At 41.6% G+C, this 144,179-nt stretch overlaps 1 protein-coding gene and 1 pseudogene across 1 annotated transcript; both read right to left on the bottom strand.

Annotated features, from left to right (window-relative positions):
• Positions 1-75,758: 75,758 nt before the first annotated feature.
• On the bottom strand, positions 75,759-80,691 carry LOC147419834 (uncharacterized). Its single transcript, XM_086505849.1, has 3 exons — positions 80,536-80,691; positions 77,643-77,842; positions 75,759-77,493 (listed from the first exon to the last, which is right to left on the bottom strand). The coding sequence occupies exons 1-3, from the start codon at positions 80,689-80,691 to the stop codon at positions 77,334-77,336; spliced, it is 516 nt and encodes a 171-aa protein (XP_086361975.1). The 3' UTR covers positions 75,759-77,333.
• Positions 80,692-86,128: 5,437 nt separating this feature from the next.
• On the bottom strand, positions 86,129-113,478 carry LOC147419833 (uncharacterized; annotated as a pseudogene).
• Positions 113,479-144,179: the final 30,701 nt, after the last annotated feature.

Genomic DNA, 144,179 nt, shown 5'->3' with positions numbered 1-144,179 from the left:
TAAGGAAACGTGACGTTGGATTCCTAAATGACTATTGGAATCCCAAGGCTACTATCAAGGAAATGATCAAATATGGGTGCCAAATGTAGTTTGTGTTCTTACTAGTCACCGAGCCCATGTGAGCTCAATCCTGTGGCTCCAAAACAAATTGGAGATCTCGGAATGGAAAAAATCACAAAATGCTACACACCTGCTCCAGAGCTAGTTTGGGTACCGAAGAAAGAATGATTTGTTCCACCTAGCTCAGGAACAGGGAAATCAAATGAAGCTTCTTGCTCTTCATGTAGTTCCTATACGGAAATAGAAGCTTCGACACAACCTCCACCTACCATTGTACATATCCATACAAGCAAGAAAGAGTTTGCACCTCCCGTTGTAAGTTCACCACCTACAAAAACGTTGCAAATAAAATCATGGGAGAGTACCTTACCACCCTTGCAACTAGATGAAACGCATAGGGTGGTTGAAAACTACTGGTTAAAGCCTTCATCCATAACAACTTGGAACAATTGGTTTCAAAAGTGACGACATCATTCCAAAAGGTATGATCTACCCAAGGAAGGGGGGAGTGTTTGCTGACATCCATCATTCACTTGCTTCCCTCTCAACCTTCCTCCCTGACCTCTCAATCTCCAATCTTAGGTAATGTATATATAAAGCCTTATCCTTGTAATATTTGCACTCTAACCATCATCTATTTGTGTGTACAGATATGGCTAGTACGCTTGAGTCATCCACTCCTGCCTTGGGTGAGAGGTACCCTCTTTACTTTTTACAAATGTTTCACATGGTCTTTCCGGTGCTTGCTTGTGAATGGGATTTGGTAGGTACGCTAGTATGTGAGAGGAATTTCGAGGAGGTAGAATGGCTGATACGTCTCTTGACCACGACTGATCCATACTTAGTGGAGAATGTCTCTCCCATTGCACAAGCCTATCCTTTTGACCAAGATGACTATAGGCGTCTAGTGACCTTCTTAGTAAACATTGCTTCCTTTGATGATGATGAAAATTTACATGATTATACGGATGGCACATATGGTCTCACGGATGATGACTTTGTTTTTCTCGACGACGAAGTTAGGGGTTTAGCCTTAGGGTTCCTCCCTAAACTCTACAATATCCTATTTCCTTAACTCCTCTAGGGGGAGTGCAAATAATTAGGTTAGGTTTCCGTATGTTCTTTAATTTTGTTCAATAAGTGTTGGTACCTTTTCCCACCGATGTTCCTCCTAGAGATATTCTTTGTGTTTCCTAGTGTGTACAGGAACATTGTTGTTGTTAGAATTTTGATCTTCATGGAATCTTTCTCTAGTTCACACTTCAAATCAAGCGTGACCATCAACACAAACAGGTGTTTCTTGTCCATTAGCATTGCCCCTTATCTTTTTGCATCCATGTTTGTCTGCTTTAATTGTGATTGGTAGCATAATATTCAGCGCATTTCTTAGTATCAAACATTAAATTCAATGTAGTTTTTTGTCATAATCACTTGTTTAGGTTTAAAAATCAAGCAGTCCGGCTACACTAGTTTGACCAAGCTAGGCGTTATAGATCTTCTCTTAATACCATGGGGAATGCCTTCCTAATAATCAATGGTTACTTAGGTTCTAAATCTGATTTAGGCAGCATTATGTGTGATGTACTAGGGCTTTCTAGTGGGCTTAGTCCCTATTGACCTTTAGCTTAAGTATTATAAAGGGATTCTACGAATTTGATGAGCCTAGGGAGGGTAACAGTGTTATATGACCCCCCAAAGTTACAAAATTAAAATGCTGAAAACGAACCAAAACAAAAAATTCAAAGTGCCACAATATAAAATCTTAAGCTGGAAGAGAAATCTTGGCTTGATTTGGTACTTCAATCACATGTATCGCCTATGGTACTAGAGCCCTAGAGGTTCCCAATGTGGGCGCTTTTCCTTGAAAAGCAAAAAACCCAAGGCATACAAAATAAGCACACACATCAAAATTGAATCATTGTGAAAATACTTTGGGGGGTCAAAGAAAAGGAAATAAATCAGGTAATGATTTTACGAGAAATTCCTTTTATCGTAGCTTAACTACAAGGTCTTCTAGGTATAGTCTCTAGTCAGCCCTTGGACATGAAATACTTGGCTCTCCCGATTAAACAACTTAAATAACCAAAGAAAATTTATAAGCTTTCCTATGGTATTAATAGTTAATCTTTAGTGCCTTTCGACCGTTAAATTAGTGACCCCCAAACTTGTTTAATTTTTTACCTTTACAATTGTTTATGCGTTTGATTATATTGCAATTTAATGTTTATTACTGACAAATGGTTTTAAATTCTGTTACCAATCAAATTGTCTGCCTACAACTGCATATGCTTTTTAATTGTATATGAGAGTGCAATTATTGTGCCAATGTTGTTTGATTTTGCAGTGACTGAAGAAGGCTAAGGACATTCATCTCAAATGCTCTTCCACCTCGACAAACGAGCTTCAACTCAATAGCTTCCGAGGACGGAATCTACATCAGGAAGGGGAGCATGTTAACCCTCATGCACATTCCTATCACCTAAGACGGATGTCGTATTATTTATTTGGTAGAGTCAGATACCGGGCTTGTCGGTCCAATAGGAAAAGTGTAAGAGTGATCGCCAATGAGAGGTGCACTCTAACTGGAACATTCAAGGGATTAGTTGGCTAAGCATGGGCGCCCAAGTGTGAATGGGGCAAGCTCATATAAAAGTCAACTAAACCTAAAACTCACTCATTCTTTCATTTGTGCAATTGAAGAGTGCTCTTGCTCCATCTCCATCTTCTTCTTCTTCATCTCCTTGTGTGTGTGTGTATGCGTGAGAGAGAGAGAGAGAGAGAGAGAGAGTGTGTGTGTGTAATTGAGCATTGTGATGGCAGCACGACGGTGGAAAGGTAGTTGAGCGTGGCGTAGCGGCATCTCCCGCTTCTTCATGGCAAGGAAGCCTCCATGACAGCAAGCGTAGAGCGGTGAGTGACACACCATCGTCATCTTTGAGCTTACTAGTTTAGGCTAGTTTCATGCTTGAAGCCATTTGTGGCTCGCACACAATGTATCGGCAAGTTCTTTTGCATTGACATGTGCGACAGACGCACACACACTGGCAATCTCCCGTTTTTCTTCAGCTTCCTGGCTCTTCTATTGCTTGATCTTTTCTAAATCCGTTGTTTGGTTGCATAGCAGTGGAATATTTTTGGCTTCATCCTCTTCTTTCTCATCATCCACTTCTCTTCCTTGGGTTTGTTTTTTATCTTGCTTTTGGTGGCGGAGCCTTTCCCTCAATGCCTCAGCTTCTTCCATTGTCCTCCTGGCATGAGTAATGGGGATAGCCTCTACCACGTGCACAGCTCTTTTCCTCAATTGGGTATATCCAAGTGTGTATGGATTGTCCTGCGCCTCCTCTAAAGACTAGTACTCCAAAGCAGTGTCTCTTGGTTGGGAACCTTCTTCCTGGCTACTCCGAGCATCTGACTCGGTCTTCTCGCTGTCAGAATTCTTTAATGGTGCGCTTTGCCTTGCCTGTTTGACTTTTGGTTTTGGCCTTGTAGAAGGTCCTGCCACTGGTCTTACAACTCTTTCAGATCTATGGATCAGATCTATATGCGCTTCGGCAGGTGGTAGATCCTCGATCATTCCCAGTGCCTGATAGGCAATACGTGTTAGCATTGGTCCCCTATTCATGTAAGCTTTACTTCTTTGACTCCCTTTTAATTTTGCTTCCACAATAGTATCAAGAAGATAGTTGCCAAAGTCACAATTGACCACCCTGCCTTCAGCCAAGCCCATTGCCATTACCACGGCCATGTGCAACAAAGGTTCGGTATATCTAGGCGGCTTCTGCACCTTGAAATGTTGCAATATAAGGCGCAATGGCAGTTTATTTTTTGAGTATATCAGGTCTTGATATGTCAGCTTTCTAGCCTTGCTGCTTCAAGAAGGCTTTATCATTGTCTATTGCCTTCGTCTTCTGCAAGAGATTGTGTGTCCCTTACGGTAGGTGGAGGGCTTCATTGATAATTTCCGCGGTGATCTTCACCTTGACGACTGCCCCATCCTTGTTCGTCAGATTTGCTTCCCCATTGTATTGAATTGAACTTATGAGCTCGTGAGCTCGTCTGAAGTCCGTTCCCCAAGGAGGCATTCGTAAGAAGTTGTCTAGCTGTAGGCGCCTGCCCCCTGCTTGCACTTCTGGCTTTTGGTGCAAAGTCCACATTTCTTGTGGAGAGATTGTGGCCTTTACTATTTCTCAGTCTACTACTTGAAACCTTCCGATGAAGATGTTTGCCGGAATTGCTTCAAGTACTTGTTCGATGATGTGAGCTTTCTCATTTGATGAGATATCGGTTATCTCATAGGGTGCCGCATACCACTCCCTTTGTGATTTCCTTCGAGGCATCCTGTTGTCAATTTTAGCATTAAAAATAGGTTTTAGCCATTGATCAGTATTGTCAAAAAGTGTAAACTTGACCATGGAATGAAAAATGAGCATAACTTTGTCAAAACTACTCCAAATTTGACCAAATTTCACCAGTGCATCTAGGATTACTATAGGCACAAGGATGTAATGTAACAGATGAATTTTGGCAAAAAGGAACATGGATTGCAATCCATGTTGGGAAGAATTTTGAAATTCTAACTTTGGAAAGTTATTCCTGGGTATATGGGGATGCTACTGAGTAATTTTCTCTGGATTTAGGGTTGAAGGTACATGGATCACGATCCATGTTGGGCAACATTTTGAAAATCTGATGATACCATCTGGTAGGGTTCATCTAGATGATGCCTTGGTCCACAAACTTTGGGATTTGGATCAATGGTTTGACACTTGGGCTAAATTTTGGAAACCATTTGCAGATTTAGAGGTTTTTGGCATTTTGAAGTGGATTTTGGGATTCAAATGGCTTGAAACTCCATGGCTTGGCTTTCTTGAACATACTGAATCAGATGGCATGGTTTTTACTTATATTGGGGAAAAAGGTACATGGAACGCGATCCATGTTGGATAGAATTTTGATATAGTTCTTGTGCACATTTGTTCCTATAGGTTTTCCTAGTACATTGGTGAAATATTTTCAACTTTGGACATGTTTTTCCTTAGTTTGCCCCATTTTCGAGTTTATGGCCATGTTTTTTTCATTATGACCATATCTGTTTTTGGCAACCATTTTTGGACTCATGTTTTGCCTGAGCTCTATCATTGTTTTGATTTCTGATGATTTAAGTCTATAGTTCATAGCTTTGTTTGGCTCCCTGGAAAATTCTACCAGACATTGAATCCATTTGAGAAGACAAATTGAAACCTGCAATTTTCACCATTTTTCAAGTAAATCTTTGCTTAGTTTTGATCCTAAAAGAGAAGATGCAAGCAGTGCGATGCAGGAGCCAGAGAGCGAGCAGAGAGAGAGAGAGAGAGAGAAAGAGAATGAGTACACTGTTTGGAAGGGGGAGAGCCAAAAGAATATTCAGTCCCCCAATTATTATTATGCACATATATAATAAGTGGCTCAAGTGTGTATAACTATACACTTGGCTTAGTAGCAGTTAGATGGGCGGCCGGACATGGCTAGCATAAACCTAACAATCTCCCACTTGATGGCCAATGTCGGAGCCCAAAAGAAAAATGAGTGAGGAAGTATATTTCTCACCCAATGCCCATCAACTCACAACAGTGTTGAAATTGATGGGTGGAGAGACTCTTGGTGAGTGCATCCGCTATGTTTTATGACGTAGGAATCTTCCCTAAGTCGATGCTCTTGTTTGCCAAGCATTCCCGACTAAAGTGATAATGCACATCAATGTGTTTTGTTTTGGAATGAAACACTGGATTCTTAGCCAAGGCAATAGCACTCTGACTGTCACAATGAAGAACTGGTAAACACTGCTCTAGTCCAAGATCCTTCACTAGGCGAGCAAGACAAATAGCTCCTTTGCATGCTTCACTCAATGCAGCATACTCTACCTCTGTAGTGGAAATGGATGTACAGTCTTGAAGTACTAATCTCCAAGAAATAGCAAAACCAGCAAATGTGTAAATCCAACCTGTTGTGGATTTATGATTGTCAACACAGCCTGCATAATCACTGTCTACATATCCCTTAATGGATAACTCTCGACCACCATAGCATAACTGTCCATCTGTTGTGCCACTCAAGTATCTGAGAATTGACTCGACAGCATCCCAATGCTTTTTACCAGGGTTAGACATAAATCTACTGACAACTCCCACTGCATGTGCAATGTCAAGTCTCGTAGCCACCATGGCATACATAAGACTACCACAAGCTAAAGCATAAGGAATTTTAGCCATCTCATCTTTTGCCTCAACAGATTTGGGACAATTGTTCTTGCTAAGTTTCAGATATGCAAGCAATGGGGTACTCAATGCCTTCCCCTTATGAATGTTGAAACAATCAAGAACCTTGTGCACATACTTCTTCTGAGAAAGGTATAACAACCTCTTCTTACGGTCACGAGTAATGTGCATACCCAAAATGTGATTGGCTTCACCCAAATCTTTCATGTCAAATTTACTCTTTAGCTTGGTTTTCAAGTCAGTAATGTCTTTCTTGGAATGACCAGCAATGAGCATGTCATCCACATAAAGTATAAGCATAATAAGCTGTCCATTGGGTTGTCTTTTCACATAAAGACATGGATCCTCATTACTGCGTTTATAGTCAAGGGAACGCATGAATGTATCAAACTTGTGATACCATTGTTTGGATTATTGCTTCAAGCCATAGAGACTTTTTAGAAGCTTACAGACCAAATGTTCCTTGCCCTTTTGCACAAACCCTTCAGGTTGCTGCATATAAATCTCTTCCTCAAGATCACCATGTAAGAAAGCGGTAATAACATTCATTTGATCAAGCTCCATATCTTCAGTGGAAACCAAATCAAGCAACATTCTCAGTGTTGTCATCTTGACCATTGGAGAAAATATTTCCTGGAAATTTACACCATATTCTTGCTTGAAACCTTTGGCCACTAAACAAGCTTTGTAATTCTCAACATTAGATGAAATATTCTCCTTGTAAACCCATTTACAAGGCAAATCTTTCCTACCTTTTGGCAATGGAACAAGTTCCCATGTTTTGTTCTTTGCAATACTGGATAGCTCCCTCTTCATAGCATGTTCCCAACCACTGAACCTTATCATTGGCTAGCATAGCCTCTTTGTAACAAGAAGGCTCACCACTATCTGTCAGCAACACAAAGTCCATGCCTGGAACAAACCATTCTAGCAGATGTGAGACTCTTTGAGATCTCCTCGGCTGATTAGAGCTTGTACTAGCCTGTCTAGTAATTGGCTCTGGAGCTATCTGTGCAAGAGGTGATACATCAAAAAACGTCACTTTTCGGAATTCAACCTCTTTCGTTGGCTTCCTATGCATCTTGGTCTCATTGAATACAACATCACTGCTACGGATTACTGATCGAATTTCCGGATCCCATAAACGATAGCCAAATTGACCATCTACACCATAGCTAATAAAGATGCATTTCTTGGACTTAGGGTCAAGCTTAGCACGCAACTCCTTGGGTACATGTGCATAAGCTTCGCAACCAAATGTACGGAGTTTTTCATAAGACAACTTATGTCCTAACCATAACTCCAAAGGCACATGAAACTGTAATGAAGCATGTGGTGATCTATTGATCAAATACACAGTAGTGTATAATGCTTCAACCCAAAAAGCTTGCGGTAAATTAGCCTGTGATAAAATAGACATAATCCTCTCTTGGATTGTCCTATTCATTCGTTCGGCAACACCGTTTTGTGCAGGGGTATAAGGAGCTGTAAACTGGCGCTTAATTCCCCTACTTGAACAGAAGTCTGCAAACTCTTTGGAGACATATTCTCCACCATTGTCTGAGCCTAAAGCTTTCAACTTATGTTCAGACTTAGTTTCCACACTAGATAAGAACTTTTTGAAACAAGAAAAAGTATCATCTTTAGACTTCATGGCATAAACCCAAACATGTCTTGATGCATCGTCAATGAATGTAACATAATAAGACGCACCGCCATGGGATTTAGAAGTCATAGGCCCACATAAATCACTATGCACAAACTCTAAGGGCTTTCTGTGTTTGTCAAAAGACTGTGTACAATGTGCTCGTGTTTGCTTACCATATTGATAGTGTTCACAAAAGGGAAATTCAAAAAATGATCAAGACAGTAAGTAGCCCAAACGAGAAAGAGTTTCCATTCCCTTCTTTGACATATGACGTAACCGGCTATGACACAAAGCAACACTTGGCAGCTTGGTTACAAAAAGAACATTTTTCTTGTCAGATACATAAAGAGGATAAAGTGTACCAACTTTAGAACCATGAGCTAAAATAAGATGACCTTTCACAATACGCCAAGACTGCTGATGAAAGTGACTTTGTAACCTAAGTCATCAAGACGTCCAACCGAAATCAAATTTTGTGTCAAAGCTGGAACATGACGCACATTATGTATGGTAAACCTCACCCCATTTTCCATAACCATAGCAATATCACCTATGCCCACAATGTCACAAGAGTAGCTGTCATCTAGCGTAAGTGTGCCAATGGTTTCCTCATATGTAGTAAACCAATGCCTATGAGGTGTGACATGCAACGAAGCGCCTGAATCAAGAATCCATGTATGGGACACTTCATCACTAACAAGTAGCTCTGCTGGCGTAGAACTCTGCAAAGATAGAGTTTCTTGTGCATCATAAAATACATCATTATTTTCAGTCAACATATTGATGTCTTGTGCATCACAATCATCTTGCACTATGTTCAGTTCTTCAATCTTAACCGAACTCTTTGGTTTCTCCTCTTTATCATCATTGTCTTTGGTCACGCTTCCAAGCATAACAATCCTTCTTTATGTGACCAGACTTATCACAATAATGGCATTGAACATTGCGACGACCAGGAGATTTTTCTCTACCCTTTGAAGCATCTCTATTGCCCTCTTTCTTGGATTCACAATTCCAAGAACGACCTTTACGCTGTTTTCCATCCTTTTGCACATAATGAGCTTCGCCATGATGCAAGCTACGCATAGCCTTGCGGCACATTTCCTCTTACAAAAGAGAACTAGTGACATCAATGTACACTAGCGTACCATTAGGAACAGAGTTACTGACAACTGTGCAAAAGATATCCCATGAGGGTGGCAACGAACAAAGCAAGAAGATTGCTTTCATCTCATCATCAATATTGATCCGTTGTGCATGAATCTGGGCAAATAGAGAATCAAAGTCATTAATATGACTGGCAACATTGGCTGACTCCTTCATGCGAAGGTTAAATAGTTTTCGCATCATGAAAACCTTATTACTTGCCGTATCCTTTTCATAAGTGTTGCATAACTTTTGCCATAAAGCATAGGCAGATTCACATTCTAGCACTGAAAAATTACACTTACTCAGCAAGGTGCAATCTTATAGTAGATCTGCATAGCTGATCAAGCTCCTCCCACTGAAACTGAGTCAAATTCATCTCTTCAGTCCGTGTCGCATAAATAATAGGCAATTTCTGTTTCTTTTGGACAAGTACACCTTGCATCTGATTCTTCCAAAGCTGAAAATTAGTGCCATCAACCTTCTTTATGTCATAAATGTCATGGTCTTTGCTGATAGACATTGTGACAAAATGGCCAAAAGATTCTGGAAAAAAATTCGGCATAGTCTCCTTTGTATTTGGGACTATGTCAACCAAAATAAGAGACAATAAGAGACCAAAATATCCCTCACAAAGTAACAAAAGAGTACTATGTCACTCAAAAGCAGACTGTATAGAATCCACTCAGGTGCATCAACTGTCAATCTGACCATAGGCCGCCAACTCAGCGTCAAAAGCACCTATACCAATCTATACATGTCCTATGGCGAGGTCACGAAGGGAACTCCAAATACCTGTATCACCGAAGGTATCTCCACATTTGAGAATACCCCAGCTCAAAGAAAACCTCATGCTATCGACCCTCACAATGTAGGTAATGCAGTAGAGCGTAGCCAAGTCTCAGAAATGGCTATCTTCCGGACCAAGTCTCAGAAATGGTCGGGACTGTCGTACTAGCCAAAAGATGGCTCAACAAAAGACGTACATTGGCAGTATCCACAAAGACGTACAGATGTATCACTGCGCACAAACAGGCACCAAAAGCATATGCATGCCAGCTGGGAGTCAAATTGCTCTCAAAAGAGCTCAGACACTGTATGTAAGGTTTCCAGTTTTTGAAACCTTAAAAATTGTACAAAGCTTGCAAAACTTAATTAAAAACACTATTGAAGGATTCCAAACACTATTAATTTTGGTATTTTTGGAATCATAAGCAGAGCTTTACTATGTTTAGAAACTTTCAGAATCAAAATCCGATAAAAACTGGAACAGTTACGGGTCCTAGAAAATTACAATAGAAATTCAATTAGTAACAAAAATTGGATGGTTCCAGTATTAATCATTAGCAAAGACTCTTTACACTAAGGTTCTAGAATTAGCTAGAAAATTCCAATTTTCATCATTAAGGATATGCAAAAATCAACCAAGTAAATTCTGGAAGGTATGTGGGGGAGTGTGGAAGCTGAGGAAACTTTCCAAGGACAATGATAGCTGAAAATGGCGCAAAATGCAAGCTGGGGGGCTGCTTGGAATGTGGGAAAACTGCCAAAAACTGCCAGGTGCCCAGAAAAAGCTATAAAAGGACCCCTTCTCTTCATAATTTCAGAGACTCGGAGCCTTGATACTCTCTCTCTCCTCTAGAGAGAACACTACGCAGAAATCATTAGAGATTAATCTCTAATTGATTAACCCTAACGGTAATTAGCCTAATCCTTCTTAATTAGCAATGTTAGATTAAGCTATTTGTTAATAAATCAAAGATTAGGCCTATGTATACTCATAAAACCTCTCTTAATTGATTAAATCTCTGCTGATTATTATAATTAAGCTTAGCAGTTATTAAGCTAATTAATTATCCTATCATATTAAGGCTGAAATTAGCCAAATTAACCATAAATTAATGGTAAATATATTAATTAAGATTAGATTTAGTTGAAGTAATTATCAGAGTTGCTTTAGACAGTCATTAATCTAGGAAAATTATCCTATAATTTTTTGAGTAATTTTCCTAATTAATTAGGCTGTGATATATTTATCAGTGGTTAATTAGGTGCTCAAGAACCCGTGAAGCTCAAAAAATTAATCTAGCTAATTACTTTAGCAGAAATTCTCTAATTTTTGAGCAATTTAAATAGGGGAAATTAGTTATATATTTATATAAACCGGGGTGGAAAAAGTCTTCACCCAAAGTCCGGGCGCCCATACGCCAAAACCAGTTTCCCATACAACCGGGCAGTTCCTCTAGGATAAACTTAAAAGTACTATCCATAAACATAAACAAGCACAGGGTAAAGACTCCACACGTGCCGAGGTAACCGACTCCTCCATGATGGTATCTCCATCATTACTCATTACCTGGAGTAAAAATATTTCCAAGGAATCAGAGGTGTCTTGAAACAAGCTGTCTTAAGGATGGTCAAACATTTCTTTCATAGGTCAATCGGTCATAACCCAATCATTTCTTTCCTAGTTACAATCATTGCTCGTGGGTTTCGTGGAAGTTACCTTCCATTTACAGCCAATTTTTTTCTTCCTAACCTTACGTATGCAATGCTTAACTTAAAATGAACTCTAAAAGCTATTAATGACATAATAGAAATCCACCTAGGACTGCTCGTCCATGTGCTGTGAGGCAGGTGCCCGTAGACTCTCCTCTGTTGGCCTATGGCTAGGCCCGGCTTCATGGTCATTAGTTGCTTTGTTGCGCTTGTTACTAATAACCTCTTCTTCAGTCAAAGGATTCCCCCTGGTTCTCTTGGGAGCCATTTTGGCAGCCTTATAAAAAGACTTAATCCATTAGAAGATTAATTGATAAGGATTTTTGGAATAAATAGGGATCTTTAATAGTCGATTTGATAGGTTACTCATCTTATAACTTAATTATGCTATAAGTAATTTTTTTTCTCCCACCCTTCAATGAGGATTTTGGACCTCGGTTATTTATTTGGCAATTAGATAAATTTATTTCTAATTTTTATTGTCCATTATATACAAAAATCGGTTACTTTTGACCAAAATACATACCTAAACTATTTATCTAAGGTTAGGATAATTATCATAGATTCCTCAAGGTATATTCCTTCTTTGGTATTGATATCAAAGGTTTTCGGTTTACTTTACTATATTTCCCTTTTTATTTTTTCCAAAAATTAGAGTAATTTTACTAGGATATATAGTTAAACTAATTTTCTAATCGTAGCATAATTACCACGGGTTTCCAAAGGTCTAATAAACCTCTAAAAAATATCTCAATTCAATTTAAATCTATTTGCTAATTTCCCCTATTTAATTTGTCAAAAAAACACAGGTTTTCTACTAAACTAATTATCTATATTAATTATCTGAGCTTCCCCTAATTATCATGGGTTTATTTACATCTAATTAATCCCTAAATAATATATCACAGCATTTAAATTCAATTTACTAATTTCCCCTATTTAAATTACTCAAAAAATAGAGTAATTTTGCTTAAGTAATTAGCTAGATTTATTATCTAAGCTTTTCCTAACTATCATAGGTTTCTTCTCACCTAGTTAACCACTGATAAATATATCACAGCATTTGAAATCCATTTACTAATTTTCCCTATTTAAATCGCTCAAAAAACAGAGTATTTCTACTAAAGTAATTACTAGATTGATTTTCTGAGCTTCTACTAATTATCACGGGTTTTTTAACCCCTAATTAACCACTAATAAATATATCACATCATTTGAATTCAATTTACTAATTTCCCCTATTTAAATTACTCCAAAAATAGAGTATTTTTGCTAAAGTAATTAGCTAGATTAATTATTTGAGCTTATCCTAATTATCAAGGGTTTTTAAACACCTAATTAACCACTGATAATTATACCACAGCATTTGAAATCCATCTACTAATTTCCCCTATTTAAATTGTTCAAAAAACAGAGTATTTCTGCTAAAGTAATTAGCTAGATTAATTATCTAAGGTTCTCCTAATTATCATGGTTTCTTGAACACCTAATTAACCACTAATAATTATATACAACATTTGAAATCCATCTACTAATTTCCCCTATTTAAATTGCTCAAAAAACAGAGTATTTCTGCTAAAGTAATTAGCTAGATTAATTTTCTGAGCTTATCCTAATTATCACAGGTTCTTGAACACCTAATTAACCATTGATAATTATATACAGCATTTGAAATCCATCTACTAATTTCCCCTATTTAAATTGCTCAAAAAACAGAGTATTTCTGTTAAAGTAATTAGCTAGATTAATTTTCTGAGCTTCTTCGAATTATCACGGGTTCTTGAACACCTAATTAACCATTGATAAATATATCACAGCATTTGAAATCCATTTACTAATTTCCCCTATTTAAATTACTCAAAAAACAGAGTATTTCTTCTAAAGTAATTAGCTAGATTAATTATCTGAGCTTCTCCTAATTATCACGGGTTCTTGAACACCTAATTAACCACTAATAATTATATCACAGAATTTGAAATCCATCTACTAGTTTCCCCTATTTATATTGCTCAAAAAACAAAGTATTTCTACTAAAGTAATTAGCTAGATTAATTTTGTGAGCTTCTCCTAATTTTCACGGTTTCTTGAACACCTAATTAACTACTAATAATTATATCACAGCATTTGAAATCCATGTACTAATTTCCCCTATTTATATTGCTCAAAAAACAGAGTATTTCTACTAAAGTAATTAGCTAGATTAATTTTCTGAGCTTCTCCTAATTATCAAGAGTTCTTGAAGACCTAATTAACCACTGATAATTATATACAGTATTTGAAATCTATCTACTAATTTCCCCTATTTAAATTGCTCAAAAAATAGAGTATTTCTGCTAAAGTAATTAGCTAGATTAATTTTCTAAGCTTCTCCTAATTATCATAGTTTCTTGAACACCTAATCAACCACTAATAATTATATCACAGCATTTGAAATCCATCTACTAATTTCCCCTTTTTAAATTGCTCAAAAAGCAGAGTATTTCTTCTAAAGTAATTAGCTAGATTAATTATCTGAGCTTCTCCTAATTATCACAGGTTTCTTAACACCTAATTAACCAGTGATAAATAACTCACAGCATTTGCAATCAATTTACTAATTTCCCCTATTTAAATTGCTCAAAAAACAAAGTATTTCTACTAAATTAATTAGCTAGATTAATTATATGAGCTTCTCCTAATTTTCACGGGTCCCTTAACACCTTATTAACCACTGATAAATATATCACAACATTTGAAATCAATTTACTAATTTCTCCTATTTAACTTCCTAAAAAAAACAGTGTAATTTTACCTAATTAATTAGGAAAATTACTCAAAAAATTATAGGATAATTTTCCTAGTTTAATACTGTCTAATGCAGCTCTGATAATTACCTCAACTTAATCTAAGCTAAATTAATATATTTACCATTAATTCATGGTTAATTTGGCTAATTTTAGCTCTAATGTGATAGGATAATTAATTAGCTTAACATTACTAAGCTTAATTACAATAATCAGCAGAATTAATTAATTAAGAGAGGTTTTATGAGTATACATAGGCCTAATCTTTGATTTATTAACAAAATAGTTTAATCTAACCTTGTTAATTAAGAAGGTTTAGACTAATTACCGTTTAGGTTAATCAATTAGAGCTTAATCTCTAATGATTTCTGCGTAGTGTTCTCTCTAGATGAGAGAGAGAGTATCAAGGCTCCGAGTCTGTGAAATTATGAAGAGAAGGGGTCCTTTTATAGCTTTTTCTGGGCACATGGCAGTTTTTGGCAGTTTTCCCACATTCCAAGTAGTCCCCCCAGCTTGCATTTTGCGCCATTTTCAGCTATCATTGTCCTTGGCAAGTTTCCCTAGCTTCCACACTCCCCCCATACCTTCCAGAATTTACTTGGTTGATTTTTGCAGATCCTTAATGATGAAAATTGGAATTTTCTAGCTAATTCTAGAACCTTAGTGTAAAGAGTCTTTGCTAATGATTAATACTGGAACCATCCAATTTTTGTTACTAATTGAATTTCTATTGTAATTTTCCAAAACCCGTAACTATTCTAGTTTTTATCGGATTCAGATTCTGAAAATTTCTAAACATAGTAAAGCTCTGCTTATGATTCCAAAAATACCAAAATTAATAGTATTTGGAATCCTTCAATAGTCTTTTTTATTAAGTTTTGCAAGCTTTGTACAATTTTTAAGGTTTCGGAAACTGGAAACCTTACAATCACCCCAACTTAAGGATTTGAGATGTCCTCATCTCAACCGAAATTGGGAAAATCCTTGTGAAGGGATACTTCATCCTCCCAGGTGGCGTCCTCGGTAGGGTAGTCCTTCCATTTGACCAAATATTCTCTGATAACCCTGTTTCTCAGACTCCTTTTCCTAGTGTCGAGAATACAATCTGGTTGGAGTTCAAGAATTCCTTGCTTCTGCATCACAATTTGTTCGTCATCTGTAGTATGATTTGGATTTGGGATGTAAGGTTTTAGAAGACTGATATGGAATACATTATGGACCTTGAGGTGCTCAGGCAATTTTAGTTTATACCCTTGATCACTGGTTACTTTACTCACTTCATACGGTCCACAATATCTGGGGCTTAGTTTTTTGTATTTTCCCAAGGATAGAGTGCTTCTTTTTGGCCGAACCCTTAGGAATACTTTATCTCCTTGTTTGAAAACCCGATCAGACCGTTTTTTATCAACATACTGTTTTTGGCGATCCTTGGCTGCCTGAATGTCTTGCCTTATGGCTTTGGTTTGGGCATCCATCTCCTCCAACATTTGCTTTGAAGCTTGTACTCTTGTAGTAGGGTCAGAAAAATTTAGGGGTAATATACACTCATGCCCATAAAGAGCATTGAATGGTGACATCCCAATGCTTTGATGAAAGGAAGAGTTATAGGCGAATTCCACCAGAGGACAAAATTGGATCCATTTCCGAGGTTCCCTACCACAATAGGCTCTAAGGATGTCTTCAATAACTTGGTTCACTCTTTCTGTCTGGCCGTCTGTCTGGGGGTGATAGGATGTACTGAAACATAGCTGAGTACCTAAGGATTCAAATAAAGCTTTCCAGAATTTTGAAGTGAATTTTGTGTCTCTGTCACCGACTATTCTCTTAGGAAGCCCGTGTAATCTGAAGATCTCTTTGATAAAGAGACGGCTTATGTTTGATGCAGTGTAAGTTGTTTTTACAGGCATCAAATGGGAGACTTTAGTCAACATATCTACTACCACCATAATGGAGTCGTAACCCCCTTGAACAGTGGGAAGGCCTGTTACAAAGTCCATGCTAATGAGTTCCCACTTCATTTGAGGAATGTCCAGAGGTTGAAGTTTTCCTGGCATCATTACTCGTTCAGCCTTAATCCTTTGACAGGAAAGACATTGTCTGATGTAGCGAAGTATATCTCCTTTCATTCCTGGCTAGAAATAGTTTTTCCTTATGGCATTAAGGGTCTTTGCATAGCCAGGATGGCCAGCAACTGGAGCGTTATGTCCTTCATAAAGGATTAACTCCTTTAATGTTGGATTTTTAGGAATGTCAAGCCGATACTTATAATAGAGAAGCCCCTCCTCAAGTGAATAATCCTTGATTCTGTCTTTCTCTTTCTCTTTTAGGTTCTGTTGATTGATAACCTGTAGAAGTTTTTGATCATCCTTATCTTCCAGGGAAGCTTTCTTAACCTTGTTGAGGATTGGATTGTCAACTGTGGAAATAGCCCCAAGAAAAACCTTACGGCTAAGAGCGTCAGCAACCACATTCTCTTTCCCTGGTTTATATTTTATCTCAAAGTCATATTCCTGTAAGAGTTTTATCCATCTTCTCTGTCTCATGTTGAGTGTTGCTTGTGAGAAAATCCATTTTAAACTCTGATTATCGGTGATCAATTGAAACGTTCCTCCTAGAAGATAGTGCCTCCAGAGTTTTAGAGCATCGATGACAGCTAGAAGTTCCAGATCATGAGTTGGATAATTCAGCTCGTGGATTCTTAATTTTCACGAAGTAAAGGCGACTGGTCTTCCTTCTTGGTTTAAGACTCCTCCTAGAGCAAGACCGCTAGCATCTGTTACTACTTCAAACTCTTGAGTGAAGTCAGGAAGTTTGAGTAGTACAGGAACTGATGTGAGATTTTGTTTTAATTTGAAGAAACAATCCTCCTGTTCTTTTTCCCATGTAATTTTGGCTGTCTTTTTAAGTAGCTGCGTGCCGCAATAACTGCATAATCTTTGACGAAGATTCTATACCATCCTGTAATGCCCAAAAATCCTCGAATCTCATTGACCGTTTTGGGTTGTGGCCAATCTATTATATCTTTAATCTTTGCGGGGTCTACTGAAATTCCTTCACGGTTTATTATAAAACCAAGATAACTAACTTCTCGCGTGGAAAACACACATCTACTCATCTTGGCATATAACTGATGTTAATCTAGCTAATTATTTTAGTAGAAAAACTCTGTTTTTTAGACAAATTAAATAGGGGAAATTAACAAATAGATTTAAATTAAATTAAGATATTTATCAGAGGTTTATTAGACCTTAGGGAACCCGTGGTAATTATGCTACCATAATAAAATTAGTTTAACTATATATCCCAGTAAAATTACTCTAATTTTTGGAAAAAATAAAAAGGAAAATATAGTAAAGTAAACCGAAAACCTTTGATATCAATACCAGAGAAGGAATATACCTTGAGGAATCTATGATAATTATCCTAACCTTAGATAAATAGTTTAGGTATGTATTTTGGTCAAAAATAACCGATTTTTGTATATAATGAGCAAGAAAAATTAGGAAATAAATTTATCTAATTGCCAAATAAATAACTGAGGTCCAAAATCCTTATTGAAGAGTGGGAAAAAAAATTTACTTATAGCATAATTAAGTTATTGGATGAGTAACATATCAAATCGACTATTAAAGATCCCTATTTATTCCAAAAATCCTTATTTTTGGGTAAACAAGGAAAATAAAGGTTATTCAATTAATCTTCTAATGGATTAAGTCTTTTTATAAGGCTGCCGAAATGGCTCCCAAGAGAACCAGGGAGAATCCTTTGACTGAAGAAGAGGATGTTAGTAACAAGCGCAACAAAGCAACTAATGACCATGAAGTCGGGCCTAGCCATAGGCCAACAGAGGAGAGTCTACGGGCACCTGCCCCAAAGCACATGGACGAGCAGTCCCAAGTGGATTTTTACTATGTCATTAATAGCTTTTAGAGTTCATTTTAAGTTAAGCATTGCATATGTACGGTTAGGAAGAAAAAAATTGGTTATAAATGGAAGGTAACTTCCACGAAACCCACGAGCAATGATTGTAACTAGGAAAGAAATGATTGGGTTATGACTGATTGACCTACGAAAGAAATGTTTGACCATCCTTAAGACAGCTTGTCCCAAGACACCTCTGATTCCTTGGAAATATTTTTACTCCAGGTAATGAGTAATGATGGAGATACCATCATGGAGGAGTCGGTTACCTCGGCACGTGTGGAGTCTTTAACCCGTGCTTGTTTATGTTTATAGATAGTACTTTTAAGTTTATCCTAGAGGAACTGCCCGGTTGTATGGGCAACTGGTTTTGGTGTATGTGCGCCCGGACTTTGGGTGAAGACTTTTTCCACCCCGGTTTATATAAATAAGGAATGGGTGCTGTTTTTCACCCCTGTATAGGTGGTCTTGAAACAAGTTAGTACTGGTCAGTGATACTTTAAAATGATAGTACCTTGTCTTAAGTTTAAAGATGTTTGTTTTCTGAAAGAATGTCTTCAATACTATTTTCAAAAGTTGTCTTAAGGAAATGCAGTTTGAAAAGTTAAAAAAGAATCATTGTTTTTAATTGTGAAAAGAATGTGGTAGTAATTAAACAACAATAGAATCATGTGAGAGTGTGGGGTGGTAAGTGGGGATTGACTAAGGTTGTCAATCATGGATGGGTGGACCTGATTAGTCAGGTAACTATCCATTCCCGTGCACTAAAACGTTTAGAAACTTCTTCACTTGGACGAGGAATCCACCAACGGCTATGCCCTCACATATGCTAGGGAGAAAAAAGCGTTGGCTAAGGAAACCTTAATCTAAAGGATGAAGATATAGGGCCGGATTTTTTTTAATAGGATCCCGTTTCCACTGCGAGACAGGACTGGGTCTCTTCTAGGGCTATAAACCTAAACCATTGCCAATGGTAAGGGTGAATTCCATGGAATTTTTCTTGTTTAAAGACTTTGACTTTAGTAGGCCTAGAGACCTGTCAATGGTACCCTCCCTCTTTTGGTGTCAGTGGGACTGGGAACCTTACACTGTAACAAGTATCAACATATGCATATGCGCATAAAAACACTCCCACTGGAACCATAACTGACATCATTAGGAGAAATATGAACCTTGCATGGGCCTTGTAAGGAATCCTAATCTTTAGGGATTAAGGCTAATGTTGTGTGGGGTTTAGGGGACAAGGGTATTGAAGAAGGTAGTTTTGAGTAGGCTTTTCTAGCCTTTTTTTTAGACAAATGTAGGATGTGGACCTAAAAGGTTGCTTTCTCTCTCTAGCTTTTTTTAAAGTGAAGGAAGCATAGGGGTGTATCCACATCAGCAATTCCGTGGGTCAAAAAGAGTCAAAATTTGACTTTTTTTAAAAAAAATTATTTTTATTTGTTTTTTACTTAAAACTCCCTCCCAACATATATACATATCCAAAAATCATTTTTTGACCCATTTTTTAACCCACAAGCTTAGAAAGTCCATTTTTTCAAAAATCTTTTCCCCCAAAAAGTAATAAACATTTTGTTCTCTCATCCTCCTCCCTTCTCCCTCCTCCCTCCTCTCTCCCTCTCCCTCTCCTCTCCCTCTCTGCCCCTACCTTCCTCCTCCTCCCCAATCTCTCCCTCCCCTCCCTCCCTCCTTCTCTCCTCCCATCCTGCTCGGCCTCTCTACCCTTCCCCCTCTATCTTTTCATCATTTGCTTCCTCACGCAATAGCTTCCATGGTGCTCACGGAAATCACAAATGGTTTGCTTCCACCACCACGTACTCCGCACACCAAAAGCATACATATTCGCTTACCCACGGCATTTGCACCGAAGACCACTAGTGAAGGTGATCAAAGGTCATCACAAGAACGTCGCACCGCTTGTGAGACCAATGTTGACATTTGGGTGGATGGCCATTTGTACCCTTACGATCCTATAAGCCGCTTCCATCCACCGTTTAATAGCCTTTCCACATTTCTTCAATTTCTTGGGAGGGGAGAAGCAGGCTTGTTAGGCTATTGCAAGCGGCTGTGTATGGGTGCAGGTGCTTCTTTGCATATGTGGATGCACGAATGTCAAGCTCTTCACCTCAAGACGACGGCATTACAAGAGAGTGTTGCCTCTTCGGAGAGGGTAGTTAAAAGTCTTGAACAACAAATGCAAGAAAAGGAGTCCCACATCCAAAAGCTTACCAACACCATCACATACTTGAAAGAAACACCCCTTCGTGCAAGGGAACGCAAACGCCCGTATTCATCCATTGAAACTCTTGCACATTCTGGAGGAGCACACAAACGACGAGTTACAGCCACAAGGTGATTTGGTCTTTACTTGCATGCTGCATTCTTACTTCACACTATTCTCTAACATTTATGTTTATTTGTTGCTAGAAACTTCATCCAGGAGGCATGCGGTGGAACAAGCCAAGATAATCGAGTCAACCTTCTCACTAGTTGTCTCAATACCGAGGACGTTATTTCTATCTTACAATCACCTGGAGGTAAGCACATTAAGGATGCAGTCACCAAGGACCTTATGCGTAAATTAAGAAATGTGGTTAATGATGATGACGTTCAACAAGCTTGTGATGAGGCTGGAATCAGCACCAAAGCCTATCAGGCTATTTTTCAACTCCTAAAGGATGCCCTCAAAGAACATGGCATTGTGGAAAACCTATTTCCCGTTCCTCACAAGGTCAAGCTCGCAAAGAAGGCCACAAACGAAGATGTGTTCTCCCGCATTGGGACATACCTACACATTGAGGACACAATGCCAACTTCCCTTTATGCTTCGTGCGCAACAAAGACAAGGGGAAAAGGTAAGAAACAATCCATAAGACCTTCGAATAAGGGCTTTCCTTACACAATGTGGAACAATATTTTCGTGGATCTTAGAAGGCTTCAAGAAGCCATGCTTAGATTTTACGAGTTACCTGAAGAAGGTGACACACTTTACTTTTTTCTTTGGTATTATTCTTTTCATAGAAGCTGAAGTTTAAGGTCTTAGCACTACTTATTTTGTAGTGCTTGGCACAAAAGTCGCTTTTGTGCTGAAACTCGATGAGTGTCAAATAGTGAAAGGCCGAAGGTTAAAGAGGCTAAGTGTCACTCTAATGCACGAGGCCCTTCTACAAACCAAGCGAAGGGATTCAGTCGAGCCATATCCCACCCTATCTTTTAGCGTGCAATCAGAGAAAGACATTTGGTGGTTGGGTGCTATTGAGGTGCCCAAAGAGACCAATGGAGTACTTTTGTGGATTTTTGAGAGAACTCCATGGATCACAGAAGTAATACACTCCCAAATTGCAGGTCAGAAGTTGGAGATTGAGGGCTTTGGTAGTTATGATGTGGAGTGGCACTTAGGTGGGGATTTGAAGACCATAAAGTGTTTGCTTGGCTGCAAACAAGGGGCTTCTTCTCTCATGCCTTGTCCATTTTGCACTCGAGGGTACAAACGTAATGGACAAAAATCGCATAAGAGCACTGCAAAGGCCAGTTACATGCTTCCATGGCAAGGGCATGGAGAACAAGGGTTAGATTGTCATGATGTCGCAGATGAAGGTAGAGAATGGGAAGCGTCTATTCTGAGATGTCCCATGCTCAATGCCCCAGACCGTGATCAAAAGGACCACACTTGGAATCCAATCTTTCGATTTCCTCTATCGAATGTAAATTTTTGTACATTACACGCATTCATGCGTATTTTTGATAGGCTATTGAAGCTCCACATTGACTATGCTTTCACAATGAAACCGTTGGAAAAGTCCCAGGAAGCGATCGAAAGAGTGGAGATACTCTTGAATTCCATTGGCTGTCATGGTGGAAATGTGTCTATAGTTGCTGCAAAGAACACAGGGGAGGCCCATGAAATTGCTCAACAAGTGTCAATGAGTGGACAAAAAGCTAGACACTTTTTGAAGAAAGTTTCCCAAGGAAAGCCAAGTCGATATGATGCTCAAAGCAGCTCCAACCAGCAGGCAGGTAACCTTTGGGAGCTTTGGAAGGAGTTATGCAAAGCTACTACTGACAATGATTCAAATGGCGAGCTTGCAAACAAGCGCAAGCAAGTTTGGGCCCATTTTGATAAAATGGTCAAGCTTATGAGCCTTAACAGCACAACAAAAGAACAACGGCAATCATTTCAAGAAGCTTTGGCGGATTTTACCAAGGTCTTCACCCTTTCTTGGGGTGAAAATAACATCACACATTATATGGTAAGTCATTCATGGTGTATTCATTACAAGGGATTGTTTTTATTTACTAATGTGGATCGTTTGCTCATGTGAACAGCATATCTTGTTTGCGCATGGTGCATTTTTTATGCACAAGTATGGATCGCTTGAAATTTTTAGCACTCAAGGCATGGACAAGTTCCATTATCGAGCAAGGGGAGTGTACTTCAAAAATACTCGACATGGTGGTGGAATGGTGCAATCCAATTATTTGGAGGAGATGTTCAACTGGTTTTTTCGCACAACATTTGCTCGTAAGCTCACAATGGAGCGTGCGCGACAATCCAAGATTGCTATTGAAGTGCGCAAATGGAGTCGTCAAGAGCATAGCAACAAGTGGCAAATGTCGCAAGGTCCCACCAAGCATGCTGCATGGCGGCGATGCAGAGTGCGACAAGGATCAAAGTGGATACTGCGCGAGTCACTAAACGTGAACGCAGGGTCCAACTCTTAGCGACATGTTTATTTAAAAAATAATACTTCCTTTAAAAAAATTAGTGTGAACAGGACCCTTTTTAAATGGGCCCTTATAAATATTGCATGCTCTCATAAATCACTCATTTCTTAAGAACAGGTGAGCTCTTACCAACGAAATGGCGCGCACCAAACAAACCGCGAAAGAGCATCCGCCTGCCAACAAAAACACCCTCCAAGGATGTGAGAAGCCGTCATGGCTTAAAGGCACAAGAAAACGGCCACGAACACCTGGCCGTTCCAGGAACTCTTCTGGTAGTGGGCATGGTGGTAGGGCACGAGAGTCATCAAGGACTGTTGAATCTCCACCTCCTCAAGATATAACACCTAGAAAGAGAATGAAGCAACGTGCCCAGCACTGGAGAGAAGCAGAGGGCCAGCAAACATCAGAGTCCGATAGGGAGCAGCCGTCGCGCCCCCAATCACAAGCAGGACCATCCAGGACTCGGGTGGTCAATACAAACACCGAATCAGAGAGTGAGCCACCATGGCTGCGAGAAAACATACCGCGCACACACCGGGTGGCCGTTGGGGGGAAGACATTGCCTCAAGGCAAGGGAGCTCTCCCCACACGACAAGATCGGCAACCAAGGGAAGAGGAAGAATCAGAAGAGGCTGCAGAACCAGCCCCTAAGCATGTAAACAGACGCAAGTCTAAGTTTTTCAAGAAGCCTTCACGCCGCCCGCCAGCAAATGTGCAAGTGCCCCCAAGACAACCGCAGCGGCGCCGAAAAATAGCAAGGGCATTTGCAGAAATCTTCCATTACCAGAAGACGACGAAGCTCTTGATTCGACCCGCCCCCTTTGCTCGCACTGTGAAGGAAGTGCTTCAAAGCTATGGAAATCAGTATAGAATGCAAGCAATAGCGCTAGAGGCTATTCAAGAAGCTGCAGAGGCCCACATCATTTCAGTGTTGGAAGATACCAACCTATGTGCCATTCATGCAAAGCGAGTGACAATACAGCCAAAAGATATGCAGTTTGCACGACGATTGCGACGAGACTTCAAGCATTAGCCGAAGTTACCCCTCTTTTTGTATTGCACACCTTTATCTTTGTAATGATTTGACTTTCCAATGACAATATGATCAACAGTTGTGTCTACTCTGTCTATTATCTTTGTAATTTCAAGTTCTGTATGTAATTGTAGTCAATTTCAGTAAATTTGTGCATTTTAAGTAACCTTAGGGGTAGATAAGCCTACAAGGGGCAGAAAAAGGCCTGGCCACAAGGGCGCGCAAATGGCCCATCCAAAAGTGATGGATGGGCCATTTGCGCGCCCTTGTGGCCAGGCCTTTTTCTGCCCCTTGTAGGCTTATCTACCCCCAAGGGTACTTAAAATAACCAAATTTACTAAAACCTATTGGTTTTGCATCAATATTTTATATGGATCCTTATGGACACCTTTTTTTGGTCATTTCAGGCTTTGAATTCCTAATAGGATATCAAAACTAATAACATATTGTGAAACCAAGTGTCCAATGTAATTTGACTTTTTGGTGCAAGGGTGTAGTAGATAGAGCTAAAGCAAGTGATAGTTTGCTGGAAACTTCATTTCATAATTGATTTGAGCTTTTCTAGTGTCCTTGAGTGTGAACATATACTGGAATTGCCATAAAAAGGTTGCATTTAAATGAATGATGCAAAACCAATCCATTGCAATAAATTTGTGTTTTTTAAGTACCCTAGGGGGTAGATTGGCCTATAAGGGGCAAAAAAATGCCTGGCCATAAGGGCGCGCAAATGGCCCATCCAAGACTGATGGATGGGCCATTTGCGCGCCCTTGTGGCCAGGCCTTTTTCTGCCCCTTGTAGGCTTATCTACCCCCAAGGGTACTTAAAATAGCCAAATTTACTAAACCCTATTGGTTTTGCATCAATATTTTATATGGATCCTTATGGACACCTTTTTTTGTTCATTTCAAGCTTTGAATTCCTTATAGGATATCAAAACTAATAACATATCGTGAAACCAAGTGTCCAATGTAATTTGACTTTTTGGTGCAAGGGTGTAGTAGGTAGAACTAAAGCAAGTGATAGATTGCTGGAAACTTCATTTCATAATTGATTTGAGTTTTTCTAGTGTCCTTGAGTGTGAACATATACTGGAATTGCCATAAAAAGGTTGCATTTAAATGAATGATGCAAAACCAATCCATTGCAATAAATTTGTGCTTTTTAAGTACCCTAGGGGGTAGATTGGCCTATAAGGGGCAAAAAAATGCCTGGCCACAAGGGCGCGCAAATGGCCCATCCAAGACTGATGGATGGGCCATTTGCGCGCCCTTGTGGCCAGGCCTTTTTCTACCCCTTGTAGGCTTATCTACCCCCAAGGGTACTTAAAATAACCAAATTTACTAAAACCTATTGGTTTTGCATCAATATTTTATATGGATCCTTATGGACACCTTTTTTTGGTCATTTCAAGCTTTGAATTCCTTATAGGATATCAAAACTAATAACATATTGTGAAACCAAGTTTCCAATGTAATTTGACTTTTTGGTGCAAGGGTGTAGTAGGTAGAACTAAAGCAAGTGATAGATTGCTGGAAACTTCATTTCATAATTGATTTGAGCTTTTCTAGTGTCCTTGAGTGTGAACATATACTGGAATTGCCATAAAAAGGTTGCATTTAAATGAATGATGCAAAACCAATCCATTGCAATAAATTTGTGCTTTTTAAGTACCCTAGGGGGTAGATTGGCCTATAAGGGGCAAAAAAATGCCTGGCCACAAGGGCGCGCAAATGGCCCATCCAAAACTGATGGATGGGCCATTTGCGCGCCCTTGTGGCCAGGCATTTTTTGCCCCTTATAGGCTAATCTAACCCCCTAGGGTACTTAAAAATCACAATTATACTCAAATTGACTGCAATTACATACCTTGAAATAACAAAGTCAAAAAACAATTCATATCACCAATTGAAACAATTTTCAAGATTGACAAATCAGATTGAAAAGAATTTGCAATATAGAGACAATTTCAAATAATTTTTATTCCTTGTAGCACTGTGATTTTACATCATGTATCTGAGGAGTTCAGAATTTTTTTGACCATTTCCTGGCGCCTATTTTGCGCGTAAGGCAACTCCCCAGTCAAGAGGGACTGCGCTATGGCATTTGGGTCAGTTGAGCCAATGGAAGCATTTATCCCTATCTAGGCAAGCACTTTACCACGAAAGCCAATGTCAAACGCTGTGCATACAAGGGATCTACGCACTAGGAACACTTGATGCGCAGTTTGAGCAATGGTACTCAAACACAAAAACTTGCTCAAAGCTTTTAACGACCAAGTCATAAAATGGGCTTGGGGAGTAAATTCATTATGGATAATGGCCACATCGCCAGGGGGGAGTTGTCCGAGGTAATGCGCAAGGGAAGCTTGAGGTCCAAAGCCCGTCCGCTTGCCACCCGTCCTTGCAGCAAAATCATCAACCTCCACAACATCCTGTCATAAACCGATGAAGGTTGAGAAAAAAGACAACGAAGGATAAAATAGTAACATGAAAATTAGGATACAGTTTACCTCCTACTCCTTGTCATCCTCCTCCCTGTTGCCCTTTGCATCCAAGTCAATGGTCCCATGCACAACAGATACAAGCTTTGGATCATCAGATGGGAGGTTGCATAATGGCATAGGCATCCTAGCAGCCTCAACCTTGGATTGCGTGGCTTGGAAATCTTTATCAACCACGTGCAACTGCTCTGCTGCCAGGACCTCCGCACATACAACTGCAATAGTGTCAGCAACAGAGTCCCCATCTGGCAAGAGCTTGCTTTCTAGGGCATCTGGCGTATTGTCTAAGGGACATTTGCTGCTATTGCATAGCACGCTCAAGCATTCATCCATGCGCAGGCCAAATGCTTTTTCCAAATCATGCAGACACACAAACTCCTCCTTATCCACTAACACTGAGGAGAAGCAACTAATTTCTACCTCTGGGATAGCCTCATCCGTCAGTGGTAGTGGCACTGGAGTGTCACTAGGGCCAGCCGCAATTATGGATTTCTCAACCACTTCCTCAAGACCCCTAGGGTACTCGAGCTGGTGTGCTTTTCCTTCCGCTGCAGGGTTCATGGGGATAACCTACTGCTCCTTGGTGTCCTTGATAAAGGACCCAACTTGAAGGTGTGGTAAGCGGAGCTCCTCCAAATCAGGTTCCTCGCTCACCAAGAAGATAAATGTTGCGAGCCGAGAAAGGTACTCCACCCCCAACTTGCGCTTCTTGAGCGCTGACACCCCAGGGGCTTGCTCGTCCAAGTAATGGCCTGCGTTGGTTGCAATTTCTTGGAATCGTTGCAACCGCTTGGCGAATGGGCGATCACCTTTGTGTATATAGCACAAAAGATCGCAAGGCACCCAGATCCCTGCATGTGGGGGGATAGATACAGAATATTTTATGATGTGCTCCTCCATGAACGCAGAAATCTCCTCAAATGCATCCATGTGAAGGGAAACTGTGGCGTCAAGGTCAGGGAGACGAGTAAAAAAGGGGTGGAGGTCCAACTTCCCTTTGTATTTGGTGTCCTCGAGGAAGAGGATGAAGCGTGACAAAGGGGTGGATGTGGGTACAGATGCAGAGGCTGTGGCAGCATCCATGTTTAGCGTGGGGTGTGGATAGAGAGTGGAGGAGCTCAGAAGTTGCAAAAGTGAAAATAGTGAATGAGTTAGGTGGCCCCCCTTTTATAATGTACCCTTTTTTTAAGACATTAAAAAAAAAAGGCACTTTCACCAAAAAATGATTTCTCATCCCAATGCAAAAAATTATATTCAAAGGCATGATTTGCCGAAGCAAATCATGTTGATTACAGTGGGGATCAATATGAAAATTGCAAGAGTTACAAAGTTATAAGATCGATAGCATAGTTCCATCTATCCCCCAGTCCTCCTCGACCTTCAATTTGTCTTCCATTCTCTTCCCAATCTGCGGACATTCATTACAATAAGCATCTAATGATCGACAAACCATGATGTATTGAAAATGTGGTGGAAGGATTCTCACCTTGTGACCTTGTAAACGAAATTGTGCTTATTGAAGGGCCTCAAAACCCATAATAACCAAATGTTCTCGAACATTACTGAGAGTCCAATGCTTGTTCACTTGGACTGCCTCCAAAGCATCGTTGGGCATCTTCACTGCAATGTCAAAGCTTGCAATAGTGCCGTCTACACTCTGTAAGGGAGTCCACACTATAAGCTTGCACATCCAACGATCATAGTGAAATCGTATGTACAAGGAGGTGCGGGATTTCAAATAGCGCATTCCAATACCTGAAGCTCGACCTTACAACGGTACCGGTCCCCGTTGTGCATGCCCTCCACAAAACCCCAGTCCTCTTCTAAAAGCCTTCCTAATTCCTCGTAATGCGCATCTTTACATACAAGCATTGTGGTAGTCTCCACAAATCCAAACTCTTTAAAAATGTGCACAAAAAAATGAATATGCAAACACCAGCTCAAGCCCACAGACCTAGAAGCTTTAGAGTATTTCAAAGAGTTTTGGACATCCATTATCATCTTTTGCTTGAAAGATGCTACCGACCACAAATCTGGGACCGGCCAACTCCATACTTAATAAGGAAGTTACTTTGATGGGTTCAAGCGTTCCAAATGCTTGTGTAGAAGTAGGGACAATATAGGAGTGAGAATAGAAGAAAATCCTTCTTTGAACCAGTTTGGTTGGGCAAAGATGCGGGAACATTATTGCTCCAATATCCGCATGTATAGCATTGAATGTGCCGGAGAAACTATGTAGTGGCTGCTCCTCCACCAACGTGGATGGAAATATGACTATAAATGCATGACAAATGTTATGTATGAATCCATAATAACATTACACTGTGATTTCACACCTAGCTTTGTATTCTCAAAACATGTACTTACAATGTGTTGGAAATCGAGGTGGTTGTTGCAAGTGCATGGTTGACATTGAGAAAACATGTTGCACAATGGCTATGGTCCCCTTGTCTTTGCGGTTCTTGAAGCCAAGGAGCTTTCCTTTCCAATGAAGATCCAAGTTTGCACGATTCCGCACACGATGAGGGCCAACAGCAGATGGTTGCATGTATACCCAAGCACCTTTGGTGAACTCTTGTGGCACCCACTCATCATCTACACCTCTAGTGTTGTGGCATGCAAGTGCTGTGACCTCATCCTTTGGTCTCCTTTGCGAAGTAGAGTTGGCCATGGTTGAGCAAAGAAAACTAGGAGGAGGAGAAGAACCTTGCTTGTTGCTACAATGTAGGTGTGATAAAGTGATATGAGAAAATGGTCAACCCTTGTGGCAATGGGAGGAGAAGGTGGACAACCCTTGCTTGGTGTGGCACTGGGAGGAGAAGGTGGATAAGCCTTGCTTGGTGTGGCAATGGAAGGTGGTAGGGGAGGAGAGAGGAGCTTCCTTGCTGCAGCAATGGAGATGGTGTAAAGAGAGAGAGTGTTGGAGTAGAGGATGAGTGTGATGGTTGCAACCAAAGAGGGGTTGGAAAAGGGGTTCTAGAGAGAGAAAATCCCTTTTTGCCTAATAACTAATTTTGGGGGAGCTCTGGATAGCAAAAAAAGATTTTTTAAAAGTTTTTTAAAAATTTTGAATTTTAGGGTTTTTGGATGCACGTTTTGACTTTTTGAGATCAAAAAATGCTTTTTTGACCATGAAATAGTTTTAGGGGGTTTTCAGAAGATGAAATTTGAGTTTTGAAAAAAAAATTGGGATTTTTTCAAAACCGGATCAAAAAGGAGGGAAGTTGGAGGTTCCATATGGCCCACCCCCCCCCCCCCCCCCCCCACCCCACCTTCTCACTAGGTAAGAGCCCATTTAAAAAGTGTAAGACTACTTTGTCCCCCTACACTTTTGAGGGCATAGAGTGTGTCCACCACCCTCTTCTCATTGGCTGGCCTCTAATTAACCTTAATCCCAAAGGGCCCCTAGAGGGTTTATATTTTTCCTAATGTAAATGTTGCAATCTGTACTCTATGTGTCGATGACGATGTCGAAATGCACTGCAAAATCCTGTGTGTGGATGTCTATGACAAAGTGTAGTCGTATGTGTCGATGCCGAAACAGTAGTGGAATCCGATGTCGAAGTCGTAACCTAAACTCATGCCCTGTGTGTCAATGTCAAACTCTTATAATCTCTCAAGTATACGCAGCTGAAAATACCTCTGGAAAATCACCTGCAAACTCCCACCTGCTATGTGTCTTGACTATGTTCGAAATGTCCACAATATACATACATCTCCTTGGCTGAAAATTCAGCCCACATAGCTCTCACACAATGAAGCTACACTTGCAGTAAGCATGAGAGGGAAACAACCTGCAGGAAATTTTAAAATGCAAATTTCGCAGCCGAAATAAGCGAAATCGGTCTTTTTGATGCAGACCCAGGTACTATGTACTTGCTTTTATTCAGAGCAGCCGATTTTGGTAAAATAGAGTATATGCTCACCTATTTTTGACGCTGCCTCAACTCCTTGTTGTCCTGCTGCAAACTATTGATTCTGGCTATCTTCACAGTAGCGCTTCATAGCCACAAGAGCTCCAAGATCTAATGGAAAGCTCCATAGCTCATCTCTCTATCACAAGCTCCGTTGCACTGTCCCTGTGCTCTGATACCAATTGAAAGAGAAGATGCAAGCAGTGCCATGCAAGAGCCAGAGAGCGAGCAGAGAGAGAGAGAGAGAATGAGTACGCTGTTTCGAAGGGGAAGAGCCAAAAGAATATTCAGCCCCCAATTATTATTATGCACATATATAATAAGTGGCTCAAGTGTGTATAACTATAGACTTGGGTTAGTAGCAGTTAGATGGGCGGCTAGACATGGCCAGCATAAACCTAACAGATCCTGCCACCATCCTTAGGTTACATTTGCTTGTTGATAGGCTTCAAGGAGAGTGTGAAGTCTCCAATTGACTTTAGCAATAATTTGAAAACTTATCAGGACTCTGTCTTTATCCTTTCTTTATAGGTCTTGCGGGCATCCTAGCAAGACCTATAAAGAAATGCTGGCATCCCAGCATTTGACCTCTGATAAGTTTTTCTCTGGGATCCCATCTTTTTTTTTGTTGAAAATGACCAAAAGACCGTTTGCCGACTGAAAGTAGCAATCCAAGAGGATTTGATGATCTTAAGAGCACTTGTTGTGATCATTTTGCAACACCGGTACTATTTGTACATTGTCCAGCTAGTGAGCCACTTTTACCCTGATTTTGGCCAAAAGGAACATGGATCCCGATCCATGTTGGGATGCATTTTGAAAAACTAGTCATAGGAGCATGTTCTTGGCCCTCTATTGTTGCTCCTATAGAAATTTCTATGATTTTAGGGTTTGGGAAACGTGGATCGTGATCCATGTTCCACCACTTTTTTCTGTTGTTTTTACCCTGCCTGATTCTGTCAGCTAATTGGGGTCTACTAGTGAAATATTTTTGGTTTTGATGGGTTTTGGACTTTCCCATTGGCCCTGTTAGTTTGCTGATTTTGTGACCTTGTATTGTTTTGATCTGTTGTTTTGGCACTGTTGATGCAGTATGGGACATACACACATGCTCTTGCAAGGTTAATGATCATACCTGTCAAATCTGGTGTAGTAAGATCCACCGAGGTGGTCGCTGCGGGCAAAAACAACTCCGGAAACTCTATGCCCATCTCTCTCTCTCTCTCTCTCTCTCTCTCTCTCTCTCTCTCTCTCTCTCTCTCTCTCTCTCTCTCTCTCTCTCTCTCTCTCTCTCTCTCTCTCTCTCTCTCTCTCAATGCAAATGAGCTTATGTTGCCCAATTTGACTATATGTTCCTAGTCTACCCGGAATGCCCCATTTATACTTACCTCCATTGATCATATCTTCTTGTTCATATCAACTGCGGTTCGAACCATTTGTCATTTTGACACTCGGTTTACAAACGGCGTTCGATCTGCAGTTTTGATCCTTCAGACGTTGGCTCAAAATTCATCTTGTGTCGAATCTTTCCATATTTTCCATGTTTGAAGTCCTTGCTCTGAAGTTTCGGCATTTGCTTTCAAAAGTCAATTCCGAATTTTCTGGCTCGACTTATCAATTTTTTGTTGATTATCTGTCGTTTGTTGCTTTTTTGTAAACGAAAATTATTTACAATGATTATTAGTCGACCAAAAATTAGCCAAAATTAGTGTCGCCTCCCTTATATACATACTCTTATTTTGGTATTAGATGGTGATGGTATGGCTCATGATTATGCCAACTAAGAGTTTGTAAGGCTCTGAAAAACTTGTCTTTTAAAGAAAAAGAAAAAGAAAGGAAAGGAAAAGAAAAGGCGTAAGATGAATATATACAAATGATAATCCTGCCGCATTTTTCCCCCTTCCTGGAATGAGTCATCCTCGACGAACATGTGTCAGAGTGCATGGGAACAAAGCGGGTGTCTATGCATAGCCGTATAGTGTGGCTCTATGATGTTGATGGAGGACATGCATGGGGAAACAAAATGTTGTGCAAGAGAGAGGTGTTGAACAATATGTTCAGTGGGTGTTGGTGGCAAAGTTGGCTTGAATCTGCGTGGTCCGAATAATAGTAATTGAAGAAGACGCGCTCTGTGTTTGACTGTGACCTGCAAAAGTTTTGATGCTAATGGTTGTGTTGCTTTCTGGCTTTGTTTTGGTCGCCACTGAAATTTCTTGGGTTTGGATTCGCTAGAAGAGGCATCGTGTGAGCGAGTTTGTTTTGGTTGCCATACCCACTTGACAGTGTTTGGTTGTCAAAGGTACTGGTCCATTGGTTTAGGTCGTGTGACAACAGCGGTAGGCAATTTGTGGGGGTTTGATTTCTGTGTAGGCAATGTAGACTGACTTGTATTGGTTTGTCGTTTTGATATCCACAATTGCATAGGATTGGTTTTCATGATGGATTTTTTAACCCATATTTTCTTGACCACTGTTGTGGAATATCTTTGAGCTTGTTCATGTGGCAATGGTAGAGGTTCCCATACATGGTCTGTTTGTACGAATGGCATGGCGAAGGATTAGCCCTCGTGTTTGAGGAGTAAGGTATTATCCTGCCAATTTGGTGTGGCTTGATAAGTGCGCATCCACGACACTCCTAGAATAACTGCTTTGTTAAGATTCTGATCGTCGAATGCATGAAATTGATGCGGATAAACTGTTCCTACAATGGTGATTGGTAAATTTATTTGGCCCAGACTCTCCATAGTGCCTTTGTTTGCTACTTTAAATCCCATAGTGTTTGGCATTAGAGGTTCTCCCGTGATATTTTTGAAAGTAGAGTAGTTAACCACATTAGCTTTGGGCCCTGTGTCCACTAAGGCTCGCTCGGTGGTGCCGTCGGCAAGTTGTAAATGAATGCGTAGATCCATTCCTCCTAACCATGTAGTTGTCGTTTGTATGGATGCCATCGGAGCAGTCTAAATAGCAACGTTCTATTGTGATTTCCTCTAGAAGTTTGCTTGCTCTTTGCATTTTAATATTTTGAGCTTGGCTTCCTGTTGTGCTTGTTCTCAAATGTCCTGTGCGTGACGTCTGCGCTGAGCTGCTGCATGTAGTATTGTGAGTTCTTCTGGTGTCATCGGAAGAAGATATTTCTTTAATCTACAGCCACTTGTCCAATTAGGCATCTCCTCTCGTGCTAATGTTGCAAGCTTGATGGCGCCACTTTGTGATATATCATGTATTACAAAAGGCCCCATCCCTCGCTTTTTGAGTTTTTTGGAGTGTTGTTTGAGGGTATACATTAGAACGTAATCCCCTTTTTGGAACTCCTTGCTAATCACATGTTGATCATGAAAAGCTTTTATTTGTTTTTTCTGAGCATATATCCCAGCTATCGCTCTAAGTCTGGTTTCATCTAATTGTTCCAAGGTGTCTAGTCTCTCCAATAACTCATGGTCCATCCATCCTAATTGTGTTGCCACTCTTAGGGTTTTGATTAGGAATTCCAGTGGTAGGATTGCATTAATCCCGAATACCAGGTTAAAGGGAGTCATTCCGATGGAAGTTTTAAAAGCTACTCTGTAAACCCATAAGGCTATGTGTAGCTTTTAATCCCAATCATTTCTTGAGTCACTGACTATTTTGGTGAGTACGGTGCATAAGATTTTGTTGGTACTCTCTGCCTGCCCGTTAGCTTGTGGATGATAGGGTGCCGATTTGTGATGGACCACCATGAATTCTTCAAGGAGGCTTTCAATGACGTCGTTTAAAAAGTGTATCTCTCACTATTTCGATCGGTAGTCCATATCTCGTAAAGACGTTTTCAAAAAGGAACTGAGTTGTAGTTCTCACATCGTTTTTTGGGGTTGCTTTTGCTTCCACCCATTTCGTCATGTAGTCTGTTGTTGCTACTATGATGTATTGTGCGTGTGTCCTGTATCCTAGAGGTATGATGGGACCAATGGAATCAATGCCCCATTTGGCAAAAGCACGTACTCCCATCATTGGCCTTAGTGGCATTTCATCTCTCCTTTGGGATGGTTTTGTGCATTGACATTTATCACAACGTTTGACATATGTCTCTGCATCCATAAACAGGGTTAGCCACCATATGTCTAAGTGTAGCACGAGCCTTGCCGTTTTATTAGCAGAGAAATGTCCACCTAGCTGTCCTGAGTGTGCTTGATCTAAGATAACATAATATTCGTTTTCTGTAGCACACAGCCGTAGTTGTTTTTGTTTGTTGGCAATCAGCAAATATTGTTTGGCCTCTTCTTCTATAGTTTTCATTCTTGCTTTTCCCCATTCCTCTGGAAAGGTCTGGTTTTTTAAGTACTCAACTATGTGAGCACTCCATTTAGGTGCTTGTACTACTTGAAACAGGGTGGCATGTTCCATTGGGGGTTGTTTTGTACAAATATCGCAGGATTTTACATATGTATGGACACTGTGTTACATGTTTGGCCAGTAGACACCCAGTCTCTGTAGCCGTTGGCCTGTCTATGTTTCACCATTGTGAAATCACGTATTTTGTATATGAGCCTGTTTGAGGTAGTAGGTGATATCTTTGGGCTGTACACATAGTCTTAATATCTCATCCTTACCGTGTTTGTACAGCCGTCCTGCTAAAAGCTAGAGATTTCGCGTTTGATGGATAATTGATGGTTGTCTTTCTATATGCAATGAGACAAATGTGAGTAGAGGAATGACCTCTTTGCTCCATCTTGGCACCATTTTGATGTTAAACAGATATGAATCAGGAAGGTCATCATCGACACCCTCAGGTGCTTCCCCATGAAATAGTCATGAAAGACGATCTGCTCTTTTGTGTGTGGTCCCCTTTTTTACGACTACCATGAAGTCAAACTCAAGCAGTAGTATAAACCAGCGAACAATTCTTCCAGTGTTGCAAGGTTTGTTTACTAGATATAGTAGTGCTTGGTGATCCATGAAGAAGACAAACTTGTTTGCTAGAAGTTAGTGTCTAAATTTCTTAACAGCATAGATCACTCCCAGACCTTCTCTTTCCATAGTGGTATAATTTCTCTCTGCGTTGTTTAGTTGCCGACTAGAGTAGCAAATGGGAAAATCCATTTTCTTCTCTCTTAGCCGGGCTAATATGCACCCAATATCATAAGCTGATGCATCCACATGGACATGAAAGATTTTGCTCCATTCAGGCGCTTGCAAAATTAGACCCGAAATTAATTGCTACTTCAATTTTTGGAAAGCCTGCTCATATTCCTCCTTCCATTCGAACTTAGCAATAAGGGTGTATAACGGCTTAGCTATTATAGTATACATATATATATGAAACGTTTGTAGTATCCGCAATGCCTCATAAGTGCTTACACTTCTTTCATCTTCGTTGGTCTCAATAGTGCAACAATTATTTGTACCTTTTCTTGATCAGTTGAAATTCCATTTTTGGACACAATGTGGCCCAAAATTTTACCTTGTCTTACCATGAAGACACATTTTTCCGGGTTTAAGCAGATACGATACGTTCTGCATTTTTCAAAGACTTTTCCCAGATGAGTGATGTGGTCACTTCATTGATGAGAATGAACACAAAGATCATCCATGTAGATCTCCAAAAATTGTCTGAGATATTCTTTGAATGCGTGGCTCATTAGTCTTTGAAATGTAGCCGGGGCATTAGTCAGACCGAAAGGCATTACCCTGTAGGCAAATACACCCCACTCTGTCGCAAAAGCTATCTTATGTTGATCTTCCGCTTTAATCGTCAAACTGGTTGTAGCCTCAGAATCCATCCAAGAAACTATAGGCCTCTTTCCCTGCTACCCTCTCAATAACATGATCTGCTATTGGCAGTGGATAGTTTTCCCTGATGGTGGCTACATTTACCTGTTTGAGGTTTACACAAACACGTAGTTTGCCATTATTTTTAGGTACAACCACAATCGTGGACACCCAATCGGTGTGTTCAATCTCATAGATAAACTAAGAGTCCTTCAGTTTGTCTATCTCCTCCTTAATTTTTTTGGAAAAAGTTTCATTGTACGTGTAAGGACGTTGTCTGCATGGTCTGGCATCATTCTTAAGGGGAATCGTGTGCTGACAGATCTCAGGATCTATCCCCTTTAGATCTTTGTATGACCATGCAAAGACATCTTTGTATCGTCTGAGCGTATCGACTAGAAGTTGCTCTTCCTCATCAGTGAGGTCCATGGCAATGTATGCCGGTTTAGGCTCCTCGCCTGGTTCTACTAAGTTGATGCATTTGGTGTTTTTAGGCCCATCATATGAAGTTCCTGGCTCCTTGGGATCTCGTTTGGGTTTTTGCACCACGATTTTCCTATCCTGAATGGTATACTCCTTATAGTGGGAAGGTGCATCGAGTTTATCATAATTTGATTCCTCATCAGTAGTGGCATCCTTGTTCCTTAGATAGATATAGTCGTAACCCCAATCTTGCACCATTTGAGCTGACATATGAATGGTCTGCCCAATATGATGTCGAAATAGTTGCTCTCATCAAAATTCATAATAGGGATTAGTACCTCAGTTTTTGGAGCCGTAGGAACTGATGGTTCCATAAGCGCTTGAGCGGCTTGGAGGAGCTCCTTGCACATCTTTAGCCTCTCTTTCTCATAGCCTAGATGAGGGTACATTAACCACCTATCTATCCTCTTGGCTTTTTCTAGGCTTTGGCTAGGCTTTAGCCTTGCCTCATAAGCTTCTAAAATTGTGTCCAAAGGTTTGAATACTTTGTCTACCAAGATCGAGCCTCCTGATGGTAGATTCGATGGTTTTTTTTTCTCGATGTTTCCCTTAAGGTCTCTTTCCCTTTGCAGTTGTTCCTTTGTTTTTAGTAATTTGGTTTCCAATGCCGTTTTTTCCTTTTCTCTTTTGGCTTTCATCTTGTCTTGTTTTGCTTTCCAAGATTTCCTAGGGGTTCAGACAGACAAGTTTTCTATCTCTGTTTGGCTGGCCGGGACGTTCCTTGCTGTCTCATGTGCTTGAGCTCTAGTGATCGCGTTTATCAAAATGTTCGATTTTGTTTCTGATCCACTTGAGCTTGGCACAATCCCCATTTTGTTCATGACTACTTTTCCTTTGTTTTCAGGGTTTTTTGGACAGTGTGGAATGAGATGGTCGGTCGTGCAACCGTCACAAAATCCAAAAAGTTTCACCCGCTCTCCTTTGTTTGGACAAAACCTTTCCCAATGATCACCACCACATTCATAGCATGGTCCTACAGGTGGTGGAGAAGCTTGTTGAGCCCCCATCGGTTATCCTACTCTAGGAGGGTAGCCCCTAGGTTTGTAGCCCTGATTTGCCATGAACATGAGCATATTCTCATCGACCAAGTAATGGTTTTTAGTTGGTTGTGCTATGTATGAGGGTTCGGACATCTCTTCAGGAATTATCCATGGATTATGTCCCTCTGGAGCATATGCATTCCATCAACTCCCCTCTCATAAGTATTGTATAAATCTTCTCGGTATGAGACTACTTGGACCATACTCTGATAAGAAGGTGGTTCTATGGGTTGAGAAATCCTTACCATAGCCCTATTTTCCTGGGTTAAGGGAGTTTGATGTCCCAACACACATTGAGCTTTTTCTTGCCCCAAGCTTGTGTTATTTGGTCCTACTTGGTACCTTGGAGGGGGCGGAAGTTGTTGTCTTCCATGTGGTCCGTATTGTCTCTCTCTAACATAGTTTTGATTATAGAAACATTCGTGAGTTTCATGGTTTGTCCATTTTTGTTCGGTAGCACACCACTTTAGTATTCATTGTGCATTTACTCTTGGCCTTTGTTGAAGGTTGCACCACTGGGTTGGATGATCTCCTCCACAAGTGTCGCATTTTTGGGTGGGCGGTTGTCGTGTGTTTGGGTTTGTCCTATTTTCTTGGTTTATCCTCCTAATCACTTCCTCGATCATTTGATCAACGGTCGACACAGTTGGGTTTTGCCCTCCCAATTTTGTCGCGGACTCACTAGTGGTTGAAGAGGTGCTACTCGTCCTCTGATTTGTGTCTTCAGTCACCTCCCCATAAGCCTTGCAGTTATCTACCAGATACAACGCCTCTTTTGTGACTTGCTCAAAAGTTACACGTGCCTTCAAGTGCAAGTCCTTTTTTAGCGTGTCATTTTGCAATCCTTCTATGAAAAAGACTGATAGTCTTTCATCCTGAGCTAGTTCCCGAGCAGGGCATCTTTCTATGTATTGTTTGAAACGAAGCGATGCTTCCTTCACTTTCTCTTTTTCCTTTTGCCTAAATGCATAGGTCTGGGAGACAGTGTTATGCTTGATCCCCCTTTTTGAGAATTCCTCAGCTAATTCTCGGAGAAGTTTCTCAATACTTGGGAATGGGAATTCCAAGCTGTTTAATGGTTGGAACCAAGTCAAGTTAGTACCTTCTAATGTCAACCCAAAACCTTCATATTGAGTGTGGAAATCAGTTACCTGTTCCACTCTCAGCACTTGTTTGAAGATTGACACATGGGCATACGGATCTCCAGATCCATTATACTTTTTGGGTACGCATTTTGCCACCTGAGATGGTCGTATACGTATGGCCTTTGCAACCATTCTAACAACACCCGGTCCACCTGGTGTGACTTCTCTAAGTTCATAATCTCCTCTTGGTACTACCAGTGGTATCCTATCCGCTATACGTTCATCAAGTTGATCTCATGTAATAGTCGGAGGGATTCTAGTGGTGTAAGTGATGTCAGGAACAGTACTGGTCCTATGTGTGTTTATGGAAGCCCTAGATGCCATCGATCCTAAAGGTCCTATTTTTGGGACTTGTTCATGTCTATAAGAATCCTCCACCCTGGTTCTCAAGGGGCTCACAGGTACAGTCTCAGGTCTATTGTGAGTAGTCGTGGTTTTTACCTCTTCCGGATTTACATAGTATTGGTGGAGCGGTCCTCCAAAATATGTATACCTCTCTAATTCCTTATAATCCATTGGAGAGTACTTTCGGCCATACTTGTCTATTATGACCACATGAATACTTGTATACGTGTAAACATACAAGTTTTTCGGTCCGTTAATTTCTTGATATGGGGCTCTTCACATCTATAATAAAGTGTTTGTTCTCCATTATTGAACTTATAAAGGCCCACATACGTGTTTTCTGTGTTAAGGCACTCTGTCTTATTTGTGCATCTAAGTACCGCGATTTGTTTCTCCATTTTGGGTGGTTCATCGACCAGCTCATTATCTATCTTGTCCTTGGTACCAGTTATTCCCCATTTATCCACAATAAAAGGGTTATGAACCACCAGGTTCATTATTCCCTCTTGATCAAAATATATATCCCCTTCATAATCAACATCTACAAGGTCTGTGAACTCGCTCAGCTTATTTTCCAACTTAGCACAGTAGCGGTCCATTCCATCCTTATAGATTTTGGCCTTAAGTACATTTTCAAATTGAAACTTCAAATACAATAATTTTACATCAGATGCAGGCTGAGAAGGACCTGCACCCATCGAAGCTATTCCCTTAGGGTTGACTTGTTAGAATCTTCAATCATGAGGCTGTATGATCTCTTTGACAAAGTGTCAGAGAAGCTCTTCGCTAAAATGGGTTCTAAAGATGCTAATGGTCTATGATTCACACTTTCTTCCGTCGAGTGATTACTCCCCTGATCAAAGATGCTGGGATTCCTATTCTGGTACAATCTTCCTGATCTCAAATTCATGAAGAATTGGTAATACAAAATCCAAACCGAGTTACCTCATTAAGGAGTTTGAATCTTCCGTTTGATCTTGCTTGCTGGGTAGTATCCTCTAGTACCTGCAACCTGTCAAGAATTTGCTCGATAGCTGTGAGCTTACAGCCATTCTTGTTAGTTCTTGCTTTTAATCGACAAAACTTAGCTAGGTTTTTCAGTAGCACACAATTCTTGACACATTTTGACACCAAACTAGCACCATAGCTAGAGGGCATCACAAAGAGTCTAGTGGTCCTTCTAGAGTTGAATTTGGGTGCAAAAAAACATCCCAAAAGTCCAGAACTGACAAAAGCTCAGGAAAAGTGATAGAATCAACTTAGCCTCCAATCCAGAGGTTCATTTCTAAAAATTTTGATACCATAAGACCTCTTAATCATGTTAAACCTGATGGTAGCAACAAAAGTTCAATTGGCTTCTCAACATGGATCGCGATCCATGTATCTCTGAGTCAGAACAGAGACAGAAATTTACCACACAAAGAGCTAGTCCACAGTAACCTGGTGGTTCTTTCAAAATTGAAATTGGACATAAATTGCCTAGTGATGTTGGCTATATGGTTTTTGAATGTTTTAAAGCTTTTTAGGACAGACAAAAGTCAGTTTTAGGGTTTGTTTCAGTGGTTTCTCCCTTGATCTAATTTTTGCCCCCTTTTGTCCTCTTTTTGAACTTTTCTAATAAGGGTCATTTGGGAGAAAGTGTTCCAATTATTATCACTTCTCTGCTTGCCTATTAGCAGCTCAAAATTCCAAAAAGGTAAATGGATCACGATCTATGTTTGGCAAGATTTTGGACTGACACTTTGTGAGCTGATCACACAAGGTATGGTGATGCTATTCCCTAAGTCTTTTTGGATTTCATCAGTTTTTTCCAAGTGAAAAGCAAGATTTTGTGTTTGTTTTGCAGTGTTTTGCAAACAACTCCTTTTTTGGTATTTTAATCAGATTTTCCACTTTTTGTCTATGGCTCCTTTTGGAAAAGTTGTTCAACTAGTAATCAAGAGTACACTGATTAAATCTTAGTGTCAGATGTCTACTTGGAACATGGATCACGATCCATGTTGGGAAGCATCTGGACATGAAATTTGGTTCTATTGATTCCCTGCTTCTAGTTGATCCCAATTCTCATCCTTTTTTGAATTTGGACAAGTAAAAGTTAAGTTTTTTCCTATTTTCCCCTTTTTTCAAGGTTTTGCTCTGCTCACCCCAATCTTTTGATTTTTATGATCTTCTAGCACTCTATTTCTTACCAAACTCAAGGTTCTGATGCTGAGAGCCTATTCTATGCAAAGGAAATAGTTTTAGCACATTTTGCCAAAGGTACATGATCGCGATCCATGTTGGACAGGCAATTTTAAAGTTTTTTGCACAATCTTTTTCAGCAAGTGTTTTTATCCCCTTCTTGAAGGTTTTGCTGGGTTTGGTTTAGTTTTGAAGCTCTGACCATCACTTCTTCAACTTTTCAGAGTTATGTCTTCAACACAAAAATAAGGTTTTTGACAATTTTTCCCTCAATCCTTTTGGCCTCAAATGATGGTGTAATTTGTTTCCTAACCTACTCCTATAAACTGAAATGAATCTACAAACATAAATAAACTTAACAGTACAAAAATAACAACAAAGTGTGTGGTGGAACATCCCTTTCCAAGCATGTGAAAATCAAAGAACGAAATACTATCTTGTACTTGACTCACAACTTTCTTTGCTCTTAAGGAATAGCACTGGCTAGTCTCAGACTCCAGTCTCTACCAAGCACTAAACCTATGTCTAGCTGCTTCACTGTCTCCGTGTAAGCGGAATGGGTGTCAAAAGCTTTGAAGGGAGATTTTTGTTTTTGTACACTGAGTCACTGACCACCTAAGGATCGGTTTCCCCGGCAGTGGCACCAATGTTAGTGGGTCCCCGCGAGCAACGGACGTCTGCAACATAGCTCTTTTGTACTAACATAATGTCAGTATGCAAGGAAGTGACTCGGGATGCGGCACGGAGACTAAATAAGAGTGTCAAACTCACCAAAGTGAACTCAGAGGGCTACTCATTCTACGATAAAAGGAAATTAACCACTTCCTATAGTCGGATAATCAGTATGCGTCCAATCTCACCGCTCTAGGTCATCATGCCTTTTCGGCATCCAAACGGATCTGAAATGCAACGAAATTTAAGGAGAGGTATCACAACACTTAAGGGCTTAATCCTACCAAGTTCTGTCACCATCTAGGAAGGTACATAAACCACAATCCATCACAAAAAATGTGCAGAAAACTGAAACAGAAGTACTCGAAAAGGTCCTCCCTAAGCATAGAAACACTTATCCATGGTCAAAACATCAAAAAACAACCATTTTAACCTCCAAATCAATGCATTTAGCTCGCAAACAATGCATTGTGAACCACAGTAGAATTGAACATGATTACAATTAGATTGTAGATCAAGAGACAAGGAACGCAATGTGCTATTCGGAAACGAATTCTGATTACCAGTCGAGGAGAAAAGAAGATTACAATTTGTAGCAGTAAGAGACTCCCACAGTGCACGTTTCAAATCTTTCAAGCTAATGATAATTTTCTTCTCCAAACTAAGGGTCTTGACTTTTAAAAGTTAAGGGAGCTTTCCCATGGCCATCCGACCTCTTACAAGGGTGTAGACTCAGAGAGGTAGAGAGGGTATTGCCTAATTACATCATAATTCCAAATCATCATAGGCTGAATTACATGGCTTTCTTTGAAAAGTCGAGCAGTGTTATAGGGTCTGGTGTGCATACGCCTGTATACGCCTGTATCCACCAAACAGACTGGATCCCAAAAGATGTCGTTAAATATTGCAAAATTGATGGATTTCACGGCTTCAGAATTTAGAACCACCATAATGTCCAAACTATATGGAGACCCTGAGCTATTCTTAGCTCTTTGAGCATTCCTCTGGAGAACTGAAGGTTGGGCTACCACAATTTGCAAAGATGGATGGAGCTAGGGAGATGCCAATAGAGGAGGAACACTTAGATCCACAAACCAACCTAAATGAGAACCTTGTTGTAGAAATACATGTTAACAAGTTGGGACAATACTTTGAGGGCGATGAATCCAATGCAACCATACCAATCACTACCAAGGGATTAATTGTGAAGGCCCAATCCTTGATGGTGGCACTGGGGTTAGCATTGTAACTAAAAATTACTGGGAAACCATGGGAAGACCTCACCTTGGGACCACAACCATAGTCAATGGGTCTATTGTTAAACCTATTGGGATGCTAGAAGATCTCAAGATCAAGATCAAGATCTTTGGACATAAAATAAGAAATACCTTCATTGTTATGGATTTCTCAAAGCACACTATGGCATCTGAGATGATCTTAGGACGTCCTTTTATGAGGCAAAAATGGTGCATGAGTGGTCTAAAAACCATGTCTACTTGCAGTTCCAAGATTATATCATTCGAGTGGATCTTGTAACTAGTCGAGCACATCCTCTAGGAAACAAGTTTATCATTGATCATAGATCTGACACCATAGTTCACTCGGCCCCATTGCAGTATTTGTTACACATGTAAAGTGGACATTGATGTTGGAGAAGATTCTCCTTATATGGATGTATTGCCTGGGATGACTGAGTCGGACAATGTGGACTGGGTCCACTTAGCAACAACCATAGACACTTGGGAAAATAGGGGGAGGACGTGAGTAGCACCTGAGGCGATGAAATGCCACCACTCGTACCCTTAAATATTCTAGAAGCAATGCATATAGATTCTGATGACCTACAAGATGACGATTTGACTGGCATTGGAACCAGTAGCGTCTCACAAAACTATAGCCCACATGATTTGGGGTAGGAATCATCAATTGAAATTGACTTTGAGAACGAAGAATCTAAGTTAAGTCTTAGTGTAAATGTGGGGACAAACCATTCAGGGCCCAGTGGTACCCTAGATGACAATCTATCCAAGGGAGCAAAAGACACAAGTAACGATTCATCTGGTGACTCTTCACTAGAGGTTGACCGTAATGAAAATTAGACAAGAAGAGTAATAGATATAAGAGGCAACGATATTGAGAAAATCTGCGTGCTAGAATAAATGAAAAGAAATCTACCACAGAATGGCTTAATTATATAGGGGCATGTGATGCTCATCAAAAGTTGGTAGATAACAAGGTGATATACCTTCAAAGCGTTATGTGGTGTAGTCCACAACCCATTGACATCGCATAGCTAGAGGCTACAGAGAAGCAAAAGTTGAGCCGTACCATAAGGAGACGACAAAATTGAGAGTTAGCTCAACAACAAAAGGAATCAGAAGTGGAATCACAGTCCACTGAACAACAGGACCCCACAGACTTACACCGTGTACCTGAACAATTCAAATCCTACACCACAGAGGAATATAAGGTTGTGTATACAAAAGCTCAAAGAAAACCTATCGATGGAAGCAATGGAGTCTATGATGGTCCAGTGATAGTTAAGGAAATAGAGTTAGCCTACCCAAGAGAAGAGTCCAAATTTGTTTTCATTGCCCAAGATCTGACAGAGATCGAGGAGTGTGTACTTAAAGAACTTCTCAAGGAATTCAGGGATATATTTTCTTGGACATATCATGATATGAAAGGTGTTCCACTTTCCTTGGTGCAACACACAATCCCCATGAATAGCATGGCTAAACCATCTCAGCAAACAACGACCCTACCCAATGAATCCTAAATATGCAAAGATCGTTCAAGAAGAGATTGAAAAACTTATGAAATGTGGATTCATATACCCTATTGAGCACTCAGAATGAGTGTCTCCAATAGTGATTGTGCCAAAAAAGAATGGAAACTCAGAGTGTGCGTGGATCTCAAGAAGGGACCATTACCCCTTGCCATATTCAGAACGTGTGCTTGAAAGAGTTGTAGGGAAGGAAGCTAATAGCTTTTTAGATGGGTGCTCTGGCTACAATCAAATCACAATTGTGCTAGAGGACCAAGCTAAAACAGCCTTTATAACCGAATTTGGAGTGTTCGCATTTCGTGTTATGGCTTTTGGCTTAACCAATGCCCGTGCTACTTTTCAAAGATTAATAAATACTACTTTTAGAGAATATATTTGAGGGAGTTTTGTGAAGATTTCTTGGATGACCTTTGTGTTTATTCCTCTTGGAAAGAACATATATCATGCTTACAAGAAGTGTTTGAGAAGTGTTTGAGAAGCTTCTTTAGCGACCATAGCTACTGCTAAAAGACAGGAGCCTGGTAAGAGACGTCCCGCTTGCCCCAAGAAATGTAAAGAAACGTTGCATTGGATTTCTAAAAAACTATTGGAAGCCCAATGCTATTATAAAGGAAATTATCAAATATGGGTGCTAAAACGTAAATTGTGCTCTTACTTGTCACCTGACCCATGCGAGCCCATAATCGTAGCTCTGAAATGAATTGAAGATCGCAAAAAGGAAAAATCACAGAATGCTACACACCCATTCCAGAGCTAGTTTGGGTACTGAAGAAAGAAATATTTGTTCCACCTAGCTTAGGAACAAGGAATTCAAATGAAGCTTCTTGCTCTTCATGTACTTCCTATATGAAAATAGAAGCTTCGACACAACCTCCACCTACCATTGTACATATCCATACAAACAAAAAAGAGTTTGCACCTCCCGTTGTAAGTTCACCACCTACAACAACGTTGCAAATAAAATCATGGGAGAGTACCTTACCACCCTTGCAACTAGATGAAATGCATAGGGCGGTTGAAAACTATTGGCTGAAGCCTTCACCCATAACAACTTGGAACAATTGGTTTCAAAAGGTGACAACATCATTCCAAAAGGTATGATCTACCCAAGGAAGGGGGCAGTGTTGCTGACATACATCATTCACTTGCTTCCCTCTCAACCTTCCTCCCTGGCCTCTCAATCTCCCAATCTTAGGGAATGTATATATAAAGCGTTATACTCACAAAAAACAAAAATAGAAAAGTAAAAGAGCAAGAGCCACCAAACAATAATCTGGAAACTTACAAGTTCTATACATAACACAAAATCATAAAAACACATTATGCACAAGGATACGACCTTTGACACGACCCTTGTAATATTTGCACTCTAACCATCATCTATTTGTGTGTACAGATATGGCTAGTACGCTAAAGTCATCCACTCATGCCTTGGGTGAGAGGTACCCTTGTTACTTTTCACAAGTGTTTCACATGGTCTTTCCGTTGCTTGCCTATGAATGGGATTTGGTTGGTACGCTAGCATGTGAGAGGGATTTCAAGAAATTAGAATGTCTCTTGACCACAACTGATCCATACTTAGTAGAGGATGTCACCCCGATTTCACAAGAATACCATCTTGACCAAGATGACTGTAGGCATCTATTGACCTTCTTAGTAAAGATTGGTGCCTCTAATGTGATGAAGACAATTTACATTATTACACGGATGGTACATATGGTCTCATGGATGATGACTTTGTTTTTCTGGACGATGAGGATAGGGGTTTAGCCTGAGGGTTCCCCTCCAATCTCTACAATTTTATATTCCCCTGACTCTCTAGGGGAAGTGCAAATAATTAGGTTAGGGTTCCTTATGTTGTTTAATTGTGTGCAATAAGGGTTGATACCTCTTCCCACTGATGTGCCTCCTAGAGGTATTCTTTGTGTTTCCTAGTGTGTACAGGAACGTGTTGCTATTGTTAAGATTTGGACCTTCATGGAATCTTTCTCTCATTCACTCTTCAAATCAAGTGTGGCATCAACACAAACAGGTGTTTCTTGTCCATTAGCATTGCCCCTTATCTTTTTTGCATCCATGTTTGTCTACTTTAATTGTGATTGGTAGCATAAAATTCAGCGCGTTTGCTTAGTATCAAACATTAAATTCGATGTTATTTTTTGTCATAATCACTTTTCTAGGTTTAAAATCAAGCAGTCCGACTAAGCTAGTTTGACCAAGCTAGGCGTTAGAGATCTTCTCTTAATACCATGGGGAATGCCTTCCTAATAATCAATGGTTACTTAGGTTCTTAATCCGATTTAGGCAGCATTGTGTGCAATCTACTAGGGCTTTCTAGTGGGCTTAGTCCCTATTGACCTTTAGCTTAAGTATTATAAAGGGAGTTTACTAATGTGATGAGACTAGGGAGGGTAACAGTGTTATATGACCCCCAAAGTTACAAAATTAAAATACTGAAAATGAACAAAAAAATAAAAATAAAAAATCAAAGTGTCATAGTGTAAAAACTTAAGTGGGAAGAGAAATCTCAGCTTGATTTGGTACTTCACTCACATGTATCGCCTATGGTACTAGAACCCTAGAGGTTCCCAGTGTGGGCACTTTTCCTTGAAAAGCAAAAAACCCAAGGTATATAAAATAAGCACACACATCAAAAGTGAATCAATGAGAAAATACTTTGGGGGGTCAAAGAAAAGGGAATCAGTCATGCGATGATTTCATGAGAAATTCCTTTTATCGTAGCTTAACTACAAGGTCTTCTAGGTATAGCCTCTAGTCATCCCTCGGACATGGAGTACTTGGCTTTCGCGATTAAACAACTATTTGATAGGAGAAAATTGAGAAGCTTGCCCATGGTATTAATAGTTGATCTCTAGTGCCTCTCGACCGTTAAATTAGCGACCCCAAACTTATTTAGTTTTTTACCTTTACAATTGTTTATGTGTTTGATTATAATACAATTTAACGTTTATTGTTGACAAATGGTTTAAAAGTCTGTTACCAATCAATTTGTCTACCTACAACTGCATATGCTCGTAGGGCGGTGAGTGACACACCCTTGCTCTCTTGAGCTTGCTAGATTAGTCTTGTTGTGTGCTTGCAGCCATTTTTGGCTCGCACACAGTGTACGGCAAGTCCCTTGCTTTGACACGTGCGATAGACGTGCACAAGCCCTCAATCAAAAGACAATGCAGTGTCAAACCTACGAGGTGCCACAGTCAAAGACAGAGCGCATCTTCTTCAATGTCTTTTGTTTGGACCATGCAGCTTCAAACTAACCTCATCATCAACAACCCCTAAACATATGGTTCAAAATCCAGATCTTGCACCGCACTTTGTTTCCCAATGCATATCTTCCATTCGCATCCTAGCGCCACAATATACGGCTATGCATAAGACACTTACTTCGTACCCATGCACTTTGACACATGTTTGTCCGGGATGACTCACTATGGGAAGGGGGAAAACTAGCAGTAAGATAATCATCATCTTGTATATATTATTTTCTTTTTCTTTTGTTTTATCAGTTTTTTAGATCTTTTTAGCCCTTAGCAGGCATAATCATGAGCCATATTCATACCATTCACGAAAAATAAGATGTCATGCTAAGAATATGTATATGTGAATAATTACAATAAATTTGGCAAAATTTTGGCCAATTAATAATAATTATGGGTAATTTTCTTTTATTTTTAAAATACTAAAAAACTAAAAAAAGATAAATAATCAACAAAATTAATAAGTCAAGCTAGGAAAGTCGGAATTGACTTCTGAGAGAAAACACTGAATCTTCAAAGCAAGGGCTTCAAACATGGCAAATATGAAAAGGTTTGGCACAGGGTGGATTTTGAGCCAACTTCTGAAGGATCAAACTGCATATTAAAGGCCATTGGTTGATCGAATATCCGAATGAAGAACGGTTCAAACCGTAGGTGATATGAATAGGAATATATGAGCAATAGGTAAGTGTGAATGGGGCATTCCGAGTACGTAGGGAACATATAGTCAAAATGGGGCAAGATAATCTCATTTGCATTCACACACACACACACACACACACACACAGAGCCAGAGAATCTTAAAGAATCCTATCGTGTTTTTGCCTGCTGCAACCACTACAGTAGCCCTTGCTCCATGAGATCTGACAGGTATGATCATTAACCCTACAAGAACATTTGTATATGCTCCACACTGCACCAGCAACACCAAAATAGCAGATCATATCAAAATCATGATGAATATTTTGCAAGTTGTCAAAGCTAATTGGGGAGTCCAAAACATGCCCAAAACCAAAATCCTCTCTTCAGTAGACACTTGACAGCTGACAAAATTACCCCATTGAAAAACAGTTGCAAGAGGAGTTGGAACATGGATCGTGATCCATGTTCCCAAAACCCTAAAACCCATAAACTTGGGGTAGTGAGTTCCCCATAATCCCAGGAGTAAACTCTACTAATTGGAATTCCAAAACTTGTCCCAACATGGATCGCGAGCCATGTACCTTGATGACAAAAACAAAGTAGAAGTAGATTATTGGCTAGAGGAAGCCAAAAGATAATTGACCATGCAAATTAATCACAAAACGGATCTTAAAATCATTAAAACCAAGTGATTTGGTACTTTCAGTCTGCAAAGGGTCATTTTGCATTTAATCAAGGCTAAAATGGTCTTATTTTCAAAAAACACTATGGAGTAGGGCTGAGAAGGGAACATGAAGCTAACTCACTAACCAGAGGAGCATTTGGAACTTCCAATGGCATTATTCAAAAGCTATACAAAACAAAAGGGAATCAAAGAAGTGTGTAAAACCCAACAATCAAGAGAAGCAACACTAAAGGTCTAATTAGGGGCAAAGCAAAGCAAAGGGATACCTGTAAAGTTTTGAAAATTGTCTGCATCAATTTCCCACTTCAGATGAATCCAGAAACTGATGAAATTTGGCGTTGGGAAAAACAGTGGTTTTCAGGCATAAATCATCGGGAGTCAATAAACTATCAGATATCGGTCAAGGAAAGTGCTCCAAATTGGATCCAAAAAACAGATATCGTCAAGACGGGACAAACATGACCATAAACTAGAAAATTGAGTAAACACGGGAAAAACAAGTTCAAACTTGAAAAAATTTCATTAGTGTGCTAGGAAGACCTACAAGAACATGTGTGCAAAAGGGTGCCCCAATACCCTTCCCAACATGGATCGCGATCCATGTATTTTTTTGTCCAAACAGAGACAAAATCACATCATTTGATTTAGAACATCACACCAAGTCTAGCCATGAAGTATCAATTCATTTGGATCCCAAAATCCCAACCAAAATGTCCAAATTCTCTAAGTCTGAAGAAAATTACCAAGAATTGGCCTAAGTTCCTAAACAGTGATCCAAATCTCAATTTTTTTGGACCAAGGCATCATCTTGATGAGCCCTACCAGATGGTATCATTAGATCTTCAAAATGTTTCCCAACATGGATCACGATCCATGTACCGCATACCAGATTTCATATGTGATCTCATGCCTTTGTGACCATAGTAATCTTAGATGCATTGGTGAAATTTGGTCAAATCTAGGGTAGTTTTGACAAAGTTACGTTCATTTTCATTTTATGGTCAAAGTTTGCGTTTTTTCAACTTCCCGACAATTTTTGGTCGTTGATTAACCCTATTTTCAATTTGAAACTAGCCTCAGGATGCCCCGCAGGAAAGCACAAAAGGAGTGGGAGGTGGCTCCATATAAGATCATTGATATCTCCTCAAATGAGAAAGCTCACATCATGGAACAGGAATTAGAAACAGTACCTGCAAACATATTCATCTAGAAGTTCCAAGCAACGGATGGAGTGATAGTGAAGGCCACCCTATTTCCAAAGGAACTGTGGACGTTACACCAAAGGTCTGAAGTGCTAGAAGGGGCCAAATGTCTACAATTGGACAGTTTCTTAAGACTACCTCCATGGAGAACAGATTTCTGAAGCGCCCATAAACTTATTAGCTCCATTCATTACAATGGGGAAGCCACTCTCATTGACAAAGATGGAGCTACAATCAAGGTCAAAATCACTGCAAAAATAATCAACGAAGCTGAAGCTCTCCACCTACAACAAGGAACACACAATTTATTGCAAAAAACCAAGGCAATAGACAATGACAAGGCATTTCTAAAGTAGATAGGAACCAAATTGACCTATCGAGATCAGATCTACTCCGAGATAGAGCTGCCACTACGGCTAATATCGCAACACTTCAAAGTACAAAAGCCACAGGGCTACAGGGAACCAATTTTGCACATGGCAGTGGTCATGGCAATGGGGTTGGTAGAAAGAAGAGTGGTCAGTTGTGACTTTGCCAACTACCTCCTTGACAATATAGTGGAAGCAAACATCAAAGGAAGTCACAAAAGCAAGTCATATATGAATGTTGGACCAATGCTGACCAGAATTGCCTACCAAACACTAGGCATGATTGATGAATTACCACCTGTTGAAGCACAATTGGATCTAGTCCACAAATCCAAAAGAGCAATGAAGCCACTAGCAAGACCATCTACAAGACCGCAACTAGAGATAAACCAAACAAGGCAAAGCTCAAGAAAACATGACACTGATAGCGAGACAAAATAGAATTAGATGTGCCAAACAGCGATGAAGCTAAGTCATGGACAATTCCTGTTTAGGTTGACGGGTGTTAGGTGGTTCATCTTAGACTATAGTTCAGGATCCTTGCTCACGGCTATCATGGTCTTTTGACTTTGTCGATTCTAGGTTTGCAGGTTAATCCATCTATACTTACCTTGATTCTAAATAATTCTTCAGGTACACACTCAAGATAAGATGATTTCTCGCATAAGAGTCATCCATAATCCACTGAAACACAGAACAAATTGCACGATACCTTAAAGCTCATTCCCCTAGAACAAGACCTTTTCTTGCTAGAAAGGGAAAAAACTATGTAATCTCTTATTCTAAATAGTCACTTTCTAATTCTTCAAACTTTTGTTACATGCCCTATCCCTCTCCCAAGGTCTAGAGCTTGCTTCGGAACCTCTTTCTATGGCTACCTCCCTTGTCCTTCGATGTATAAGCAACTTGGATGCATCACAACTTATCTATGATTCTATCCTTGCATTGCATTAGGAGAAAGTTGGACTCACTTTTGGGCCCTGTAAGAAGTGCCACGTCGGCTTAGAGAGAGAAAATGAAAATGTTAACTTGTGCATTTTATGTGATACTTTTCTGCGCAACAAAAAGCCAAAATGACATTCTTTGGTAGGTAGCCGTCGTCTTTATCATTCTTATCCTTCGTTCTCTTGTCAGGAATCCAACTAACCGTATGACTAATGATTTGAAATGCCAACTTACAAGCGTTCCCTCCAGAAACATAAGCCACACGAACTCTATCAACTCTAAACTTGAGAATATGGCTTTCCCTCCCAAAACCTGAGATATTTCTCCGTCTTCTTCTCTATCAACTCTAGGAATGGAGAACGCATCTTTTCCTGATGAAAACACTAATTTGAACTTACAATCCTCGGCCCCTTCATCTTTAACACTTACCCAAAGAAAGAACACACATCATCTTCATGTTGATGTATTGCAAGAGTACGCACCGTTGCAGAAACGTAACAGGGAGTCTTTCTTATCTCAACGGGAGAAAGAACTTAGAAGGACAAACAAGGAACATCATTTGGATTTGTGGACCGATGGGTCTATTTATCCAAAGGATCCTACGACAAATGCGCCACCTCCCTTTGCTAATATCACTAACCTCTTACATTTCACAGGCGATGGCAAGGATGGGCTATTGGGATACACCAAACATTTGGAAATGAGAGGATTGAATGTGGAAAGGCAAAGAAACTTCCAAGCAATGGAGAACATGCAGCTGAAGAAACTTAATGAAGCATGCTCTCAAAAGATTTCATCAAACAAAGAGACAATCCAAGGCCTTGAGAAGAAGATCACAAGTTTGCGAGAGAAAGACACCGTGCTTGGTAGTCGGAAAAGAAAACGAGATCTGTGCAACCTTGAGAACATGAAGGTTGGTAGTGGTGGCCTGAAAAAACGAACATGAGCTTTAAGGTAACTCGAAGTTTGTTTCTTCAATGTGCTTCATTAAGAAGTGGATACACTTACTTTCATATACATGATCATAACGCATTGTGCTTTTTTGGCAGGTCTTTACTGCATCCAAACTCGAACGGTGCAGGCTTCAATGCCGGAGTGCATTACAGCCGTCTAGTTCCAAAAGAAGTAGTTGAAGAGATGATAACTCAGAAAAAATTTCGTAAGTTGAAAGGGAGGCTACTTACCTCCTTCATGAACGAGAATCAGCTGGAACCAATGAAAGTGCAAGCAATACTTGATGAGAGTGGCATCTCACAGATGGGATACAGGGCACTCTTCAAAGCATTAGCTAAAAAATCTCAAAATAAACTGCAGAGAGGATCATTGCTGCCAAAGAAATCACATGTAAAGGCTGCTCGCCGGCACGTAAACGATGAGGTGTTTGAGAAACTTGGGTCACCATTCCATATTGAAGCAACGTTCTTAGGCAAGGGCGGCAGAGAGGTACAGTTTAACAAGCACAACAACCTCTTGGTTGATCTTGAAGCATTGCAAAGGTATGCAGTTCACTTCTTTGACATCAGTCGAGACGAGTGCAGTGGGGTTCTCAAGTTTGTTTTGAAGCTCGATGAGTGCGAGGTCCTAAAGAACAAGAAGTTGGAGAGAGTCACCATTACCCTCATGAACAGAGCTCTGGATCCATCAATAATGAAAGAGGATCCACGATACTTCAGCGTGCAATCAGAAAACAACATTCTATCTCTAGGATCATTTCAGGTATACTTCGTTCAATCTTTGATAACAAAAATATTGATTATTTGGTTGTTGATTTTGTGTTTTCATTTTTCACTGCAAGTTGATAAGGAAAATTTTGAAATCCTTGATTGGGTTTTTAGTCAAACCCAAATTCCTTCTATCATCAGTGAACAAAGAAACGGAGTCGTTCTTTCAATGGAAGGATTTGGCGACTACACAATGGAATGGCACAAGGGAGGTGACTTAAAGACTCTTAAGTGTATGTACAACATAACACACGGAGCAGCTGTGGAAAATCCATGCTTATATTGCATGGCTGATGCACAATCACTTGAGAGTGTGCAATGGATTAGAGCTCCCAACAGACATCTTCAAGATAAAACTTTTAAACCAGTGCTTGATATTCCTCTGAGTAGAGTTCACGTTTGTACACTTCATGCACTCTATCGAATAATTGAAAAGGTGGTTCATTTGTACATATGTTTTGCATGGACATTAAAGCCAGAGAGTGAGTCGAAAAGAGTGATCAAAGCATTAGAGGGAGTGCTCTCAGACATTGGTTTGCATGGAGGCAATGTCAAAATCGAAGAGGACCTTAAGATGTCTCAAAGTCTGTACAAGGTACCGAGGAAAGCATCGATAGGCGGAGTGAAGGCAAGAAGGTTTCTTGGGTTTAGCCTCAAAGATTCAGATAGAGAAGAAAGGAGAATCCTGTTCAACAAATGGAAACAGTTACATAAAGTGGTTAAAGACAATGCTGGTGGTGGGGCAATCCAGAATCACAAAGCGAACGTGTGGAAATCACTAGATAAAATTTTCCACTACCTTGAGCAACATTCTTGGGACCAAAGTAAGCTCACATCATTTCAAGCAGCCTTGCTAGATTGGAAAAAGGCTTACCTTACAGGGTGGGGTGGGCAACATATCACACATTACATGGTAGGTTGGCATTCTACGTATACAAAACAAAATTTTAAATTGTACTCAATTGACCATTTTGTTTTATTTCAATGCAGCACATACTATTCAACCATGGTCCATATTTTGCCAAGACATACGGCTCACTATCAATATGGTCCACACAAGGCATGGAAAAAACCCACTACATGGCAAGAACAGGTTATTTTAAGCACACTCGGCATGGGGGAGGAAAAGAAAAGGCCAATAGCCTATTAGAGTTACACCAATGGACTTATAGACGACTAATTCATAGAGCAAGGCAGAAGGAACTTCTTAAGAGTTCAGAAATTACACGATCTTTACAACACATCCACAAAGAGAAGAAACAGATGGCTTGGGGAGCTTCAAATGCGGCGGAGCGCCATGCGAAGTGGCGCCGGTCACGAGTCAGGTGCGGAAGAAGATGGACTTGAGCCCGTAGTTTTTATCCTCTTCGATGCACCTCCTTCCTCCTCACTTTGTACCTCTTCGATGTGCAAGCTCTGTAGACGAGCTCGTTCCTCTGTTGATGGCAGCATCCCTACGGGCATCATGCATCTTCTTTCCCTCAGAAACAGCCTCTTATTGTATGGATCTAAGCTTTCCGGGTCTTCAACCCCTGCACCCAGAGCCTGAGCTGTGTAGGACATGAAATATGGGGCTCTGAGTGCCTGACACCCATACCCAATGCCAAATACACGTAGAGCAAACTGTTTTTCAATCAGAATTACTCTTTCTGCGTTTAGTGGGAGGGGGTGCCCACCACACAATCTTGTAATAGCTTTCATTGTAAACAGAGGGAACTTTGCATTGTCATCGGAATATTCCTTGTGGTATATTATGATCTACATAATAATTGCAATCAATTTATTAGCCGTAAGTGAGATGAGTACAATTGTCAAGTACTTGAATTGTTTCTACAAACCTTTTTGTGGTTGAAACCCCCGATGTAGTGAGACAACGCTGCATCCTTGCCTTGGACTCCAGTGACAAGCCCTTCGCGTGAGCCTCTCGCTCTTCTAAGGAAACTATCGTCATACACTAGCACCTGGCAGCAAAAAAAAATGTTCATGATATTTTATCACTCGGCCATCTCTAATACTATCTGAATGCTTGACAAAAGTTACCATCTGATTCTCGTCCATTTCCAGCATCGACCTCCCCCATATGTGAATAGACTGACTATTCATTACATGATCTTCGGGTGCCACGTGTCTACCCATGTTTTCCAAGCCGAGTTGTTTTGTTGTCAATTCAAACTGCTCATCTGTTGGCAAATCGGCCTCTCCGGACTTCGCCTCATTGAACGTATCTTTAATCAATTGCGACCCTGAAGTGAACTGTGAGTCGTAGAAAGCTATGTCAACAATAAGATATTGATCCACTGCATCATCGTCCACAAACCCCATGTCTGCCTCACAAAAATTTGCAATTTCCGCTAGGCAGTAGCCCTCCCGTATATTGAGCTCATGCATGATATCTGTGAGCAGAATATAGTGGGTGTCTCCCGCCATAGCAAAGCTGGGAGCACAATTGAGAGGCAAAGTCGCTTCCATACTTGGGCTTTCTTGCCTGCACCCTATTGCTGCATCCGCAAGAGAAACAAGAGTTAAGCCCGCATCAAAGGTTTCCTTTAGTACCTCTTCCCGCTCTTCTTCTGGATTGAATTGCACCTCCACATCCTCTACCTCTTCCTCCGGCGCCAATGGACAACTACAGAAAGTTGTTGACTGCGAAGTCTCTGACTCGCCATCCGTCTGCAAGTATAAGTAACAGACAAACCCATGGTAGAATTCCAATAAGCGACATTTTTTAAAGTGCTTCATACACCTGTCTTGTACAAGCAGTGCATTGGAGGGACACTTTTCAAGACAGCGATTCAGTCTCCTTGAAGCACTCTTGTCAGGGTCAAGGTCGGCAGGGTGCACATATCTCATGCCATTAACTGTCATGGAATTGTCACAAGTGATTGCCTCATACATTTGCAAATGGTTTTGTAGGTACTCAAAGGAGCAATCTATAATCCTCTGTATAGAAAACTCCGCATTGAACATTCCTGATAGTTCTGGTGCACGGTGATGAGCTCGGGCGTTATATAAGACTGTGAATAGTTTTTCTTCACATGTATCCTCGCTCACGTCTGTCTCCAGGACTATGATCCCCATGACTGAAAGAAAAAGCAAGCCAAAACTATTTGGTGTCATAACAAAGCGAATGTTGGGCCTCGAGTACCCCTCAATGTCCTATTTTTCTTGGTTCAGCCCCGTGCGCTCATGTCATAAGAGGTGACATTAGTTGAGTCATAACCAAGTGAGTAGGGTCCCCAAGAATTTCCGAAGGACCCTCTTCGCTTGGTTCTATCCCGTGTGCTAAAGTCATAAGAGTTGACGTTAGTTGAGTCAGAACCAAGCGTGTAGGGCTCCCAAGAATTTCCGAAGAACTCTATTCGCTTGGTTATGTCCCGTGCGCTAATGTCATATCAACGGGTTATGTCCCGTGCGTTAATGCCATAAGTGGTGACGTTAGTTGAGTCAGTACCAAGTGAGTAGGGCCCCCAAGAATCTCTGAAGGGTCCTATTCGCTTGGTTCTGTCTTGTGGCATTCGGAACAGGTGGATAAGAACAGAGCATATTATGTTATCAGTGATAGATTTATAGGTCACATAAGGAGTAATTATTCCAACCATGAATGCGATACGGTCACCACATAAGGAGTAATTATTCCAACCATGAATGCGATACGGTCACATAATGAGTAATTATTCCAACCATGCATGCGTTTTTACCCTAACGCAGTGGCTTCGGTGCGTACACAGTTAACAACACACGGGAAGGGGAGAGGCAGGGAGAAAGAACCTGTCTCTGCAATATCCAATGGCGCCAAGTTGGATGGTGATGTCGCAGGCCACCGACAGCAAGAACCAGTAGGGGGGCGATGGCGATGGCGACGCGGCAGCAAAGGACTTGACCCAGTGGAGGTCACTCAACGCAGGATCACGAGAGCTAGGCAAGGGGAAGAGCGCAAAAAATGCAAAGGCGATGGCGAATGCAAGGGCGATCGGTGTCTGACTCTAAACGCAGGATCACGAGAGCTGGCCAAGGGGAAAGACGCAAAAAAGGCAAAGGCGATGGCGAATGCAAGGGCGATCGGCGTCTGACTCTAAACACGGGATCACGAGAGCTGGCCAAGGGGAAGGGCGCAGAAAAGGCAAAGGCACGAGAGCTGGCCAGGCAGAAGGTGCGAGATGGACATGGAGATGGCGACTGCAAGGGCGATTGGCGTTTGTCTGACCCTTAACGATCACTCAAAAAGGCACGTGGGCTGCGCTCTCAAGGACAACCAGTATTAAATGGTTTCAGATTCCCATGCAGTACGATTTACCAACCGCAATCTCGCGCATAAGTGAAGTTGTCACCCTCCCCGAGGTAAGCATTCTAAGTTGAGGCATTACCCCCGCCAAACATCTCAAGTTTCAACTATTCTGCCTCTTTTCCCGTCCTCTACTGCGCATCATTCTAATTAACTCTACCCCCATTGACGCTACGCGGTAATCAAACTCCATCACCTCTTACTCTCGCGCATCCTCCTTCTCTTACTCTTGTTCTGCAGTGCTTCAGCGGCGCGGAACTCTACACACATTGAAGAGGTATGCTACTTACTACCCTTCTACGCACTTGTATTTTGTGTAGTTGGTCAGTACCAAGCGAATAAGGTAAGGTCACTTAGTTCGAAGTGCCCTATTCACTTGGTACTAACCAAAAGAAAAGTTAAGTGATGTCTGCTAGTACAGAGGTCAATACTAAGCAAATAAGGGGAAGGTAACCCTTGCTTGTTGCGGATTTAGGGTTTTCCTTTGCCAAATACGCCTTTTGATTTCGGTCCCGTGCGCTTTAATTTGCTGTAGTTGGTCAGTACCAAGAGAATAAGGTAAGGTCACCTAGTCCTAAGGGTCCTATTCGCTTGGTACTGACCAAAAGAAAAGTTAAGTGATGTCTGCTATTACAGAGGTCAATACTAAGCAAATAAGGGGAAGGTAACCCCTGCTTGTTATGGATTTAGGGCTTTCTTTTGCAAAATACGCCTTTTGATTTTATAAGAAAGAAACAAAATTACAACTGAACACCGGGTTTGAGTTAGAAAACACTTCAGACTTTACAAAGAGTGGCCTATTAATTTCCGGGGGGTTTAGGGTTTAGGGGTTTAGGGGTTTAGGGTTCACAGCCAACTTATCTCTTCGCAAAGCATGTTTGCAAAGTTAATGGATTCCTCATATTTACTGGCTAGCTCAAGCACTTCATCCTTCATTTCCTGAAGCCAATTAATGATTGCCTCCATAGAGCCATTCTCAGCGAGCAATCGCTGCATGTCTTCAGGCCTTCTTGCTTCTAGAGAGTTTTTAAGGATTGAGACGCTCTGCCTGACGATCAACATTTGTTGTAGCTTCAGGCTAGCATCCTGCACAGAGCATTTAGCAAGTAAGCTCTTCAAACTAGGAGCTTGGAAATTGGGAGCAGAAAGCAACGAATTACCAGCAACTTACTTCGAGAATTGACTCCCGTGTTGACAGGAGCCACTCCCGAGCTGTGTCGGTCGAGAACATTAAAGGTAACATCGGGGGAGGGCCAAGGGGGGACCTCATGAGGAGGGCCCGGATGCGGTGTTGCTGGCGCTGCGGGAGTATACCTTGGAAAGGCATCGCGACTATCCTAAGCTTCTTTTAGTTGTTCTGCGAAACCCTGAGGGAGGTTCTGAAACAACTGCTTCTTAAATAGACTTTCAGACAAGCCTAAAAAGCAGAGCCTGGGCATGAGGTTTCATGAGAGGGTGGTACTGCCATGAGGTTTTATGAGAGGTGGACGTGGGAGAGAGAATCAATGGTATCATCCCCCCGATATTAGGGGAGGTGATCGGAGGGAACGACATGACAGTTAGAACCGCATCGATTTAAGATCTCCTTCACATTGCTATTTTGTATCAGCGGATGCAAACCTATTCGCTTGCTTGTACACTTTTTTGACCTCACCACCCAGCGAATAAGGTATTTTTTTGCAAGGGCTGCAAACCTGTTCGCCTGGTAGTGATCTCATAAAATGTAAGTGATATCTACTATTACTATTTTTGAAGTCACTACTGAGCGAATAAGGCAAGGCAAACTCTTTCCTATGCACCTATTCGCTCGGTAGTGACCTCAGAACATATAAGTCATGTCTACCATTACTATTTTCTGAGGTCACTACCAAGCGAATAAGAGGCAAGGCAACTCTTTCCTATCCATCTTTTCGCTTGGTACTGACCTTTCCTTAAATCTAAAGTCCCTCGTGCTGACAAATGAATTGTCTTTTGGTGTTATTGTATTTGTAGAGATGCCTCGTGTTAAGGCCTGCGCAGGGCAATAGGTGAATCTTTGAATGCTCAAGCAAGAAGATGTCGATATGAGGCGCACAGAGGTGTACTGCAAGAGCTGCGCAGAATAAAACGACACGTTCAACCTGCTATTCCACGTCTCCCTTTCCAGCGAGTAGTGCGGGAGATTTGCGAGCAATGGAGAGTCGGCATGCAATGGGCCAGCAGTGCACTCCTCTGCCTTCAAGAAATTGCTGAGGACTACCTCGTGGAATTCTTCAGCGATGGATATATCTTGGTTGCCCATGCACACCGGGTCACTATCATTCCGCGGGATTTTGATACTCTTCGTAGGCTTCATTTCCGATATGATGGGCTGCTTCAGCAAGTACCAATCTGGGATAGTAGAACCATGGATATTCTCAACATCCCCCCTCTCCATCCTCGTGCACGACAGACAGAGCCGTCAAGGGCTGAAACAAACAGCAGAAGGACCCGATCACGGGTCGAGAGAAACAACACAGATGGGCAGGCTGAGATAGCCGCAGAGGGCCAGGAGCAAGCCAGAGTGGACCCCGAGGCATTCATGGAAGAAACAGAGACAGTTATCGAGGATCCAGCTAGACACTAAAATGAGCAAGTCATGGAGGATCCGCAGCCCATCGTGGATGATGAGGGACAAGAGCAGGTCAGGGTGGAGCCTGAGGCATCTATGGAGCAACCAATATTGAAGGAAAATGATCCGGAGCCTGAGGCTATTAGGGAGGATGTTAGGGAGGAGCTTGAGGCAACCACGGAGCTAGCTCAAGAAAGGGAAGGGCAAGGCTCTGCATCAGAAGGGCCATCCAACGTATCGGATGAGTCAATTATTTTAGAGCAAATCAACGAGGAGAATGAAGAGGAGTTGAGAATTTTGTTGAGCTCAGCGCCTCTGCATGCGCACATACAGCTAACTACACCAACAACGATGTGCGACATTTTTCTGTAATGGCCATCCAGCATATTATAATCTCGGTAAACAGACGCACAAGAGAGGAAGCGGCGAGAGCTGATGAGTTCGAAGAGGCTCGCATTAACAAAATGACCCAACACCACAATCAGACTCAAGAAGAAGTTCAAAATATGCAAGAAGCAATACACCAATATTATGCGGACACCGTAGAAGTAGAGGAATGGGTTGCACGTCAACGGCAAGAGCAAGAACAGCAGGAAGCTTCACAGGTGCAAGAAGCATGGGAAGCCATGGAAAATGCCCATGATTTCGAGCGACGCGAAAGGATGCCCGAGACCAGCGTCCCCAGAGGCAGAGGTAGCAACAACCGGAGCAGAGGGCAGGGGAGCAACCGGAGCAGAGAGCAAGGGACGAGTGGCAGAAACCGAGGGAGAGAACAGGGGACGAGTGGCACAAACCGGGGGAGAGGACAGTAGCTGGGAAAGGGAGCAAATTACTCTTGACAGAAACAACACAATATGTAAAGTTTTGAAACATTGAAAATGTACATTTTTGAAACATTGTTTGACCGCCAAAAAATATCTCTGCATTAGTCATTTTGAAGAGTACATCATGGTTTGCATGGCATCAAAGCTCTTTGCGTGCACAAGGTATGTGACCTAGCTTCCGGTGGAAGCAATTAAGTGAAGTGTATTTGTTATGGACTCCTTGCACAATGTTGTTTTCTCCTTGCACCTTGGAATCTGAAAAGAAGAAAAAGTTAGATTCAGACATAGTGTATTAAAGACAATCAAAATTTATCGATTTAGTAAGCACCTTTCTATTGTTGAGACTGAATGCATACAATTCCGGCAAAAGTGGAAGTTCTTCACATGTAAGATCTATCCTGAGCTATGCCAGAGTTGTGCTTGACATTGTCTCCATCACAGTAAGTAGGCTATCTCAAAAGTAGAGCTCCATTGATAAAGGTTTGTTCTCGAGGCTGTTCTCTGTATCTTGGTCGAGTGGAATAAGCTGCCCACTAAGAAGATGATATCTAATATAGTAAAACAATACTAAGAAATTTTGAGAGCTTATAATGAACTTGCAAATTATGGACTTCTTTTGCAAAATACAGATTTTGTTCTGTGATTGTTTCCTATCCCAGTTATCATCTAAAAAGTCCAAACAGCTCTCAGACTTGCAAATGAACATTGTTGCGGTAGTTCTTATTTGCTCATCGAAGAAAAAATCTGCAAACACTTCAAGAGGCATAAATAGTGCGAGCCGAACTATTTTTGTGGCAATTGAATACTTGAGGGACTTTTGTATATCCTGAAACAACTTATTCCTGAAGCTTTCACTAGTTTGCGAAGTAGGCAGAGACCAATCCTTGCTATCAAAGGATGGAAGTGACAAAGGAGCTACACGACCCCAACCAATGGAAGTTCTCGGTTCCACATATGACATATCATAAAAGAAAATTCCATTATCTGCAAGTTCCTTGTGTTGTCTTCCTCGGTACATTTGCTCACCAATAAATGCATGGAAAGCATCAAAAATCCCAACTATACTCTCAACTGGTTGCCAATCTTTCCTATTCGATGGATAGATATCTGAAACATACCAAAGATGATATCCACCACTTAATATTCAAATATAATCATGCACTAAGCGAGATGCTGAAATAACTTACAGTTGGGTCGATGCCTTGGAAAACTTGGAGGAGATGTTTGCAACTTTAAGTCTGCATGATGGAAAGCATGTTGTATGAGAACCTCTTTCACCCGCTTGCTTTGTGCACACACTTTAAACTCTTTAACTTGACCCTTGAAAGCCTCCACGAAATCATTGCGTTGCCTCCTCTTCCTCCTCCTAGTTTGCAGTAGAACCCAACTTCCGATAGTTATACGAGATGGAATCCATGCTTGATCGTCTGTAGTATAACTGTTAAAAATGCTAACAGAGTCAATGGTAGTGCTAGGCCTTCGAGAAGTAGACATGGTGTGCAGTAGAATGAATACACACAAAGGTTAGCGCAAATATAAAAAAGGGAAGAAGTTTTGAGAGGGAAGTAGAGCTACTAAAGTCATATTTGGGCGGGAACAAAGTACTAGATAGAGTCTTCAATGAAAGTTCTGAAATTCCTCGGTACATAGTTAGTACGACTTACGGCATTTATGCCTTGAAAGCGTGAAATTGTGCAAATTGATGAACCAAAATAAAATTTCCTCCCTTTTTTTTAAAAGAGCTTGACTCCAAAATGTCGATTTTCAACGTAACGTTAGCCTCTTCCTCATTGGTCGAGCGCCACTCTCTCTCTAGAACTGAAAGGCCCAAAAGTGAGTCCAACTTTCTCCTAATGACAAAAAGTCATCTATCTTACATATGCTCTCCTTTAATGACTGGGTCATAATTTTGGCTATTTTAGACAAAGATTATGTGGATGGAATAGCCATGATCTCTCAATACATCGCCCAACTACATGTGTTAGCTTTACAAGACAATCAAGAGCTTACTCAATTTTCTTCTTCTGGTGCTAAACTTGCTAATTTTCTTAAGAAATTATGTGGACTCAATCCCGCTTTTGTTAGTACCCCTACCACCCCTATTATCCCACAATCTGGTGGCCTCTTTTGCAGAGACAATGCTACTCTAGAAGTTGTCAAAGAATTTCAGAATAATTTATGCACCCTCAATGACTCCACCTTGTTAGGAATGGTTCCCAAAGTCTTGAAAGTCTTCCCTTTTCTATTAGTCAGACAAATTGAATTTCAGTCCTTTGGTGTTGACCTTAGCTTTGGAGTCTTACCAACAAAGCTTTTTTGGCACCTATCCTAAGTGAAACTTGGGTATATCTTGCCAACCTTCCTGCTTCTAATGTGGAAGATTGCAGACTCAAAGTACTTAAAGGCGGATAGTTTCTCAACAAAGGGGAGCTCATAAAGTCCCCTTTCAACCTCAATTTTATTGATCACTCTAAATGCTCGTCTAATACTGGCCTATATATTCACATGAAAGGAATATATGGAGTTTGCCAAGAGCAATCCTGCCTTCTACGCCGAATCTATTTGGAATGTCTTTTGACCTTACTTAAAATGTGCTTGCAAATTCCTTGACCCAAAAGCCTCATGTGATTCCAACATTATGTGGTTTGACCATGCTATTTGGTACATTCTCAATCATTTGGAACATCTCTTTCCAAAAACAACTATTGACTTCCATTTATCCCTTATTTTCTCCTGGTTGGGTGGACAAGATAAACCCTTCGTATTAGCACAGATTGATTTCAATAATCTTTGAGGCATGATGCTTGACATTCTTAAAAAACTCAAACTGGATGAACCTGGTACTTATCTCACCACCTATGCCAACTACAAGGGTGTTAAAACTGCACCTAGATTACTCAAAACCGCATTGAGGATGAGGATTATCCATGACTTAAAAGACCTAACTCACTAACCACCCTCAATAGCTCTTTTACATGTACTATACATCTGTCATCCACAAACTTGACTACAAGACCAAGTCTAGCAAGTGCAGATATAGGCAAAAGATTCTTCTTGATCCCAAGGACATAGAATGCATCAACAAGTGTAAAAGAACTGCCATTTGCAGCAGTAAGTAAAATCTTTCCAACCCCCTGAACCGGATAAGAGACATTGTTGGCACAAGTAATTGAATTCCCATGAGAAACAGACTCAAGAGAGGTGAACAAATCACGATGTGAGGTAATGTGCTTTGTAGCACCACTGTCAAAATACCACACATGTGAATCTGTAGCATAACTGACATGCATGCATCATAGACAACATGATTATAGGTACACTCTACACTAAAAGCCCATTCTGCATCAACATCAGCATCACAGTCTCCTTTCACAAAGACTCAACAATAGTGGCATTTGTAGTGGAACCAGCATTTGCAGTGGAACCTCCCTCCTTCTTCATAGCCTCTTTGGCCTTCAACTTAGGACACTTCTTGATCAAGTGATCATTAGCTTTACAATAATGGCAACACGTCTTCTTTTTTCCCTTATCACTAGAATTTTCAGACGAATTGCTGCCAGTAAAAGCATTAGGAATAGGTAATTTTCCACTCGCAGAAGAACCATGAGAAGTGGTTGCATTACTGTTACCGCCTTTTCTTTGAGCAGCAATAAAGGCCTGTTCAATTGCACGTTGTCTAGTCCTGTTTTTTTGGAAAGCGGCTCTTGCAACAGCAATGTGCATAATGCATCAAACTTGACAACTTCAGGATTTCCTTGGGTCATAAGTCTCCAAGTACTAGCAAAATTCTGGTAAGAATCTGGCAAGGCATCAAGAACATTCTACACAAGGGAACTGTCTAAAATGACTTCACCTACAGAAATAAGTTGCTCATTGATATCCTTGACACCAATAAGGAAAGTGTCCATATCATCTTCCTCATGCATAATCTTTGACTCCAGCTCTTTACACAGCAATGCAATTTTTGCCTCATTGCGACTTGCATAAAGACCAACCACAATATCCCAAGCCTGTTTTGCATATTTCATTGAACGAAATATGTGTGAGGAGTAATAGTGCGCTTCACAGACAACTCAATCAATGCATGAGCCTGCGCATCTTTTAGATCCCAATGAGCTTGTTCTGTCGTAGGCAAAATAACTCTAACGGCAACAATCCTTGTAGCAAGACCTGCAACATCCTCAACATCACCTACATCCTCAGAACCAGGACGTACATCAATGCCCTGCACAATATTCTAGACACCCTTTGACACAAGAACGTGTTGCATCATGTAAGCCCACATAGGGTAATTGTCCCCATCCAATCTATCCTCAGCAGCAAACATCTTGAACACATCTATGTTGTTGTCGGCCATGGCGAATGCCTGCATCTGATGCGAAAACTGCCCAAAAATAGGAGAAACGAAGCGGGAACAACACATGCTATATAGCACAAACCGTAGATGACTATAAGGGACCTGTTATGCACAAAATGGCACTGACAAAAATTTTGCACAAAATGATAAAATAGCATGCACAGTACTGTCTGTAGTGGAAACGGAAGCCGAAATGAGCCCGAATTTAAAAAAATTGTCAACCTACGAACGCTCACAAAATTCGGAGAAAGTGAGCAGTGTGTGTTGGAGCTGCTGGCGACTAAGCCCGAGAGGACGCAACTTGCTCTGATACCAATTATTAGAATTAGGGTTGCGGGAAAACACACACAACTTGGAGAAGACGAAGGACGCTCAAGGCACACAACAGAGAGTGTATTACTTAGTGTGCAATGGAAAGATAGATAGCCCTAGAATGATAGACGTATATACAATGCACGGGGGAAAAACCTCCTAGTGAGGAAAAAAATGCCCCGACGGTCCTAAGTGTGTTCACACACATCACTACCACATGTATATGGTAACAGACATATGGCAAATATTTTAACCTACTTATAAAACATGGCTATCATATGTTTGTTTCTTTCACTCTTAGTGGTCCCCCCATAATTGAGAGTTGTCCTAATTCCGTAAGACTCTAGATGGTTTGTGTTCTAATCCACCTCGTGGGCACACATAGGTACAAAGTTTTAAGGGTGCATGTGTGTGACCGTGTGCAAATCCAAAACACCTACTTAATGATTAAATTTTCTATGCATATCTATCCAAAAATAGTATGTAGACACTAGTACCATCTCATTCTCAAATACATCAAGTTCCTTAAAAGGACACAGGAAACCAACATGCTATTATGCTTAGGGTAAAGGGGCCAATATAAGGCCATGTAAGAAAAAAAATTGTATTTTTGGGAGGGATTTTTCATATCCGGCCAGATTTGAAATTTGAAGAGTGCATTCAATTCCTCATGAAAAGACGCATTAGATGATATCAAGATTGATATTTTTTTTATTTTGCCTCAGCACTCTATTTGAAAAAGCGTAATTCTGAAGGCGTTTTAGAAAACAGAGACACTCAAGCCCCAATAGTAGTACACTTTTTAGCAAATCAGATGTGGACACCTAAGCAAGATTCCAAGCATATTCCTTTTTTTTTCTCTCTTTTGGGGGTGGAGCCATCTTCCTTTTGGGGGGTGGTTCCTTATTGGCCCCTTTACCCTAGCTAGGTCTAAGTTTCAATCTTGGACATGTGGCACTAGCATGTAGATTGCTATGAATACTAATTCATCTGGATGTGTACTATACCTTCCTAGCCATATGGCTAAAGGAGAAGGTAAAAGGAAAGTAAAGGTACACAAGGTGCAAGGATATCTTCATTTTCCTCTACATACAGTAATATTATTCCTCAAAGATCTTGCGTAGTTAGGATTTTTATGGCAAAAAATGCCTTGAAATTCCAATTTCTTACGATTTTAGTTGCTAGAGAGCAACTCGAGTCATGTATTGTATATTCAAAAAGACAAATAAATTTTCCATGAGGATCCTTGGATAGAGTCTTACCATACACCGAGCAAAATTTACCAAGCAAAAGGAAAAACCAAGTTAGACCTCAAGTGCCCTTGACAAGCTCTACGCATCCTCTCCTATCCACGAAAGGCTATTAATCAAGCGCTTGAAACGAAGTGGTTACTGAGAAGACAAATAAGCACGATATCTAAGTGTTGCTTTGTTTTATTCTTGAAACATCTTCGTGTCGATGCAGCATACATTCGGATAGAGTATAGAAAGAGAGAAAAAAAGGAGTCCTATTGAGAACCATGACATGAGAAGTGGAATGAATCCCTCTTGTTTTGCGCTCTACTCTACGTTACAGCACTAACATGTCACACTTTCAAACATATCACATGAAGAGAGAATAGACAAGTCATGTTGAGGATCAAGAGAGTGGGGGGGCCAATCATTTTTAATCCAAAATTGGCATGAATCTTTAAGGATGCCCATTGAAGAGAAAGGAGCTACTAATTCACAGTCGTAGCCTAAAAACAAAGAAGGACAAGGATCACAGAGTAGGGAGAAACCAATGCCCTCTATTTAGAGGCAAAAGGAGAAGGCACATTGTTGCGTAGGTCTTTCAGAAGGGACCATGAGGGAAGGTGGAGAAAGAGTGCTTGCATGGTGGACCATGGTCAACCTACTGCAACAAAGCCTTCGGCGATAACCTCTCTCTCTCTCTCTCTCTCTAACATCAAAATTGAGGAGGGGATTGCTTATCACAAGATGTTGGGTCGGGGTAGGAACAATCCCAAGTTTAGGTAAATCATGTACCTCACAAAAGTACATTTAATTATGGAAAAATTACCAAATTATCCCTCTAATTTGTGGAAATTCCCAAAAAAAACCTTGTATCTATTATGGTTGGATTGTTCAAGATTTTATAATCTTTATTCCTTTTTTACAATTGAGATCCGTTTTTGAGTTACTAACATGTAATTTGTCACAAATTACCTTGCAAAAAAGACGATTATGTCTAGAAATGATGAAGCAATTCATTTCCAAAGCCTCCACAACCAGCTCAAATTGTAGTTTTAGCATCTTGTGTGATAGAGTCTTCTTACGAAGAGCTACAAAAAAATTTACTTTTGGAGAAATTTACTCTCACAACGAGGGCTATTTTTTGAAATTTTGGAAGATTTGAAGGGCTTTGGGAATTTATGACAATATATCCGGCTTATTTTGGAAATTTCCACAAATTAGAGGTTTTTGGTAATTTCCCTTTAAAATATTGAGTAGCTTCCAATCACGGATGTATCGTAGAGGGGCGATCAGAGAGGAGGAAAGGAGAAGAAACGGGTGAGAGGGAGCGTGTAGGGGAGATGTTGCGAGGGCAGAGGAGAGGGCGTTTATATGAAAACCCGTTACGTGCTCAAAACCTCTTCGCACCAGCACGGTACGCTATTGAATAGGCAACAATGGCAGGCGCAATTGCCACTTTTAACAAGAATGATTTTTCCTTCCTTACGAACTTCCTTCGCTTGGGACAATGCTCGAAACGGTCCCACGCTGGTGCGGCACGCTTTCTGATAGGCATCCATGGTAGGCAAATTTCCACGCTTAAGTAAAATGAATTTTCCTTCCTTACAAAAGATTTTCTTCTCATTCATGCTTGGGACAGTGCTCGAAAAGGTCCCGTGCCGACGCAGGACCGTTTAGAGCACTATCCCAAGTGTGAATGAGAAGGAAGGATCAAAGTGACAGAATGCATGTGCAGGCATGATCATAGTGAAGGTGCAGGAGGCAGGAGGCAGCAAGGAGCGGGCAGGTGAGATGATGGCAAGGCAACACAAAGCTTGCGGCCACACACACAGACTACCGCCCAAGCTCGCCAACTTTCAATCAGAGCCTGAGAAAGGCCCTTTCAGGTAGCAATTGATGTTTTCGTTCTTGAATGATGTGTAGCCACTGCACTGAAAGCATTTCGAAGGTTTGAAGCTTCAGTTGGAGCGGGGTTGGTCACAGTTCAACGACCTGAATTTCTTATTCTCTTGGCTCTTTGATCCTTTCTTAGATCTCGAAGCTGCTATACCTAGTGCTACAAGTGTTGTGGCCACAAGTACAGTATTGGAAATGGGTGCAGCTTTGCAGACATGAAGACGGACATGATCACAAGGAAATAGTTTGCAGCAATGAAAGGCCAAGTGATCAATTGCTACATTTAGCAAGCACCCTAGCGGCAGCGTTCATGTCCTCCTTTGATGCTTCCCTCCACCACCCTCCTCCTTGATCTCTCCCATCCAGCTAGGCGCCTAGCACCTAGCACCGCAATTCGATTGTGCATGCTCCAAGGCCAGCCCGTCGCTAACCCACGACATCGTGCGGCCTCTATAGAGAGATGTTTATCAATCTCCACTTTAACTTTGACGTCGTCTGTCATCTCGCGAACTGCCGTGCTACATATATTGCCGGTCTCTACATTAATATCATCAGTGGTTCTCTTGTCAGTGGCCAAAGAGCCGACCTCATGAGCGGGCACACACACAGAATTGCTATTGCTTCTTCTCTTGCATTTTTTTTGGGAAAATTACGGAAGTACCCCTCAAATTTCAAAAATTTCCAAACACGTAATTTGTCATAAATTCCCAAAATGACCTTCAAAATTCCCAAAATATGGTTGTGAAAGTAAATTTCTGCTTTTTTTTTTTGTAGCTCTTCATAATAAGACTGATTGTCTATCATACAAGATGCTAAAACTACAATTTGAGTTGGTTATGTAGGCTTTGGAGATGAATTACTTCATTATTTTTTAGGCATAATTACCTTTTTTGTGATGTAATTACATGCTAAGCACTTAAAAACGGATCTCAATTGTCAATTGTCCCCCCCCCCCCCCCCCCCCCCCCCCCCCCCCCCAAAACACACAAAAAAGCATGTTGGACATGTCCTGCAATCACCGCATTCCGAAGGCGTCCAACTTGTAATCAAGCAACTTTCTCTCGCTCACGGCTCCCTCTAATTCTTCAGCTTTCTGCAGGTTAACATCTTGCACAAGGTGAAAGCAGCTAGAAAGGCTTCTATAGTTGGATTGCGCATGTGTGTGTGTGTGTGTGTGTGTGTGTGTGTGTGTGTGTGTGTGTGTGTGTGTGTGTGTGTGTGTGTGTGTGTGTGTGTGTGTGTGTGTGAGAGAGAGAGAGAGAGAGAGAGAGAGAGAGAGAGAGAGATGCCATCATAGCCTTCCATGCAACCAAAATATAAAGAGAGGGAGACATGGAAGTGGCCGCCGCTACATTTCACACACACACACACACACACACACACACACACAAAATCTCTTGAGATTCTCCTTACTTTTATTCTGTAAAAATCGTATGACATACTAGCTATAGAGCTATCAATTCGAGATAACCGTCCATGTTGTTGCTCCTAAGACCTTGTCACACTCATCTACCCAGATGACGTGCAAGCTTACTTGGTCTAATTGTTTGCTTTGCCCTCAACTAGCGATGTCACCGTGAGTAGTGAACAGAGACATGTTTAGGTGTTCTTCTTCGTGAGAAAGCCCTTCTTAGTGTTCTTCATGGCGTTCTTCCAACCTATGGTGGAGAATTTTTCAAAGTTTCTTGTAGTACCTATTACATTTTGTTAGTTTGGTTAGCTTAAGTAAGTATGCATTTTGTATCAAGTTTTTGACAACTTTCACTCGGAAAATTGCGTTGCTCGGTTTTGCTTGCTCGGAATGTGGATCCCCCCCTTGGAGATAGGATCATCATTTTTAAGCATGAAATATATCAAAAGATTTAAGTTTTGTGGCGGGACATAGGAAAGGATGCATGTGCGTGGAAATGTTGTTATGTTATTACCAAGAATTTTCCCAGTATGCTTTGGAGGAAAAAAACTTATTCCAAGCGGGTAAGTGGTGGTGGTCTTGTTGTCGGCAAGGCGGGGGGGGGGGGGGGGGGGGGGGGGGGTTGTCACCTAGTATGTAAAGGGATAATAGATTTCCCATAGTGGTGGTAGAGCTCAATCAAGCATTGACTCGAGGACGCCATTGAATGCCAAGAATCTCCAAGGTTCATGGGTGAGGGCACCCAAGGTCGGAGTGCCCATGAATGTTGGGCTAGTGTGGGTGGGTCGGGCACCATTATAAAGCAATACCTGAAGTTGTTATCCTCATACTAATGCATATCTTGAGTGATGCAAAACACACTCTCTAGCTCTCTAGGCCATGGTGCAATCCATGGTGTTGCTATGATTGTGTAAAATTAGAAGAGATTATAATCCTAAATCTGGATTTGTATGAGTACAATTGTGAGTTGGCTCATGGCTTGTTCCACATGAATGCCGAGGTGTGAATTTTGAGAGTAAAGAGGTCACAAGGAAATGATATTCCATGTACATAACATAATCCCATATGAAATACGGGTAGCAATGTAACTGCTAAAATACGTGCACTGCAGCCTTTTTGGCTCTGTGTGAGAACAATAGTATAACTTGTTCTGTCACAAAATCAATGATGTACCTCCAGTTGCAAGGTATGATTTTTTGGGATTGAATGGGACAAAATACCCCCATTTTCACTCTTCCATAGTTGTAAAATGTTGACTATTTCTTATTGGTTTGCACAATTTTACACGAAATCACAATCAATTTAGACTCAAGCTTCCATAATTTCACATTGATATTATACATTGATTACAATTGTGCAATACACATTTGGAAAGTGTGTAGTCAGTCCATGATTTCATAAACATGTCAGTCTAGTGATAGCAAGGACTATGGTAGAGATGAATTAATCTTCTAGCATGTTATTGGTAGCTACCACACTATTACTCTTGGTAGCTACCAAGAGTAAACCTTGAAGTTACTATACTATTACCAGGTTGATACCATAGCGTAACTTGGTAGCCATGATGGTAACAATACCAAAGCTAGTAGCAATTTGGTAGTAGTAATGAAAATTGTTTGGGGAGCTAGCAATCTACCTAGTGTCTCACCTTGTCAAGCTAAATTAACATGGACTTTGTTACGCTAGTTTTTTGTTTTGTTTTAGGAGTCGGGTAGGGCACTCCCAGCCGCTCTCCTCATACACCAGAAAAGTGCACAAGATGAACGACCAAAACTATGCACCTAGAATCCTAAGGCAGACGCTTTTGTCTGTCATGCTAGTAAGGTTGCAAAAAGTGAGTAAGGTGATTTTATATTAAAAAATGGTTGTGGTAAACATCAGTTTATATGGTATAGAGTGTTATTGTTGGTAGCTACCAATAAGGTGTGCATTAAAAAAAAATGATTGTGGTAGAGATCAATTTATCTGGTAGAGAGTGTTATTTATTGGTAGCTACCAAGTAGTAGCTACCAAGCTACTACTTGGTAGCTCCCAAGGTCTAACCTGAGAGCTATCATACTCCTATTAGGGAGCTACTTGCCAACTTATAGGGTATCAATAACACACCTAGTAGCAAGTTGCTAGTACTACTAATGGAAAGTGGTTGTGGCTTGTTGCTAGCTACTAATATGCCTATTGGTAGCTAACATGATATGACTATAGGTGTATGGTGGTTTCTAGGTTTTTAATAGTTGCTAGCTCTTACTACTTGGTGATTATTATTTTAGTGGTAGCTTACAATAAGTTGCCACCTCTCTAAAAATAAAGTTGCAATGTCTACCTAGAACTAGCTACTGCTGTAAATATTGGTAACAGGTAGTTGTTGTTAAAGTTTATGCATCTCAAGTGAATGCCCAATGTGATCCTAGTTTTTTTTTATGTTAGGTGTTTATTTCTATGTAGGGAAATTTCCATTGGGTAGTATATAAGCACACAAAAGCCCCCATTGTATTATCATCATCATTGTCGTGGTTGGTTGGTTTAGCATCTCTCTCTCTCTCTCTCTCTCTCTCTCTCTCTCTCTCTCTCTCTCTCTCTCTCTCTCCAGTTTCGCCGCGTCAACTTTGACATGGTATCAGAGCCCTTGGCTCATTGATTGTGGAGAGTGGTGTCATGACTTGGAGAGGAGAAGAGGATCGACAACATTTGGTGGGGGCTTTTTTTATATATTATGAAATGTAGGCATAGAGGGAGCTCAAGTGGCAGTTTTCCTAGTGAGCATAGGTATCTCAGGAAACAAAGGCCGCCTCGTGTAGCATTTTAGAACGCACTTCACTCCAGCTCCTACAACACCGTTCTGAAACACAAGGCTCTATAGTGTTATGCTTGCAATAGAGGGTTTTCAAAATGCGATGGGCAAGCACGAGGCAGCTTGTGACACATCATTTTGAAAGGAATAGAAAAAGGTAGTGGCTAGGATTGCTTCGTGTGTTGAGAATTTTGAAACAGCGTGTGCAAAAGGCTCCACATCGGCTATTGTTTTGCAGTTTTGAAAAGCTTGGCAAATGTAGCTTCTTGGGTTGGGGGCGCAAGTCCTTGCGGCAATAGGTTTTGCCAGTGCCCTCTTGCTCTCGATGAGGAGGAGTCTTGGACTTGCAGAAAGCTTCTAGGGTGAGAAATGTGGAATGGCGTCCCACGATCGAATGCCAAAAACAAACTAAATAGCAACAATTATTCTCATTGAAGTCTGATCATGAGGCTTTGGTTTACTCATAAAGGCTTATGGGACATTGTCAACGCACGAAGACGCGACCCATGAGGGCCAACAGCAATAGGTACACCCAACTTCAAGATGAATATTATAATCATGTGTTGATTGGGATGGGAGTAACGCAAAGGGGATGTCGGCCATTGTAGAGACACTCACAATGTAAATCTCTCCAGCTATACAAACTTTGAAAAATGTCGACCAGATGTAGTCAAAGATCATTGGAATGTTTGATCGAGACTCTACGATGCGACCAACCACCCTTCTTGGATAGTAATTTTCCATCAAGTTTGAAGCCCAAAGTTCCATGCAGTCTTTTCTAATGAAGGCAAAGGGGATCCATGATCAACTCGACTATGAAATTTGCATTGACTACTACTCAGTTAGGTGCCTCGGTACTTACAAAATTGCCTGAGGAGTACGGGATGGAGGCAAGGACATTACACTTGCAAATCACTAAGCAAAAGCTAGAATTTGATGATCTCAGCTCATTTCTCATTGAGGAGGAAGTTGTCTCAATCACCCAAGCCAAAGTTCTAGTTTTTGGAAAAGGTGGAGAGGCACATGTTCCTTCGGAAACTTCTTTGAAAGCGTGGTCATTTGTCTCGAGATTGCAAATCCAAAGGCAAAAGCAAAAGCTCAAAAAGACAAAGACAAGCGTGATGAGAATAGTAGTGGCATTGATTCTGCAAAAGACTCAACGGAGTCTGGCGGTGTGGTACAGATGACATTGGCAATAACTCCAACCTTCTAGTTTGTGGTGGCGATCGCAGCAACATGCTTCAACTAGAGAGAGGCAAGTAAGCGGTAGATAGGGACAAGTTGAGCACCCTATACTTGATTTGGACATATGTAAGGCACATTGCATCTGGCATGGAACTAGCATGATGTATACAAAATACTATGGATGTGTGAAAAGATGTGTTCCAAAGTTCATTATCTTGTAAAATGTTGGATGTGATTGTAGTTCACGAATGGGGATTCTTTGACATAATGTGGTCTATGATTCAATTTTCTATGAGGAAACTAGTGCTGAAGATGAAATTCTTTTCAAGTGACGAGTTGGTGGTAGCAAATCTGAGGTAGTGGCCACTGCTTAGGTGTCCATGGTAGCTTCTTCATCGACTTGGTCTCCTTACATATGTCCACTATGAACTACGGAAAGAGCATTAAAGTTTATACATTTCAAATGAATACCCAATGTAATCATAATTATAATTTCTCTTTAAAATATTTATTTTACTTATTTGATATGATTCTAGGTAGGGCACTTTCTATTGGGTAGTATATAAGCACATCCAAACCCCCATAGTATAATCATCAATTCGTTGTGTTTGGTTGGTTCATATCTCTCTCTCTCTCTCTCTCTCTCTCTCTCTCTCATGCATTCTCGCCCTAACTCTACGCTTCTCTCTCTCTCTCTCTCTCTCTCTCTCTCTCATGCATTCTCGCCCTAACTCTACTCTCTCTCTCTCTCTCTCTCTCTCTCATGCATTCTCGCCCTAACTCTGCGCTTCTAACAGTAGTCGTCAGCATAGCACATCCTTATGCCACTATTTACATCTAACTTCTCTGAACCATACAAAAAGCATTAGAAAAGTTTCTTTGATAAGCAACATTGAGAAAAGCATTCAAGAACTACAAAATAAGGCTCATAATTTTTTCCTGAAACAGTATTAAATATACACAATTAACAAAGTCACCAATATGTCCACACAGATTGTGACTAAACAGAAACTAGGCAGCACCCATTGTTATTTCTAAGGGCATAAAGAAACATACTCGCTGAAAATATGTGAACATTACCTGCTTAGTTTTGGAAAGCAGCAGTTCAAAACCACACGACAGTAAAAACCTCAAGGGGGCATATATCTCCATAAAAACAGCCAAGCAGTATATTTCTATTAATCCCTCTTCTTATACAAGTGAGAACATGACAACAGCTGATATGCACAGCTCGCATTGCACAAGGAGTGTCGACTCTTTAAAAGACTTACACAATGACACGAGCAACAAATGCTGCCTACTTTGTCTTTAAGGACACAGCAAGCCCACACGTGCCCACAAAGAATAATCTAGAGGCTGACAAAAATACAACGCATTGGTTCTGTGGTCACAGAATACAGCAGACAACAGTGAGACAGTTCCTTAGCTACATTGGTTTGACAAAGTCCTGCAAACAAATAACTTACATGGTCACTGATACACGAATACAATCAATATTGGTGCCCTCAGCCACACTGGTTTATCCTATTTTCAATCGCAAGCATGTGAGCACAAGAAACCTACTTGTCCATCTCAATATATATACCTAGATGAATCCAGGTTAAGCCCAGATTCACCCTTTAAGGAAAGTGCAAGGTACAGACTCATGGTAGTCACCCACAAGACAAAATAACCACCACGTCCAACATGCTTAGTATTGAGTAAATACTACAACATCCCCACTAGCATCGTCAATGTCCAATAGTGGGTGTAGAACTAGGTACCAATATATGCTCCCACAGACACACAAACATGAGCATTCATCAATACAAAGATCTGTGCACTGAGTTTCTGTCATAACTCTAGAGATGTAGGGCCACCTAATTGTCCATCTCAATTTCAAAAACCTCTAGATTAACTCCTTAAATGCATAACTATACCTTCATGAGGTAAAACACTGAACAGATGGAGTAAAATAAGGGCCACAAGCAAGAGGCATACACATTCTTTATGCAAATAAGATACTGAAATAAGGAAAAGACTTCATCCCTAGGTCAACTATATATTAGCTCTTTTTTTTCTTTAGTATAACTCACAATTGTGAGTGATATTATATTAATAAACCCAAAAACTTCCATATATAGGGTAAAAGCCCCGATGAGCGGACGGGTCCCTACAGACAACCCATCTTACTACCAATAAATCATCCCATTTACGCTTCAGAAAGTGTACACCCATGAGTGTATTCGTATTCTTGGTGTAGGTCAACTAACGCATGGCTTAATGGTTGGCCAGGGTGCGTGTTCAAATGACATCGCCGATTTGGTCTTTTGTTGGGGCACAGTGAGTCTTGAAATCGAGACCCGAATTTTTTACACTGAGAGACACAAAAGCCTGTCACGTTTACAGCGTGCTGAGCGAAAGCACTCAAGATTTGTTTTCCAGCTTGGCGGCCTCTTGATGCTATACTCTGCATCCTTCTAACCTCAAAATTCACTGCATATCCTTGACAGTTTGCCTGGACATTTTCAGTGTTCTTAATATGGGGCTTTTACCCTAGCTCCCTTCAGACCAAGCAGGAGAATCCAACACCACCACCAATCCATCCACAAAGTTACATTGGCAGATATGAGGAGCCACCCACCCAAAAAAGAAAACTATTCCAACTAACATGGGAGCCACCCAACACAAGTAAAGAAGGCTACTACCGCAACGGCTAACACAGGAGCCACCCAGACCAAGAGCAAATAACTAAACCTGATAATGATGCTGGAAGCGGCCACTAGAGAGCAAGAAGCTGCCACCTACATGATCCTTGGCTTTCCGCACCAAACACAGGCAAGACAAGATCCACCACCGAACCTGCAACCATCTGAGAAACCACAAACTGCCTCCAGGGGCGAAAGAATCACTAACCGAACAACATGCCGCAACAGATCAAGCACCACCAAGCCGCCAAAGAGCTGCAAATCAACTCCAACCACAGAACCAGGGAACGGGGATGGCACCAAGGAGCCTTGTCTACCACACGAGGCAGCTTATCCATGAACCAGGGCGCACCGCATACCACCACTGAACCAGGCACGCAGATTCTCCCCCACAAAAAGGGAAGGGTCGCCGCTAGACCCCAGGGCATAAATAGGGGGGTGACGAAGCCGAACGCAAAGAGAAGGCAAAAAGTAGCCGAGTCCCTCCACCCGAGAAGACCCCCACCCGTCTGCGATGCAGATATGCCCCTCCCGGTTGCTAAGCTGCCATGTCTAGCTTTCCCTCTCCCCTGCAGCACCTGCCAGGAGCACTCCCTGGCGCATGCAGAGTGCGCAAAGCTGAAGGGCGAACACAGAGCGCAGCTAGGGTTCACCACTCTACATGAAATCTATTAACGTAACATAATATGGCGTAAGAGGGAGCCTTTTACACGTGTGGCAATCTGTGACCTCAAGGTTAAAGTCTAAAACAAAAACAAACCCTTTTGCACACGATAAAGAGGGAGAGAGGGGGTGAGAGAGGCCGCCGAAGACAGCCGATCGTACTAATCTATTAACATAATATGGCGAAAGGGAGAGCCCTTTACACGCGTCGCAATCTGTGACCTGAAGGCTAAAGTCTAAAACAAAAACAAGCCATTTTGCACGCGATAACGAGGGAGAGAGGGGGAGAGAGAGAGGCCGCCGAAGGCGGCCAATCGTACTAGTACTAACTATATATTAGCTCATCCAATCATAAATAAGACACCGGGCTCTACGTTAAGCAAAGACAATCACCATTTTCTTTGCAGCTCCCCGTAGACCCTTTAATAGAAAGGGCCCTTTAAAATGTAGATGGACCCTTTTAAAAAGTTTAGTGCCCCATATCAACATCTATTTCCAAGTTTCCCATGTTGAAAAATTCAAAATGAGCAAAAAAAATAGGGAGGGAACTTCCGGTCATAGGTCAAAAGCTTAAATGACCTGGAATACCAAGTCGCAAAGGGCCCTTTTAAATCTAGAGGGTGGTTCAAGTACCCCCTAGACTAAACGGCTTTTTAGATCATGGCCCTCATTTAATGAACCTCTAAGAAATCTTGAAGGGTCTATGGGACAAACCATTTACCTTTAAAGGACCCTCTAAAAGCACCTTTAGAGCTAGAGAGCCTATGGGGGAGCGCTTTATAGCTGTATAGCTGCCACCACTATACAAACCATTTACCTTTAAAGGACCCTCTAAAAGCACCTTTAGAGCTAGAGAGCCTATGGGGGAGCGCTTTATAGCTGTATAGCTGCCACCACTATAATGACTATGATAATTAGAAAAATAATAATGGCTATACACATCCATTTTCTATAGCTCTTCTGCAAAGGCTATGCCATATCCAAACTCAAATGAACTCTTTCAATCCGAAGGAGAAATATCACTTCAAATAACACTCTTATTTGAGACGAGCAGGGTTTAACCCCCGCTTGTTTGAAGAGTAGTATGGCCGGCCGCCTTCAACGGGCTCTCTCTCTCTCTCTCTCTCTCTCTCTCTCTCTCTCTCTCTCTCTCTTTAACGCGTGCACAAGGGCTTCTCTCAATTTTGGAGTTTAACCTTCATGTCGCAGATTTCGACACATGTAAAGGCCTCCCCCTTCCGCCGTATTATGTTAGTTTAGATTTGATGTTACCTTGTCTTCTCTTTTGACATGGCCAAGCTTGGTTCAAGCTGTCCACTCTTTTCTCTTTGAATGTCAAAATCTATATGATGTGTGGTTCCCGTAAACTAGCTAAGAAAGCTTTTTTGGAAAGGGTCAAAAAAATTTGGTAGAGGGTCCTACTACCCATCTCACAAAGGATGTTGATTGTCTCTCTCAATCTAGCACCAAAAGGTCATCATTTAAAAACATAGTACCGTTTCCTACTCGCTTGTGTCTTATGCCACGCGATTCTGCAGCCACAAACACCATTGCAAAATGAGTCTTCACTACCAAGGCAATTAATTAATAGCCACATAAAAGTCCTTAGCGTATCATGCCAACAACGTAGTGATCCGGTTTGGTTGTCTCAAATAGCAGATTGAAAATCCATTTCACAAATTGAGAGGCAATCACAATCCTTAAAGCAATCTCATAGCAAATAGCTAGAGCCTTTAATATTATTTCCTCCATGTCTTGAATTAAAAGCTCTTGCAGACGTGAGCTCAACAACAAGAAGGAAATCTAAGTTGTTGCATGCCATAGAAGGTAACCTCAGCCCTTTGAATGGGACGATTCCATTTAACTTTTTAGCCAATAGCTGTGGTCACGCAAAGTATAGTTATCAATAAGATCTTACTAATCCAATTATGCCAAAATCTGCACGGTTACAAAAAGCCTTGCATAGTTGCATATACTAGTGCATGTGTGACCAAGCATGAGGCATAGTTAACTATGCATCACGTGACCATTCCCTAAGTGGGTTGCCCATCGGGTCAAAAGGTCTATGCTGATGGAGTGGCTAGAGGGCTTGCTTGAAAAGATTGATCTCGAGGGTTTGAACCCGAGGTAGGCACCCACATGGTCCATGTTTAAATAATGAATTTGACGTCCTTGAGGTTTGAGCCTTGAACTCATACCACAATAACTCTTGTTTGAGAAATGGCATCTTGGACATCTCTAGGGGAGGGAGGACCGCTCCCACCTTAAAAAGATTTGACTGTAGGTTTTTCTTTTTTGTGATTCTCACATTATGTGAGTATTATATTACTAAAACAACTCATGCCAGATTGTCCAACATGAGGAACAACACACCAAAAGTAGACATCGTTCTAGATCCGGCTAGCAAGAGAGCAACCCTAGCATGAGAGATGAGACAACAAATACTCGCTTATTTCTTCTTCTTCTTCGTTTTGATCGCATTGGAGCTTTCAGACGACTGACTCCGAGACACTTAGTAGGTGGTTGAGGAGGTTGATCTTTGGCTCATGAGGATCATCACCTGAACATGTTAGTCCACTGACCAACATAGCCTCAACTGAGGACACAAAGACAAAGCTTGAATCCTCCTGCTTTTCTGTCAAATGTGGATTAGCATCTTCAATTACTGCATCCTCAACCACATCCTTGACACACTTGTTCTCTATTGGTATGCTTGTATTCTCAACCAGAGGTAGCATGAAGTCTCAATCAACTCGCTTCCACATGGTTTTGATCATTAGGTTGCTTGCAATCCCATTCATAAGGAAATACCTAGCATAATGACCTATTTTGCGACATTTGTAACATGAAGTGTGGAATGAAGCAAAGGTTAGCTCTGGCCAAAGCGTCCGATATTGAGATCCATAAATTTTGGAATGGGTTTGTCCATGTTTCACAAAATTCACACTCTGATATCCAGTCTAGATCTCATCCCCTGCATCTTCAGTAGGAAAAGCACACGACCCAGCTTCAAGGCCATTTGGTATGAGTGTGATCATGTTGCCAAAGAGGGAGGCCTTTAAACATGACCCCATATTGGGTAGAAGTGCATAATCTCCTCCTTTGGGCAGAACTCCGGTGTCCATGACATTGCATATGCAAAATACAAGGTTGCCTATACCCCTCCTCTTATGACAAGGTCTTGAACCGCCTACTTAGAAGTGCATGCAACTACAAAGAAACCCTTGCCTACTGCTGTGAAGGGCAAGACCTCAGTTCTATTGTTGAACATAGTAACCGCCCATGCCCACAAGCCTTGGGTCATCATCCATTTGCCCATAAAGTAAAGCACTATGGACTTTGCATAGCATTCGTCAAGCTCAGCAAAACCACATCAGGACTAAAGTCCACTTGCATCTTCGACTCCTTTATTTTGGTTGAGCACATTTATATTGTACACAATGTGTGGTCGCCAAAAGGGGCCAGCTTGAGATTTTTCTCATTGTATCTATCAAAAACGCAGTTGTTTGTGGCACGGTTTTTACCCTAGGACAAGAAGACAAAATTGGATTGACAAATTTCACATCCGACCCCATGAGAGGTGCTCATTATGTTGATGTTCCATCTATAGAGGTATGTCTTGCCCCATGCTATCGCCACAGAGCTTGATATTAAGAAGTCCACACGAGGCACCCTACCTAGGAAGTCTTGGATAATAATTGCATAAAGAGGCAAGAGCAATAATTAAGCATATGCTTGCGGAGAAGGATACAAAAGCCTCGATGCTTGCACTGCTATGCTCTACCCACACCCTACAAACTTTTGCTAAAAAGTAAAATTCTACGAAAGGGAACCTATCCCGCACTGGTTAAGAACCTAACTATTCAGACTCTTACGATGCGCACATGCATAGTGTAACGCCCTGGTTCCGATTAAAAAGTGCTGCAGGCCCACCAACACGTCCGCACACCCCTATACAGTTTTGCCGTCTTCCTCACCGCCGCTATCGGAACATGACTGCTCCGTAGTTACCGTTTGACACCGGCAACCTGCCATTTGCAATGGAGGCTTACATCTCAACCACAGAAAATTCTTGATTTGGTAGACGTTGACTCCCGCCATCTTCAATCGGAGCCTTTGGGCGGTTCAAGCTATGCATGTGCGTGAACCTCCGGTCTCGATGCAGGCCAGGAGATCGCCCCCCTTCCATTGGCTGCCTAGGCGCATGTGCGCAGGCTATCTCCATGTGAATGGAGCTCACTATTCTTTCTGAAACCCACCGTGGGAACACCTTGCAATATTCTTGTCTCTTAATAATAATATTTCTTGTCTCTGAATAATGGGTGTTGTTTTCTCGAGGCGCGAGCATGGAGCATTCATGGCTCGAATTAGAAACACTATGCGCCAAGTACCCAGCAACCATTCAACACAAGAGCATGAAGGGGTTCCTAGCATCACAAGGTGACACTCTCCCTTGGTCGGGAGCTCACACTTTGTTGGTGGGTATTCCTCCCTACCGTCACAATGTGCTTGGTGTTGTTGTGGGTACTACGAGGTGTCCATGGTGGCGGTTGGCGATGGTCTCTCATTGCAAATAAGTAATGGAGCATGTGCAAAGTTATAAGTGAAAATGGCAACAATCATTTATGATACCATGTTTTTACTGATGATAATAATTTTTTTATAAAAAAATCTGAAGTTCACAATGTAATGAACATGTTTCACACGGATGATTCATGTGAACAATTTTCTAGAAACTAGGTTGTAAATTATTTGATTGCAAAAATAATTTGTCACGTGGAAGCAATCAAGGCCTCAGGACTAAGTAACACCCATATTTAAGAGGGGGAGGCAATGGGATCAAAGACGGAGAAGCTCACGCGCGAAAGCAAAAGAGATCACAATCGTAACAGTCAACTCAAAAACTAAACCTGGACGGGCACTAAATCTGGACACCCTGAAAAATGCATATCACCTCACAATATGAGGTCATAAAAACGCCTAGGCATACATGATGCGCGTGTGGATGAGGTGGTTAGCCCATGCGACCTCCACCTGGATTGCGAGGCCACGTGTTCAAAACCCAATAGCATGCCTCGTTTTTCCCATTGGCCGAGTTTACCATGCCTCGTTTTTTGTGCAGTCGTGTTTAATGAGCCTCGACATCCCGCCCCTCAACCCGAACCGTCAATCCCATTACTCCACCCCGCATTTAATATGGGTGTCACTTAATCCCAAGGCAATCAAGGGGTTGTACATGTCACAAGACCTCGATGTTATCTCCCTTGCATACACATTGTGCCCGGCTATGTACTCCTACATTGTGATTAGAGCCTACTATAAGGACGCGGAAAAATGGTTTTATGGAGCCAATTTTGGATCCATTTTACCCCTTTTCTAGAAGGTGAAAAGTATATTTGAGAAGGAAAGTTCTATATCAAATTTGTTTCGAACAAGTTTTGCATAAAATGAACCTACCTTTTCACGAGCCTTGCTAAAGTTTTGGATAAAGTGAACCTAGAGCCCTGCCAAAGTTTTTGGATGGTTGGCAGGAGGTTTTATCGTAGCTTTTTAAACTTGGTTACCCTTAGAGCAATAAAAACTAATGACGAATTCACGAGGCTTGCCTAGTGGGCACTAAACGGGTACACAACAAGGAAATTATGAATACAAACAGATTCTCTAGATTCTCTAAAAACTATCTCAATGTGCTACTCCACTATCATTAGGACTTGTTTGGGGTTTTTTGGCCCCTTTAATCTTCCCCAAGCCTACTGATAGCTAGTGGAGCAATAGGAGAAGGCCATGTGGACAAAAATATTGGGCTTGTCAGCCCTTTATTTTTAGGGGTCCAACTTGGAATGTAGGCTTTTTTTTTGTAAATGGACATGAAAATTGCAAAATCTTCAAAAATAAAAGATTCGGGCTTATTTTTTATTCTAAATTCTGTTGGCTAGAATAAATGGACCACCCTCAAAAAGTGGACTAGCCCCAAAAACCCTCCACTCGCTTCCTCTCTCTCTACATACAAGATCTGACCCCTCCTCTCTCTAAAAACAAAAATATCGGTTTTCACTCTCTCTCCTATTGAAAGAGTACCTTTATGGCCTTCTCTCTCTCCAATGTACCTTCCCCTTCTCTCCTAAGCCTAGTTCTGAGTTTTAGTTCCTTTTTTTCTATGGGGAGCTTCTAATACATTCCATTTTCCCCTTCCTGGATGTCTTCCTCTTATGCTTGCACCCATTCTCCACTCTCACCTTCGGGGCTCACATACATCTTGTAGAGCTTAGTAGCTTCAGCTACCCAAGCTTAGGATTTAGGGACCTTCAATTTACAAAGCTTTAGGGTTAGAGAGCTTCAACTTAAAAGGCTTTAGGCTTTAAGAACCTTCAACTTGCAAAGATTTAGGGGTAAGGGAGCTTTAGCTTTCACAATGCAAGAAGCTTAGATAGCATGATTTTTAGACCTTGTTTAAGGGTAGACTCATTCTGCTGTAGCAATGAGCAAGATGACAATGGCCATTGGGTAACCACAAGCTTTGTGATAGGCATGTGGGTGACAATGCGGCCAAGCACAAAGGGAGTCCACAAAGTCTCTCGTCAATTTATCGGATTGAAGTCCCATCATTGGAGGGTCGTATAGTGAAGATGAAGTAGGCGGTCGATGGAAGCAAGTAAATGAAGATACAACACATCTACAAAGCTTCTCAACTACAGATCAATGACGTTGGTCGCAAGCGCTTTCCTACTAATTGTAAGTATTTCTAGTGTTGTTTGTAGCAAACGCTATGTTTTCGCATGAAGTCTCTATTGAGGAGATTCTGCGAGCATGGTGTTTGGCTTGTGCAAATATTTTTCCATCAACATCTATGGAATAGGAGCCTCTAGAGGGGCTCTCCGGAATTTTCAAGGCTCACCACTCTGAGTTCGGCTCATTGCTATATTCTAGATGCACTGCGTCGGAGTTGCAGAATAATCCATCTTCTTTTTTGATGCAGAGTATATAGGCCCAACGACAAGAAACGGCTACAGGACCTTGAAAACACTTAGTCCACCAACTCTGATGGACGATGATTGGCCAACTCTTGACAGTACCTCTATTGTATTAACCACATGGCCGATTGAAAATGAAATCTTCAATGCAATGAAGTGCACGTACCTCTTTTATGCCTCTGCATCTTTTTTTTTTTCAAGGTAGACGATGTTCATTGCACACCTACCATGTGGATTGCTAAGGGTGGAACAACAATGAATGCCTTCCTTAAATCTGCTTGGCACTCATGGGCTTTTTGCAGAAGAGAACGTTTAAATTTTAATCATCGCTGAATATTTAAGTTTTATAAAAGTGTGCGTAAGTACTAACATGATGTTTTCTTGTCCATCGCAAGCCCCGCGGGCCATATGAACCCCATCATCGTGCACTTGACGGAATATTGAGCCGTTCCGTGGCCCATGTGCCACATGGCGACTTTTGGCAGTCTAACCAGGTCAAACTGCCAAAAGTTGCTCCATGGCACACGGGGCCACAGAACGGCTCTATATTTCGCCATGTGAATGGCGACAGGGCTCATATGGCCGGTGGGCTCGCGACGGGCAAGAAAACATCATGTTAGTACACAAATTTCTTGTGACGCACATTGAATCCATGAGGTGATCAGAACAAATGTTTCTACGCTCACAAAATAGGTGTTACTTGGCAAGTAGCAAATACATCTCATGTGGTCAAACTGCCAAAAGTTTTTCCATGGTAGACGAGGCCATGAAATGGCTCGATATTCCGTAATGTGCATAATGATGGGGTTCATACGACATGTTGGTCTCGGGATGGGCCACGTTAGCTCATATTTCTAATTTTGAGCTCACATGGACCCCGTGAGCGGATTGATTAGAGAAATTGACTTAAGTAACCACATTCAAATCCATAACCAACACAAGCTTAAAATTTCAAACAATACATTGTAATTGCCAAACATAGATATGATATTTTCATTTTCAAAATAGTTACATGAGAAAGTTGGTAAAGATGTCGCTGGAGAAGGTACAACGACTTTCCTATCTAGGTTTTACAAAAGCAATCATCACCACGTAGGAAAAGTGCTAAGCTCATATATGAGGGCTTAATAGTCACATGCTTAGCATGGGCCATTTCCAAAACGGCGTCTTGAAAGAGCGATACAATGATATCCTCCGCTGCTTGCTACAATGCACTTAGTGTCGCTGCTTCCACCCTTGTTACACCATCTGAATACTCATCCATAATCTCTTTCACAAGCCGGGAAAATGGGGCCTTAGGGATGATAAGGTGTACTCTTCTGGTATTTGCAAATTTCACGCAATGCACATGTGGCAGGTCTCCAGTGACGCTTCTTCTTGAGAGGTGGTGGTGGTGGTGGAGGCGGAGCAGTGCGAGCCCATGGTGCAATATCATTGCGGTACTTCTTGCACCTCTCATTAGATTGGTTGGCCTCCTCTGCAATTTATGGAGGATTCTTTCTCTTCTACATCGTCTTCCCTCTTTGTTGTCGGGAAGATACACTACTCGCAATTGCTAGCAAAGCGAGAACTAGGCTAAACAACAAGATGTCAACCAAGGACGAAGCTTGACCCATAGGTGCATGGAAACAAATAGATGGTTGTCAATCACCTACTTGAACTTCTAAGACAATCATATTACCAAAGGAAATCAACTGAAACACATTAAGAACACGGAACCACTACCTTTCTTATGAATCCAATGCTCACGAAAATGCAAGCTAAAGTCTTCAAATCGTCAGAAAACTCAAGGGCTAACCTTTGCACACCTAGAGGACCCCATCCTATGGTCTCTAACCCAACTTACCACCCATAAAACCCGGTGCATAAATTGCGTATGAAGACAGGCCAAAATTTACACGTCACCAATTCTCGACATGCTTAGGTCTAAGGTGTACCTCATCCTGTCATGTTCGCAATGACATATAGAAATCACTAAATGGATGCATGGTTGGAGAGAAAACTCACCTCGAAGCCCGTGGAAGAGCTCTTGCAGCAAAGAGACCAAAGCAAGCTTGACGTTGAAGTGTAGCTCTCACCATTGCTAACATAATGGTGAAGTCACCTTTGCAATGTCCATGAGCACGTATGGAGAAGAAGACCTCACTCTCTCTCGCAACACACAACACGCAGTCACGTATACTTAGTGGAGCTCAAAAGTTGATTCATTCAAAAGTTGTATTAGGTTTACAAAAATTGGCTTTTATACCTTAGCCTTGGAGGTTCTAAGTCACCAAGATTACATCCTACCATCTACTGTGGGGTTAAAGATTTTACATACTTACTAAATTACAATCTAGAAACTCAATTGAGTCCCAAAATAATTACACAACGAGTTTGTCAGAATACGTATTACAAATATTGGGCTCTTCTTGTGTGTTAGCCGTAGCTATCAACACTCCACCCCTCCGCGTCCATGTCGTCCCTGACATGACGGGTCTTGATCTCTTGATTTGGTAATAATTCTCAGTCTTGGAGTCGGTGGAATCCTTGAGGCTTTAGTAGCTTCAAGTATGACTTGTACCTTATGTTGTCCAAGGTGATTGTGGGGCCGAATATTTTGCTGTCGTAAGTAAAGAAGACGGTGTAGAAGGCTTCCTCAAAAGCTTGCATATGGTATCTTGGTAAGAAAATTAGCATTTTCTATAGCAGATGTAACACCTCCAGGGATGGCTGCTTTGACAAATCAAATGTCATTGTGGTGACAATGTCGCTCGTTGATAGTAGGGTTCAGTCCTCCGTAGATTTGGCCGGTGCGAACACTTCAATGCACGCCATGAGGGTTTTGCATATCTTCTTGATCATCACACACATCAAGTTGGGGGAGCCAATGAAAATCTTAATGGTGCCCTTCAAGGTTTTCACCATATAAGATACACTTATTCTCTCTCCTTCCTTGGGTGGTGGCATAGATGGATAATTGAGCCAGGTGGGATGTTTCTTCAAGATTCTGGTGTGGTTTGCCCATGTGCATACACGAGGGACTGGGCAAAACAAAGTGTCATCCCTGATGTTTTTGGGAGCTTCCACCAAGTGCTTTAGAAATGCGGGGTACTTGAGGAGCCACGCTTTTCTCCACTTTGGTTGGGAGTCCATTATCTTCTTTGCAGTATCTGAATCTTTGACATCTCCTTCATAGATTGGCTCTGTTGCTTCCACTTCAACTCTTTTCTTTATCACCAGCACTTCATACTTTAGGAGAGGGTATGGGAGTGAAGGTTGCATCCATTCCTCCCTAAGCACATTTGTAGTGAGCCCTTGGACTCCTACTAAGTGTATCATTTGCTTCTCCCACTCCAAGGCTGCCTTGTGGTCTTCAACTGTGGATTGTTCAATCAAAGTTTGGAGGCATGTCTCCTCCTCTGCAGTTAAAGGTTGCTCTCCTTCCGTCGATGTCTATAGAGGTTCTTCTAGGTATTTTAGGTCTTTTGCACCTTCAAGAACCTCCAAGGACTCATCTCTTGCATTAATGCCAAGGTCACTAGGCCCTGACTCTGTTTCCTGTGTCCTTGCTTCAACTACTTTATTATCTTTTGTTGAGCAAGCCTATATTTTGTTGTAGCTTCTTCTATTTGATCTACCAACAGCTCTTGCAGAGTACCTAACTATAGTTGGAGCATTTCTTGTTCTTTGCGGAGTTCTTGGTGTAGAGCCTTCATTCTCTCCTTCGCAGCTAGGGACCCTTCTTCCATATGCATTCTTTGTCTTTTTTCTAGCCGTAATTCCTTTTGTAGAGGAGTTATTTGTGCTTACAAACCTTGTATAGATTGTCTATCTGCTCTTGCATCTGCTCGTGCAGCCCTCGGGGTTGCTCTGAGTCTCTTGATTGTCAAGTCCTCGAGCTCTAATTTGGCTTTCAACTCCAGCACTTCATCTTTTGTTGCCTCCATCTCATCCTCCACTCTTTCCTTCTCTTCCTGGTGGAGACTCTTTACTTCACGTGAACTTCAGCCATTTGTAGTGTCAGAGTGTCTTGTTCACTTTTGACCTCTCTTAGTGTTTTACTGAGAGTCTCAAGCTCTCGTTCTGATTCCTCAGCTTTATGGTTCGTAACATCGATCATGTTTGTGAGGTGATCATGTTCTATTTGCATATTGTCTTCCCTGGTACTACGCAGCATATTGTTTTCTTTCGCCAGTGTTAGAGACCGCATTTTGATACTATCCAAACTTGATATGCGGATCTCACATCCTCTTCATTTGCAACCAGGCTTCTTGTTGATGGTCTGGGGATCGGGCCTGAAAAGGGAACTTGGTGTCCCATGTTGGGGTATAAAGCCCAATGTGGTCGCCCAGGTAAGTGGGCGGGCCGCGGGGTATGTACACATATTCTTTTGTAAAAACCTAATAAGAACTCACTATGCTCTACACATTACAGTAGAGCGAGTTCACCATATCATCGTGCTCTTCTTCTAGCACTCTCTCTCGCGTCGCACTTCCGCTTGTACTCCTTCAACTGGTATCAGAGCTCAGATCGAGGCTCGGGGCAGCACTGCAGGAGGCTAGAGTCACCAGCTCAGATTGGAGTGAAATTCGACAGGCGAAGACACGGCCCCAAATCTTGTGGGAGCACCCGTAGGGCTTGGTGTGCTCAGAATTTCATTCTGAGGTCATCTCGGCCACCGTTCGGCTTCGACAAAGGTCTGCGCAGGCCATTTTCGACTACGTGGTCTCGACGGGTGCAGATCCGACTCTGCAAATTTGGGGTTTTCGGCCTACGACTGCAAGTGCTGAGGATATCGACACTCCCAGAGTGTTGATTTGTGGCTGTCTACACATCGAAGGACGGCTCACGGTTCTTGGAGGCGTGTCACATACGACACGTGCGCATCTTTACACAGACTGTAGGCGACATCCACTAGTTCATCAGGTAGTTTGTGTTTGCTGCTTGATATTCCAGATTTCATCCTGACATTGCAGGTACTTCCACATGGGATGTATTGTCAGAGATGATGTATGTTTGTTGAGGGTTTACTGGCTGTGAGTCACGCAGCAAACAACCGCCGCAGCGGTTACAGCATATAGTGGGAAATTTGTGGATGTATGACTTTGTGGGAAGTCTATGTACTGTCAGATTTACTGCAGCCTTTGTTGAGGGTCGAGTGAGGTTTTATTGAGTTGGGGATTCTCGAATGTTGAGATCCTTTCGGTGATACAGGTCTTGGAGCGATCCCTCGAGCACCCTTAGATAGGCAGCTAGGATGTATTGACTGTGAGTTAGACAGTTGGGATTGCATCTTTGCTTTACTGCCGTTGAGGCATTGTCGCAGTCTATGCTTATAGGATAGTGACAGGACAGTCAGAGACAGTACAGCTGCAGGACAGGTTTACCCACAGCTTACAGTGTCAGAGAGACAGTGTTTTTTGAGCTGTTTTTTGGTCTGTTTTTTGAGTACACCAGAGCCATTTTACAAAGGAGACTCTGCCAAAATTTATGCAGAATCTGAAGCTTTCTTGGTTCATTTGACAGGTTGATATTGGTTCAGAGGTCAGTTTACAGGGGAAACTCTGCCGAATTTTTCCTAGGAAAGTAAATAACTGTGAAGCGTAGCTATGGTTGGATCACAGGACACTGCTCTTTACAATATCAAGAAGCTGGATGGAACCAATTTCCCATTGTGGAAGCAGCAGATTTGGTACGTGTTGGTACAAAAGAAGCAGATAAAACCTATAAAGCTCAAGGGGATAAAACCAGAAGATATGGACGAAGATGAATGGAGCGAAATGGATGAATTGGCACTTTCTACCATTATGCTGACTTTGGCAGAGAGCGTTTACTTCAATGTAGCAGACGAGATGTCGGCTTATCAACCATGGTTAAAGGTGAGTGATCTTTATGAGAAGCAGAGTGTAGCTTCACAGGTATACTGGCTTAAGAAGCTTGTTGACTTGAAGATGAAAGAAGGGACACCTATGTCCAATCATCTGAATGAATTCAACACAATCTATAGTCAGTTGTCAGCTCAAGGTGTCAAGTTTGATGAACCTGTTAGAGCTATGTTCCTGTTGATCACATTGCCGGAAAGTTGGGACACTTTTCGCACAGCTTTGAGTAATTCTGCACCTCTAGATGGTTTGAACATAGCAGGTGTAGAAGGAAGTCTGCTTACTGAAGAAACCAATAGAAAGACAATGGACAAAGGCAAAGGAACAGCCTTAGTTGTCAAGGGAAGGACCAAAGAAAAGTACAAAGGTGGAAAGAGGAATCAGTCTCGTAGCAAGTCCCGTAGTGCTAAAGGCAAGAGTGACATAGAATGCTACCATTGTGGCAAGAAGGGTCACATGAAAAGAGACTGCAGAGAATGGAAAGCAGAAAAAGGCAAAGAGAAAGCTGAAGACCATGGTGAGAAGAACAAGTCCTCAGTGAAGATTCAAGAAATAAATGTGACAAACACTGTTGCAGAGGATGACAGTCTAGTGTCAGGAGACATCTACTTCTTGAAGAATACAATGGACTCAGCTCTTCTTACAGCATCTGATGGAAATGCACTGAGTGACTGGATTATAGACTCAGGGGCATCACTTCATGTGTCTCCAAACAAGGAGTGGTTTACTTCTTATGTGACCACTAAAGATCATGTTCGGCTAGGCAATGGGCAGACATGTGAGATCTTAGGTGTTGGAGATGTTCAATTAAAGTTTCAGAATGGCTATTCTTTCACACTGAAGAATGTGAGACATGTTCCCACAATTACAAAGAGCTTGATCAGCACAGGTTTACTTGATGATGCTGGCTACGTCACCACTTTTGGACAGAACATGTGGAAGATATCCAAGGGTTCTATGACAGCAGCACATGGAGTAAAGTCTAGAGGACTTTACATGATTTATGTATCAAATGTCTCTAAAAATGTAATCAATGTAACCGAGCAGCCGAACGTTTCTTTGTGGCATAGCCGGTTAGGACATATGTCCAAGAAGGGAATGGAAATCTTGTCTCGTTCTGGTTATTTGCCTGGATTTTCATTTAATGATTTTGAATTCTGTGAACATTGTCTGTATGGTAAGCAAACACAGCAGCCACATAAGCATAGAAGCAGTATAAGAGATACACAATTGGCACTTGTTCATAGTGATTTGTGTGGACCTATGCCTAACCTATCTCTAGGGGGAGATTCTTACTTTATGACATTTATAGATGATTACTCGAGGAAAGTATGGGTTTACTTTCTCAAGCACAAGGATGAAGCGTTGAGTGTTTTCAAAACGTTTGTGACACTTGTGGAGAATCAGAGTGGCAAGAAGCTTAAATGCTTACGCACTGACAATGGTGGAGAGTATGTTTCAAAGGACTTTCAGGACTTTGGTGAGTCAAAAGGTATAAAACGTGAACTTACTGCTCCTTACAATCCTCCTCAAAATGGTGTTGCTGAGAGGATGAATAGGACCATACAAGAGAAGGTCATAAGTATGTTGTCTAATGCACAACTGCCAAATGGGTTTTGGGTTGAAGCTGTATCAACAGCTGTTCATCTTGTAAATAGATCTCCTAGCAAGGTTTTGCAGAAGGATTCAGTGCCAGAGATGGTATGGTCAGGCAAAATGCCCTCATACAAGCATCTCAGAGTCTTTGGCTGGGAGGCATATACTCACGTTCCAAAGGAATTTAGGAACAAACTTGAGCCAAAGAGTAGAAAGTGCATCTTTCTAGGCTATGGTAATTCTAGTGAGATGGGGTACAGACTTTGGGATCCCGAATCCAGAAAGGTTGTCCGCAGCAATGATGTTCACTTTAATGAATCCAAATATCATTCTAAACCAGAGAGGGTTGAGGAGATTAGAAGAGTTGTCTTCCAAGAAGATGGACCTGCCCGTGCAAGACAAAATGTCAGGGCTCAAGAGGAGCAAGGACAGGATAGAGTGGAACCACAGGTTGTGGCTGAGCCTGAGCCACCTATTGTGCGTAGATCTGGACGTGTCACGCGACCTCCTGATAGGTTTGTTCCATCTATGAACTATGTCATGTTGACTGATTGCAATGAGCCTTCATGTTACAAGGAAGCAGTGCAAATGAAGGACTCTGGGAATTGGCAATTGGCCATGCAGTCAGAGATGACAGCTCTGCATAAAAACAAGACACGGAAGCTAGTTAAATTACTACAGGGCAAAAAGGCTCTACCTTGTAAATGGGTTTACAGGTATAAGATCACCGCTCATGATAGTCAGCCAAAGTACAAAGCAAGGCTTGTTGCCAAGGGCTTTAAGCAAGAACAAGGCATTGACTTTGATGAAGTCTTCTCTCCGGTGGTCAAGATGACTACATTGAGATGCTTTCTTGCATTGGTTGCCATATTAGATTTGGTGTTGCACCAAATGGATGTCAAGACAGCATTCTTGCATGGTGATTTAGATGTGGAAATTTACATACAGTAGCTAGAAGGGTTTGTTGAGAAAGGCAAGGAAGATTGGGTATGCCAGTTGTTAAAGAGTCTTTATGGCTTAAATCAATCACCGAGGGCATGGTACCATAAATTCCACAAGTTTATGCTTTCTCAAGGCTACAAACGTAGTGAGTTCGATCATTGTCTATATACAAAGAAGGCTAAGGATGGTAGTTGGCTGATCCTTATTTTGTATGTGGATGACATGTTGATTGCTGGCAAGCACTTGGAAGAAATTTCAGCTTTGAAGTCAAAGATGGCAAAATCTTTTGAAATGAAAGACATGGGTGAGGCAAGTCATATACTTGGTATGCGCATTGAGAGAGACAGATCAAAGAAGTTGATTTGGTTATATCAAACAGAGTATATTGACAAGGTTTTGCAATGTTTCAATATGGAGAAGGGAAAGGCACTGAGTGTTCCATTGCCACCATATGTGAAACTTAGCAAACAAGATTGTCCTGTGTCTGAGGAAGAACAGGCTGAAATGGATAAGATTCCATATGCGTCTGCAGTGGGTAGTTTGATGTATGCAATGATTGCTACTCGCCCAGACATTGCATTTGCAGTGGGAGTAGTAAGTCGATACATGTCAAACCCAGGCAAGAAACATTGGGAGGCAGTGAAAGGAATATTGAGATACCTGAAAGCTACAAAGAGTACGCGTATATGCTATGGGAGTCAGGAGCTAAGTGTAAAGGGTTTTACAGACTCAGATTATGCAGGTGACTTAGACAACCGAAGGTCTACGTCAGGGTATGTCTTTAAATTGGCTGGTGGAGCAGTATCATGGCGTTCTAGATTACAAGATTGTGTTACTCAGTCTACTACAGAGGCTGAATATGTTGCAGCATCAGAGGCATGCAAAGAATCAATTTGGCTTAATCGACTAGTAACAGATTTGGGAATCAAAGAAGAGATGCCTGTGTTATATTGTGATAGTCAAAGTGCTATACAATTGGCTCGCAATCCAGTTTATCACTCAAAGACAAAGCATGTGGATGTGAAGTATCATTTCATCAGGGAAATGCTCGAGGATAAGCAACTTCAGCTTGTCAAAGTTCACACCACAGAAAATCCTGCTGATCTACTTACAAAAGGACTTCCCTCAGAGAGCTTTGCGCATTTTCGCAAGCAGTTAGGTGTAGGGTAGTACATCACTTCTCTACATCTCTTGTATATTAGCTTGTATAGTAGCTTCTCTCACACTTAAAGTACCACATTGGACTTTAAGTGGGAGGTTGTTGGGGTATAAGCCCAATGTGGTCGCCCAGGTAAGTGGGCGGGCCGTCGGGGTATGTACACATATTCTTTTGTAAAAACCTAATAAGAACTCACTATGCTCTACACATTACAGTAAAGCGAGTTCACCATATCGTCATGCTCTTCTTCTAGCACTCTCTCTCGCGTCGCACTTCCGCTCGTACTCCTTCATCCCATACTCAACATTACTCCTGTTGGAGGTGCTCTCCATGGGCTGGCTAAAGGTTTCCATTGTGGTGCATGCAGGATTTGGACCAACCTTGGTACTCCAAGCTATGGGGATTGCCTTTCTTGTGCCCTCCTCCATGTTTCTTGGTTTGCTTTCGATTGTTTTGATATGTCAGCTCTTACAGGTTCTTTAGGGATCTGATCCCTTTCTTGCTCTTGCCTGGCAACCCATGGTGGGGTTGGTGCACCATAGATTACCACAGAAGCCTCTATCGATGTGTATCCTGATTGGAGGAGGTCTTCATAAGTGTTCCTTTCTTCTCTTTCCTTGTCTTTTGGTGAAGGTGCTGCCTCTTCCGTCTTTTCTAGTGAGTGCGGTGGTTGGGATATAGAGGGCTTTGGACTTGGAGGAGGAGTAGAGGATCCTGGAGGTGAAGGTGGTGGAGTTGCACTTTTTTTCTGTTCACCTTCTTTGCTTCTCTCGAATGGAACCTCTCGTGTTTATTTCAGCTGCCTCTTGATATCCTGTACCTCTGCCATTGTGAAAGGCTCTAAGTTATGTTGTTCGATCACCTTTTTAGATTCTTCATAGGCTCGGATGTAATGATCGAACTTGATCCTCCATCGGTCTTGAGGAGCTTCCTCCAATCCTTGTTGGGTCTGGTACCCAATACTCCTCAAAATCTCCTTTGAGTGCCCGTTCTGCCTTGAATTGATCAATCAACCTCTCGATCTGAGTAGTCTTTTGGCTGTGTGTCTCTTTGAGCCTTGGTTCTTTTGTCATCGCCATCTTACCCTTGTTTTTTGGGGGCTCCTCAGACTCTTCTTTTGGTACAATCTCTAGCCTCTGATTGGGTTTCTTGTGGGAGTGGACCTTTACTTTGTCTTTTCTTTCTTTAATGGAGCTACCCTTATTATGGATCCCGACTGCATCTGCTATGATTTGAGGTGTAATCACCACCTCTGTCTTCTGTCCATCCAAAGCAATAATCACTACCTTTCCATCTCTGGATTGAGTTGACTAGCTCATAGACTCTTTGCACATCTACACCCGTTGGTGTTGTTGTGAAGAAGTTGTAAAAATCTGCTCTTTCAAGTTGGGTGAGTGTTTCTTCTTTGTTTGCATACTCCAAAATTTCTCATGGATTCATTGGGATATCAATTGTATTTCCTTGAAGGTCTCTAAAAGTTCCTTGATACACCACCAGTCCTTCTCTTTCTAATGTCATCTCATCTACCCAAGCTTTGGTTGGCATGAGCGTCTCTTCTGGTAGTGTGTAAGGCTCACTGGCTGCAACAATAATGTGCTTCAAGGACACAATCTATTCTTCTTTATTGGTGATCGGCTAGCTTCCATTGATCTTGCGAATTCTCCAAGTGTATCAAAAATTAGAGTAATTCTTCAGATCTGGTGTTATTACAACTTCTAGCTTTCCAAATAACTTCAAAATTGAAACACAAGCCAATTAGGGCCTAAGGATGCTATGAATGTGGCAAAAAGTGCATTTTGGGTGTGGATTCATGTTGTGAGACATCATACTCATATGATGTCTAAGTGCTCAGAATGAAGTTCTTTTTCACGTGTATGATGTCTAAGTGCTCAGAATGAAGTGCTTTTTTGTATGTGCATAGCTTATAGCATATGCATCATGGATACATGCCTACAATATTGTCTGGGTGTCATTTGGGCAAGATGTGACCACTTTAGCTTTTTCCGACCTTGGATATGTATTGCTTTAGCAAATTATGTTCAAATGGGTTATCACTTGATGAGAAGACTCATAAGCAGGTGGTATGAACATTGGCTAGGCAAAACTCCTCTCACAATGACATTTGAATACCATTAGAGATTATACGCGTACGATGTCTCTTGGTACAATTTTGCTTGAAAATGATGGGATAGTATGCCCATAACCTATGCATGATGTAAATGGCTTCATAAATGAATTTGGAATTGGATTTGTAGGTGGGAGGCCATAAAATCGGTTTGTGCGTTCATATTTCCACCTTGTGGACATATTATGGATAAATGATGTCCATTCATGGTGAAATTTGATTGGCAAGCTCATTAGGTAGTGATGGAATAGCTAGCCCTCCAACTTATCATTTTGTAGGGGTTAGACATCATACGGGTATAATGTCTCTTTCATCTTTTCTGGTTGTGATTGATTGTGAAGTTAGCTAAGGATGTGTGCATTGCTATGATGTGCCTGAAATGGAATTTGGATGAGGTTTCATGTGCTCAAGACCACAGAATGTGTTTTTGGATTCTTGATTTACAGAATGAGTTGTATGATGGTCAAGTCATGCCCAAATGTGCCCAAACTTGGTGTATGTGATGTATATACCATGAAGTACAATTTTGGATGGTCAAAATGCTGACAAAACTCTTCTATGATAAAGCTAGACATTATATAAGTGTATGATGTCTATACTTGTAATCAGACGTTTGATCATAGGGGCATAATATGTGTGATAAGTGCATGCTCGGTGCTTGTTTTGACTTGATTTGGAGCACTTTTGATAGGTCTAAAGCCAATTTTTGAGATTTAGCCTAGAATTTGCGTTTTTGGTTTTAGCCATCCTCCTTGGCACAAATCTCATGAAATTTTGTGTACTTCATGTTTAGGCTATGCATAATGTATCTGTGTATTCATAGGAGTGAGTTTTGTGCAAAATCTGTATGTGAGACATCATACGCGTATAATGTCTATTTGATCAAAATCATCTTTTGGTGCTTTGCAGTGCTTTGTGCTTGTTCCCTAAGCTCTAGTTGCTAGTGTCCAAATTAAAAAGTTATTGGTTTATGTTAACCCTCACGGCTCACGGACACCCTATCACCTACGACGGACGTTGTAACCTACGGCGGACATTGTATTATTTATTTGGTAGAGTCAGGTACTGGGCTTGTCGGTCCAATAGGAAAAGGGTAAGAGTGATCGCCGATGAGAGGCGCACTCTAACTGGAACATTCAAGGGATTAGTTGGCTAAGCATGGGCGCCCAAGTGTGAATGGGGCGAGCTCATATAAAAGTCAACTAAACCTAAAATCCACTCATTCTCTCATTTGTGCAATAGAAGAGTGCTCTTGCTCCATCTCCATCTCCATCTTCTTCTTCTTCACCTCCTTGTGTGTGTGTGTGTGTGTATGTGTGTGAGAGAGAGAGAGTGTGTGCGATCGAGCATTGCGGCGGCACGGCGGCGGTGAGGCGGTTGAGCGTGGCGCAGCGGCGTCTCCTTCTTCTTCGCAGTGAGGAATCCTCCACGAAGCAAGCGTAGAGCGGTGAGTGACACACCATCGCCTTCTTTGAGCTTACTAGTTTAGGCTTGTTGTGTGCTTGGAGCCATTTGTGGCTCGCACACGGTGTATCGGCAAGTTCCTTGCATTGACACGTGCGACATACGCGCACATTTTTGGCGCCACTGCCGGGGAATGCCATACATGAAGCTCGAGTAGCACTCTGTGCTTCTCCGTGGTGCAATTTCTATTGTAGGAAAGGTAAGGAAGGAGTGTGTGTGTGTGTTGAGAAGAGGGATTTGGTGTTATACTGTGTGTTTTTTTTATTAATGGAGTTTTCAAAGGTACTGTGTTTATTCTCTGTGTATTAAGGTAGTTAGTTTTCTTTGTTAATAGAGATTTCAAAGGTTCTATGTTTATTCTCTGTGTATTAAGGTAGTTAGTTTTCTGTGTACAGTAAGTAGGAAGTAGATTAGTGAGAGTTAATAGAGTGTGTTAGTGTGTAAGAGTAGGTGTATTAGTTAGAAGTAGGTAGAGAGAGTGTGTGTGTGCTCTCGCGCAAGCCGCAGCGGCCTTATCCTTTATAAATTTTTTTTAAAAAAATTAAAGGTAGGACCGAGATCGGGAATATCTCCCAGATCCAAGCCCAAACCTAAGCCCAAGCTCACACTCAGGACTAGGCCTCAGTCGCCTTTTAAAAAAACGAATTTTAGCTTCACACGTAGCTAAAAATTGATTTTTTGAGGACCAACGGAACGTTAGATGCATGAAAATTGTGATGTAAAGCACACAGCGACCCTTTAAGTGATACGCTCATTTCGATCTATCACACACTTCAATCAAAAAAATCAAACATTAAAAAAACATAAAAAACAAGAAAAAAATCAAGTAGAAAACGGGGTGCAAAACACCCACAAAACAAAGCAAATAACCTTTGAGGGTACTTGCCGACACTTGTAGGGCACCCAAAGCACATGTATCTACGCTCTGGTCGTGTGCTAGAGTCCGAACAACTAGCTAGTGCTTCGATTTACGGGGGTACTCACTATCCTTCCACGCTAGGGTCTACGTCCTCGGTCGGGACCCAAGGTAGTGCAACCCAAGACCCAAATATAGCGGCTAGCGACTCTTCCTCTGACTACGATATTATGGAAGAGCATCTTACACAAAGCCCCGGGGGAACAAATGAAACCGTACCTAGCTGGGCCCAACAACCTGGAACGAGTGTTTTTAGCCGTTTGATGGAAACTTTTAGTAGAGCTACGCGCTCTGAACCTACGGCTAGTGAAGTAAACGAAGGGGGTGGGGAAGTAGAATCACCATTCACATCTCCTGTAGACCCCACACTCCCTCAGAGTGTCCACGTGGACATTCTACCTACATCATTTAATGAGGGCTTTATCGAGCTACCACCTTCCAAAGTCGCCTCTAAGGTAGCGGTGACTAAAAGTCAAAACACGGGAAGCAACATTGCATCCACCTCACGGCAACCCTCTAGTACACCAAGTTTGGATGGGGTATTTCTCAATGAAAATTGGGAATATGACCTACACACGGAGACTTTGACCGACCTATACATGGGCTACACATACCATGTGGGTTGGTTAGAAGTTGTACAATCCACATCTAGTGCCACTAGTCTAGAGGAACAACAACACATGATATACAATGTCATCCATAGGATTATCCAGTCCGAGAGGCAAAATCGAGGAATAAACATACCTTCGACGGGTCCTATGCGATTTTTAGACACGGGCAAAGGGAAACAACCCACTATCACAAATGGAGACTCCCCCAGTGAGTCCCATCGATCCCCCATATGTTGTTTCGCCAGGGGTCTCAATGCAATCTGAGCCCACAAGTGATAGATTTACTTTTCCAACTCTAGCTCATCTTTCCCTGGATGACACCACGGATACCATGCCTACCCCAATGATGGGCATGCCAAGAAACACACCATGGACCTCGTTTGTTAGTAAAGCACCTCTACATGGTAGCTCAATGCCTGCAATAGTACCTACAAGTGCGTACCAATCGTATGCACCTATGGGTCATCGTACTCATGTAGTCTCTACTCCTCCCATTGTTTCAACTACCTATGCTCCACAACCACAATACACAAGTTCTTATTTCCATGGAACTATACTGGCTAGAATTAGCATGTCACATCTGACGTCTGCTATGCCTAGGGCCACTCATATGAACTATGGACCACCACATGGCACAACATCGTACCCAACGTGGAACCCAAGGGCTTCCTATGCGCCAAGCCCAATGCCAATACCTACTCCACATGTAGTCTCTGGAGCGCCTTCACCCACGGTGCTTGCTCACTTAGGTGACTTGGCAACATTTGCTCAAGCTATTGGTCGATCTATTGCTGAGAATATGCGTAACACGCCTGATAGAGAGCCCAGAAGTAAGGCAGTTCAAATAGCGAGGCTCACACAAAAATTTAGTGGAGACGGGGATGTGAGAAAGCATATCGAAGTGTTTGAACAAATATGCGATTCTCTAGGAGAACACAATGACCTACATAAGAGAAATGCTTTAAGCCTAACCTTAAGTGGAAAGGCTGGGGATTGGTATAGAACCCTAAGGGTGGAAGAAAAAACGATTTACCCTACTCTTAGGAGACTGTTCTTAAAGGAATACATACGAGAGGGAGTGCTTTGGGGTGTAGCCTCTCAGCTCCAGAAAGCCCAACGAGAGGAAGGAGATTCGGCGAGAGACTTTATAAGTCGCTTGGAGCATTTGAATTCTCGTTGTAATCCAAATGAGCACTTCAACAATAACCAATTGCTTGATAGATTCATTAGGGGGTTATGACATGAGGATATCTACAATGGCCTAGTCATTAGAGGTATCACCACTTGGGAAGCAGTCACCACCAATACGATCCAATTGGAGGATAATTTAATGATTCAAGGAGAAAGAGTGTCTGCTGAGCCTAAATCTATTAGCTCGCAAGCATCAGGGCATCATCCAATGACCCTAAAGCCTATTGCTAAGGAGCCAAAGATATCTGAGATGACTTTAGCAGATCTCACCAAGGCTATTCAAGAGAGTCTTAGAGACAATCGTGCTCCGCAAAACAATCATATGTATCCAAGAAGGGAGCAACAATGGTGCTCAGTATGCTATGGACCACATAGTACCAGTGAATGCCCTACTTTTAGAGTAAAATTCAATGGGAACTGCAATGCATGTGGGAGGTATGGTCATCAAGCTAAGGATTGCATAGTATTTAAGCGTGCGATGGCCAATAGACCAACCTTAGCATGGACAGACACACCTCGAGTGCCTGCCTTGATGCCGGCCCCACCTCTTGAACAAACAGCACAACACATGGTCCCTAGGGCCCAAAATGTTGTTCAAACAACACCCTTACCACCTCCAGTGCTAGGACCGCAACCACCACATCCGAGAATCACTTCTGTGAATCAAGTGGGTTGTGAGTCATCTATTTCTTGTTTGGAAGGCTATGAGGAAGATAGAGATCCTAATATCGCCTATGGGATGGATGTGCTTGAGAAAGTCCACAATACTACATGGAGGACTATTGGGGACAAGTCAAACCTGTATATCAAGTAGTTGCTCCTACGGAAAGAGGCCAAAATATCAATTACACCGCTAAGAGACCACCTCTTCAATGCTATGAGTGTGGAGGTCCACATCGTGTAGCCGAGTGTCCTATTAGGCTACAAAAGAACGCCACACTAATGCAAACCAATCAAGCAAGCACGTCTACAATGCCGATACTCATGTGTAATCGATGTGGCATAGATCATTTGATTGCCCAATGTCCAAATAATCCAAATGCACCGAAGATCACACCATTAAACTTGATTGAAGTTACCGAGGAGCCATCACAAAGTACACCTGTGGTACCAGTAAACGTACTCACACGATCGATGCTCCAAAAACAAAATTATATTCTTGAGGAAAGAGACACGGCATCAATTACCCAATCTCAGAAAAAGAAGAAAACACGAAGAAAGAGATCGCAAAAAGCAGCGAAGTCAGACCCTAGTTCAAAGACCAACATAGGGACTGGTGATGACCCCGTATATATGAACGACGCTGAAGAAGATTTTGATTCAGGTGAAACCATGGAGACCAAAACGACCACTAACATAGAAACCAACAAGGAAGATCTCCATGAGCCACAATGGCCAGGATCCAAAAAGAAGATAGGAACTTATCCAAACCCTACAGAGGAGAATGAGCGAGTCAAGCAATTAAGGAGTTTTGTAGAAGATACCCAAAGGGATCTAGAACCAGCACCTAGGAAGATCCAGATTACAGACACCGTGTTCCCTACGCAACAACAACCTCACCAAGTCCATAGACCCTTGGACATACCTAGTGTCATCCAAGAAGAAAGTGACTTAAAGTCATGGGAAAGTGGGCGTACTCACTTCTTGATGGAAAGAATGTTTACAGAGGGACTACCCGATCCTATCGAAGAAATGGAGATCCCATCTTCCCCACGTCAAGGCACTCAAGGCCAAAAGGTGCTGTTAAACATTGCCAAATTGATGGATTTCATGTCTTCAAAAGTTAGAACCACCATCATGTACAAACTATATAAAGACCCCAAGCTAGTCTCAGCTCTTCGAGCTTTCCGCAATGGAGAACTGAAGTTTGGGCTACCACAATTTTCACAGATGGGTGGAGCTGGGGAGATGCCAATAGAGGAGGAACACTTAGATCCACAACCCAACCTAGATGAGAACCTTGTTATAGAAATACCTGTTAACAAGTTGGGATAATACTTTGAGGGTGATGAATCTAATGCGACTATACCAATCACTACTAAGGGATTAACTGTGAAGGGAATCCTTGATGGTGGCGCTGGGGTTAGCATTGTGACTAAAAATTGTTGGGAAACTATGGGAAGACCTCACCTTGCGACCACAACCATAGTAGTGAAGATGGCCAATGGGTCTATTGTTAAACCTATTGGGATGCTAGAAGATCTCAAGATCAAGGTCTTTGGACATAAAATAAGGATTACCTTTATTGTTATGGATTTCTCCAAACACACTATGGCATCGGAGATGATCTCAAGACGTCCTTTCATGAGGGAAGCAAAAATGGTGCATGACTGGTCTAAAAACCATGTCTACTTGCAGTTCCAAGATTCTGTCATTCGAGTGGATCTTGTGACGGGTCGAGCACATCCTATAGGAAACAGGTTTATAATTGATCATAGATCTGACACCACAGTTCAGTCGGCCCCATTGCAGTATTGTTACACGTGTAAAGCGGACACTGATGTCGGGGAAGATTCTCCTTATATGGATGTACTACCTGGGATGATTGAGTCGGACAATGTGGATTGGGTCCACCTAGCAGCAACCATAGACACTTGGGGAAATAGGGGGACAACCTGGGTAACACTTGAGGGGGATGAAATGCCCGTGCCCTTAAACATGCTACAAGCAATGCATATAGGTTGTGACAAGAGTCATCCTAATATAACGAAGAAAACATACAAGTGGGTCCCTAAAGCTTCTTTAGAGACCATAGCTAGTGCTAAAAAAAAGAAGCCTTGTAAGAAAGGTTCCACTCGTTCCAAGAAAAGTAAGAAAACATGGCGTTGGATTCCTAAACGACTATTGGAAGCCCAAGGCTACTATCAAGGAAATGATCAAATCTGGGTGCCAAAACGTAGATTGTGTTCTTACCTGTCACCTGACCCATGTGCACCCAATTCTATAGCTCCGAAACAAATTGATGATAGTGGAAAGAAAAAAATCACAGAATACTACACACCCGCTCTAGAGCTAGTTTGGGTACCGAAGAAAGAACAATTTGTTCCACCTAGCTCAGGAAGGGGGGAGTCCCATGAAGCTTCTAGCTCCTCATGTAATGCATCCATGGAGGTAAAAGCTTCTCCACAACCTCCACCTACAATAGTGGACCTCCATAAAGCTACAAAGGAATCCACACTTCCCAGTGTTCAAGAATCACCTGATGAACCACTTCAAGTTCGATCCTGGGAGAGTACCTTACCACCCTTGCAACTCGACAAGGCACCTAAGGTAATAGAAAACTACTGGCAAAAATCCCCACCTATTACCAACTGGAACAATTGGTTTCAAAGGGTGACAAGCTCATTTCAAACGATATGATCTACCCAAGGAAGGGGGGAATGTTTGCTGACAGTCATCATTCACTCACTCCCCTCTCAACCTTGTTTCCCTGACCTCTCAATCACCAATCTTAGGGAATGTATATATATAAAGCCTTATACTCACAAAAAAAATAAAAAAATAAAGAGCAAGAGCAATTAGCAAACGAGTATGCACAATAAAAGTCAAAACATTGACCAGACCTACACTTTCACATCCGGTACACTGAAATAGAAACCTATGTTACCAAACACCTTTGATCCTCATCACTCGAGTGATGGAGGGTAGGTAGGATTAATACAATAGGAGTGTTTCTTTTTTAGAGTTGAGTGATTAGCAAAGTTCTTTTTTCCCACTGATGTGCCTCCTAGAGGTATTCCATGTGTTTCCTAGTGTGTACAGGAGAGTGTTGCTGTTGTTAGGATTTGGACTTTCATGGAATCTTTATCTCGACTCACTCTTCGAATCAAGCGCGACCATCGACACAAACAAGTGTTTCTTGTCCATTAGCATTGCCCCTTATCTTTTTTGCATCTATGATTGTCTGCTTTGATTGTGATTGGTAGCATAATATCCAGCACATTTTCTTAGTAACAAACATTTAATTCAATGTAATTTTTTGTCATAATCACTTGTCTAGGTTTAAAAATCAAGCAGTCCGACTAAGCTAGTTTGACCAAGTTAGGTGTTAGAGATCTTCTCTTAATACCATGGGGAATGCCTTCCTAATAATCAACGGTTACTTAGGCTCTTAATCCGATTTAGGCAGCATTGTGTGAAATGTACTAAGGCTTTCTAGTGGGCTTGACCCTGTTGACCTTTAGCTTAAGTATTATAAAGGGAGTTTACTTGTGTGATGAGCCTGGGGAGGTGTATCAGTGTTATATGACCCCCCAAAGTTACAAAATTAAAATGTTGAAAACGAACAAACAAAAACAAATCAAAGTGCCACAATGTAAAATCTTAAGCTGGAAGAGAAATCTCAGCTTGATTGGGTACTTCACGCACATGTATCGCCTATGGTACTAGATCCCTAGAGGTTCCCAGTGTGGGCGCTTTTCCTTGAAAAGCAAAAAACCCAAGGCATACAAAATAAGCACACACATCAAAATTGAATCACTGTGAAAAGACTTTGGGGGGTCAAAGAAAAGGTAATCAGTCAGGCGATGATTTCATGAGAAATTCCTTTTATCGTAGCTTAACTACAAGGTCTTCTAGGTATAGCCTCTAGTCAGCCCTCGAACATGAAATACTTGGCTCTCGCGATTAAACAACTTAATTGACCATAGAAAATTAAGAAGCTTATCCATGGTATTAATAGTCGATCTCTAGTGCCTTTCGACCGTTAAATTAGCGACCCCAGACTTGTTTAATTTTTTACCTTTACATCTGTTTATGCATTTGATTACATTGCAATTTAATGTTTATTGCTGACAAAAGGTTTAAAATTCTGTTACCAATCAATTTGTCTGCCTAAAACTACAGATGCTTTTTAATCGCTTATGAGAATGCAATTACTGTGCCAATGTTGTTTGATTTTGCAGTGATTGAAGAAGGCTAAGGAAATTCATCTCAAATGCTCTTCCACCTCGACGAACGAGCTTCAACTCAATAACTCCGAGGACGGAATCTAAATCAAGAAGGGGGGCATGTTAACCCTCACGGCTCACGGACACCCTATCACCTACGAGGGACGTTGTAACCTACGGCGGACATTGTATTATTTATTTGGTAGAGTCAGGTATCGGGCTTGTCGGTCCAATAGGAAAAGGGTAAGAGTGATCACCGATGAGAGGCGCACTCTAACTGGAACATTCAAGGGATTAGTTGGCTAAGCATGGGCGCCCAAGTGTGAATGGGGCGAGCTCATATAAAAGTCAACTAAACCTAAAATCCACTCATTCTCTCATTTGTGAAATAGAAGAGTGCTCTTGCTCGATCTCCATCTCCATCTTCTTCTTCTTCACCTCCTTGTGTGAGTGTGTGTGTATGTGTGTGTGTGTGTGTGTGTGTGTGTGTGTGTGTGTGTGTGTGTGTGTGTGTGTGTGTGTGAGAGAGAGAGAGAGAGAGAGAGAGAGAGAGAGAGAGAGAGTGATCGAGCATTGCGGCAGCGCGGCGGTGGTGAGGCGGTTGAGCGCGGCGTAGCGGCGTCTCCTTCTTCTTCGCGGCGAGGAATCCTCCACGAAGCAAGCGTAGAGCGGTGAGTAACACACCATCGCCTTCTTTGAGCTTACTAGTTTAGTCTTGTTGTGTGCTTGGAGCCATTTGTGGCTCGCACACGGTGTATCGGCAAGTTCCTTGCATTGACACGTGCGACATACGCGCACAGTTTAGCATAGAAACTCCATGTTTGGCAATTCAGTCTTCGAAAGGGGTTTCCTCATTTGGAGATGACTTTCCGCTGTAATTCTTCTTGAGATTCACCTCTAATCTTGTAGATGCAATAGAGCACCTTCCCATGGCTTTGGGGTAGCATTTGGTGTTATGGCTAACTTTTTTGGAGGTTTGTCGGCGATCAAATAGCGTCTTTTTGTGAGGAGATGATTGGTGACAATTTTTCTATGTTTGACCCTATATGTTGGTTGTCGATGATATGTTGATGATGCTTGTGAAGATTGGTAGCAAACGGACGCACCATTTGGCCATGAGAGCCAAATGACGCTTTGCATGTCCGAAGCCTAATTTGGTGTTTGGACCATCTTCTGATAGTTTGTTCATGCTAGAATTTGCATAGGCTTATAGGGAGCCTCGAGGAGCACTTATTCATGAAGTTTGGCAGCATTCTGGCTACTTTTCTCAGATTGGATTCTCCAGGATCTCGAGAATTATGGTTTTTTTGGCCAACATAAATCAGCATAGGAGGTCATAGAGTTGTTCCTCTAGCCTAGGGTTAACCCCCCGTCAACTTTTGTAGCAATCGGGTTAGCGGTTATTACGTGGCAGTACCATTTTAACTTCTTCCCGACGATGTCCCATTGCCCTTTTCGTTGGTTTTTCGCGATGAAGTTACTATAGAGCAAGTAGAGCTTATGGTGAGGAGACTACCTCTCATGTCTGGCATTGACCAGTGTCCTGTGTGCATTGTATAAATCCATAGAAGATCCACACGCTCTAGGTCTCTCTAGCTCTCTCTCACTTGTGAACAGTAGAAATGAGGTAGTAAGTGGGCCAAAAATATCTGATATCAGGGGTTCTCGAGTCACTTGTCATGAAATTTGACGTGATCCTATCTTGTAACAAGGTGCACCTTATGCTCAAAAATTTCTTCATTTGGACTCCATTTGTCCATTTCTAGAAACATTGTCCTTTCGTCCAAAAATTGCTAGAGTCGGGCTTTTTGCAATTTTTCCATAAATGCACCCCGACTTCACCGTATGTTATCCTTGACATGCTGATTGCTCCTGTCTCTTTCTTTTGAACTCGCCTCCATAGGATAGTAGGGTGACAATCTCCTCTGACCACTTAGGGATCATTTCAATGTTGAAAAGATAAGCATCAAGAATGTCATCGTCTATTCCTTCTGGAGCTTCTCCATTTGGTAATTGGAAAAGATGATCAGCTCATAGATGTGTCTTCCCCTTTTTAACCACAACTGTAAACTCAAACTCTAGCAAAATGATAAACCATCGTACAATTATCCCTGTATTGCATGGTTTGTTTACAAGGTATAGGAAAGCCTGATGATCGGTAAAAGAACACAAATTTGTGTGCAAGGAGATAATGCCAAAATTTCTTAACATCATACGTCATTCCCAGTCCCTCTCGCTCCGTAGTGGTGTAATTATTGCACTATTGAGTTGCTTGCTTGCATAACATATTGGTAGGTCCATATTTTCCTCTCATGGCTGAGCCAAGATGCATCCAATAGCAAAGGACAAAGCATTTATATGAACATGAAAGATCTTGTCCCAATCTGGTGCTATCAATACTAGAGCAAATATGAGCGCTTTCTTCAATTTCTCAAATGATTCCTCACACTCAGTCGTCCATTCAAAGGTTACTATAAGTCTATACAAGGGTTGGGAAATGACTATATACATATGTATAAACCTCTTGTAGTACCCACAGTGCTACACGAAGCATTGTACATGTTTTGCATTTTGTGGTCTAGGCATTTCTACAATCACCTTGATTTTATCCCGATCAGTTGTTATCCCATTTTTTGAGACAATATGTCCCAAGATTCTGCCCTATTTACCTATGAATATGCATTGTTTTGGGTTAAGACAAAATTGATAAGTCCTTCACTTCTCGAACACTTTTTTGAGGTGCTTGGTATGTTCCTCACTCAAGAGAGAGTGTACACATAAGTCATCCATGTAAATTTGCAAGAAAATTCTCAAGTACTCCCGAAGGCATGTATCATCAATCACTGGAATGTTGTCGGGGCATTGGTCAAGCCAACAGGCATCACCCTATATGTGTATGTACCCCATTCCATGGCAAATGTTGTCTTGTATTGATCCTCAGGGGCAATCGTGAGTTGGTTGTAACCTGAAAACCCATCTAAGAAGGAGTCAGCCCGTTTGTCTGCTACTTGTTCTAGGACCTGGTTTGTAAGAGATAATGGATAGTTATCCCTTATCGTGGCTGCATTAACCTTCTTTAGATTCACACATACTCATAATTTACCATTCTTTTTAAGTACCACCACGATGGGAGATACCCAATCGGTGTGTTCTATCTCATAGATTAACTCAATGTCTTTTAATTTATCAATCTCCTCTTTGATGCACTTAGCAAACGTATCATTGTACATGTATGGTCTCTGTTGGCTAGGCTTGGTATCAAGTTTTAAGGGAATCGTGTGCTAACATATCGTAGGATCTACTCCTTTCAGATCCTTGTATGACCAAGCAAACACGTCCTTGTACTCCTTGAGAAGACTTATGAGCTTTTCTTCCTCTGCTTGACTTAGATCAGTTGCGATTTAGGATGGTCGTGGCTCTTCTCTTGGTTCTGCCAAGTCTATCTTTTTTGCATCCTCGGATCCACTGTAAGACTCATTGTCCCTTCGTTTTTGGAGAGGTCGCATCATCACTATCTTCCTGTCTTATATGGTGAAATTTTTGTAGTGAGATGGCACACTCCTTTTGTCCTCATTCTTCTTGTTTTCCTCTTTGCCACTCTCTACTTCTCTTGTCCATACTTCCTTGAGAGTTTTCTTAAGCTCTCTATACCTCTCTTTTCTCTCTACCTTGGTCCACTTAGGCACTCCACTTTTATCCTCCCCAAGTTCTTTTATTTTCTTGGGTTTTGTTTCAGACTCTTGAGCTTGTTTTTTCATTCTTGCTTTTGTTTTTTCATCTAGGGTTTAAGAGTATCTCCCTGAAATTTTGTCCTTGATACAATCGTCAGCTTTTACAAGCATAAGAAACCGTGTTTTGTCCCTTATCCTAGGCATGGTGTTCTCTCTTGCTCTGCTTCTAGCTCTTCCTTTTTTCTAGTGCTCTTGACTTATAGGTTTTTGGTTTGAAAACTTGTAAAATCGGACATCAGCTCTTGTTTCCTCTTGGTCACTCAGATTGTACGAGCACTCATTGTCCGCATCATCCTCGTGTTCAAATTGCTCTAAAGAGTTGTAAAACTCTTCTTATGCTTCTTTCTCCATCTCATCAGTCCTGGGTTGTTTTGAGGGCAATTATCTGTGTTTGTTTCATGCCCTGATGGGATGATAGGTGTTGGGATTGGAACTTCTACCCCAGTCTTTGGTTTATCTTCAAGTGGTTCCAATAGAGTTTGAGCAGTTTGGATCATTTTTTGACACATCTCCAATTTTTGTTTCTCCAATTTTGCATAGGGATAAGTTATCCATTTGTGTTCCTGATTCTGGCTTGTGTGAATTTGCGCTTCATAGGCTTGCATAAGTGTGTTGAGGGGCTCGTTCACTTTCTCAACTAGCACTAATCCTCCTTAGCTTGCACTGCTCTGTTTCTTTATCCTGGTGGATTCTCTGGTCTCTAGAATTCCTATTTCTGGATTAGTTTGACTCCCTAATCTCTCTAATTTATCCTTGGCTCTTTTTAACTCTTCCATTAGGGCCATCTGCTCACGTTCCTTCTTGGTCTTCATATGTGCTTTCCTAGCCTTCCACGTGTTTTGTTGAATTTTCCTCTCGACACTAGGCGTATCTATTCGGGGTTCTTCAATCAATGATTCTTCTCTTGCCCTTTACGCTTGCACTCTCGTGATAACCTATATGAGTATCACTTTTTTGTTTTTTGACCCACTACTAGATGGCACAGCCCCTAGTATGTTCAATGGTACCTTTGCTCCCTTGTTAGGATTCTTTGCGCAATTGAGCATCAGATGAGTGACTCTGCACTCATTGCAATATGCATTCACTCTGATTATTTATTCATAGGGACAGTCTCTTAACCAGTGGTCCCCACCACACTTGTAGCAAGGTCCTTTTGGTTGGTGAGGTCCTCCCTGGGCTCCTTGTTGCTGATTAGCATGCCTTGGTCCCGCTAACCTTCCATGTGCGATGAACATCAATGTTCTCTCATCTAAGCTATATCTGCTTTCACCTGCAATTTGTGTGGCAGTTCGTGGTCCATCATTTCAACTCATGCTCCATGGTTCTGGTGTTCTCGTCTCTTTGGGTGGATAGTATACTTGGTTTTCCACTTAACCACTCGACTCTTCATAATATGCAGGCATAAGCACTAATGCTTGGTCCTGTGGTTCCTCTATGGTAGGTGTATACCTTACACCCAGTGGTCTCGCTCCTAGCAAGGGTGGTTGTTTCCCCAAGACTGGTTGTGGCCGTTCAACCCCTACAGGTCCTAGCAAGTTCCCTGTTGTATACCTAAGCATCAGTGGTACTTGATGAGGTGCTAATTGGGTTGGAGGGACATATTGTCTCTCTCTCACATATCCCTTGTTAAAGTAACACTCCTCTATTGCATGATTGGTCTATTTTTGCTCAACGGCACACCATTTTGCTTGCTTAGTCTGTGGCTTTGCAAATGGGATTATTCTTTTGAGCACTTTTGCAATGAGTTGTTCATAGCTCAAGTTTGCCTGTTTGCTTTGAAGTTGTTCTTAATCACAATGACTCACTGAGATGAGACCTTTTTGCTCAAGATCTTGCCTTTAGACATTATACGCATATAATGTCTCTTTGCTTAGAATGGAGTTCTATCTTTATCCCAGGTACCCCTTGATGTTTACAACATGCATGTGTGCTCATAGCAATATTTCAATCACTAATTTGCACAATATCCTCACTTTTGTCAAGGGATTTCTTGGAAAGAGTATAACTCTTTCAATACTCTCTCTATATGCTCAATTGAAGTGAAACTTTGTTCATGTGTTCCACTCAACTTGCACACTGTGGGTAAGCTATCAAAAGTTTAACTTATCTGATAATTCTACCCTTGAGACATTATACGCGTATAATGTTTATTGGTGAATTTTTGTACAAAACTCATGCACAAGCATCCCCTAGTCTTTGGTACTGCTTTTTGAACACTTTTACCAATCTTCCATGCAAAAATATGCACAGATTCACAAGTTTGCCAATTTTTTGCTTTTGACTCATAGCTTTTGTCTTTTGGGGACCAAATGGTGGCCAAGACTCTAGTCTCAAGGTGTGATTAAGGTATAATATCCCTTTGGAACACTCTGGTCTAGTCTGTTTTGTCAAATTTGGTCTCCAACTAGGGCCTAGACATCATACGCGTATAATGTCTGCTAATGAAAAATTGCACTTTTCTCATTCAGACCCTCTTGCATATGTGTTCTTTTATCCCCAGCAACACTCATCCATGCCCAATTGTCTATTGAAGCTTGTCTATTGCATTTATTTCCAAAAATCAACTTTTCTAAGATTGTAAATGCAGCCAAGCATGAAAGCAAAAATTTCAAAGATGGACAGCTCTAGATCACAATCACATGTCCTATTTACAACTACTCCTACAAAACATGTATAAGGACTTGTATTTATGAGTAGAGAAAACGCTTCACCATCTCTTTTGGACTTGTTCACGCTTGTATCTCCTCACAAATCACTCATCATCCAACCAACACTAGCTAAGACTAATACTACCTAGACAAAAAATCTTGGGTGAGACACACGCTCCCTAGCACTCCCCTAAGATCCAAAGAGTCCGACTCCTCGATCCTTCCTAAAGTGAAATAACACGACTCCAAAAATTGGAGGTACTTTTACCTCGTAGGACCAGTCTAAGGTCACCTACCTAGGGCTCTCATCCCTGGCAGCGGTGCCAATGTTGTTAGGTAGACACACTCCTCGCAATCGCTAGCAAAGCGAGAACTATGCTAAACAATAAGATGTCATCCAAGGATGAAGCTTGAACCATAGGCACATGGAAACAAATAGATGGTTTTCAATCACCTACTCGACCTTCTAAGACAATCACTACCAAAGGAAATCAACTGAAACACATTAAGAACACGCAACCACTACCTTTTTTATGAAGTCAATGCTCACCAAAACTCAAGCTAAAGTCGTCAAATCATTACGAAACTCAAGGGCTAATCTCTGCACACCTAGAGGACACCATCATATGGTCTCTAACCCAACTTAGTACGCATAAATACCCGGTGTAGAAATCGTGTATAAAGACAGGCCGAAATTTATAGGTCACCTATTCTCAGTATCCTTAGGTCTAAGGTGTAGCTCATCCCGTCATGGTCTCAGTGACATATAGGAATCACTAAACGGATGCATGGTTGGAGAGAAAACTCACCTCGAAGCTCGTGGAAGAGCTCTTGCAAAGAGACCAAAGCTGCACAAGCTTGACGTTGAAGTGTAGCTCTCACCATTGCTAACACAATGGTGAAGTCACCTTCGCAATGTAGCCACCGTAGAGCATGTAGGGAGAAGAAGAAGACCTCACTCTCTCTCAACACACGACATGCATTCATGTATACTTAGTGGAGCTTGAAAGTTGATTCATTCAAAATTTGTTTTAGGTTTACAAAAATTGGCTTTTATACCTCAGCCTTGGAGGTTCTAACTCACCAAGATTACATCCTACCATCTACTGTGGGGTTAGAGATTACACATACTTACTAAATTACAATCTAGAAACTCAATTGATTCCCGAAATAATTACAACGAGTTTGTCAAAATAAGTATTACAAAATTGGGCTCTTCATGTGTGTTAGTCGGCCGTCGACACTCTTGGTGCATGACTACTTTCACCTGCTGCTTTGGTTTGGGGTTGTTTGGCCTTCTTTGGACTCTTCTGGGGTGGCTTCTTGGGTCTCTTTTGCGTGGCCTTTTTGGACCTTTCCTTCTCCACTCTCTTTTTTGCTTCTTCTCTGTTCCTTGCAAGGTGGCTTTCCTCTTCCATCCTTGCCCTTTGTCGTTCTTCTTCCATCCTCCTCGCATTGCTCAAAGACTTCTCATAGATTTCTTGAATCGTGCTATTACAAACCATCTCTATGAGATCGACCACTTGCTTGTCCGTGAGTAGTTGTGGATCTTTGTTAGGCCTCTGGTCTTGACATCTCTTGTACTTTGTATTGACCTTTATGCTCAAGACCTCAATAATCTTGTTGTGTGGGTATCATCGCTCTTAGAACATCTTGTGAGTCCTGTTTGCTTCTACGATCAGATACTTCTCTTCCTCTACGTAAAACTCTTGCATTCTCGCCCTTTGCATATCCTGTTGAGCTTGATCAAAGTTTGCTGGCTCTTGGCACTCACTCTCAGCCCGCAAGTGCTCTGCCTCTTTGTTTAGTTGTTGTATATGCTCGATGTTTGATATCATTGACCTATGCGCATGTCGGAGTAGACCGAGAGTATCAAAGAAATGATGAATTTTGATGTTATCCAAGTTCTCTGGGACATTGTTGGTTTCTTGATTGTTTGCTTCTTGATTGTTGGTTTCTTGGTTGTTGGTTTCTTGGTTGTTGGTTTCTTGGTTGTTTGTTTCTTGATTGTTGGTTTCTTGGTTGTTGGTTTCTTGGTTGCTAGTTTCCATTGGCAAGAGGTGAGAGTAGGGAGGAGGAGACATGTGTGTGTGTGTGTGTGTGTGTGTGTGTGTGAGAGAGAGAGAGAGAGAGAGAGAGAGAGAGAGAGTATCAACATTATGTCATGCCATCAACAAGAGGCCCTACATTGCCAAGCCAGGTAGCAGTAATAATAAACAACATACCCCAATGAACAGTAGAACGCAAAAAAGTACCCAATGGGATTCAACAATAGAAACAGTGCAAAAACATATCAGAACCCCCCAAATGGGGTTTACATGATTTGTGGAGGATATACCCTTTTGCATCCTTCCTTAATACCATGGAATTTTCACTCAAGTGTCATGCCTTATGATATAGCAGCACCAATATTGCCATAGTAAAGAAACATCGCTTACCTGTGTTATTTGAGTTGAGAGCTCCATGTAGAAACAGTCATGCAGTTGCTTGATGCAAAAATAAAGAACACAACCAGAGCTAAGTGAGGGGCAGAGATGCGCCCTCACCTTTTAAATAGAGGAAGGAATGAGGGCGGTTGCCCAGTTTAGCGTGCAAATATCCATGAGTGGGGAGATCCACAACGGGTATGGTGAGGCCGCCTTCACGTTGTAATGAAGAGGAACCCCAAACCTATTCACGCTCGGCCACGCCAGAGGTAGTAACACTACACAGTTCATAGGTTAACTACAAGGATTGTGCCCCATGGTGATAATATATGGTAGTGGTCCTAAGTAGGCTCTTAGGTTAATTAAGCTGCCCTGGGTAGAGAGTTGTGTGTGTGTTTATCATTGCCAGAAAATAAAAAACCACCCCCAACAAGTCCCGAAAGAAGGGCTAGGTCTATATGTGGTCTAGTTAAAGTAAGCTAAATTTTTTAATTTAAAAAAAAAACAAGAGTACTAAAGTAACACTGTGTGTGTGTGTGTGTGTGTGTGTGTGTGTGTGTGAGAGAGAGAGAGAGAGAGAGAGAGAGAGAGAGAGAGAGAGAGAGAGAGAGAGAGAGAGAGAGAGAGAGAGAGAACTCACAAACTTATAAAAGACTTTAAAAACTCACTTTGATATTTATAGGGCCCAACTTTTAAAAAAAATTCAATTTATCATTAATATGCTCCAAAAAGTGGAAATTACAATTGTTACTGCATGAGAAGCTACGCACGCCCTACTCGTCATTGATTTCTCCTCCATGCCAATGCTCTCTCATGTGCATTCAACCCGTGGTATCCTTGCTTTCATCGGACACTCACCATTTTCATAATATGGTGCCTAAGAGACAAGTTGCCCCATGCCCTTTGCTTCTTCCTACCAGTTAGTGCATGGTAGAACCAATTGAACATCTCGTGAAACGTGTTGCTATGGATCTTACCACCACCATGCTGAGTGCTCTTAAAATAGGCTACCTTTGCCAGATAGTGTGACCTTTTCATCCTTGATTGCTCCAAAGTGCAAGGGGTCTATACTCATCAAGAAAGTATGGACCGTGGGCGAACAAGATATTCATGTAATGTGTGATATCGGTTTCACCCGATGCATCGACCATTAGCTCTGTGAATTTATTAATAGAGACCTTGAATGATTGTATCTCATCTTCACTAAGGTACGGCCACTCAAGAAGCCTCATCATCTCATCACATGCTTCCCACACACGTGCTCTCTTCAACCCTAGTGATGCCGCATTGCCAAGGTAGGTTGTTATGTCACACACCTGCTTCTATATCTAAAAAGGAGTATGGCTTTGAGTCTCACCATAGTTTGAAATCAAGTGTCTTGCATTTGCCCCACCCATACATATCTTATTAGGGTTATCCTGTGTAGTTTCTGGGTTTTTGTGGTCCTTTGAGAGGGTTACTGCATCGGAGTGAAGCCCCATCGATGACAAAGTAATTTCAAGAGCATGAATGCACTCCTCTCGCGCAACTCTGGCTCCATGTTCCATGCATATTTATGTGGAGCATTAGCAACTTTTTCAAAATTCTAAGTCTCAAATACAAGGAACACACATAGATATAAACAATCCAGTTTAGCAAGTCAAGGCCACCAAGTTTCCCTTTGTTACCATACCAAACCCACCTCAGATAGTATGTAATGTAAAAAATCATTTTTTCATAAGCAACTACTAATGAGATTGCATATTTTTTTATAAATTTTCAATTAAAGTGAGCAAGACTGGAAACTAGCAAAAAAGCCATTCTCTTTCAATATACTAAAGTACAAAAAACCTGTCATAATCATCCAACAAAGCAATAGATTATCTTAAACTTGATATTTTGAGGGAAATATAGAACTTGTGAGCAGAAGTGTTCTCAAAATAATCTCTCAAGTGTCAGGGGAAAGACAAGTATAATTCCAATGACATCTTGTTCTTTCATTACTAGTACAACAACTGTTGCCCATATCAAGTTGTTTGCACGGGGCAGGATATATCAAAAACCCATTTGCCCAAAACCTAAAATATTTTTGTTTTTCCTGTATGCTAATAGGCAAAAGACAGACCCAAGTCTAAGTGAAGGGAAGATCCCCTCACCTTAATATAGGGGTAGTGGTTGTGTATGTGTCAGAAGCATGTCAGCATTCATCCCCCGAACAACATGCTCGGTATGGCCGCACTCTGCTAGCTCTCTGCTGCGCGCAATCCCCATCCGGATCATGAGTGGGCCCTAGAGAGGAGGATATATCATAAAAAGGTTGAGCTACAAGCCTCACCACGCCGCCATCATCATCAGAAAGGGGAGGGGATTGGTGCCGACAGATATTTCATAGAATTCCTATTCCTCGCAGTGATTTAAGCCAGGCAACGCCATACAAGGGAAGGTTTACCTTTTAAAGTTAGAACCACAAGGGATTTTTATTTTTAAGGGTTAATTCCACAAGGGACTACTCCCACAGAGTTAGGTTTTTAGAGGCATCATGCTACCAAAATAGCATAGTGGATAGCTTCACTTAGCCATTGTGTTCTCTATAGCAAAAAGTTAGCAATGATCATTATGTATAGTAAAGCATAAGGTAAAATTTCCATAAGGCACCAACTAAAATTTAGATTGAGTGTAGATGGTTGAATGTCACATTTTTTAGGTCAGATACAGTGATTCAGAACACCATCAGAATCCCTCCAGATACTATCAAGGTCAGATGCTGTGACCAAGTGTGTGTGTGTGTGTGTGTGTGTGTGTGTACGCGCGCACGTCTGTCGCATGTTTCAATGCAAGGAACTTGCCAATACACTGTGTGCAAGCCACAAATGGCTCCAAGCATGCAACTAGCCTAAACTAGTAAGCTCAAAGATGGCGATGGTGTGTCACTCACCGCTCTACTCTTGTTGTCATGGAGGATTCCTCACCGCGAAGAAGAGGGAGACACCGCTACGTTGCGCTCAACCGCTTTGCCACCGTCGTGCGGCCGTCGCAATGCTCTCTCTCTCTCTCTCTCTCTCCCTCTCTCTCTCTCTCTCTCTCTCTCTCTCTCTCACGCATACACACACACACACAAGGAGATGAAGAAGAAGAAGATGGAGATGGAGCAAGAGCATTCTTCAATTGCACAAATGAAAGAATGAGTGAATTTTAGGTTTAGTTGACTTTTATATGAGCTCACCCCATTCACACTTGGGCGCCCATGCTTAGCCAACTAATCCCTTGAATGTTCCAGTTAGAGTGAGCCTCTCATCGGCGATCATTCTTACCCTTTTCCTATTGGACCGACAAGCCCGGTACCTGACTCTACCAAATAAATAATACAACGTCCGTCTTAGGTGATAGGAATGTGCATGAGGGTTAACATGCCCCCCTCCCTTATGTAGATTCCGTCCTCCGAAGCTATTGAGTTGAAGCTCGTTCGTCGAGGTGGAAGAGCATTTGAGATGAATATCCTTAGCCTTCTTCAGTCCACTGCAAAATCAAACAACATTGGCACAGTAATTGTATTCTCATATACAATAAAAAAGCATATGCAGTTGTAGTGTCATAATAATCAATATCTAATTCTCCTAAATGATTTTCTCATATTAAACTGATCATTTAATGTGGGGAAGTGCCAAGGGAGAAAAAGCTAGAATATTGGTTAAGTTAGCAGACCGGCCACAGTAGGGATCCAAAGGAGGGAAAATAGGGATCCAAAGGGGGGGCCATCTGCAAAAGAGCCATGTGAAACAACGGGCTAAAAAGACCCTAAGGTTCAGCCCATTAAGACTTCCAAAATGCTAAGGTTCCAAAATTCAAAGGTTGTGTCCAAAGGTCAACCTTAGGGAAAATTGGATGCTTAGTGTGTGCCCAAAAAGTCTTTCTACATCCCTACATGGGAGGGGGCGAGCCCCAAAGCTAGGGGATGAGAGAGAAAGCCACACACACACACACAGGCTCCCTTTACACAAAGGGAATGAGGGACACATGTCAGCTCCCTAGGCCAGATGCCCACAAGGTATGCCCAATTCCTATTGGAAGACCCTTGAAGTGGACCAATGAGAATTAGGCTAGAGTAAATCTAGTTTAATTAATTTAAAAACATTTAATAAAAGAAACCAATAAGAATTAAGTGTCCTAGAAGACTATTGGGCAGTCTCCCAAGGGGTCCAATGAGCATTCAGGAGCCCCATGGCTTGCCTGATTCCTATTGGCCAGGAGGCAAAGGGGTCCAATGAGAGTTTAGTTTAATTATTTAATTATCTAAAGCTCTCACAAAAGGGGAAAGGGGGACACATGTCAGAAGGCTATCACTTATGCTGCTTAATCCCTATTGGCTTGACCTGGGGAGGTCCAATGAGGCAAAAGCCAGACTAACTTAGCAGCTAGGGCTCGCCCAAGAGAGAGAGGGGGCTGATTTTTGCTTGGCATTGACACTCACACTCTCCCACTTGACCATGTGTGAAGGGAAAATACTCTATCTCCTCCCAAGCTTTAATGGAGAGCTCATCATCTACTCCAAGCTTGTGAGATAGAAGCCTACATCAACACTCTCTTGGCATGTGGATGCAAATCCAACCAAGAGCCAAGCTTCAATGCATGCTCATCTTCTCTACCAAGCTAATTACTAAGCTAAGCTATGCTAATATGAGTGATTATGTGAGGAGATATACTTCTTTCTCGTAAGATACTTCTTTTTCCTCTCAATCTACTCTCATACCCTGCTAGCTCTCACCATCTTCGAAGGTGTGTGAGGTCTTGGGTCTGAGAACGGGGATAATTCAAGTTGTGTTTGATTAAGTGTTTTGCTTGGTGTATGAAGCTTCCATCTTCATTGCACTAGCTAGTCTTGAAGGAACACAAAGAATTGTATTGTACAATGTCTCTCTTGATGGGAGAAACCATAATACAAAGCCTTTTGGAGGGGGGACCGGCTCCATGCAAATCCGGTCCTCAACTGTTGTCAATAGCTTAATTGCTCTCTCTTTTGAAAGTATTGTCGATGCTATCTAACTAGGTGTTATGCTTTTTGTTGCTCTCTCCACCCAAGCACTCTTGTAATTCTCATTAGGAATCAACTCTAATGAAATGTCCACTATGTTCATGCTAAATTCCGCTACACATAAGATTTTAGGCCATTAAATGTTACATTGGTATCAGAGCTCAAGGTTTCTCTTTTCTTGCTCAAGAAGGGAGGTCCTCAAGCTAGCTACAAATGGTTGGTATTATTAATTGCCTGTGAGTAAGTAGAATAGGGATTTTTCAGCCTTTCAGTGCGCCTGCCTTTGTGCAGTTAACGGGGCATCACCGTCGAGAGCTATGGTCTTAATAATGGAGTCCTACGGGGCTTGCCTACGGCTTAACCACTATTGAGCTATTAGAAGCTTGACAGGAGCCGGTGCTGTTTTGGTGTCGAAAGACCCTCTCTTCTATTCCTTGCAATTAATGGTATTCGAGCCGCGGGTACAGTAGCTTGAGTGCTTTTTCTAAAGGGGTAAAGAGGAGTAGCAACTAGGGCTTGAAGTGCCAAAGTACACCTAAAAAGTTTACACCTAAAAGTTGTTAGAATGGCTGACAATAGTAAAGAGAGTGAAATTAATGTTGATAACTTTGATTTTGCTCATGAGCAAGCTACTAATGATGCTTCAATGCTTGTTAACTATCTTGTTTCTAGGCTTCAACAAGCCATGGGCAATCCATCTCTCCAAAGTGAAGTGCAACGGCAGCTCCGTGCTCACGGGATTCTCCAAGCTCATCACCATGACGAGAGAACACCTAGGAAGCCTCCTTGTGAGACTACCAAAAGAGGTCTCTCTCCGATTCGGGAAGAAGAAGAGAATCCATATGAAGGGCTCAAGAACTTACTTCTTGATGATGCATCTCCTTCCCAAAGGAGAACTCAAGAGCCTCCACCGAAGGAACGAGAAAGAAGCGAGTCTCCCGCCACCTCGGCGGAGATGGCTCCACGAAGACGGCGGGCTAAACGCTCTCCATCACCACCAAAGCGGAGAAGACCATCACACTCTTCTCCACGCCATAATTCAAAGAGGGATGATAAAAAGCAAGAGAAGAAAAAGGCGAGAAAGAGGACACCCTCTTCTCCATCTTCTTCATCCTCTTCCTCTTATGAAAGCTATGGTGAAGACGACAAAGATCAAGACAAGAAAAAGGCGAGAAAGAGGTCACCCTCTTCTCCACCTTCTTCAAATTCTTCATCTTCTGAAGAAAGTGATGGTGCAACTTTTGAACCATCAAAAAGAAGAGGCCATAGGAAATCCTATGCCGCATGGAAGAGGTCGTCCAAGCTGAAGAAATTCAAAGAGGGAGGGAAGAGCATCTCTTTCCTTACCTATGATGGCACCTTTGGTGCTACAGACAAAGTTTTGGCCTTTATCCAGCAATTCGATGCGGCGTTTGGAGATGAGGGCTTCACGGAGTCCTCTAAGCTACGCCATGTAGCTATGCACTTTCAAAAGTCCGCCAGACAATGGTGGTCTAGCCTACGAGCCAACGGTGAAGCTCCACGAACATGGAAGGCTTTAAGAGCTTCCATTATGAAGCAGTTTTTGGCCACCGATGCCAAAGACAAAGTACTCACCGAATGGCGAAGCTTAAAGCTCTCTCCCAATGAATCCATCCACAAATATGTAGACAAGTTTTGGGACCTACAACTCAAAGCCACTGTCTTCAAAAAGTTGGATTTTGGAGAGCAAAAGCAACAATTTTGTGCGGGCTTAACCGAAGAAATGGCGGAGTATGTCAACTCCCAAAGGCCACGTACCATATCGGCGGTAATACACCATACTATGGTGGCCTCGCGAATCAATTTCCAAACGGGGGGTAAAAGAAATAATAAGCCCCCGGAAAACAAGGGTTCCAATGAGCCTAAGGGGAAGGACAATGTCCAAAAGTCTCCTAAGGGCAATTCCAACAAAGCTAAAGAGAAGGGAGTTTACAAAGGAAAGAATAAACTCTCTCCTGAAGAGCTTGAGCGTTATCGTAAAATAACCGGTGTTTCAAGTGCGGCGAACAAGGGCATGCGTACCGCGCTTGTCCCCAAAAGAACAACCGCCAAGATCCTCCTAGAGCTTCTTTGGTTGAAATCCAAGAGGAGGAGATTCACCAAACTCACCACAAAGGATCTCCTCTATGCCATGCTTGGGGAAAGGTAAGAGAACATGATGCTTTTATTCTCTTTGACCCTGGTTCTACTCACAATTTCATATCTATGGAGTTAGCCACCAAGCTAGGCATACAATCCTACGAGATGGGAGATATCCTACCCGCAGACAGTGCCTTCAAGGGGCAAGAAGCTTCAGTCACTCCCTTAATCGGGAAATTGAGGCTTCATGTCCAAGGCTATGTGGACAAAGAGGATTTCTTTATCTCTCCTCTCAAGCATGAGGATGTAATCCTAGGGGCACCATGGTTTGACCGTCTGGCTGCCCATGTTAAATTTCCTGAAAGGAGAATCTCCTTTAAGTTCAGGGAAAAGGACATGTATATAGATGCTAGGGAGATGGGTAACACCATCCCCATTGTACATACACCAGCTTTCAACAAGTCAATAAAGAGCTCTATTTCCGTGTACATGATTTTTGTTAAAGATTCTCAAAATGAACCTAATGCTTTAGCAAAAGAAAATAAAAGCAACCAAAAGGAATTAGAGTTATCCAATTTTCTCAAGGGGTTTCAAGATGTCTTTATTGACGACATCCCTTGTGAGCTACCTCCTAAACGAGGTAATGACGACCATGCAATTGAACTTCTTCCAGGAAGTTCACCGCCTAACAAACCTCCTTATAGAGTTTCTCAAGCTCAACAAGAGGAGATTATGCGGCAAGTGCATGAGTTAATTGAGAAGGGCATGGTTAGGCCTAGCTCATCTCCATTTTGCTCACCTGTGCTATTAGTGCAAAAGAAAGACGGCACATATCGTATGTGTGTCGACTATAGAGCACTAAATAGGATCACTATCAAGAATAGGTTTCCCGTTCCACGGGTAGAAGACCTATTTGATAAGCTACAAGGATCGACCTACTTCAGTAGGATTGACCTAAAAAGTGGCTATCATCAAATAAGGATAGTTGATCAAGACATTGTAAAGACCGCATTTCGTACTACATTTGGTCTTTACGAATACATTGTCATGCCTTTTGGCTTGACTAATGCACCAGCCACATTCAACCGCTTGATGGAGAAGCTGTTCAGGCCTCATCGAACCTTCACTGGAGTGTTCTTTGATGATATTATCATCTACTCTAATTCATTGGAGGAACACAAGCAACACCTCCAGGTAATATTTCAAGTTTTAAGAGAGAATAAACTTTATGTTAATCGAAAGAAAAGTGAATTTTTCTTGCAAGAGATTCAATATTTAGGTCACATTATCTCTCAAGATGGAATCCAAATGGATCCATCCAAGTTAGAGGTAATAAAAGGATGGCCTAAACCAAGGAATCTTCATGAACTAAGAAGCTTTATAGGTATGTGTGCATACTATAGACGCTTCATAGAAAAGTTCTCACAAATTGCGGGACCATTACATGACCTAACAAAGAAAAATGTTAGGTATACGTGGTCTGCTAAGGAGAACAATGCTTTCGAAAAGCTTAAAGAAAAGCTTATCTCTCAACCTGTGCTTACACTACCGGATCTCTCAAAACCATTTGAGGTCCAATGTGATGCTTGTGGTGATTGCCTTGGGGCTGTTTTGCTCCAAGAAGGGCACGCCATAGGCTATGAGAGTCGAAGGCTCGACCCTGTTGAGCAAGCTCTAGGCATATACGAAAAAGAACTCCTTGCAGTTCTACATGCCTTAGACTCATGGAAGCACTATTTATTGGGGACTCCTTTCATTCTGCGAACGGATCACCAAAGTCTTAAGTACTTCATGACGCAGACCAAGCTCTCCGACAAACAAATGAGGTGGGCAAATTTCCTTTCGCAATTTCATTTTCATATTGCTCACATTGCTGGCAAGCATAATCAAGTAGCCGATGCACTCTCAAGACGACCGAGAGTGAATGCGGTTTCCATAGCAACTCACAATGATCTATCTTCAATGATAGATGAGTATGCTATTGATCCCGATTTTAGAGATGTGATTTCAGCCCTTGCATTAGGGAAGAAAGAAGAACCATTTACTTTACAAGATGGTTATCTTCTCTATGGCAATAGACTATGCGTTACTAACTCACTACGTGAGAAAGTAATGTATGAATCTCATGCTCCCCCATATGCGGGGCATAGAGGGATTCAGTCTACCCTAAAGGGAATTGAAACATATTTCTATTGGCCTACCATGAAAGTGAACATACACGAGTATGTTTCCAAATGTGTGGTATGTCAAAAGACAAAATTTGATAGAGGGAAGCAACTTGGATTGCTTCAACCCTTGCCAATCCCTAATTCACCGTGGGAGAGCATATCCATGGATTTTATCTTTGGATTGCCTAAGTCTATCCATGGGAATACGGGAATATGGACGATAGTAGACAGGTTCAGTAAACAAGCTCATTTTATACCTGTCAAAAAGACTATCAAAGCCCATCAAATGGCAACCCTCTTCATTTCACAAATTTTCAAGTACCATGGCTTGCCAATGTCCATAGTGTCGGATAGAGATCCTAGAATGACCAGTAATTTCTGGAAGGGTCTCTTTGAGAATTTAGGAACAAGGCTAAACTTCTCTTCGGCCTATCATCCACAAACTGATGGCCAAAGTGAAATAGCTAACCTAACCATTCTCGATCTACTAAAAGCCTATGTAACGGAAGTAGATCAAAGATCCCAATGGGAGAAGTACTTACCCTTAGTAGAGTATGCTTACAATAACACTGTACATACTTCTACAGGAAAAGCACCTTTCGAGGTAATTGAGGGAAGATCAAAAAGTCCCTTGCTACTTAAGGTACATGGGAAGATCTTCGCTGCAGATGAGTATAGCCGAGACCTACAAGAATCTTTCCAAAAGATTAAGGATGCTATCTCTATCTCACAGCAAAGGCAAAAGGCTGCTGCTGACAAGCACAGAAGAGCCCAAGCCTTTAAAGAAAACGATTGGGTCTTGTTAAAGTTTCCCAAGGCTCGATTAAGGCACACGACGGGCAAGAATCCTACGGGCCACCAAAAGTACTATGCTAAACTAGCAAAAAGGTACTATGGTCCCTTCCAGATTCTTAGGCCAATCAATGAGATGGCCTATCAACTTAAGTTGCCCAATCATTGGCTCATACACAATGCTTTTCATGTGAGCCTCTTAAAGCCTTACAAAGGAGAGCCACCTCAAGAACCAACTATTGAAGACCCACCGGAGATCGAGGACCACGAGGAGGTGCTGCAGCCCGAGTCCATTCTCCGACATGAAGACAAGGTATTAAGAGGCGGTAAGACTATCCGACGATATCTTATTAAGTTTAAGAATTATCCTTTTGAAGATGCTAGATGGATGCAAGGCATACAATTAAAGGATAACCTAAACCTTGTCAATGCTTACAATGCTTCCCAAGAGTAAGCAAATGTACAAAATGTTAAAAATGAACAAAAATTTTTGTCTTATAAGACTCTCTTTTTCTTTATTTGTGCACAAAAATGAAGTAGTATGCATGCTTAGATCAAGTTTGCGGAGACGACGTCTCCCAACACCAAGTAGAGCTTGTCACTCTACTATGGAAGACTGATAGGACTAATGTGCAGACATGCTTGCGGCAGCCTCAGGCTCTCAAGCGCCAAATGGACTAGTCATCCATTATGGAATGATGTCGTAGGGTAACATAGGGATCCTCTACCCGCTAAGAAAAGGACTCATGCATATGCTTTATCTTCTCTACACCATAGTCGAGGACGACTATGATTTCAAGAGAGAGGTAATGTCATAATAATCAATATCTAATTCTCCTAAATGATTTTCTCATATTAAACTGATCATTTAATGTGGGGAAGTGCCAAGGGAGAAAAAGCTAGAATATTGGTTAAGTTAGCAGACCGGCCACAGTAGGGATCCAAAGGAGGGAAAATAGGGATCCAAAGGGGGGGCCATCTGCAAAAGAGCCATGTGAAACAACGGGCTAAAAAGACCCTAAGGTTCAGCCCATTAAGACTTCCAAAATGCTAAGGTTCCAAAATTCAAAGGTTGTGTCCAAAGGTCAACCTTAGGGAAAATTGGATGCTTAGTGTGTGCCCAAAAAGTCTTTCTACATCCCTACATGGGAGGGGGCGAGCCCCAAAGCTAGGGGATGAGAGAGAAAGCCACACACACACACACAGGCTCCCTTTACACAAAGGGAATGAGGGACACATGTCAGCTCCCTAGGCCAGATGCCCACAAGGTGTGCCCAATTCCTATTGGAAGACCCTTGAAGTGGACCAATGAGAATTAGGCTAGAGTAAATCTAGTTTAATTAATTTAAAAACATTTAATAAAAGAAACCAATAAGAATTAAGTGTCCTAGAAGACTATTGGGCAGTCTCCCAAGGGGTCCAATGAGCATTCAGGAGCCCCATGGCTTGCCTGATTCCTATTGGCCAGGAGGCAAAGGGGTCCAATGAGAGTTTAGTTTAATTATTTAATTACCTAAAGCTCTCACAAAAGGGGAAAGGGGGACACATGTCAGAAGGCTATCACTTATGCTGCTTAATCCCTATTGGCTTGACTTGGGGAGGTCCAATGAGGCAAAAGCCAGACTAACTTAGCAGCTAGGGCTCGCCCAAGAGAGAGAGGGGGCTGATTTTTGCTTGGCATTGACACACACACTCTCACACTTGACCATGTGTGAAGGGAAAATACTCTATCTCCTCCCAAGCTTTAATGGAGAGCTCATCACCTACTCCAAGCTTGTGAGATAGAAGCCTACATCAACACTCTCTTGGCATGTGGATGCAAATCCAACCAAGAGCCAAGCTTCAATGCATGCTCATCTTCTCTACCAAGCTAATTACTAAGCTAAGCTATGCTAATATGAGTGATTATGTGAGGAGATGTACTTCTTTCTCGTAAGATACTTCTTTTTCCTCTCAATCTACTCTCATACCCTGCTAGCTCTCACCATCTTCGAAGGTGTGTGAGGTCTTGGGTCTGAGAACGGGGATAATTCAAGTTGTGTTTGATTAAGTGTTTTGCTTGGTGTATGAAGCTTCCATCTTCATTGCACTAGCTAGTCTTGAAGGAACACAAAGAATTGTATTGTACAATGTCTCTCTTGATGGGAGAAACCATAATACAAAGCCTTTTGGAGGGGGGACCGGCTCCATGCAAATCCGGTCCTCAACTGTTGTCAATAGCTTAATTGCTCTCTCTTTTGAAAGTATTGTCGATGCTATCTAACTAGGTGTTATGCTTTTTGTTGCTCTCTCCACCCAAGCACTCTTGTAATTCTCATTAGGAATCAACTCTAATGAAATGTCCACTATGTTCATGCTAAATTCCGCTACACATAAGATTTTAGGCCATTAAATGTTACATGTAGGCAGACAATTTGATTGGTAACATAATTTTAAACCATTTGTCAGCAATAAACATTAAATTGCAATATAATCAAATGCATAAACAGTTGTAAAGGTAAAAAATTAACCAAGTCTGGGGTCGTTAATTTAACGGTTGAAAGGCACTAAAGATCGACTATTAATACCATGGGCAAGCTTCTCAATTTTCTCTGGTCAATTAAGTTGTTTAATCACGAGAGCCAAGTATTTCATGTCCGAGGGCTGACTAGAGGCTATACCTAGAAGACCTTGTAGTTAAGCTACGATAAAAGGAATTGCTCATGAAATCATCGCCTATCTTATTTCCTTTTCTTTGACCCCCCAAAATATTTTCATAGTGATTCAATTTTGATGTGCGTGCTTATTTTGTATGCCTTGGGTTTTTTGCTTTTCAAGGAAAAGCACCCACACTGGGAACCTCTAGGGCTCTAGTACAATAGGCGATACATGTGAGTGAAGTACCAAATCAAGCTGAGATTTCTCTTCCAGCTTAAGATTTTACATTGTGGCTTTTCAGCATTTTAATTTTGTAACGTTGGGGGGTCATATAACATTGTTACCCTCCCCACGATCATCACACTAGTAAACTCTCTTTATAATACTTTAGCTAAAGGTCAATAGGGACTAAGCCCACTAGAAGGCCCTAGTACATTTCACACAATGCTGCATCAATTGGATTAACAACCTAAGTAACCATTGATTATTAGGAAGGCATTCCCCATGGTATTAAGAGAAGATCTCTAACTCCTAACTTGGTCAAACTAGCTTAGTCGGACTGCTTGATTTTTAAACCTAGACAAGTGCTTATGACAAAAAATTACATTGAATTTAATGTTTGATACTAAGAAAATGCATTGAATATTATGCTACCAATCACAATTAAAACAGACAAACATGGATACAAAAAGATAAGGGGCAATGCTAATGGACAAGAAACACATGTTTGTGTTGATGGTCGTGCTTGATTTCAAGTATGAACGAGAGAAAGATTCCATGAAGGTCTAAATCCTAACAACAACAACACATTCCTGTACACACTAGGAAACACAAAGAATACCTCTAGGAGGCACATCAGTGGAAAAAGGTACCAACACTTATTGAACACAATTAAAGAACATAAGGAACCCTAACCAAGTTATTTGCACTCCCCCTAGAGAATCAAGGGAATAGAATATTGTAGATATTGGGGGGAAACCCTAAGGCTAAACCCCTATCCTCATCGTCAAGAAAACCAACATCATCATCTGTGAGACCATATGTGCCATTCGTATAATCATGTAAATATTCTTCATCATCAAAGGCACCAATGTTTACTAAGAAGGTCACTAGATGCCTATAGTCATCTTGGTCAAAAGGATAGGCTTGTGCAATGGGTGATACACTCTCTACTAAGTACGGATCAGTCGTGGTCAAGAGACGTATCAGCCATTCTAACTCTTCGAAATTCCTCTCACATGCTAGCGTACCTACCAAATCCCATTCACACGAAAGCACCGGAAAGACCATGTGAAACATTTGTGAAAATTAACGAGGGTACCTCTCACCCAAGGCAAATAGATGATGGTTAGAGTGCAAATATTGCAAGGGTTGTGTTCTTGTGCATAATGTGATTTTATGATTTTGTGTTATGGCTCTTGCTCTTTTACTTTTTTATCTTGTTTTTGTGAGTATAAGGCTTTATTGAGAGGTCAAGGAGGAAGGTTGAGAGGGAAGCAAGTGAATGATGGATGTCAGCAAACACTCCCACCTTCCTTGGGTAGATCATACCTTTTGGAATAATGTCGTCATCCTTTGAAACCAATTGTTTCAAGTTATTATGGGTGAAGGATTTAACCAATAGTTTGCGACCGCCTTATGCGTTTCATCTAGTTGCAAGGGTGGTAAGGTACTCTCCCATGATTTTGTTTGCAACATTGTTGTAGGTGGTGAACTTACAACGGCAGGTGCAAACTCTTTCTTGCTTGTATGGATATGTACAATGGTAGGTGGAGGTTGTGTCGAAGCTTCTATTTCCATATAGGAACTACACGAAGAGCAAGAAGCTTCATTTGATTTCCCTATTCCTGAGCTAGGTGGAACAAATCGTTCTTTCTTCGATACCCAAACTAGCTCTTGAGCGGGTGTATAGCATTCCGTGATTTTTTCCTTTCCACGATCTTCAATTTGTTTTGGAGCCACAGGATTGAGCTCACATGGGCCTAGTGACAAGTAAGAGCACAATTTACGTTTTGGCACCCATATTTGATCATTTCCTTTATAGTAGCCTTGGGCTTCCAATAGTTTTTTAGGAATCCAACGCAACGTCTCTTTACATTTCTTGGGGCGAATGGGACGTCTCTTACCAGGCTCCTATCTTTTAGCACTGGCTATGGTTGTTAAAGAAGCTTTAGGGACCCACTTGTATGTTTTCTTTGCTATATTGGGATGGGTCTTGTGTGTCTCAAGCTTTATTTCAACTACATCAGTTAAAGCTCTAGAGAGTTGGGCTATGGGGACATATAGTTCAACCTCTTGGACATGCAATGTTTTGGGTTTTATTTCCTTAAGAGGCAATATCTCAGGGACTATGGCTTGAGTGGTAGGGCTAAGAGTTGGTTTCTGTGTTGTGACACCCCCTGTCTCCCAATCAATAGTGTATTTGGTGGCTATCATCCACGTGCATCCTAGGTTTATATTACCCTCCATAGTTCCAACAAGCATGACCAAAAAGTTTTGAGCTACAACCCCATTTTCATAACTGACAGACATTAGGAAATTTCGGAGGTCATTTGGAGGGCCTTCTAAGAAAATGTATTTTTCTCACTCTCTCTCTAGAAAATATGGCGAATAATAGAGGTGGGTCTTTCATGGTAAAAGTTCAAAAAGTGTACTTTAAGTAGATTCTTTACTCTTCTGAACATTCGTCCGTAATGATTGAGGGATAATCTTCTTTTCAGTTGCATTGAATGAACCTCGTCCACATGGAGGGAATGAGGCTAACATGGAGGGACGAAGGCGCAGCCGCTATTCACTTTCCATTAAACCTGCACATTTGGCTAATGGCGCACTCCTAAAATGGCACAAATGTTACCCAGAAACGAGCCAAATATCACCTTCACATTGATTTGGACAATGAGTACCAACCATTGATTAAGCGTAGTAAAACAAACACACATATACCTCCCGCTTCCATAGACACGCTCAGAGCTCAGGGAGCTAAACACATAGATATATGGACGAGAGGATCTCTCTACCCTAAGAATCCAATGACTAATGCGTCTCCACCGTTTGTCAATCCTACAAGCTTATTGACCTTTGTTGGTGATGGAGAAAAGGGCCTTCTGGGTTATTGTAAATCTCTTACAAGAGAAGCTGAAACTTATAAGGGCATTCTCCAAGCTCAACAATGTGAGATTGTTCGCCTTTCACATTTACATTCTACAGATCAGGTTACCATTTTGCAACACAAAACAGAGGTACAAGAACTGAAAGGAAAGGTACGAAGTTGTCAAATGAAGGACACCATCTTGGGTAGTCATATCCGAAAGAAGAAATTGCGCAATCTTGAAACATTGCAGGTTGCATCCGGAGGTCTCAAGAAAAGAATCTGAGCATTAAGGTGATGTTTGTTGGTTGGCTACATTGTCTTAGTTAAGTAATCTTTTTGTTTTTTCTTGTTATGCATTGTTTTCATGTGCCTAAATAGTGTTAGTGAAGCAAATTTTCTGTTATTTACTTATGCATTGTCTTCATGTAGAGATTCAATCTCTCCTAACAAGGAAAACATTGACCCCAAAGCCAATATAGGAAAGAGATTGAAGCCACTCATAAGTAGAAGCCTGGCAGCAGATATAGTACATGACAAGAAGTTTAAGGTCCTACAACGAAATGTAGTGGACCGCTTTATTTCAGAGAACTCAGTGCCTACAAAAGAGATACAAGGCACACTTGATTCACTTGGTGTAAGCAAAAGAGGATACTCGGCTATACAACAATCTGTCTCATCCGTCTTTGTTAAGAAGGGTATAAAATCCAAACTTTTACCATCAGCCTCAAGTGTTTGGAAAGAGAGGCTTCAGCTTAACGAGGCACAGGGAGACTATCTTGGACATCCCTTTCATATTAAAGCAACTTACAATGGCCATGGAGCAAACATGGCATATGATGAGTTCAATAATATTTTTATGGACGTGCAGATGTTACAGAAGAGAATGGTGGAGTTTTACAACATCACATTTGAAGAGTCAGGAGGGGTATTACATTTTGTGTTAAAGCTGGATGAGTGTGAGCTTGTTAAAGAGAAAAAGCTAGAGCGTGTTACGATTACTTTAATGAATAGACCCCTCTCAAAGTGTCCCAGTGATGATCCTTTGTACTTTAGTGTTCAATCAGAATCTAACATATGGTGGCTTGGTGCGTTTGAGGTAAGCGAGATTCTCAGGTAAGCTCAAATGTTCACATCTACTTAAGTCTCATTTATTTTGTGTTGCAGGTAAAGAAAGAAGATCATGAGATTCTATATTGGGTGTTCCATCGAACTAATATTCCAGAGGTGATTGATAGACAGACTAACCAGGGAGAGGTACTACGTCTAGATAGAAGGGGAGACTTTCAAGTTCAGTGGCATCTTGCAGGTGACCTCAAAACATTAAAATGCATGTATAATTGTGGAATGGGTGCAATGGCAAAGTCGCCGTGTTTGTTCTGCATGGAGCCTGCAAAGGTCATGGACCCAAAGTGGTGGAGAAACGCTCCAACACGTCACATTGAGGATCCTGCTTTTAGATCGGTTTTGAAAATACCACTTGTGAATGTCCACATCTGTACAATGAATGCCCTTTGTAGAATTGTGGAGAAATTGGTCTACTTATATATCGGGTTTGCTTGGAAGATTAAGAACTCAGTAGAGCGACAAGTAGCCCTGCAGTGCTTAGAATTGGTACTGTCAGATATGGGGCTTCATGGTGGCAATGTGAAAATCCAGCGGGATGAAAAGAGATCAACTGCTGAGAAGGATGTCCCATGCAAACCATCCATTGGTGGGGTGAAGGCACGGAGGTTTTTATCTAAACCCCAAGGTACAAGAGATCCGAAGCTAACAAAACATGGAAAAATATATAACACATCTTATGTTAGCAAGGTAGAGTATCAGAGCTGGAAAAAGCTACATATTGCAATCAAAGACCAAGAACCAACTACTCGTAACGCGAAGGCTGAGGTTTGGCGATCAATAGACATCCTATTTTTGATGTGCGACAAAGATGACTGGTCACAAGGTGATATGAACAAGTTCAAGGATAATCTCAACCTTCTCAAAAAATCATTCAAGACAGCATGGATAGACACCCAAATTACTCACTACATGGTATTATCGTGTATTTGATTCTATTTTATGTGCAACTATGTGAGTGTAAAACATTCTAACTAATCTGTTTTCATATCCAGCACATCATCTTCAATCATTTACCATATTTTATACAAAAGTATGGGAACCCGACAATATGGAATACCCAAGGGATGGAAAAGTCTCATTACATGGCGAGAAATGCTTATTTCAGGCACACACGACATGGTGGCTCTCGAATCAAGGCTAACAGTTTGAGAGAACTATTTGAATGGTTCTATCGTAGAATCATTCATCGAATGCAGGCAAAAGAAGTCTTGGCCTCTTCAGCAACAGCACAAGCCATCAGACATTTACAACAACAAAAAGTTAGAAGATCAATGGCATACAACAACTCCGGTGCTCGTGAAAGTCAACGAAGGTGGAGAGAGACAATGGTGTATGTGAACCACAAGTGGAGAAAGATACTATGAGTGGATGACATTGTACAAAATTTATGTAATACATGATCTTATACAATTGCTACTTGAAGTGTATCAAGATTTTGAAGGTTCAATTTTGTTTTTTGGCACATCACCCTTGTAACGAATCATGAGATGTTTTCCATACTCTAAAAGTTCATATGGGTTTTGTCTACCAAGAGCTAGTGCCATTGTTGTGTCAGTGTAGTAATACGCTGCCCGACCATCTGTATAGCCCGGGCAGTAACCAAAACAATCTCTAGCAAACACTTTGTCCACAAGAATGACTTTATCTGCACTTTTGGGCAGCACGGGTCCACCCAAGAAGCGTGATAGTGTCTTGAATGTGTAAGTTGCTATTGAACCCTCTTGTGACATGGAATTGTGAAATACTACTATCGGCGACTCGCAAAGCTTTGAAAGGTACTGCGCTAGGGCCACATCCCTTCCACGATACTCTCGAGTCCGCCACCGAAGGAAGTCATCCTTGTCAGCAATCCAAGACTGCATATATCATGTCAGAGTAAGTGACACACATAGAGAGAGAGAGAGAGAGAGAGAGAGAGAGAGAGAGAGAGAGAGAGAGAGAGAGAGAGAGAGAGAGAGAGAGAGAGAGAGAGAGAGAGAGAGTTACCATGAAGCTATCATCCTGCAGAAAGAGGTTTTCCTGCCCACAGGCCACAGGTCTACAGATGTAGTTGACCCCTGACCTGAATGGTTAAACCAATCCTCCACTTCTTTGTTACTTGTTGATGGTCTTAGGCTTTGTCTTATTGCTTGGAAGGTGGCTTCATCAGGTAGTGTCTCCTTGTATTTTTCAGCTTTCTCAAAGCATCTTCAGAGGAATTCCATTGGATTGTTGGATGTTTCCATTGCCTCATCATCACTACTATCCTCTGAAACAAATCCACTCCTCTCCTCTTGGACTCTGGAAATGATAGCCAGGGAGAAGTCCTCCCTTAAATAAAAGATGCTTTGCACATCATGTAAAAAGATATAGGTCCTGTCTCCAATCCTGAAGTCAGGCACAGCAGGCAGCATCATCTGAGCATGCTTCTCAGTGAAGTTATTGACATCCAAAGGTAGTTTGATTTCTGTGGTTTTCACAGAGAGCATCTTACTTCTTTGTATTTCAATTGCCTCAACCTCAAGGTCGACTGTATCTTCAACCTCCTCGACTTCTTGTATATGTGTTGTCTCCTCGCATTCTTCATCTGGTGCTACATCCTGCTCCTCTAACACCTCATCAGGATTCTGCATGAGGAATCCAAACAGGTTGTTCAGGTAAATCATAAAGCCAAAGGATTCCTGAATAAGTTTGCACTCTTTTTGGTGCCAAGGGCACGCTGAATGTCGGCAAGCAGGTGGTAATTCCCTATACTTCTTCAGTCCCTGTCCCTTTCCACCACAGTCATTTAAATGCACAACAATCATAGTGGGCAGAACAACCCTCCCTACATGCACCATCACTTCAAATTTATCTCTGTAGGACGGCAAGAATTCACTGTGCTTAGCTAACAGGTCTTCAATGTCAAACTTTGGGTTAAACATAGAATGAACTAGATCAAATTTGTCCCCAGCACCACAAGGTGCTGCAAAATCGAACAGCCTCTCATCAGTTGCAACTGGGTCTTCCAGAGAAGACACATTCTCTTTGGCTTTACCTTTAGTTGCATAGGGACTACTTTCTGGCACATCTGCATCATCTAAGAAGTCTATATTCCTCTTTCTTGTATTTTTCTTGACAAGTACTGTAGAGGGTGAGGGACCCTTGTAGGGTGAGGGATCCTCTTGGCCTGGTGACCTCTCTGATTGATCTTCACCAATTGAATCTTCTTCAGATATGTCCTGACAAAAGTCAACAGTTCTTTTGGCAGAAACATTAAGCAACTGAGCCTGCAAAGGCTGAAATCCTGGCACAAGCTCTGGGTCTGGTTTCAGCCTCTTCAGCCTACAGGACCTTAATCCTATTCATCAGGAAACATGACAAGTCTCTCTCTCTCTCTCTCTCTCTCTCTCTGTATGTGTCTCTTTGTACTAAAGGCGCGCATAGACAAAAACATACTTTTTACAACTCTCTACGCACGCCTTAAGTACAATTGAGAGAGAGAGAGAGAGAGAGAGAGTCATAAATTTACTATAGGCACGCGGAGAGAGCTGCAGTCAGTGTTTGGTTGGCTCTGCGCGTCGTTAGTACACGGGGACAGAGAGAGGGAGAGAGAGAGAGAGAGAGAGAGAGAGAGAGAGAGAGAGAGAGAGAGAGAGAGAGAGAGAGAGAGAGAGAGAGAGAGAGAGAGAGAGTGTCTATGTAAGTATGTGTTGAGGTGTATGTGTGTGTGTGTGTGTTGAACAACAGTATGGGTTTTTCTTTGTTTACACACACACACACAATTTGCTACCAACTGTTGGAAATACAGAGAGACAGAGTGAGAGATCACCTTTTGTTGGTGGAGTTTGCAGAAACTCCATGGAAGGTGTCTCCTCCATTGCTTTTTGTCTGTCAATCTCTCTCTCTCTCTCTGATAGTGATGAGTCCCCCTCTCTATCTCTCTCTCAATCTGTCTCTCTCTCTCTCTCTCTCCCTCTCTCTTTCTATGGTTCTCTCTCTCTCTCTCTCTCTCTCTCTCTCTCTCTCTCTCTTTTTCTATGGTTCTCTCTCTTTCTCTCTCTCAAAATTACACTTATAACGGATACACACGGCGGCTCCCCACGTGTTACTACAAAATAGAATATAATTGCATGCTGTCGCACGTGCGGTCATTAGTGAGCCCGTATACTTTTGTATGTCACATATAAAGGTCATGAGAGAGAAAAACCACACCACCTCAAAGAGAGTGAGAGAGAGAGAGAGAGAGAGAGAGAGAGAGAGAGAGAGAGAGAGAGAGAGAGAGCCGTCGTCTGCGTCTCCGGCAGAAAGCGGACCCATCTTCGACATAACGCAGGTCTGCGTCCTTAGAAGGTTTGGCCCTCTCCCTCTCTCTTTCTCTCTCTCCCTCTGCTTCTAAAATGTACCTCTATATGTCCCTCTACCTTTCCCTCTATCTCTCTCTCTGTTTCTGTCAGAGTATATTCCATATCTAGCTTTGTCTTAACAAACAACACACACATACACTCACAAACACACACAAATACAACACACACATACACTAACAAACACACACAAATACAACACACACACACACATACACAAATATAACATACACACACACACAGACAAATATAACATACACACAAACACACAGACACAAATATAACATACACACACACACGCGCACGCACACACACACACACACACAAATACAACACACACACACACACAACCTCTCTCTCTCTCTCTCTCTCTCTCTCTCTCTCTCTCTCTACTAAAGGCGCACGTAGAGAGGTACATCCGGTTTGCATGTCTCTTTGCACGCCTTTAGTACTGTGCATCCACGAGTGAGAGAGATGGAGTGTATCCACGAGTGTGTGTGTTTGTCTGTGTATGTGTGTGTGTGTTATAGAGAGAGGAAGAAAGTGTAGAGACTGGGGAAGGAGAGAGAGAGAGAGAGAGAGTCTTTCTGTACCCTTATACTAAGGGCACGCGGAGGTGTTTTTTGGGGTCAAAACATGCTCCACGCGCGCTGTTAGTAATGGGAGTCTCTCACTCTCTCTCTTTAAAGATGCTAATCTATAGAAAGGGGAGAGAGAGAGAGAGAGAGAGAGAGAGAGAGAGAGAGAGAGAGAGAGAGAGAGAGAGAGAGAGACTCCCCTATTTTTATACAGTGAAATGGCTAGAACAAAAGCAACTACAAGGAAGGCAGGCAAGGGACCAGGATTAGCAGCTAAGGCAAGTAGCAGATCTGCAACCCCAAAGAAGAGACCTGGAAAACCAAATAAAATTTTGAAAGGTCCAAGGGTGAAGAAGTTACAAAGCTGCATGGGACTTTTCAGAGAAATCAGAAAGGCACGGAAATGTGTAGATTTGTGCATACCATAGCTGCCCTTTCAGAGGATGGTGAGGTCCATATGTGAAGAAGCTACCTGGGGCACTAAAAGGTGGAAGGTGGTGGCTTTGATGGCTCTACAAGAAGCAGCAGAGGACTTCCTACTCGAGTACTTCAGTGACATCACCATTGTAGCAGCCCATGTCCACAGGGTTACTGTAATGGACAAAGATAGTGAGACACTAAAAAGAATAAGGTGGAGGTATGACAAACTACTGGTCCCCAATGTCTGCAGGGATAAGAAAATGAGGGAAATTTTTTTATACCCCCCTGAGCTATTGCCACAACTCACAGTTGTAGATGTCACACATGATGTGAATACAAGGGCAAGGGTAGAGACTGTTGCTCGCCAAACAGAGGACATGAGGGAAGCAGAGCTTAAGGAGAAAGCAAAAGTAGCAGTGGAGTCCCAGAGGCAAACAGAATGCAATGTGACCCTGTCCATAGAGGCAAGCAATCAAGAAACTCTACTTTCAATGAAGGATGGTTTGCTTGCAGAGATACCATTTGTAGATGGAGCCAGAAAGCTAGCTCTGGAAAAAGTGGACATTAATTTATTGTTGAATCCAAATGCTCAGATCTCATACACAATTATCTGTGCTTGTCTTAAGTAAGTGTTACTATCTTCTAACTTTGAAAACTCAGATAATAGGTTTACTAACTCAGGTATACTCTCTGCAGCTTGATCAAAAGTCAACTCCCACCGCACACCCACACGGAGGTGTTTCTTCTTGATCCACAAATGTCAGTGATTATTAGACAGAAGAACAGTCCATCTGGGACCTTTGAGAGTTGGTTTCTCCACTGTGCTATGCTGGAAGTAACTGTCATCATCTTTCCATATGAGAACAACCATCGTTGGAGTCTCATATGCCTTGATGTTGACCAACTAGCAGTGTGGGTGTTCAATTCAATAAAAGGAACCCACCCCGAAATTAGGCTGTAAATGTTATGTATCAGAAAGTGTTTCTTATAGATATCCATGTAAATTTGAAGCCTCAAGCTAACATCTTGATACTGCTTTGTGCAGTTGTATAAAGAGGTTGTTGCTTGCCTATGGCAAGCTATGTGGAAGGTATGAACTATACAAGGCCCCAATCAAAGATGTACCTGTCCCAAATCAAACCGATGGAAATTCTTGCGGCTGGAGATGTCTTCTCTATGCAGAATATGTCCTGCAAAGCTTCTTTGCATTAAAACCTTTCATGACTAAGGTAACCATTTGGCAATGCATTCAGTCAGTTTTGGTTTAGTTTATACAAGAATTCTCACCATGTGGTCTTTCAATTTTGCAGAGTACTTTAAAAAACTACACATATGATTATTTGCAAAGATACCGGGTAAGTTTAATACAACACCTGCTTACTATGTCGAGCCCCAGAGAACCTGAAGATAGCAGCTTGGACGACCGCACAATTGATATGACAATACATGACGTGCCACCACGATAAACCCCTGCATCCGATACAGTGGAATCACAACGGGCCAAGGGGGTCATATCAGCTGAAGATGAAAGAGCCGAGGATGAGGAAAGGTCAAATGAGCATATGGAAGGTGCTAGTGTACAACCAGAGGGGCTTATGGAGGAGACAATGAAAGAGCCAAGTCAGCCAGTGGAGGAGCCAAAAGAGCTTATGGATGAAACCCAAGATGAGGAAAGCAGGACAATGGATGAGCAAAAGGATATGGATGAGGAAAGCAGGCCTAGGGATGAGCAAACTGATATGGATGAGGCAAGGATGGATGATGCAAGCCGGTCAACCGAGGTAGAGGAAAAGACTTTGGAGGAAACCTTGAATGAGGCAGAAAGAGCCATGGGGGAGACCCTTGATGAAGATGTGAATGATGACTATGAAGATGTGAATGATGAAGCTAAAGCAGAGGAGAGCAACAACAACAACAACAACACTACAGAGACCTAGTATGGACCCTTGCTACCTGTAGATACGGTTGTTCCGGTAATGTCTATTCAGATATGGCAAAATATGTTCATCTTCTAACTACTTATATGTACTTGTCAACTTTTACAGAGGTTGATTATCTTGGACCTCAATGGATTGCTACTGATGCGCGTGCCTCTCGGTGACACAGAACCCTTTGAAGATTTGCAAACGTTTTGGATGGGAACTTGTCGAGTCGTGGTTCATCCAGGAACCAAGAAATTTATTCAGTTTCTTCTTCCGCGCTTTAGAGTTGCCATATGGTCTTCAATGCAAAGGCAAAACTTGTCGCCACTAGTTACAATAGTTTGCGGTGTATGCGACGCTCACACGTCAGATTTTGCCTTTTTGTATGATCAAAGAAAATGTGTTACCGTCGAGGGCCACTACCACCCTAAAAAACCACATTTACCTCTTTTGTACAAACCATTTAGCCAAATCGGTGTACCCTTTGATGCAACTAATACACTACTGATTGATGATACTCCTGAAAAGGGAGAACTAAATCCACCGGGAACAACTATCTCACCACCTTCTTTCGAGGGGCATTCCTTTGATTTTTACCTTGAAGACATTCTGATTCCATACTTACAGAAATTGTATCTCAGTCCATTGTTCACGGACGAGTTTGTACTTTCTAATGAATTAAGATGACTCTTCTATCATGTCTTTGTCTTGTCTAACATTGAGAGAGAGAGAGAGAGAGAGAGAGAGAGAGAGAGAGAGAGATTTGACATGCTAAAGAAATGTATTTCAAGAACACTTATATTCACAGGGCACAATTGACAAATGAGCTCAAAAAACTTCATGTATTGAAAGTCATTCGTATACACTTGGGTTCACAAGAATCTCTATTACATTGACACTATTTCAACCCGACCATCCAACTCTTTGTAAAAAATATCTTTTTCCCTTCGCCGCATCACCTTACGGCCAACTAGGAAAAAGGAAAAATCTGATAGGTCCCTGTCCATTGACTCTTGAATTATGTCATGCCGCAACTGCAGAAGACTGCATAGCTCCCTTATTGTAACCACCAACATTAGGCCATGCTCTTTATCAATCACTTCCACATCCACAGCAGGATTATCTTCCAAACCTGCAAAAACCTGGTCCATAGGAATGTACTTACCATTGAGCATTTGTGATCGCATATACCAAAAGGAGAGTAACAGTGATTGGCTTGCAATCATGTACTTGACAACTAGAGTATCAAGCGCGACCTCGCACTGTAAGCCAATCTCTTCCTTTACATACCATCCTCTGTCAAGAAGTTTGTCACGGGATGACTGTTGAAATGACTTGCACATGAACATAGTTTTCGTAACACGGATATTGTAGCTATGAAACAACTCTATGAAGAGTGCAGCAGGACAAAAGTTTGCAATTCTAACCAGCTTGGTGGGAATAGAGCTACGTAGAGACCTCTGTATATCCTTGTAGAGCTTACTTCGCATTGCCTCCACCATTGTTTCCTCGGGAACTGGCCAGTCCACAGTGTTCCAATCGGTTGGTAGAGGCAGTTTCACCAACATGCCATTCTTATTCCCTGAGATGAGTTGGTAGAAGTGGTCATAAAAAAATATTCCTTCATCAGCCACGCTTTTGCTGCTCCTCCCTGAATACTGTAGAGAACCAATGTGGGCATGAACAACAAGGAAGAGGCCTATTATGCACTCCACAAGCTCCCATTGCTCATAAGAAGAGGGATAAACATCTGCAATATATATAAGAAGAATTAAACTAAGAGTATCAATAAGTAAAAATGACAAATCTAATGTAGTTGAGCTGTGAAGAATGGAGACATTTCTCACAAGAAGAGGGATAAACGTTGCAAAATATATAAGAAAAGTTATAATGAGAGTATCAATAAGTGAAATGACAAATCAAACGAAGTTCACATGTCAAGAGTACTTACAATTGCAACGTGGTTGATGTATATCTGATACATTTCCACCATTTGCTATCACGTTTGGATGGGTAAACACATGCTAAACAAGAACTTCCTTTACAGATCTTTTGCCGATTTCAACTTTGAAATCCAACACTCTGGCCTTCCATGCTGAGCGGTAAACATTGATACCACTAGACCTCTTGGGTCTTCTTGGTTGCATGAGGACCCATGAACCTTTGTTTATCCTTTGTCCAACACATTGGTTCTTTGCACTTATTGAAGTTGATATTGTAATTGAGGATATGCTACTACTTGGCCTTCTAGGCAAAGTGCAGATGTTGGTTGTTGGTGTGAGAGACAGTAAACACCTAGAGCTTCTTGGGCGAGAAGACGTGGAAGCCATAGCTCTCAGAGAAAAGCTTTAGTGGAGGGAGATTCACTTTGAAAGCATTCTAATGGAGGGAAAGTGTTTTAGAATTCCAATATCTTGTGCGGGCTTAATGGTCACCCTCCAGTACGTTAATGACCATAAGAAAATATCAGCAGTGGGACCACTGGCAAGCACCTAACAGCTCGATAAAAGCAAAGAAATTACGATGCCACAATCCAAGATTTTAGGCTATTTTCCTATTTTTTGAGTCTTTCCACGTACTTTTCTACGTAACATAGCCCTCATGCTCATTGGACACGCTCTATTTTTCTCTCTCTTCATATGGCCCTCCAAATGACCTCCGAAATTTCCTAATGAGTGTGTAAAATTCCAAAAACTGTAGTTTTTTTCTTGTTGGCACCCTTGACTTGGATAATACTCTCAGATAGAGGTGGCTTCCCTACCTAATTGACACCACACCCCATATGATAGCAGATTATATTTAGCACCCGTGTCCAATAAGGCGTGATATAGCAGTTTTCCATAGGTGCTGTTTAGCTCAATAGGGTATCGTAGAGGTGTGTCAGAGTCCAACCAATCCTTGTCGGTTTCAACGTGGAATGCATGTGTAACTCCAAGGTTAGCCTCTTGTTTTCTTCTTATGCATTGTTGTCGCTCCTTAGCCTCAGCTTGAGCTTGTATCTTCTTCAATTCTGTTTGTGCCTTGGCTGCCTTTTTTTTATGGATGGCACGTAGCTCCTCTTGGCTTAAAGGATCATAGTATCTTTTACATTTTCTCCCATTGAGGAATCCAATGGTTTCAAGTCCATCAAGAGTCTCCACACAAATGGTTCCTTGTGGGGTGATCTCACATAATCTATATGGTCCTTTTTCCGTATATTTCAATTTTTTCTTTTTGTTACGTACTCCATACATAAGGACTTTATCACCAACATTGATATCTTTGTTCTTTAGATGACGGTCAAACCATTTCTTCCTCCTATCTTTCTCCACAAGTGCATTTTGCACAGCTAATTGCCTCTCTTCATCTAGCCTTTCAAGGATATATAATCATTCAACTAAGGGGTACCATCCCAACCTTCTTGAGAAGCTACTCGAAGACTAGGAACGACAAACTCCCATGGCATAACCGCTTCTTGGCCATACATCATCTTAAACGGTGTGCGTTTAATGGAAACCTTGTACGCCGTATCATAAGCCCATAGAGTCGATGTAAGCTTTAAATCCCAATCTGTGCGATGAGCTTCCACTTTTTTGGTTAAGATAGAGATGGTCTTGTTGGTGCTCTCAGCTTGGCCATTTGCTTGTGGATACTAAGGTGTGGACTTATGGTGAGCTATCATAAAGTTGGTAGTGAGTTCTTTTATTACTCCATTTATAAAATGAGTACCATTGTCACTCACAATCTCAAAGGGACAACCAAATCTTGTAATAATATTCTCAAAGAGAAACTTGGCAGTTGACCTTGCATCGGCCTTACGTGTCGCCCTGGCTTTCGTCCACTTTGTCACATAATCAGTGGCAATGATAATATATCGAGATTGAGTGCTACGAGTTGCCGGACTAACTGGGCCTACAAAGTCCAAACCCCATTTTTCAAATGGTTGAGTCACTTTAACAGGATGTAAGGACATCTTATCCTTTCATTGTGTAATCTTGTAACATGGGCATTCATCACATCCTTTTGCAAAAAGTGATGCATCCTTGAATAAGGTAAGCCACCAATAGCCTGATTGCAACACCTTTCTAGCTGTTAGTTCCCCTGAGAAATATCCTCTGGCTATACCCATGTGGGCTTCTTGCAGTATGTATAAATACTTATCCTCATGGGCACAACGTTTAATAATATCATCCTTCCCTAGCCTGTAGAGAGTTCCTGCAATGAGAGAGTACGGTTCACATTCTTTTAATAGTTTTCGAGCTATGTCCTTATGAAGCTCTTTGGGTGGAAAACCATTAACTAGAAAGTTCACAATCTTCTCACTCCATTCAGGTATGGTTTTGACTAGGAATAGAGAAGTATCGGGCAACTCATCATCGACTCTAGTAGGGGCTTCACGTTTGGGTATGCGAGACAAATGATCCGCCATGACATGTCTTTCACTAGGTCTCACCACAATGGTAAACTCAAACTCAAGGAGAATTAAAAACCATCGTGCAATTCTTCCTGTGGAACAAGGTTTATTTACTAGATACAACAAGGATTGATTATCAACATAGAAAACAAACTTGTTGGCCAGAAGGTAGTAGCAAAATTTCTTCACTGCATAAATCATACATAAACCTTTTCGCTCTGTAGTGGTGTAGTTTCTCTCGGCATCATTCAATTGATGACTTGCAAAGCTAATGGGGTAGTCCAATTTATGCTCTCCTGGTTGAGCTAGAACACACCCAATAGCAATGTTTGATGCATCAATATGCACATGGAAAATTACTTTCCAATCGGGCACTCGTAGAATAGGAGTGCTAGTCAAGGTCTTTTTCAATGACTCATAAGCATGGTCACACTCTGCGGTCCATTGGAACACAATAAGAAGCTTATACAAAGGACGAGCTATCTCAGCAAAGGTTAAAATAAACCGTCGGTAATAACCAACATGGCCCATGAACCTTTGAACTCCTTTATAGTTTGTAGGAGGTGGCAATTCAGCAATGGCTTTAATTTTCTCTCATCTGTGGAAATCCCATTTTTGGACACTATATGTCCTAAAATTACTCCATGTTTAACCCAAAATTGGCATTTGAAAGGGTTTAAGGAGATGCGATACAATCCGCACTTCTCAAACGCTTTTCATAAGCATGATAGATGTTCTTTCCAAGAGGAATAAACACAAAGGTCATCCAAGAAAGCTTCACAAAACTCCCTCAAATATTCTCTAAAAGCAGTGTTTATTAATCTTTGAAAAGTAGCAGGGGCATTGGTTAAGCCAAAAGCAATAACACGAAATGCGAACACTCCAAATTCGGTTATAAAGGCTGTTTTAGCTTGGTCTTCAAGCGCAATTGTGATTTGATTGTAGCCAGAGTACCCATCTAAAAACCTATAAGCTTCCTTCCCTGCAACTCTTTCAAGCACTTGTTCTGAATATGGCAAGGGGTAATGGTCCCTCCTAGTGGCGGCATTGACCTTCTTGAGATCCACGCACACTCTGAGCTTCCCATTCTTTTTTGGCACAATCACTATTGGAGACACCCATTCTGAGTGCTCAATA

The sequence above is a fragment of the Adiantum capillus-veneris genome, chromosome 29 (assembly GCF_014529385.1).
Source record: "Adiantum capillus-veneris isolate H3 chromosome 29, ASM1452938v2, whole genome shotgun sequence".
Taxonomy (NCBI): domain Eukaryota; kingdom Viridiplantae; phylum Streptophyta; class Polypodiopsida; order Polypodiales; family Pteridaceae; genus Adiantum; species Adiantum capillus-veneris.
Note: the sequence above shows the minus strand (reverse complement) of the source record. Positions and strands in the feature narration are given on the sequence as shown.

Bases quoted from the DNA above. Each gene is read 5' to 3' on its own strand.
- LOC147419834 (XM_086505849.1), bottom strand. From the start codon at position 80,691: ATGCTACCTCTGGTTGAGAATACAAGCATACCAATAGAGAACAAGTGT. The intron at 77,843-80,535 runs GTCAGTGGACTA...AGGGAAAGCTAG, and splicing joins CCTCAGTTGAGGCTATGTTG to ACATGGCAGCTTAGCAACCG. The intron at 77,494-77,642 runs GTGCGCCCTGGT...TTGTTCGGTTAG, and splicing joins TGGTTCAGTGGTGGTATGCG to TGATTCTTTCGCCCCTGGAG.